This window comes from Mya arenaria, chromosome 12, assembly GCF_026914265.1.
Source record: "Mya arenaria isolate MELC-2E11 chromosome 12, ASM2691426v1".
Classification (NCBI taxonomy): Eukaryota; Metazoa; Mollusca; class Bivalvia; order Myida; family Myidae; genus Mya; species Mya arenaria.
The window spans coordinates 64,016,000-64,160,178 of NC_069133.1; the positions used below are offsets into that span (position 1 = coordinate 64,016,000).

The 144,179-nt window shown below is 34.1% G+C and overlaps 2 protein-coding genes across 5 annotated transcripts; both read left to right on the plus strand.

Moving 5' to 3' along the window:
* The first annotated feature begins 2,677 nt into the window (after positions 1-2,677).
* LOC128211461 (uncharacterized) lies at positions 2,678-75,971 on the plus strand. Of its 4 annotated transcripts, none has more exons than XM_052916278.1 (81): positions 2,678-2,813; positions 4,085-4,148; positions 6,160-6,210; positions 7,437-7,596; positions 7,947-8,107; positions 8,393-8,566; positions 8,777-8,951; positions 9,671-9,816; positions 10,047-10,203; positions 14,108-14,274; positions 14,375-14,515; positions 14,760-14,913; positions 15,553-15,704; positions 16,921-17,086; positions 18,358-18,518; positions 19,725-19,877; positions 20,367-20,523; positions 22,423-22,589; positions 22,731-22,898; positions 23,283-23,439; positions 23,851-24,014; positions 24,240-24,407; positions 26,991-27,158; positions 27,462-27,632; positions 27,997-28,164; positions 28,484-28,648; positions 28,749-28,919; positions 29,090-29,266; positions 29,445-29,567; positions 29,954-30,075; positions 30,532-30,873; positions 31,352-31,571; positions 32,829-33,118; positions 34,770-34,980; positions 35,393-35,635; positions 35,915-36,040; positions 37,463-37,657; positions 37,868-38,119; positions 38,532-38,724; positions 39,172-39,338; positions 39,930-40,100; positions 40,569-40,691; positions 40,873-40,998; positions 41,090-41,224; positions 42,004-42,117; positions 42,335-42,595; positions 42,790-42,912; positions 43,076-43,201; positions 43,322-43,447; positions 43,810-43,941; positions 44,242-44,319; positions 56,542-56,718; positions 56,850-56,969; positions 57,169-57,291; positions 57,477-57,602; positions 57,858-57,980; positions 58,224-58,487; positions 58,694-58,960; positions 59,180-59,286; positions 59,871-60,027; positions 60,328-60,459; positions 60,598-60,675; positions 61,503-61,679; positions 62,034-62,159; positions 62,363-62,491; positions 63,161-63,289; positions 63,406-63,522; positions 63,759-64,022; positions 64,284-64,390; positions 65,208-65,364; positions 65,685-65,804; positions 66,015-66,293; positions 66,430-66,459; positions 67,656-67,768; positions 67,987-68,048; positions 68,233-68,381; positions 69,291-69,410; positions 69,785-69,911; positions 71,117-71,184; positions 71,703-71,767; positions 74,057-75,971. In XM_052916278.1, exons 2-81 carry the CDS (start codon positions 4,109-4,111, stop codon positions 74,135-74,137), a joined length of 12,252 nt encoding a protein of 4,083 aa, XP_052772238.1. In that variant the 5' UTR covers positions 2,678-2,813; positions 4,085-4,108; the 3' UTR covers positions 74,138-75,971. The 4 variants fall into 4 exon arrangements, with proteins under 4 accessions (XP_052772238.1, XP_052772239.1, XP_052772241.1 ...); XM_052916279.1 differs by having other exon boundaries at positions 71,706-71,767; XM_052916281.1 differs by lacking the exons at positions 2,678-2,813; positions 4,085-4,148; positions 6,160-6,210; ... (4 more) ...; positions 9,671-9,816; positions 14,108-14,274 and having other exon boundaries at positions 10,176-10,203; positions 14,447-14,515.
* Positions 75,972-79,003: 3,032 nt separating this feature from the next.
* On the plus strand, positions 79,004-80,956 carry LOC128210879 (uncharacterized). Its single transcript, XM_052915233.1, has one exon. The coding sequence runs from the start codon at positions 79,004-79,006 to the stop codon at positions 80,954-80,956; it is 1,953 nt and encodes a 650-aa protein (XP_052771193.1).
* The last annotated feature ends 63,223 nt before the right edge of the window (positions 80,957-144,179 follow it).

Here is a 144,179-nt window from a genome sequence, read left to right on the forward strand (position 1 = left end):
TTGACTTGTAATCCAACAAGTCCAAGGCAGTAAGTACCAATAACTGCACAAACGACACAGAAATATTCTTCTATTTGTTTGTGATTTCAAACAGTATGCATAACGTATTCAGTACAAAGACGATCATATACAATTGATTGTTATGAGGATCACTTAAGAATTGTTCTTATATGAACTTCATATTTTCATGGATTGATTGTCAAAAAACCCCGCCAATCTCGCAAAGTAATCTTGAATGAGTTAATTCTTTTGTTACACAGACTAGAAAATTATTCTACACTATGTCCGTGATAAAAACATAGCGACGAAGTCTATAATATCACACGGGTTTTGATAGCGACATCACACGCACACGGGAACCTGTGAAACTTGATTGGCTTGGAATGGGTGCCGTTGATTTTAAGGCTTCTGAAATAAATTAAGAAGAGAGCAGACATTTGCTTATTTACGCACTTTGTTAAAATTTGAATTAAAGGGTTTGACGGGTTGGTGGGTGCCATTTTGTTCCGAGCTGAACGGTTGCCGTACGACGTCACAAAACAAACGTCATCATGGTATAACTCCAACGATATTACTAAAAATGCTAATACGAGTTACGTCCCTGTTTAAGAAATCATACTAATTTATTCCTTCTATAAAAGGCATTATAGTCTATAGCCGATGCTCGTTATCGTAAATCTTGCATTTTTGGAAAAATCTGTGTATGCAGCTTTATGGAACTTGCTATGATTAAGACGTGTTCAACCACTATTGATTAATATTGAAAAGGTGCATGCAAGTTTTATGGATATGTAGTTTTCTGCTTTAGCGCAAAAAGTCTGGCGCGAATTATTTTTTTTTATAAATTTAGAGCTTGACCGACTATCTGGGACACGACACTGAACTACTCAGCGTTAAGCTGCATTTGCGTACGTAAATGCCCACAATATCACGGCATTGAGGTTTTAAGTTGATTACTTAATATTTTCTATTCGATAATTGTTGTTAACTTATTTCGTGATTAGTTTAGGTTTAAAATGAAGATTTTTGCTTCAATATTACGTTTTTTTATTAGATTGTATAAGCGAGTATGGAACATAAATGATAATTGTACATAAATGCATATGCATATATTGTTGTTTTTCGATGAGAGAGGCTTTGTTTGGCTTTATGCTGATATACTGTTAATACGGTAACAAACACAAAGTATTAAATTACTGTTAACAATTGAACGGCAAAATGGTTCATCGATTATTATTGGTTTGATGAATACAAGATTTCTTTTTTTCTGGAGATAGTGATTGTTAAGTTGTACTATCGTATTTAATGGAAATAATGGATAAGCGCTATATAAACGTAACATCAGTTATATTGCACTGATTTATACCCTGAAGTGTGCAAAGTAATTGCTTATGTAATTAACATGACAAAAGATTTTGACATGGGATTTAGTCCATAACAAGTAAATAAAGTTATATAGATTTTTGTCATATTTTGTAGTCATTCGTGGTAAAGTCGGACGTGCACCACGTAGTCGTCAGAATGAGTACGCAAAGGGAGCGGACGTCAATACTATCACAGCAACAGTCGGCCTACACCGCGCGTTGGTACAGCGCGACGGCTGGCGGCGGCACTTGACCACATCGGTCGTTGATATACGACCAGGTCAACAAAACACGCCCGCACTTTAAGACATAGGCCGTTGGTTTACAGCGTACCGGCTAACGGCCGGCACTTGACGACATAGGCCGTTGGTTTACAGCATACGGCCGGCACTTGACGACATCTTTCGTTGGTATACGACCCGTACATCGCCAGACGGCCGGCACTTGACCACCTACGTCGTAGTTTAACAGCGTATCGGCAGAAGGCCGGCACTTTACGACAAAGGTCGTTTTGTTCGAGGGCACCGTCAGACGTCCGGCACTTGAGGACATAAGTCTTATTGTCCGAGGAATTGGGTATATATACGATATATTGTATTAAAAATAATACGTTTTTATCAAAGTGTAAACCAACATTTAGACCCTTTAGTATTATATCAGGAACCTAGCTTTAACAGTTGTAGGTCGGATTTCTTTAGTAGATATTTATTGAAGGTTTTGCAAAAAATACACTAAGACTACTTAGGTTTAGAGGTAATCACAAGTAATCACAAGTATACACTAATCGGAACTAATGCAGTTTTTAATATCAAGAGTATAAGATGAATATGAGATTAAAAATTCGTGCTCAAGTCATTCACTACTTTAATGCAAACATGTTTTCGAGCTTCAGCACAATCAAAGAATTCTGATAACAAACATGTCGTTTTTTGCTTTATAATCACTAATATTGCATTTGTTTTGATAAGCAGGTAGGAAACAAAAGAAATCATGTAAAGCGGGTGCATCATCATCACAGCCGTAATCGTCATCACCACCGTCACTATCATCATCATAATCGTCTAAATAGCAAAAACGGAGATTGTACTAATTCAAATAACAAACATGGACACTGACTGACTGGCTGGCAGGCTGCTCGCTCGCTCGCTCTCTCTCTCTCTCCCTTTCTTCCAAATAAATAAAATAGTTTTGTGTCGGTACGTACTTAATTCATATCTTCGAATATGCATTCCAAAGCTATAGCACGTGTCGATCTACACACCCTGTGCAAACAATAAATAGTCATATTCTTTACAAAGTAAATAGAGCGGTAGGTAGAACCTGAAATAAGTACCTATCCAATGTATTGTATTACCTGATATATATGCATAGTTTAATTAAACTCAATCTTTTATGAGCGATAGCGCATGATGCCGCAATAAAAATATGGATTATAAAAGATAAACTAGCGTAAGTGAGTACGATAATTGTTGTGTATTTCAGTTTCATTTATATCTCACGTTTTTCCACTAATTTGTATTCTTAATTATTGTTTGTGTAGTTATAAATCTGATATTTGTTAAGTTAAAAAATATTATTTTTTCGAAGGTAACTGTTTACATAAATATCGTTGTTATATTTTTACTTTCGCTCACAGTATACATTGTATATACAGTTATATTTTCAACACTCTTTTAAACCTGTTTGTAGGAATGAGTCTTCATTAAACGTTAATTTGTTTTTTAATTTATAACTATTTTAGAACGACCTTACGGAGATGAAATATTTTTTGATCTCTTTACTAATTTTAAATGATTCATATCGTTAAATACACAAACACATTTAACGCTATGTATTTGTGACGTCACCTCAAAAGTTGTTACAAACACTACTTGTTACATTTATATGGTACATATATAATGATGTTATTTTATCATGGTGACGTCATTTATTATATGTAAAGTAGTCTAAATGATTAGCATCTGCTTTAACTAACCAAAACAACAGGCATCTTTTGGGCGATAAACTTGTAAACTAAATCCTGAATAGACATATTGTATGTGACATAGAATTGATTTAAAACGTGTTATTTCATTTTTTTGTAAAACTTTATTGGCATCTGGCTAAGACGCTACAATTACTATTTTAAATTATTTGATTCTATTTGTCTGAGGTTTTAAACATTGTGATCTGAATATTGTGTTCCTTGGTCCTTTTTAAATTGCTCGATATTTTTAAAGGTACTGTATGAACAAATTATGTTGTTATTTTATCACGCTATTGGTAATAACTATATTGTATTGCCATGTGACCCCATATTGTTTTGGCATTATTTGAAAAGGCTTTGATTGCATATTGTTAGTTTATATATGTTAAGACCGAAAATTCAAAAGAAGACAAAGATATGAATTTTTTTTTTCATTCACCTGAAAACGGACTAATGGCTTATCTTGCAAAAGTTTTAGTCCTAAAAGCCTGTGTTTCGATATGCATTTTACACGTCATTTCTATACACATCCAACTCTTTCAAATAAAACTTTAAATAGTATGGGGTCAACAGGAATCCAATATACACATGATTGTCCATCTGACACCTTAATTCATAAGACAATGCTGATACGTGCCTTTGATATGCCGAATTTTTTTTTTACTTCGAGAATGTTTGATCACAAAGTGTTTTGACAATTAGTTACGTACATTGATAATATTATGTTTTAAAAGTATTTCCCGGTATGCTTCAGAGATGACCACAAACTTCTATTATAATGGGCGGAAGAATCGAACTTCACCTTCTCTTTTGTTTAGGTAAGACAACATCTCATAAATTAAAGTTGATCAACAGCAACTTCGTATGGGAGGATAATACCTCATTTTTTTATTTTGCTTACGTAAGGCAAAATCTCATATTTAGAGTCGCCTATCAATAACTATTAGAAAGGGCGGGAAAATAGTAGTTTATCTTCTTTTAGGCTTATTAAGGACAACAATAGAGTCAAACAATCTTGTCTACTTTAGTTTCGATGTATACCAATCACTTTTGTATGTCTTTTGATGCCCGGGCCGATCTTTTTGCCAATAGAACGTTCACGCGTGAATTCAATTTTTGTCTTAAAATCCAGTTTGGCGACTGTAGACTAATGTCCTAACTAAGTTTATACAATTTATTGATCTGCTTGAACAGAATAATTATTAAAATTCTAAAGGGAGTCTCACGCGAACACAGTTTAGGGAAATATGCTAGTGTTTCATATCTAGTGTGGATTGCCGGCGTTTTTTATTTAGCGTTGACATTCTAAAAACAAATCAAAGGAAACGGCAACATTGTATTAACTTGAAAAATATGTACATAAATGATGACATCAATAATTTGAGAGTGAGTGTACTCATCGTTATCATGCCAGGAGAAAAAAGACTACGTCTCGGGCCATTATGAGCCACTTGGGTAAATTATCACTCAACAGCCCGGCTGACATGTATTAAACTCGACTGCAGACCTCAAATAGCATTCGAAACCCAATGATCAAATTTTATATATTTATACATGAAACAGTCGCAAAATGGGCTGTGCATCTGTAAGTAGGATATTAAACTGGTTGTATCATACTGACAGTTGTATACAGTTGAATAATGCTCACATGTAAATGAATAATGTGTATGTCAAAACATTAATTTAGGATTAATCTCATTCTTTGGAATTAAGAAATTAGCCGACCACTTGTAAATACTGCGTAATAAGTTCAGTCACATTGGTTGCACGCCAAACTAATATACCTTAAAACATGATACAGCGATAGATGTTATTGCGACTTAATAATTCAACAAAACAGTATACGATCATATTAAGTGAACACAATGCTATACAAATTTAATTGACAATGGTATAGATACCCATAATAGATAATGTATTGATTATCGTTTCCGCTTGTTCAATAGTTGTCAGTCTGTACTTATCGTATCATCTGTATGCCACCTGCATTAGATATTTGCAATTTCTGTCCAGTTTAAAGCTTAGCGATATGAACGTATGTGTTTTGCTAAACTGTTATACAGTTAAGAAAGTACTAGTTTTATTTTTGTAGTGAATGCTTTTTCTTCCCATAAATACTGTTGTATACACGCTAAGAGGCTGTTGCCATTAAGTTAGTTTATCTACGTTCTGATTAAGATGATAATATGACTTTTTAAACTATTTTCTAAATGCGCAACTAGTGCATTTTTCTCAAATGTAAGTGTTTTACTGTCCTCTGTCTTAATTATGCTTTAGTCACAATTAGCGCAGGTAGCTTAGTTTTACCTTGTATAATAGTTTATTGCTTTATCATACCTATACATGTGCTTAGTCTTTGCCCTTACGTATACTATGTGCAATTTAAATGTCTTATTAGTTCGCAAGACTTTGACTTATCTGTGATTATAATACAATAACTAGCTAATTTAATCTTTGTTATCATCCCTGTTTAATGTGCACTCATTTAGCGTCATCAAAGATTGAGTTGATTATAATTTCACATTTTCTATTTAAGACGAATCGTTTTGTTATTTGTTTAATAAATATGTCGGTAAAATAGCTTATATTTTAAATGTTACTCGACAATAAACACATGCTTACTTGACTTGTAAAGAAATATAAAGGTGCGAATATTGGTTTATTAATTTCGTCTAAAGGAATTCTAAAACTACTTCGTGCAAACAAAATGAGATATTCGTGTTTTAAGTGTTTGTTTTTTTAAATTTTATAAACGGCTTCATGTTTAATAATGTATGGGTATCAAAATGCCGCAAAAGTATCATTAACACTTACCTCTATTATATACAGCTGCTTGTGTAACCAGCATGGTCCACGCGCAGACATCGGTGCAAATAGAATGTAAGTAATGTGTCAATCATTATGGCGATGAAAAAGTGTAATTTAAGAAAGTTGAAATATCAAATATTCATCCCAGATTAATTTTCATGCGTTGACAATATCAATGACAGGCTATAGATGTTTAGACAAACGTGAGATGTATACATTTTTATACTCTATTTTGTTTCAAATATTTAAAACAATACAATTGTAACATATGTTATACAACATTGATAATTGACAAATTCCCAATACGATTCTGATAAAATATACATTGATTGTTTTAGCGATGCACTGCGCGTCCAAATTGCATTTTTTTCAATGACTACCTCATCAGTCGAGGGTTGTAATTCAATGCACTCAGTTTGTAAGCGGAATGGACATCCAAAGTGAAAACACATACCGTTATTGGTTTTATATATCTCTTTTTTAATAATAATAATATCACTAACATCAACATAGCAGATAGGAAGTGGACATGCATGATGCATTTTTATATCCCATAGCATTCAGAAAACACAATATTGATCAAACGAATTATTGTTCTTCAGGTTTATCTTCTTTCATATCAATGATGTTACATTAAGTTAACGAATTTTGAAATCAAAATGATGTACGCTATACAATCACAACACACTAAAGGAAAATAAAGTGAAGATGTGAACTTTTGCAATGGTGAATTTTTTTTTATTTTAATTGAAATGGGTTTTGTCTATTTAAAAGATATCACGAATTTTATCAGAACATAAATTGGACTTATACCGGTTCATCTTAGCATAAAAATATTGAAGCTATTTTAATGGAACTTAGTAGTAACGTAGATTCTGCATGCCATTTAATTAATTTCGGACAAAAAAATGTTGTATGGAAACAGACGTAATGGAAATTGTCTGTTCGACCATCTGCGATCCAAAGCACACATGAAAGCACAAACAATTATTTTGTGGGAAACACATGAAAATGATATGGCAAAAGAAATAACTGGAATCTTTGCATAAATAACAATGCGATTTACGTTGTCCATGCAACATCGAATTTGGGCAGAGGGCATCTAGGTGAAAATGCAAATTTAAGAAGCCTGTATGGGACTGTCGTATTGCTTAACACCCCGTGTCTTCTTACTTGGGCAAAAATGGTCATGAACAAACATGTCCATAAATGGACCATTGCTATTTACAATACGACTTGCATTTCATCGGAGCTTCCACAAAGTATTTGAACTATACTTACCATCGACCTATTTTTAGATGACTTTAGCGACCGTGATATACGTCTAGCTGGCGGAGACAGCAATCTTGACGGACGTGTCGAGAAAAGAGTAAATGGAATTTGGGGCACGGTCTGTCATGGCAGCTTTGGTATGAACGATGCACAAGTGGTCTGCCAAATGTTGTCGTCAGATCTTTCGTAAGTACATCGATATAAGATATTTCTATTGAATACTTGCAAAGGATAATTAAGATACGGTATTGCTCTTCAGTTGTCTAAAATACATGTTGTTTTCAAGGAGGTAACTTAATTAATTGATAACACTATTGTAATTTCTATAGTATGTGCATGTGTGGTCTTGTTGTGTTGGGTGTCTCTCGTTGAGTATTTGTTTGTCGTCTGTTAGCCATTCAGCATTACGTAAAAATAGCTTCATTTGAACGATCATCAGGTTTTGCCAAAATCACACAAACAGCTACTTCCAGGTTCAACTGACATTTTGAATCTGAATTTCAATGATTTGAGATCCATGCTCTTTTTATTCGAAGCGCCATCCATATTATTAACGATACAACATACGGACCGGGAAATGGCCCCATATTTTACAACCATCTAGATTGCACTGGATCAGAAACTTCTATCGACGAGTGCTCAAGTATTACTGGTGAACAGTGTGAACATCATCAGGATGTAGCTGTCGTCTGTTCAAGTGAGATTACAGCTTTACTGCTTTACTGATTATTAAAGGGTTATTTAAAGGTCTATTATTTTTCTTTTTTTAATGTATTGCTTATTTCTTACATCGATTTTAACGTCAGGAACATTATTAAATTCAATTCACGGGATTGCCTTTCCCAAGAAATGACGCGCCCTTCGAGGAAAAAAAATACAATAAAGAAGTACTTATGTACTCGGAAAACTGGATAATAAAATGTGTATGCACTAATAGAATGTATTGAAAACTGTACTAAACGCATGTGACTGTTTATTACAGTTTGTCCAAGAGCTGCTAATTTTTACTATGGTGACTTTAGCAGCGTTGACATGACAATACGAGGACAAGAATACCATGGGTTATGTAGTAATGGGACTTACACATATAATTTCACATACTTGTGTCTTGACAACGGAACATGGATACCTACGCACAATTCTTGCGGACCTTTAAGTTAGTACATGCAGTATTAAATGAAAATACAGGATATTATTTACTAAACGATTTGACAAAAATCAGTTAATCATGTGAAGAATATTAACTGTATGAAAGTTAAGTTAACCCCAATTCCTTTTGCAAGAAGACCACCTACCTCTTAAATATTTCCTGGAAACGTATTTAGTCAATCAAAGGAAATTCTTCTTTGTCTAAATTCCTTTTCAGATATCACAAGCGTTCGTCTAGTTGACGGTGTCGGACTTTATGACGGTATTGTTCAAGTGCTTGTCGGCGATACATGGGGAGCGATTTGTGGCTATTCATATTGGTCTACGATCTCTTTACACCGTGCTCCTGAATATACGCTGTCGAAGCTTATTTGTAACGAAATAGGTGGAACGTAAGAAATTGATAAGTCTTTCTTAAACGCAGAATGATCAAACATTTTTCAGTTGAAAACGGACCAACAAGAGAATAATTGAAAAGAAAATGACGTCATAATTTACAATCCAAAACTCAAAAGAATAGCAACCTATTTCCTTTTGCTATAAGTATATCGTGTTTATGTTCATAACGCTTCTTTTGCACGAGACGAGCCCTTTGTACATAGTACTCAAGGTGTGTGACACATTGAAGAAAAATTACTAAAAACGTGGACTGTACGTGTAAGAGGCAGCCTCTCCCATGTTTACACATAGATTTAGTCAAAAATGAAAAATTTATGTATTTTTTCTCAGTATAGGCAGTAAATCGTGTCGTTTTTGTTGTTGCTTTTATGCTGGTTAACTTCTGCTTTTATTAACGACGAGGTTTAACAATGTAACAAAATATAATTTAATTTTAAATCATAGGTTTTATATTGATTTTGTTTCGAACAGAAGAACATAACCATTGGATAAAATCAAACTATTAAAAGAAGCAAACACTTAAATAAACAGTTTTCTCGTCATCAATCAATACAATGATAAAAGGCTATGTTAGTTTCATATCTTAAAAAAATATCAATTAGTTTTGCTGCTTTGATTGATGTTACGTAACGCTCTCCGCAATTTGACTATCAACATGTTAACACCTACGAATAATGGTATCCTTCCAATTTCTTCCATAAAATATTTATAGGTACATAACTTTTTCCTGGGAATATCGGAACAACGAAGTTCAAATGATGGACCAAACGATATGTTCTGAGCCATACGAGTCACTTGCCGATTGCAAATACGACACCGTTACAACATGCTACTACCACTATTATTCTGCCTGCAATGGTAAGAGAGGCCAGTTTGTACTATTATTATTCAGCTTGCAAGGGTAGGGGTTATTATTTGAACTGTTTCATCGCAACCCTTAATGGCAAATAACTTCTCATAGACTGCATGCGTTGAACAGTCCTAACATAGTTCCCTCACAACACAGTAATGAATTAATGTAACACATATTTACGTGATAAAAGGTAAAAAAAACCATATTAAAATTTAGATATCCATGACTGTTGTAGTTTACCCTCTCAATATCACCGGTATACGTTTGTCCGGCGGCGGATATCCTCAGATAGGAAGGATAGAATTACAGGTCCAAGGCCAATGGGGCAGAATCTGCGGAGACTTTTTTGACATAAATAATGCAGCTGTACTTTGCCGTATGATGGGTTTAAAGTAAGTCAAGTTTAATATTATTGTGTATGTTACAATTGCTGATTATGTGCATATACGAACGATGATTTAAATGATGGTGATTTAAATTTCACCATAATTTATAAAGTGTACCCGAATTCTTTATCTGGTCTATATACATATTTGCATATATCCTGTTGTAGCCTAATACAATTATGTACGAACTTTGTCAAGCTCAGTGTTATAAATGTATCATTACTTTGCACATTAAAATTGACATAAATTCAAATGCGAACCTTATCTAAATTATATTTTACGAATAAATAAATGGTTTCAGTTCATTTTTTAGAACGGAAAAGTGCCGCAACAACAACTATGAATTTAATTGAACAATAATGACATTCACTCGAGCTTAATACACATGTCACACTATTACGAAAACTGCACGGAAGTCGAAAAGATGTCGCAAACTCTCGCTTGAATTCAAACCTGTGTCTTACTTCCTCGTATATCTGCCAAATGACGTGTTCGGCATTATCCCGTTCAATTTACTGTTGCTGAGTAATTGCCTTAAAACACGACAATCAAGATAATAAACTGTTTGTTTTATTGCAACATACTGCACGCAGTAATGACTGTGCCTTAACGACAGTTTTTCTGTGTAGTAAGTATCGTTTATTTCGTGCGAGATGTGGCGGAATGATCAACACCTGTAAAACCAGTTTGACTTAATATGAAATATTTTCTCAAACAACTTAATCTTTAACTATTGGGCGCAAGATTCTTCCTCATTTTTACCGATTGAGTCCTTTAAGTAAATCATTGATTCAACTAATAAAATGTTTCCCTCAGCAGCCAATTTTATAAACAGATTTACCCAGGGTAATATATTACCGGCGGTAATTTTCAGGAAAATCGGCGGTAAGCAATTGTATAAAAAAGAATTAAGATTGCCGAGCTATTTACCGCGGTTATATTTACCCTTCTCCAAGAGGTGGGTAAATTGATTTACCGTCTAAGTTACCGGAATCAAGATGGCCGATCAGACATAAACAAACGTTCGATTCACACTTTCTTTTTGTCGATTTTTAAGAAAAATCGAAGCTTCGTGAATAGAAAAACTGTTCAATTACATCCATACCAATAGAAGACAGGAATTCAGAGGTAAGAAATCGTCAATAACGACTTTGTGAACAAATTTATGCTTTAAAAATATTCCAAGGAACAAATTTCATATACAAAAAAGTGACACACGAAATCTGCAGTTTAAAAATGTATTAACCTTGTTTCGCATCAAAATAATTCGAACATCTTTCAAAATTCAATGCAGTGGTTCGAGACAACACTTGATTGCAGGTCTCGACCTAACCGTGTAGAAATATATCCCACTTCGGACATATTTTGAGTATTTTGCACATAAATATTTACAATCAAATTTTACCGCCTGTAAATATAGTTATGACGTCATTTTCTACGATAAATACCACCGTCTATATCTACAGATTTGTTAAAAATAGAGGCACCCAATGGGGTGATTGCTAACCAGATACTGTGTCTTGATGATATAAAATCATACTGTATATTTGATAAAAACAACAGCTGTAGTATGGCAACATACCCAATTTTTTTTTTGTGTTCGTTAAAATTTATATATATATACTGTTAGATATACAGTTATGTGATTAACATGTCACGTTTATGTTCAATTGTACACAACCATTTTATAATTGTGATATTGAATATAAATACTCATTTTAGGTCATCACCTGCAAAAGCCAGCAGAGCCAATGTTACAGGCACCAGATTAAAGACACTAAGAGCAATGTGGTAATAATAAGGTATTTTTTCTTCTGTAAATTATCAGTAAAGAGTAAAAGTAGTATACTGTCATTTAGGTGAAAGCAAAATATTTATAACTGGTTTGTTTATTGTGAAAGCCATCATCTCTTACCGACGCACTTGTTAACTTACCTTTCAAATCTATAGAAACATTGGCCCTTAGGGTGCGCCGTCACTCCCCCCCCCCTCCTGGGTTATTTTGATATCTGCGCCCAATATTCATTAATAAGCCATTTAAGATATGACCCATTGCTGATTTTCACAGACGACATATGATTTTAAGGATTATAAAATAATTTCTCTTTTCTTAAGATTGCTACCAGTGGACGACCAAGGTTATATGACAAATGTGCCGTCAAGAAAACATCCCTAAATGAACTTCCTGGAGCCGCTAGTATATTATATGCTGTTTAACATTGTTGATTCTGGTTATTGGTATCTACATAAGAATTGACTTTGATTTTGAATTGAAGACCATTTTTAGTTTAATGAAAATAGAAAATAAAAGTTACACTCTATGTATATTGACTTTATGCTCCTGTAAAAATTAAATACGGTGACTTTATGAGTAAGTAATCCTAACACTTAAATTTGACATCCACAGCTTAGTTTTAAAATAGTAAAAAACAAATATTAAATAGAGCTTACAATAACTGAAAAAATAATGTTTCATTCTATTTTAAACAGAAACAATGCTGACATAAAAAGCACAGACTAAAATAATTGCATTAAGTTAATTATTCTTGATTGCAATTTTAGTAATTGAGGTTACTGCAAGCCTATGGGGTACAGAAATAATTGTACAAACATTTATATAAAGGTTATTAATAAGATAAAAGAAAAATATTCAAGATCATTTAGCCATTATTACAAAAACATAACTGATCTATTATATAATGTCTCACGTAGTTAAAAATCTAATGAATTTGCAAAATGGTTGGATGCAGCATCTAAAAGATGAAATTCTTCAAGAAATGACATTTCACATAGGAGATATAGAAAAGATCAAGTACACTTATTATATGTTTGTACTGATACTAAAAGAATCAGTGGTGTTTGCTTACACATACTCTCAATGGCAGCAATAAATAGGTTTAAAATATAACGATGGACTACCAGCTTTAATTAACAAATACATGACATACAGAAACAATAATACATACTATATTAAAGATATAACTTATTGATCACATTAATGAGAATCAATTCTATGAAACTCAGTGCATCATTTCTATGACAGGTTGAAACTGACTATAAATTCTTTAAGTGTCAGTGTGAGAAAAACGGACGATATCAATTAATTTTATTCAAAGATAATTTTTTTTGTATTTTGTTGTAGGAAGTATATTTTCTTGTCAGTTTATTTTTTATTTTAAATAAATCAGATGCATTGTTCCATCATTACTTGCATATTATTGCAATAATGTATGCATTATCCTGCGGTATTCGTTGACCCTTGTTTATGAAGTATAGGGTAACACCCCTGAATTCAGAATAAACCTACCCCTTGAAGTGTTGCATGTGTTTTATTGATCAGCCACAGAAGTAGCTTATAAATATGTTGTACTATATTGTTGAATATTTACCATGTTTGACCGATTTAATAAAGTTTGTCATTAAATCTGCCTTTTAAATATAGTTCATAAAGATGAAATATGGAAGTTCATTTTTTTATAAAAAAGATACATCCAATCTGACAGCTGTGGGGGAAAATAACGTCACTGTATTGCATTATGGGACAGTTTGGTAAAATTGACCTTCACCCTAACCTGGTAAATATACCGCCTTGGTAATTACCTTTATACAAACGCATTTACCGGCTTGGTAATTATACTTAGGAATTAACCGGTGGTTTTACTTACCGAGGTAATTATTAACCATTCTTTATACAATTAGCTGCAGCTATCTGTGTACCTGCCGTTAAGCTCAACACATAATTCGGAATCATATATTTATACAAAAGCGTATAATCATATTTTTTTTTCATTTTTAGACGCTGAAACAATTGACCAATTGTGGTCGTTCTTTATAATGTTATTTGAGTAACTGTTACCGTTCGAACGTTATCATCGCTGTTTCTGTATGATATTCCGTTCTGGGACTTCAGCTCTTCTGCATTCATGAGACACGATAATTTTGTACAAGGATCGGGGCCACTTTTGATGAATTATGTTCACTGTTACGGATCAGAGGAGCATATCAATAATTGTTCATATTCTGCTCCCTATATAAACTCTTGTACTTCGAACAATGACATTAGTTTGTTATGCACAGGTATTCAAAGTTTTTAAATAGTTTTCCATTTGTACATTTTTAACGCGTTATGCATAAAGGTTTTTGGTTGAAAAATAAATTGAAAATGCCTTTTTTTCAGAATGTGGAGTCATCGACTTCCGGAATGGAAACATAGTATTATATAATTCATCAACTAATGTTTTGACTGTAGAGTGCCAATCTGGAATAACCATAGAGTACATCTGCCTCAGCAATGGAACGTGGATGTCGAATGAAGAATGTTTGTAGCAGTTAATATTGATGACAACATATTACACATATTATTTTATGTTAGAATTCATTCCAAGCAACAAATTTTTTTTATGTCGGCATTGCTTATAAAATCCAACTCAAATAATGTATTTCCTGAAATATTGCGTTAGAAAACTTATGAAAGGATAATGTTTTATCTTAAAAATGGAAACGCGTTGATTGTGCTCACCCACCCATAATTGATATTTTGATCAATATATGATTATTTTCAGGTCCTCCATTGCTTCAAGACATACGACTTGTTGACGGAGTCGGCATTTACGATGGTCGAGTCGAGGTTCTATACAACGGGACATGGGGAACCATATGCTATAACAACTATCGCTATCAAAACACAGACGTCATTTGTAGAATGCTGGGTGCAATGTATGTAGGTCTTTTATATGCATGTAAAATAAAAGTGAGAGTTTTGGAACCATAATTTTATTTATTATCTATGAAGGAGATAGACAGAAAAAATGTTCAGCAAAAAAGCGCAAACATTACTTCCCATCAATAAATTCATAATTGAAACACGCTGTTCGAATATCAATGTCTGTACTTGCATTACGTGATATGCGATTGGTATATAAACTGTAAATCTGTGGAACTTGACTTGATACAAAAGTCAATTTTCTGTGTAATGTACTACAGGAAGTACGTTGCCTTAACTTTACTTGAGTTTATGCAGACTAAAAGTCGTGTGCTTTCCTTATAAAATAAAGTAAGAAGATTTTTTTGAGTCTGCATTAAAATAGAGTAAAGGCAACGTTCACTTCACTGCCTGTAGTACAATGCACAGAACATAAATTATACAGAGATTTGTTACGATTTTTTGATAAAATATTTCAATAAAAAATCAGACTCTCTTTGTTTTATTATATTATTCTTGTTTTATCAAAATGTTTGCTTTAGTATAATTTCGTAACAAAAATGTTTTGATAACATTTGCGGAAAGAAAATATTTTAACTAATGCCTTCTATACTAAAAGGTATACAATTTACTTTTGTTTAATAAATTTTCAGTCCTTATTCGCATTCGAGACATGCAGGCGGGACTGGTCGTATTCATATTGAAAACTTGAATTGTGTAGGCCAAGAAAATGATCTGTCTGCGTGCGAATATGATGACCGCAATGAATGTTCACACAGCAACGACCTGGGAGTGACGTGTTATCGTATGTTTTTCGTCTTGTGTCATAAATGTTAAAGATTGTAATCATAAACGCTGGATAAAGTTCATTTTACTAGATTAAATGTTTCAAATGTTTCAAGACATTTCTATTTATCATGTTTACACTGCACAATTGTTAAGGCCTTTGTAGACTACAGCACATAGTGGATACATTGGCCATGCACTCCTTACTTCATTATTTTGGGCGAGTTTTGAGAGTATGAACAATGCAAAAAAAATCATATTCACAGTGTTATGGACATAAACTAATTATACAACTAAAATAAAATAGTTTTCCCTTCTCAATAAATTGCGTACAACATATTTAAAACATTTAAATCATATTCCTTGAGCCCTATCTTTTATACACAGCCTGTGACGAGTACAGTTTCAATAAATATATAATCACATCGGTATGTTTATACTAACATTTAAAAGGTTTTCATTGTCACGTTTTATTAAAAAGGAATACTCAACTTTGAATGATACTACATAATTGATAGCTCTGATTTCCCAAAGTATTTCATTCATTTTTAGATATATAAGAACACCTGACATATGATAGTACCTTATGCATACATTGTATTTGATAGTGCTGCCGTCACATGAAACATTAAGAAGTTTCATTTCCTTTCAAGCTAGTTTGTAGTGGTTGATACAGTGGTGAATTTAGTTTGGCTATTTACTTTTATGCATAGCGAACTGTAGAACTGAATGGAACCTAACTGTTACAATATAATTTGTACATATATTTGAACGAATACCAAGAATGATTTAAAACAAATATGAAAATATCCAACAATTAATGTACACATTATATTGTCGATAACTGTATAAGCGGCCAACACTGACAATATAAATTGTCTGTACGGCCACAGAATTGATCGTGTTCGACAGGCTTCTCGGCCTTTACATATACAACTATCCACATCTGTTAGACTTTCGCTATATGCAGTATACACTTAAGAGGTACAAATGAACCTTTTGGATTGAAATAGTGAAATAAGTACGGCATATATTGCTTGACCTCCGATGATATTCTGCATATATAGTATCGCATCAAGAGGTACAAATGAACGGTGCCGTTTGAATTAATTAAATGGTTACAACTTTAATTGCTATTTTGTTCTATGTTCAACAAACAGGGGTTTATAGTATGGTATGCCTTGATTACGGAGGAATGAAAAGTATGCAATATGTCTTGTATATTTATATTAAAGTGACAAACAGACCACTAAACGTTACGGGTATTCGCCTCGCTGATGGAACCAGTAAATATGACGGCCGTGTAGAAATCCAGGAAAACTACGATTACTGGGGAACAGTGTGTGATAATTGGTTTGATTTTCTAGACGGAAATACCCTGTGCCGAATGATGAACATGTCGTAAGTGAACCAAATATTTAACATTCTTATTTCATGCATATCGGTGTAATGATGAAAACTTTTGGCGAATGATAACTTGAACATTTCACACTAGCTCGAGTGAAATGATATCATTTCACTGCAGACAACTCGGAACCACTTTTTCCATTACTTGTAAGATTTGCTTTTCTTGAATTGAAAAAAGAAATATATGTAACAAGTAGAGTATACATATCTGCTGTCGTATGTAGTGCAGCAATATATATAATTGCCGAATTGTATCGAATTGTCAAATTATGCATTATTGTTAATAAAACAGACAATTTTTTTGTGATTGATTCTAACTACTAAATACTAATGAACTAACTATTGTATATTTTAATTATTTCATTCAACATACTTTCACAATAAACCCGCTTGGTATGTATCGGATGAATATGTACTAATAATAGAGTTGTAGATCATTTCTGGCTAAAACCTCTAACCGCGACTATGTATGCACAAGAATGTTGTATTTGACTAATATCCTTCAAATGTTTACCTTCATCAGTTCATCAATTCTGTTTTCTTTTTTAAATCTTAGTGTGCACAGAAAAGTCTGCCCCACTCGTAAAAAATATATTTTCTGTGACCACTCTTGAAAAAACCCCGGGTCTTACACTTAATTCAACTAATATCCTCTTTAAGAATATTATGCACTTTTTTAAAACATAGCATATAACAAGAAATTTCACAAAGTGCTATGTTGCGCAATTCACCATATGTGTCGCATTTCAATATACTTTGTTTTGTTTTGTTGCTGAAATCAGTTAAATGATTTTGAAATTTACTTCAATAAGTCTTATTGTTTTTTTTGTGTTTTCATTAACGATCGTGTTATATTGCACAAACACAATAAGTTTAATTTTTTAGCGTAGGTTGCGTAGAAACGATCCTGTTTAATAGGATATATCACATAAGTTTCGTGAAATATTATGGATATCTATTTCATAAGAATAATAATAAAGACGACCAGACTGAACACTTATGACTAATTGATCGAAAGGATGACAGCAACATTGAAATAATGTTAATGTCTCTCTCTCTCTCTCTCTCTCTCTCTCTCTCTCTCTCTCTCCATCGCCGCCCCTCTCTCTCTCTCTCTCTCTCTCTCTCTCTCTCTCTCTCTCTCTCTCTCTCTGTTTCTCTCCCTCCCTCCCTTTATGATGTCCTTTGTTAATTTGTTTATTATTATAAATCCCTTGTTTAGAACATAATTATTGTGTTTCATTGGATAAACATTTGATTTACAGACTATTGGATTATTATGGCGGATCTAGACATGGACCAGGCACAGGACCTATGACGTTCGGGGACCTTTTTTGCGAGGATGGCAACAGTCACATACAGGATTGCCATCATACGACACCTTACTATTGCAGTTTATCTGAAACAGTGTCCCTATTGTGCTCCGGTCAGTAATAAAGTTTTATCCAGGTTTTCACATGGTTATTAGAATGAAGAACGGCGTTGTTCGGGCGGGCAGGCGGCAGGGCGGCCGGGCGGCGTCAAACTTACCTATGAAAATAAATTACTTTAGTAAGGGTCCACATATCTCGACCAAAATGTAGAAATAGTTTATGGATACCATTCATGGGCTTGCGTTTGGGGTACTAAAAGTCAAGGTCACTGTCACTAAAAATAGAAAAACGGTTGAAATTGAATTACTTTAGTTAGGGTTGACGTACCTTGTTTTTCTTTTTCTTCATAAAAGAAAACGTTAAGCTTTACAAAATCCTAAATAAAAAACAAACCCGTTGTAAGTCTTCTCAATATCATTTATATATGCATTAAATGACACTTTTAATTACAAAACGTGTAATTACACAAGCTCACTTAATTCAAACTGTATGATTTTTTTTCTTCAAAGGCTATATGGCAAATATAAACTCTTATATGTAGAGGTGAACGTGTAGCCATTGTTAAGGTGAGAGGTTAAAGTGTATACATGAAGGCAAAGCAAATATGGAAAGGAAACAGGTTAGCTGTGTAGACAAAGTATACTCGGAGAGGTTTAAGTGTACCCATGTAGGCAACGTAAATATGGAAAGGTGAAAGTGACATGTAAGCAAATATATAAGAAAAGGTAAAAAAGCAATCATATAGGCAAAGTAACCACGGAGAGGTTATAGTGTAGTCATGTAGGCAAAGCAAATATGAAGTGGTAAAAGTGTAGCCATGTAGGCAAAGAAAATATGGAGAGATGAAAGTGTAGTAATGTTGGCAAAGTAAACATGGAGAGGTGAAAGTATAGTCATGTTAGCAAAGTAAATATCACGCTGTAAAAAGTAGCCATTGAGGCAAAATAAAATTTCGAATGATGAAAGAGTTGCCATGTAGGCAAAGAAAATATGGAGAGGTGAAAGTGTAGTAATGCTGGCAAAGTAAATATCGAGAGGTAAAGAAGGTGCATGTAAGCAATGTAAATATGGAAATGTTAATGCAACTGGATGTAAATGAAATAGGTGGTCATTTTTTAGACATTGTTTCAAAAGGTTTGCAGAAGTTTGTTTGTCTAAATGTTGTTTATCAATTTCATGATGCTAAGAATTCGAAAACCTCTGTTATATCTGAATGCCAATTGTGTCCATATACGTAAATATTATTCTTTTACCAACAGAATGCGGTCCACCGCAAGAAGACGGTGAAATAACATACTCAATAAACGGAACCATAGCAACGGTCCATTGCCACTTTGAGTATTTGCCATATGATCCTGTAATTGAATGTTTCGATGGTAATTGGTCGCAAATTGGAGTCTGTGATTTTTACGGTACTACATGTGCAACACACATATTCGAACCCTTATCCATAATGAGATAATCAACACGTTTTATAATTTTTGATATATTTGTTTAAACAAGCTTTGCAGCTGATGTTTTTTTTTTGAATGTTTAAGACACCTGATGGTGCCGTTACCACCGAATTTACTTATACAGTTTATATAACGCAACTTTGATAAATGAAATAAAGGTTTGTTATCTTTTGATGTTTGGCATGTTTTGTTTTGGTCTAGTATTTGAATGCCTTTTATCCCTATGCGTATTTACGGTATCTTTATTAAAATGTAGACTACTTGGAATACCCATGAATGTTTATTTGTTTTAGAAGTATTAATTCGTACAAATACTCTCAAAGGGTAATAAGACATGAGCCTGTGTAGAAGAAGTCGTGTTTGTGTTTGTTTTTGTTTAAAACAATCATTTCTTAATACTAGTTTAATTATGTTTATCTTAAGCCAAATAAAACCTTCTTTTTAAAGGTCCTCCTTTGAACATATCGTCCGTCCGTCTTGTTGATGGTGACAGTGTTTATGAAGGTCGTGTAGAAATTGAGGTGGACGGAACGTATGGCACAATTTGTGACAGCTTATTTGATCTTGATGACGCTGACGTGATATGCAAGTCATACAATCAAAAGTTAGTTTCATTTATTTATTCGGTGGGGTTCTTAAAATATTTCATTGTTTCAAATATTGATGCATCATGTTTGCGAATCCGTAAGTTGCCTGTGTCTTAGATATGTATCCTCACGATTTAAGTGTAATTATCGTTCACAACCCAGCAAGTATTTAAATTCGTTCATATAATCAATCATCTTTTTCAAAACTGTTTACACAATGCTCGCGAAAAAAGCACTGCTTCAACATTTATATTCGAATTGTTTACATTGCATCGCCCGCTGAACCCACGCATTCGCTTTTTTATTCTGCGCACACTGGTACAAGTGGGCTATGAACATCCTTTACACGCGGATATTTATATTTTTGCTACCCAGCAGGAGTTGAATATTACAGCGAAGGCTTGGGTTCGTCGAGTAATACAATGTAAACAAATCAAAACAAGAAATGGAAGTCAATTCAGTGCTATTTTCGCGAGTATGGTGTATTTTTTTTTTTAAATGATGACTCAAAAATCGGATCTTTGTCCCACCATGAATATTAATGATGTCCAGATAAATAAAAACCGGTATGTTGTTTGCACAAGAGTTTTTGTGCCAAATTCAGTGTTCAACTTTTATGCTATCTATGGGTCTTTATCATTTATTTTCGAAATCAAGGCACTGTGCTCAGAATCTAACTAATACCCTGTTTTATCAAAGATCAATGCCAGTTGACAAAAAGCAAACTGCATAGTGCCACTAAACAACAACCATGACACAACTATCATATATCGTTGAAATAGAGAGAGAGAGATAGAGCGATAGAGAAAAAGAGAGTTAGAGAGAGAGAGAGAGAGAGAGAGAGAGAGAGAGAGAGAGAGAGTGAGAAAGAGAAACACACACACACACACACACACACCACTAACACACACTAACACACACACTAACACACACACACATATATAAAAATATATATTCGAAAACAAGAAAAAGTTATATACTGTGAAATCATTAATGTTCGTGGGCATGAAAGTTCATGGTTTGCCGAAAAAAACAATTTCGTGGGTACTTGAATTCGTGGATTTTCATTTTTGAAAAAAAAAACGAAGATGCGATCGTCCTAGATCGTCTGCATAATATCCACGCGCTGGCCCGTGATTTCCGTCTTCTACGTCACTCGGTTTATGACACTCGCTAATGTGGTACGACATGCCAATTAGTGCATATACCCATGTCACTTATCGATTTATTTGGGAATAAAGGTAATAAAAGAAGATGTACTCTGATCATAAATACAGATAGGGGAAGCCATTAAATGCCAATTAAGAATTTTGCAAACTGTGAAAACACCGAAAAGGTGCGTATATTGTCACGTTCGGTGCTTAGTAACCTTCAATGTACTAGTAATCGATTGATTATTTCATTAAATAAAAAAATCGAGTACAGACACTCATCACGCACATCTTGTAAACTTGGAGATTTTCATTAACAGCACAAGTTTAAACACGTGCTTATAATTGTCATTTGCTGCATAAAACACATTTAATTGATTTGGTTCATTATTTGTTAAAGGCAGTTATAATATATTAACAGAATAATGATCGTAAGTTATACAGTGAGACAGGTTTTAACACTGTATACTGCGACCTCTGTAAATAATATACTACAGTATGTACGTAACAAGGCAATTGAAAAAGTGAATAAAGGGTATATATTTCGTGGGATCTTGAATTCGTGGATCACCCAACCCACGGAAACCACGAACATTAATGCCCCACGAACATTAATGATTTCACAGTATATTATTATACCATATATACCACTTATCTTCAACTTGCAAATTTACTTGCAACAATACGTGTACACATTTATACGTACTAATACACGTACTCATTGTGTTTGTCAACCTCTATAACATCGTGATTATTCCGTTTAAGTTACGGCGCAGCTTATTACTTTGCTGGAGCGAGACACGGTGAAGGAACAGGTCCAATTCATATTGACCGACTCTTTTGCGGCGAAACAAATACTTCATTATTCCAGTGTCCATATCATTCCGTTGGGTTTTGCGATCATTCAAGAGATGTTTCGGTCGTGTGCAATGGTAAATATTGTTTTTAAAACGTATTTTCAAATTATTACGACAGGGTTGATTTCTTGTATAAGAATGATATTTAACATATTAGTTAAATGCGTTCAAAAGTATTGCTATATAATACTTTTAATGCTATTTGTTTTCCAACAGAATGCGGTCAACCAGACATTGCCTTTTGGGGAATCGGATATTTCACATACAATGGCTCAGCTTTGTTCGCTGACTGCTCCTATTATAAGACATACGTTGGCGAATTAAAAATGACGTGCGACCATGCAAACGGAGCTTGGGTTACAGAAGGAGAATGCCAAGAATACAGTAAGTAATCATAAGTTGTTTAGAATAAAACTCTGTTTTGACTTTATTAAAATGTTTTTCTTTCACAAACATAATGATAACATAGGGGTTAAATTTTGATTTTTGACATGAATATACGAATAACATTGTTGGTTCGGAGACTAAGGATATAATAAGTTGATAAAGATGATAAAACCTTCAAAGCATACCGATTTATTTCTGACATCTCAGTATCGAGCCTTTTTTCAAAAAAGGCTGAATATAATTTATTAAATTGTTTCATATGTTAATAACAAAAGGTCTTTGCAGGAGCAACACATTTTAAGGTTATTTGAAGATTTTATTTTAGTTTGAAATCTTCAACTGACATGTAAGATGTGATGTACTAACCTATTATATATACAGGCAGACCGCTCAATATACAAGACGTTCGCCTTTCTGGTGGCCAAAGTGACATGGAAGGAAGAGTTGAGATCAAGTCCATGGACACATGGGGAACTATTTGCAAAAATGGATTTGGCATTAAAGAGGCTGACGTTATTTGTAACATGTTTGGCTTCCCGTGAGTGTAAATGATATGTTAAACATAATATTAAATACGATCATCATGATGTCAAACATTTCAATAAGCCTATGTGCTAATTCGTATTAATTACCTTGGCACATCCTCAGTAAAGATTGTCTGCTTAAGTGCATGCTGTGACAAGCCAGAATACCACCTCAATGTATCAAACACAGGAGTTCATATCAATGGTATTGATCGTGTTAACAGTGTTTTATTTGTATCAGCTGATCGTAGTTCTAACCTGACTATCTGTGTTTTTGTCCTTCAGGATTTATGTCCAGGCATATCTACTCTTAGTCAAGGCTTATAAAAGTGTATAATCAACTATGTAAAGTTGCCGACGTTGATTTGTTAATCAATTAAATAGAATAATGTACTTTTTCCATGGTTAATTCAAATACATTCTAGTCCAGCACAGGCCGTGTATTTAAATGGTGAGTATAGCGCCGGGACTGGGCCGATATTTGTCGACGATCTTTCATGTGGTTTATCTGACACGCATATTAACAACTGTTCGTACGTTACATACGATAATTGTTCACACCTTCAAGATGTGGCCGTAAAATGCACAGGTATACATTCAAATAAGTTAAAAGTTGACTTTAATTAAGATAAACATCTTTAAAAATGTTTGCGATAATTATTTCGTCAGCATGCGATCTTGGAGAACACAATTGTGTACATTATTTCATTAATTAAAATTATCAACAAAGAAAGCTTTTCTCAACATGCATTTGAATTTATATCAGGTTTGATTTCTTTTTAAAACCATTGGTAAGAATAAAAATATATTTCAGTATGTGATGACTTTACGCCAAATAATGGTTCGATCAACGGGACACAGTTTGTATACGGCACAGTTTTAGAAGTATCTTGCAACTACGGACACTTCTTAGTAGGCGATCAATACATACATTGTCAGAGGAACGCTACATGGAGTAGTCGACCAGAATGTCCTTTAATTGGTATAGTTTACTATTTAACATATTTAGCGGAGAACGCATGAACGTCAAGAGATTATTAAAATGAAACCCTTATTTGGTGTTCACTCTTACCCTTTGTTTTATGTACATACCTTGTAAGTCATTTGAAAATAAACTGTCCCCAGAGCTCCCAAAAGGAACAAGTGTAAATCCGGTAACCGCTTAGAATACCAGAATGCTACTCGCAGATGTCCCTACTTATTGATGAACCCACACTAACCGAGGCAGACAAGTAAACACCCGATTTTATTAACACCATGCTCTGCAACATATTACACGATGCCTCGACAAAACTCCCTACTTGTAAAATCAATAAGAGGACAAAACCATATTGGTCAAACGCAGCAAAAGCGCACACACTGATTCTCGTCTTTTACGACGTCGTTAAGTTTAACGTTGTAAGGCCACGCGGGGAACAGTTGCCATTATATACACAAGCAAGCGAAAACAACGTTTAAAAAAATACAGCGTGAAGCTATTGAAGATCAAGAAAATTCATACTTAGACGAGTTTAACAAAACGGCAGAGTTGGACTACAAACTGTTCTGGAAACTCCTTCTGTGAAAATATCCCCAAAAGTCAAACGTCTCCACAGAAGTATCTATAATGAAACATCATACACTTACGAAAAGGTTACAGAAGGTTTTATGCACCACTTCTCCAACGTCTTTAGCCGTTCAAATAGGCAAGACACCCTCGATTACCGTGACGAGGCCAAACCAAAAGCTTTTTGACCGCAAATAGCGAAAATCGAGACCTCTCCCATTTTATCACACTGCTCTTCACACCGGAAGAAATACAAAAGATCATTCTGGCACTCGCCAAACACAAAAGCCCTGATCACGATGGTATACTGAATGAGCATGTATTACTAGGTGGGCCAGCATCAATTAGAGCCCTCACATTCTTATTCATTGCTGTAATTAAGCACGAATCAACTCCAAACGCATGGAAAACAAGCATATTGGTCCCAATATACAAAGGCAAAGGTAAAGATAAGCGAGACCCATCAAGCTATAGACCAAAATCTCTTATACCTTGTTTTTGTAAATTCTTCGAAAAGCTCTTGGCCAACAGAATATACAATCTGCAGGATTCAAATTTAAAACTGCACGGACGCATAACAATGCGCATTCAAAAAGCGAAAAATGCCCTTTTCTCTATTTCCATCCTTATGGAGTAGGTCCTCTCGTTTCATGCAGCTTATACCAAAAGATAATAGTCCCGATAACATTTTACGGCTCTGAATTATGGAATAACATGACCGTAAATAACACAAAAACAAAAACAGTCGATCGATTTCAACACTTTGTGGCAAAGAAAGTGCAAGGTTTTCCATCGCAAGCCAAATCTGATATGTCGGAATCCATGCTCGAACTTAACCGCCTCTGTAGCCAAATCGATAAATGCAAACTGATTTTTTGGTGTAAAATTTAAAGTTTGTCTCAACATTATATAACGAAAGAGATTTTCATCAGAAAATATTTGTATGTATTTGGAAGATTATAACTCTGTTAAACTTGGTTTTATCCCGGACATATGCAGAATACTCACTTAGTACAATTTGCAATTTATACTTAATGTGTACCTTACCGCATCATTTTGATTACCACCCAAATCGGCATGGAAAATGATTGTAAATAACTCAGTCAAATTATAAGAACTCAACTGCTGGGAAAAATGACTATGATTTTATATTGTTTCGAATCCTTCTTCCTGTATTCTCGCCTTATATAATAAACTCTGTTTCAAGAAAGAATGTATACAGAAAGACTCTTAGATTTATAGCAAAATGATGGTGTAGATCAGCTGTGCTTGCGACCAGAACCGACACTTGTTCTTTGTGAATGTAAAACTACAAATAGCAAACTTTACAAATCAACTAAAAGAAACTTTCAACCACGAAATTATGATACTGTTTCTTCTCTGGACAGTTTTACTTGGTGTTAAAAGGTTTGAGGGGTTCCAGTCGTCAATGTTTTGAAATTTTTGTTTAAAATTTATTACACGCTGTTTACTTTTACTAAGTATTTCTAAGTAAAATCCAAGCCTTACAATGTGCTGTTTCGTCAAGGTTGAAACGACCATGCAAAATAGTGACATATTTCATATAAAACTGAATGGCAATTTATGGATTATACTTATCAATTAACCCATGTCCACGTTATCTTTCTAAAATAAACAATATTATGTATACCATATCTCACTGCTGTAAACCTCTTGTCTCTTGTATTTCGTTTCGTCAAGATTTCCGCATCCAAGCGGCGGATCACATACGACCTTACTATGATGCAAGTCAAATAGACTAATATACTTTGCATGAAGAATATAAGCTTTTTATTTATACTTAGATATGAAGCTATATCCTACAATATTTGTATAAATATGTTGACACCAATAAACTATAATTTTGAACTGTATTAGTATTGTATATATATAATACTTTTTATGTTCTATGTCTATCAATGTTTGTATATATTATGAATATCTCCAGCCATGGGGGAAATAAATATGTTAAGTTAAGTCGAGTTGAATGTTTGGTTGCAATTGTTCTTTGTTTTGCAGATTGCGGCGACCCTACACCAGAAAACGGGAGGAGCAATGTTTCACAGACCACATTGAATGAAGTTGTAGAAATTGCATGTGTCGAGGGGTATAACATCACGGGGAGTTCTATTATACAGTGCCAAGAGAATCGGCGATGGTCAGATGACACAATATGTGTAATTGTTGGTAAGTAAGGCAATCTTGTGTTAGATGTATTCATAAATCCTTCCATATGCATACACGTACATTTGGTTTAGCGCTTAAATATAATTCAGATACTTGTACATTCTTGTCTAACACTTTCTTAAAAACGGTTTATTAGCAATATTCGTTAGTTGCTATGAAGAATTGATTTAACAGCGTTTGATCTTTGTGCCGTTAATTTATTCATTTTGCAACATTACAAGTTGTTAGCTGTAATGTTTGGTATGAAACAATAAAATATTTCAAGTTTGTTCAAATTATATTTTGATTATATATTTTATTTAGATTGTGGGCCGTTAGAGGCTGAACACACATATGTCGATATTGAGAATATTACAACATTTGGCGAGGCAGCTCTTGTTAGCTGTAATACTGGGTATCTACCTGAGGGAACAACTCCAGTCGAATGTCTTGCTAACGGAACTTGGAGTGAAATTCCTTCCTGTAGAGTAAAAGGTTTGTATTCTGTTTTAACAAGTTGTTTGAAAATATACTTTTCGTGAGTGCTAAAGAGATACACCATTTAACATTGACAAACGAAACAATATCGATCTATTTTATATGAGTCATTCAAATTTTGTAATATGAAGTAGCACTACGTTCTTATGCGTGTTCGTGGCCTACTCCCTGTCATGCAACACTTGTTGTTAATACGCTTTCTATATAATACCTGATTAATCATAGTTTATAGTCGTTCGGGCCCCTGCCTTGTACTTCTAAACATGAGTTATGTTTGAAATCTCGACCACTGGGCTTCTTGAAGTATATATCATTGTTCTATTATATTACTGATTTGATAACAATTATAATATTGTATCAGACTGTGGAGATCCAACCCCAAGCAGAGGCCAGAGGAACAACACCGTAACCACGTACGGAACTGTTGTGTTAATATCATGTGATGAGGGCTTAGAGGTTACCGGTAACTCTGTCATAAAATGTCGGGCGGACGGAACCTGGAGCGATAATCCTGTCTGTGACTCTTCAGGTGAAAATTAAAACCTATTCAATTAGAAAACTATCTCGCTTGAGGAGTTTAAATATTGAAGATGCGCCAGTAGAAATTCTTTACTTTTTTGCCAATATATTTTTTCAAACTGTTCATCCTGTGCTTACTTATATTGATTCATTAAAACTACGAAAACAAGGGACGGTAGTCAAAAAACTAATAGCATATTCCGTATCATATAACTTTCAATATGTTTCATACGTGCGTTTACAACTTATTATCAACACTGTATACAACAGCAAGTATTTTTATATAGATTAAGTTAAAGACATGTGATTGTTGGTTACATGTATTTCAGATTGTGGGCCACCGTCTGTTGCTAACGGACATGTAACAACATCTGGTAACACAACCTTTGGAAACAATGCAACAATTGTTTGTAATGAGGGTTACTCGCTTGATGGCTCTGGTGAAATACTATGCACAGCTTATGGATGGGAGAATGTGTCGTGTGTGCTTCAAGGTAAAAGCGCACTTCTGAAAACAAAATCAAATTATGAAATTCTAAAAAAGTAAGGCATCATGATTTATCATCAAAATTCCTGAATTCCTTTTTTTTTAAGATTGTGGAAATTTAACCATTGACAACGGTAAAGTTCTCTTCGATACTGGAACAAAATTTGGAGACAGCGCAGAGGTTCATTGTTTTCTCGGATACGATCTTAATGGAGACTCTAAGATAACATGCTTAGATGGAAGCTTATGGAGTGACAACCCGATCTGCGACATTAAAAGTACACTGTTGTAATAAATATGAATTTAATTTGCATAAAATGTGTCTCACTCACTACTTGTATATTGGTTTAACTTGTCTTTAAACAATTCAATTATAAATATATAAAAGACCGAAAAAAAGGATCATTGTACTTTGCTTGAAATTTCAACATTTTTCTTTCCTGTTTAGAATGTCCTGTAATTGAACTATCAACGAATGGTTTCATTGACGAACCATATTCAACAACGTTTGGATCTACCGTGACGTTTAAGTGCAATGTTGGGTTTCTTCTGGTTGGAGAAATGGCCATAAATTGCGAAAGTTCCGGAGAATGGAGCGCCAATTTTCCATCCTGTGTGCAAAAATGTGAGTTCGTATATAACTAACCTTTGTTAATCTGTTTAGTAAATGAGATTATTAGAATACTACAACAATAGTATCAATAATTCAATTTGCAATATTTCGATGTTATTTGTTTTAATTGAGTCGATGCTGCCTACGTTGGATCAATGTATAACTGTATACCGATACACACTCTTTAAAGCATCCATCGGCGGAGCTTGTGACAACAAAAACTATTGTTTGGCGCATAATGCAGAATGCAATGAAGGCGTTTGCTCCTGCAAGACTGGAATTTATGATGACAGGACAAAATACTGCGACAGTAGTATGTTTTATATTGTTGACGCATTTGTTGAATCCTGTCTATACTGTTGTTGTTATGATATTATGAAATCAATTTTTATGATTTTGAACTGCCTCTGCGATCTAGTGGTTAGGTTGTCCGCCTTATAGCACTCTAACCCCTAGATCGAAGGATCGAGTTATACCTGAGGTTATTTTGATATGGCCGTTATCTGACTCAGGTTACGATTTCATTCCTTCCAGACACAAGGCATAAAGAGTAGGATACCATGAGTTAGAATGTTCAAAGTGTCTTATAAGTTCAATGCACCCTCTGTTGAGAGTATAACATTGGAATAAACAAACATTTAGTTTATAAATGCGTAATTTTAAAAGATTCGTGTCACCAAATGGAGCTTTCAATTTCAGTGCCACTATTTCCGTTTCTCAACGACTCTTCAAAAAACGTTGCCGTCACACAACAATGTAGTAACCCTATTAGATTTCTACCAGGAATACCTGTGTTCGAGCGGATGAGATACGAAATATATGTAAGAGTCTTCTTATCCGTGTGATCCGTAAGAATAAATCTAATATTTGCTGAATTTAAATTTAAATTTTGGAAACTGTCGATAGAAATTTGTGTTTATAGAAAAAGATGATTCTTACATTTTGGTCACATGATGAAAAGTTCATTTTGAACATTTAATTACGGTAAAGTAAAGGCTATGATACTAGAGCAAGCAAATTGTGAAAAATATTATCAATGAGAAAAAAAATATATGCAAAAATAATTATGTGTTCTATTAACATATATATATATATATATATATATAACATCATATATAATATCCAACATGTCTTTCTGAACATTTCGCGTTTTTTAAATTTTATTGCAATACAAACCAGAACAATACATGCATATATCGTATCGTTGTATAACTGTCATTGCAAAGGATAATTATCTCTGCTTGAATCTAAATGTAAACATTTTCCTTTTTTTATAGGTTTGCTCTAACGGGTACATTAGTTTTGATAAACCACACTCAAACCCTACACCTCCAAACACCAGTGGCCCTAATGATAGTGATGATAATGGCTTTAGTGGTGTTCCAATCATCGCGCCTTTCTATGCTGGAATAAACAAACAAACATCCCAATCAATTTCGTATCGAACAATTGATATCTTAAATGACTTTCCATTCAGTGAGGAACAGAAAAGTGATCTTGAAATGGTCAAATCAATAGTCATGAAATCCGAAAATTTGACTTCATTTGAACCGAAGTTTCTGCTTATTGCCGACTGGAACAAGGTTTCACCGCTTCCAATCATATTCCAGTCTTCGTCAGTAAGTTCATATTAATTTCATTGTAATAACATTACATCTGCTTGTGTAAGTCAATACTGATAATACAGATACATTCACGATAACGCTTAGCGGTTCTGAGGAAAAATTGTGATAATTGCAATGTAAAACGCCAAACCTAATGAACCAACTACCGTTATGAGTTCAGTTTATCATAGTTATTTCATTTTACATCAAGTGATTCCATTTCTAGATGTGTGCTTCATAGATTTATAAAAAAAACATGAAGGCAAATTTGAAATAATTTTGGTACTTCGATTCGTAAATACAGTTAGTTATTCTATTTAAATTCAAAATGGAACTACATATACATTACAGGTTCCCCTACCAACCGAGTTATGTAGACTGTGATGTTCCAAATAAATATAACTCTAAAACCAAGATGAAATATGTAAAAGTAAACTGAACACGGCTGTTTTATCGTCTGACGCATTACATATATGATAGTGGACTATTTCAGGTAGCATCTTTCCAGCTCGCTATCGTTTCGGATGGACTTAAGACATTATCCATGTTCATTTATCCAAAAGATTTAATGAATTGGACAGTACAATTAAATAGCGTGCAAAATGTCAATGTTTGGGTGGGAACCCATAATGCTGACACCAAAATCACCAGAACCAATCCCTTTTCGTTCAAGCCAATTGCTCTCCAGATGGATAAACTTTCAAGCACTAACAGTATGTAAATATAATGCAATGTTGATGAAGAAGAGAGTGTCATTAAAATAATATACTGAAATCGGCTTTGAATGTTGAGGCACCGTAAAGTTAACTGTATACATGAGTGATTTGGCATGTGACTTCATTTTCTTCAAATATTTTACATTTTAAAATCATTTGGAAGAAAAGATTAGCAAATACAAGTCGCTTTAATTTTTAATAATGTTTTTCTTTATTTGTTCCCAGTTTTAGTACAACGATGCTTTTTATTAATATTAATTATGAATTGTTTCCCTCCGTCTGCATATAGAATTGGGATCTCTTATCATAGAAGTACTTGGGGTTTGCCTTTACGTTTATTATTATTTGTTTTATTGATAAGTTTCCTCAAGTTAATGCATACTTTGATAAGATTTACCTTTTGCGTTTTATCTTTATGAAGGATTGTTGGGATAAGAGTGAGGTTTGTGCAAATAAACTGGTTTAAGCCCCGAGTAAATTAACATTTTACTGACCGTTCCAAGGCGGTACCTAACAATCCTTGATAAACATACCAAGCGTTTTTTTATATTTGAATAAAAAAAAGAATTATTAATTTTAACGAGATAATGGCAAACACTTTAGAGGCAAATGTTAACTGAAATACCTGGAAATATGCTGACGTTCAAACGTTTACATTATTGATTTATTCGGGATTGTTGGGATAAGAGTGAGGTAGTGCACACAAACTGGTTTAGACCCCCTGTAAATTTAAATTTTACTGACCGTTCCAAGGCGGTACCAACAATTCTTGATAAACATACCAATTATGTTTTATATATATAGTATGTATGCACTGTGTGCTGTTTGTAGAGTTTTGTGCTGTTCTATGTTTTTTGTGATTTTGTGTTATATGTCTTTGGCGTTTGCCCAGTGCCACTAAACCGTGTTTTGTAACGATGACATCTTATATGCATAACATGGGGATGATACAGTTGGATAGCATTGCCTTTTCAGGGATGATATAAAATAAATGATAAACGCTTGTTTCATTAATGGCAGAATCGCTCAGATCTTTTCTAATTATATTGTGACATGCTTAGTATTTTTGGACAATTGTTTTTCAATTAGATATGCCGAAATTATATTGAGCATTTCGATATTTGTTACTTGTTTTAGAAAAATCGATAACATGATGTAATATCAAAGTATATGCATTACATACTTTGAGTAATACTTTGTCTACATAAGTCAAGTGTTTTTTAAAATGTATTTATGTAAATGTATTTTTATCAGATGTCAGTGGGCTTTTATTGACTAAGATTGGAGAATGGAAATCCCATGACGTTATGGATTGCATACATTGGTACAAACAACATAATACAAATAAAAACACGTATCACGAAATCATGTTTGTTTACCTACCGGAATGTCCATGTGACCTTAACCTTGCAAGGTTCGACCCTTGGTACTGGAGAATAGGTCGGAAAATTCGACGATTCTGGTGGCAAAGTGTTGATGACTTTGAGGGAGATGTTGTTTGTGTGGACATGTGGCATAGGAGTATATTTGATCCATATGGAAAGGTAATGCTAATTTTATACTGTACGCGATCAATTTGCATGTACGTTCGTATATGCGAAAAAAAGGTTTCACATTAAATTCAGCTGTGAAGAAGAACAAAACATTATAATTTATACAAATATAAGTAACGTTTTGCAGCTGGCTTTAACTTTTTAAAGTTTTAGCAAAGTTGAATGAGATGTTTTGCTAAATAATTCGCTTAAAATATACACTCGTCAAATTTGAACAACTTACACTTTTTCCAGTTCATCTCCTTCATTGTTAACTTGTGAAATGTCCTGAGGAATATTTTGTAATGTATTTTTATATAACATATGCATGTGATTTAAGCTACAATAGCTCAAGGTGAGCCATTTTGATTGCTCTATACCCGGCGTCCGAGTTCAGTCGTCAACATTCGTAAAATTTAGAATATTTTAAGGACAATACTCTTTATATTTTGCTTTCAGTCTCGTGTAATAATCCTTTACAATGATTTATCGAAATATGTCCCTTGGTTCAAAAGTACCCCCCCCCCCAAGGTATAACAAGTCTTTTTTATAAATGTTATGTTGTATATACCCTCATTTGATGGCCATTTACCAAGATTGTTCAATTGTGTTTCTTGGGTCAAAGCAGGCTTCTCCCGGGGTCCAAGATTTATCATTATACGTATCGAGTAGAACATTGAAAATCCCCACTGAAATCTCATAATCCAGATCATTGATATTTTGTACGTAGCCAAATGCTGTGGATAATAACTATACTGTCTTCATATACACCGATGACCTCTAACTTGCTAAGCGACAACTTACTTCTATAGCTGTCAATGCCATTATTAGCAACCAAGGACATTCTTCGCAACCTAGTACTTTGTTAGCAGCAACATTCATCTACAAAATACAAATGAGTTCCTCAGTAACCGATTAATTATTTGACGTATGACTTCGTTGTACGAATGACATTCCTAGCAGCAACCTATTTCCATAGCAATGTTAGTCTTAACCTAGCAACAAATGACTACCTTAGCATCCAATGACTTTCTGAGCAACCACTTTCTGTTGACACACTACTCATATCGATAGCAACCATTGTCTTCCTTAGCAACCTCTGACTTAGAGACCACATACTTCCGTAGCAACTAAGGATTCTCTTTGAAAAAAAAACATTTCTTTATCAAGTATCTTCATCCAAAAGCACCAATGACTTTTTGAGAAAGTAATGACGTCATTAGCAACCAAAAACTACCTAATAACTTCCTTCATCCATAAAAACAAATGCTGTCCTTTTAAGCAAAAGCTACTTTAACATGCAGTTTAATCCAAAACAAATTCTTACTACCTGAGCAACCAATGTTTTCCTTTACAACATATTACTATCTAAGCAACAACTTTTTCTTTAGCTTCAAACGACAACCTTAGCAAAGACTTCTTCAAGGACCAACCAAATTAATCGACAACTAGTTACCTTTTTGAAAAACAGTTACATTGAATGGATGCTTATTTCATCATGTGAGAAATATAGGGTTATGTTGATAAAAGTGTACATAACTTTGCTTATTCGATGTATTTTTAACAAATGTTCAAACAAGTTCATACTAGCAAAACATTTCAAAAGGGGCACGGAAAGAACAATATGATATAATTGATATATTTTAATATTCTGTTTCTTCAGTCTTGTTGCTATTATCGTAAGTCGCGTCGATTTGTGGAGGGGCGTCCAGTTGCTGGCGGTCTATACCACTACCACCCATCTCTCAACGCGAGTCAGCATGACAAATATGATGTTGAAATGAAGGAAAAATGTTGCAGTTCTGACTTCTGCGAATTATATTATCAACTTCATCCTATTGGAACTTGTTACACGCGGTCACCCTACAGTCAAGGTACTTTTAAATAGTAACGTTAAACAGAAAACTATAGAGTGCAATAGCTAAAAATTAAGCGTATTTTGAGAAGAAAGGGTGTACTTAATAAGATACATTAAAATCTCTCATATGTCGTAGTCGTTTGGACCTGGGGAAAAACTACAACGAACGTTCGATTCAACGAAACACAACATATGTCTCACACATGTCCAAAAACATTCGGGAAAATTCGACATACCGTGAATACCGAGATAACAGAGTTCGACAGAGCGAGTTTCGATTGTAGTTCGAAGCGTCCTATTAACGATCCAATTACCAAACTAAGTATGCCTAATACAAATATGATTTTTTTTCTGTTTCTCACAAGTGGGTATCCTGTCCGCATACTATGTTTTACTATTACTTTGATGTTTTTAATTACATACAAAAGGAAACTTCTGGGGAGATCCCCATATTAGCACATTGGATCGAATGAATTATACTTTCAACGGGCTAGGAGAATACACACTTCTTTTGACGGAATCCAACAACACCTGGTTCACTTTGCAAGCACGAACCGAGCGGGCCGTAAAACACGATGGTAACCTGTCTGATGCGACTATATTCAGTGCCTTTGCAGCAAAGGATCATACAAATGCCTCCCTGCACGTAGAATTAAACTCGGCAAAACAAGGTGATATTCAGATTGTACCAAGTTGCTTAAATTGATTTCTTGTCTTATAATCTGTATTCGAAAAAGTTATTGATGTTTGTTCATATATTCTGTACTATAAAAAGTTGTTTATACGTCTAACGTTATTCCAAAACTGAACAAAACGAGATGTAAGTAACCTGACACAAAAGCGCCTTTAAAGTTCCATGAATGGCTGTTTAATTAGGAGCGTTATCCAAAATAAAAAATTGTAAATTAAAGAATATTGCGTTATTTTTATTTCTATGTTTTGTCCTGCAGGATTAATTTTGTACGGTGACGGGTTGGATTTTACAAGACAATTTCTGTCCGGTGAAGAGTATGATTCTACCACGCTATCTATTTCAAACAACAATGGTTCTGCAAGAGTGTTTTTCAAGAACACGGGTATCTTTATACATGTTTTGTTGATTCAGTCGTTTCATTAATACATTAAGATTGTGTATTAAAACGACATATTAACACAGACATGTCAGATAATAGGACGACACTAGCGGGCGTCAACAATAGCGCATCTTCATTACCAACCCCACATTTTTGCCAAAAAAAACGCGTTGACACCTCGGGCAAGATTGCGTCATCGCGGAGATATTTCCGTGGTAGCAAACACGGTGGTGCGCGTCATTAATGCGTTCATCTGCTACTACCGTGTACGACTTCCGTTGACATACACGTTGCACATAGCCGCGATGCGGCTCACCGCGACAAGTAGATATTTTAAAAGGTTTCGTTGGTTCAAATAGATAATTGCAATGAACTTCAACAATGCTTGTAGAATGGTTTTCACTCGAATTCGAGAATTATCATCTTCATTCTCAAAATTGATAATTATGTCTCTAGAATATTGAATGTTTGTTTTGTTTTTCTGTTGCTGGTTTATCACAAATGATGTATCTCCATATGTGTGAGTGTGTATATGTGTTCTATATTTCTGTTTTATATGTGCCTAGTGTGACGATGAGCTGTTTAAGTTTAAGTCATAATTATTGTTTCTGTTCTGTCCTGTTCTCTGAATTAGTATTTTGAATAAATAAATTAATACTAATATATACCTGCGAAAGTGTCTTAGCGCCTTAGGAAGAGTTTGTACCAGTAGCTGTGTTCGTCTTGCATGTGTCTTTTCATGAATATTACAATTATGGTAAAGGGTCACAATAAGACGAAGAAAACAAAATTTTTACGGGATAAATGATTAGGCGTTTCCATTCAGTATCAGGTGTTTAAAAAAAGTATATTATTTGAACCACCGTGTTAAATAGGCTCGAAAATGTTTCATTTTCAACAAACCTTAAAATATCACGTTTTGAGTACGAACATAGATTTGTAGATTACGGGTCGAGTATGTATGACTTAAAAGGACTAGAATTTAACTATGGGGGGGGAACAAAGCAAAAGCCTTTAAAAAAGTTGCTGCTTCCTTAATTTTAGTAAATTTACACTTTCCAACGTCGCGTATCGCGTTGAATCTATGCCGCGGAACGCGATGAAGATTATATATATGAACGCGGTGGGCAATCGCTGCATATATTGAAAATAAGATTCAAAAGATAAAGTCCGCGGCCAGGAAAGGACTCTTCGATGTGTTAAATATGAAAAACATGTGTGGTTGGTAGTGTACAATTAATATTTATAACCGCTCTCAATTCACGCGACATTGCTGAAATATATCTCTTTTGAAACGAATTAGTGTTTATTGCATAGCTTAAAGTCATTTCAATATAAAACTAAACCTATAACTCTATGTTTATGTAATGATGAAGTACCGAGTTGATATCTATTTAATAATTATGGTGCTTTGAATTGTAAAAGGTATTATGCTGGACATAGGCGTTGGTGTCGAGATGTTATCTTTGAGTACAACAGTACCATCAACTTATGCAAACATAACACGTGGCATTCTGGGAAATTTTGACGGCGATCCTTCTAATGACTTGAAGTTTCCAAATGAAACTATTCTCAACTCCTCCTCATCAGAGCGTGAAATTTTCTTCTATGGTCAAACATGTATGTATTGTTGTCTGGAATAATATATGAAATGTTCAACAATTTTTTAAAAAACCTAGTCAATATCACAATACAAAAAAGTACTAATTCGAGAAGTGTTCGAGAAGAGTTTTAGTACCTTTATATTTATGCGAAAGAACGTTTTATTTTTACCACACTTCTGTCAATTTTGGCCTCTTTTTCGAGCCGTATATAATTTATTTGCTTTAGGGGCTGTAAATGAAAGAACAACCGTGTTCTTCTATGAGGATGAAAAAGATCACGATAACTTTCACAACTCTTCATACGTACCACTCTTTCTGGACGAGGTTGATAATGTCACAATGGCTTTGGCCGTAGAGGCTTGCAATGGAACATTAAGCACAGAATGTATTTACGACTTTGCACTCACACTGAATCCGGCGATCGCTGCAGATACAGTGAATAGAAAACAGCAGTTTGACCAAGATCAGGAAGAAATAGGTATAGCAACATCTAGCGTTTAGTGTTAAACGACCGTATGTAATGCTACTCGGTACGCTATTAACCGTACATGTGTAATTATATAATGTTAACTCCTCCGGGATCACCGAATATGACATTATTGATAACATTGATGACACATTCTCAACAAATTATAAATAATCAACATTTCAACTAAGACTGATATCTTTATCATTTGGAGTTTCCTTAAATTCTTTCTTACAATCATTATTTGTTAATCGGACATTCGCTACACTCTTCTGTTATTAATTATGACAGTTGAGTCATAAGCCACACACGTATAAATAACATTTGAGATAATGATTTGCATATCCAAAGAGCTCTACAATAGCCATTGTCGTAAATGAGTTCAGTAATTATTGATTTTATTTAATTTCTATTTGAAATCTAGATAAGGTTATACCAACTATTGAGGGCTGCAATGTCGTCAACGTCACTGTAGGGGAAAACGTGACATGTACTGTAAATGTTGACGACAACATCGATATACAGGTCCTGGGAAACAACACATATAATGCTACATTTAATCGATTGTCGTCTACCATAACGTATACACATACTGGTGACATATCCTCTCCATTAAGGTATAGCAGAGGCTTATTAGTGCTGATGTTTTTCTTCATATTAAACACAATTTGTGATATGTTTTTTAGTCTCTGCATAACCAACGATCCATTCAAAACCCTTTAAATTTTCTGACATGCGAGCAAAACATAACGCTGAAGAATGCATTTTCGAAAAATAAAGTAGCAATTTGCAACAATGCATTTTCGAAAAATAAAGTAGCAATTTGCAAGTTTAAATTAACATTTTCGGGTGTCAAAATTCTTCCTATTCAATAATATATTTCCTAAAATGTCCTTTATGCCTTTGATTGATATTTGTTAAAGCGATAACCGCCATGTCTGTTAAGTTGTAAAACAACAGATCTTTAAACTGTGATTATTAAAGGCTGCAAGATGATTTCCATACTGTTAACTAATTATAAAGTAAACCCGTTTTAAAGAGTGTGTCCATTTACTCAACAATAGGTATCAGGCCGTAAATCAGGAAGGTCTCGCGTCGGTCGAGCATGTTATATCCGTGGTCGTTTGTACAGGGTGTAACAACCATGGCAGGTGTACGCCAGTTTTAAGGGTCGATCGGGATGACGATAATTTCAGATACTACGAGTGTGAATGTCAGCCAGGATATGACGGTAACGTTTCATGATATTTAGTGTTTGACAGTTAGCTTTTTCTGTGTTGCCTTAGCCCATGAGACCGAAACTTTTTTGGTTGCCGATTTCATACGAACGAGGATTCCCAACATACAGTGAGATTTACACATGTCGTGAAAAAAATGTACTTATAGTGATAACATGTTCGCTCAAACTGTATGGTCAGTTTCATAGATGATGATTATGATATAAATCAGGCGAATGAAAGTGACTTGCACCTTTAAGTAATCGAGAAAAAACAAGGTATAAAGTTTTTACCTTAGACCGCTTTAATGGAATTGAGCCAATCTAACAGAACAAAGTGTGATATTTACTTTGGACTGAGAACATCGAGCGTGGAAAAAATTGGTCAATCGATCAAATAAAGCTATCCGATTGAATTTACATGAACATATAGAAAAAATGTCAGTCCTTTTTTCACAATTCGGGCCAGCGAGGATTTCGATTCAAGCGAAATTGAGCCACCTAGTTTTCAACGTAACCTATATAACTATACTAAAATAAACAATATCAGCTAATTTGACCATAGAACTTAATTTAATATGATTTTTTATCCCTCTGTTCTCTCAGGAATCAACTGCGAAAGTACCTACGATGGTTGTGCGGGTAAACCTTGTTCCCTTGGACGTACCTGCACTGACTTGTCACCAGAGGAGCAGCAAAGACAAGGACGAGCGTATATGTGTAGTGAGTGTCCATTAGGATACACGGCTCGCGAAGACGACGACAACGTATGCATAGGTACATTTCCTTACTCTTTACTCAATTGTAATTCTTATTTATACTTGAAAGATTTGACGAATTGGATTTTCCCTGTATTTGCCTAGTATTTTTGAAGTATCGGTTAAACCAGCATGCCTTTTAGAGAACATTACTTCAAAAACATGGGAGGCAGAAGAATAACGCAATATATCTGAAGATCTCAAATAATTATGATGACGATCATAATCAATGAAATAAATTTGCAGCATCTATAATAAGTCAAAACATGTTTTACCTGAGTCTTTCTTCTAGTTTGAGATATTCTTAGAATATGTTCACATACCTTGTGAACGGAGCACACTTGATGTACACACACACACACACACACACACACACACACACACACACACACTTTGTATCTGTCTTGAGGTCCATTCAGCTGTTAAGCTTAGAAAATATAAAATACACTCATACAAGCAGTCTTAGACGAAATCATTCTTGTTTCAGACATAGATGAATGCGCAAGTAAAAGTTCTTGCCAACAGTCTTGCATAAATACCGAAGGAAGTTTCATATGTGTATGTGAGCAAGGACTACAACAAGACCGCACCAACTTTTCTGCCTGCAGAGGTTTTCAAAACGATTTTGAATAAAATGTAGCAATTACATACAATGTGTATATTTGCAATATCTGATTACGGTGTGATATTTGTTCATGGTAGCTAATGTATATCAATACCGGCCTGTTTTGTATTTCAATACGTTGCATGTCGGTTGATATGTTTGAATTGTCTGCTTTTGTACTTTACAGATATGAATGAATGCGAAGACGAATCTCATAACTGTAGTCAGGTGTGCGTCAACTTGTACGGCGGTTTTCGATGTGAATGTAGGACGGGCTTTGTTCTGAAAGAACTCACTGGGCAATGCTTACTAGGTAAGAACGACTTAACATAGATTTAGATGTTTTAATAATCAATAAATTGATCGGCGATAATTATAAGAAAACCAATTAAATTGTATTACAGGCGACGTTAATCCATGTGCCTCTGCCATCATAAATTGTACCAACACTGCTGGATGCACAGTGGACGAATACAATACAACAAAATGTTTTTGCGAGAGAGGATTTGAGCTGGATGACTCGGGAGAAAATTGCAAAGGTTTTAATATTTGAAGAAGAAAGTAATAGGCATCGACATTTAAAACTAATGATGCAGTTTTAATGTTTAGTATGAACTATGTTATATCTAAGTGGATATTTACCACAGTCTTGCATTGAATGTAAAAGGTCAAAGGTTTGAATGAGCCCTTAAGCAAAGTATGGACTATTTGTACCATGTAAAGATTGTTCCCATATATGGCTTTGACTTTTCGTATCAATCCTAGCAATATGCATGGGATATTCCATACGCATTTGTTAACAATTTGCATAGGGCTTACTCTAGCAACTAGATATGTTCCTTGAACATTTTATATAAGCACAGTCTTTATTTCAACTTTTTTCTAAAAATCAACTTGAATAAGTACAGTTTGTTCTTGTTACCCGTCCACTCCATTTTTTTTTATTACTTATTTGGTAATATATATGGGTACATATTCTCATAAGATATTTTGGCTAAAAAATGTTATATTCTTATATTTGGTGATATTTAAGGATTGACATTCAATTCATGGGCATTAATGCAATCTTGAATGCCCCCTCCCCCCCCCTCCCCCTTAAAATGGCAGTTCCCATGAATAATGTTGTGTTTGTTCACTCTGATTTTACCGTTTTAAACTGTTTATATCTAGTGCGTAATGTACATGCGCTTAACTACCATTTACATGATAAGTAGGTCGGCGAAATTACTACGTCGTTGATTTGTCGGGGGCATTTATGCGAAAACGAACGTCAATACTTTTGTACAGAAAACGTACTAGAGAGTGTATATATTTTCAGATATTGACGAATGTCTGCGACACATATGTCCCCAAGAATGCATCAATTTCAGTGGTGGATTCGAATGTACGTGTTTAGATGGATACCGACTAGAAGGAATATCCACTTGTTCTGGTATGTTCAAAGACTGATATTCTAGTAACAAACCCTAAATTTCAAAACTTTCATTATCCATATAATGTTGAAATTGAACCAGGTAAAACGAGGACATATTTTTAGGAAATGTGTTTTATAATAATTCAGATTGTAACATCTTCCTTCATAGTAAGTAAAAAATTGCTGCTTACGAAACTGTTTGCGATTGTTCATTCGTTAAATTATATTTATCCAGTATGCGAAATACCATATTATGGACATGAATGCAACAATACGTGTGAATGTACCGGAAGAGGGGCGATTGAATGCAACCCTGTAAGGGGTTGTATGTGTGATGCGGGATGGATCGGAAGCACGTGCGATGATGACATCAATGAGTGTGACGTAGATCCTGACATATGCGCAGATGTTCGAAAGTATTGCACTAATACTGTTGGATCTTACACGTGTGATTGTATAAATGGGTATGAGAAGAACGACGAAGATGCATGCATAGGTAAGTGTTTAGAGAAGTCGTTTTATTTTATAAATGTTTCACTGTCAATATGAATGTGTTTTTTACTCCGAAAGTCTCAATAATATCAGTCTTAAGGATATGTTTTAGTAGAAATGCTAATTTATATTTATATTATGCATCAATTACCTCATGTCTTAATGAAAATGTACATTGCCTGTTATAATGATACACAGATGTTGATGAATGTGCCGATGCGTCGTTGCATGGATGCCAACAAATGTGTTTAAACAACATTGGCAGTTACAGCTGCGACTGTCGCGTTGGTTATGTCAAAATAAATGGAACGTCGTGTCAAGGTAAGTACCAGTTTAATGCAAGGAATAAAACATATTATTTCAGATAATTATCACATATAATGAGTTAATTGAAAGAAATAATTGCAGTATTTACAGAACGAATGGTATCTGTTTTTAATCAATTTCGTTCAAAAAACATTAATTAGAGCTAACCTATCTTTAGATGTTGATGAATGTGCTGGTGGAACTGCAACCTGTGCACAGATGTGCGAGAACAAGCCTGGCTCCTACAACTGCTATTGCCACTTTGGCTATAAATTGAGTGATGATCGTAGGGCATGTACCCAAAGTAAGTCGCCTAAATTGGTGTGCCTTGGTGTTTATTTAAAAATGACACTTTAATTGTAATTGGTAAAAACTGCATTATACTATGGAAGTCTACATATCTAGTGTTCTGATTTTTTTCCAGTTTCAGACCCGTGCAGAACATTGTATAATCTGACATGTCTCGAATACTGTGTGGTCAAAGATAACACAGCAGAATGTAGGTGTCGACAAGGATTTGTTTTAGGTGAAGATGCACAGACATGCCTTGGTTAGTGTCTTTCTTTGTCTAATTAACAGTATTCATGATCTTTAAGACAGCTGCCTAATGAATTCATTTATTCATTTCGTTCTTATGGCCAGCTAAATACTGTTTAACTATTTCATTCTAGATACGTGGCAGTGTATTACATTGATTGATAAACAGTTTCAAACATGCGCATTCGCAAAACTGATGTCGGACTTTGTGCATTTATTAAAGGAATTATTAGTATTACCTATGTTTTACTTTACATCCCAGCCACTTTACAGTCGCAGATAAAACTGATCACTCTACTGTGTTTATCAAATATATATGTATACGTCGGAAACATCTCTCAGAGATTGTATATCAATTTAGTTCATTGTCTTTAGATGTAAATGAATGTCAAAATATCGAGTTGAATGGCTGCGATTCCGCTGCCACGTGTATGAACACTGACGGATCATATCAGTGTGAATGCCCAATAGGTGCTCGTTTGGAAAACGATGGTCGCACATGCACAGGTATTGTATACCTTAATCGCATTGTGGCCACTTCATACAATTTGACTTTGACTGTTTTCAGCATTTAAAACGTTTGATTGAAGTGATATCAGCAATGTCTTTTCAAATACAGCATCTTTTTTTAAATTTTGTTTTGCATATTAAAGAGTAAGATTAGATTTCAAATCCTTTGATTATGGTTTGAGGTAGCATGTTCAAAAACATAAGACAACATATTTGTCATTGTAAACTATATAACACTAACTAAACTATATATCTGATGATTAATAAAATCAGCCACTACTTCCAATATTATTTCAGAATGCGATGAATTCCATTTTGGTCGAGATTGTTCAAAAGAGTGCAGCTGCATTAAGGGCATATGCAATAATACAAGAGGTATGGTAGTGCATTGATTTTGATCTAGATATTATTTCAAAACTGTCACAGGTTTCAGCGTCAAATCTAACTAACAAACTTTGATGCTATTATACCGTTCAGATTATTTCGACAACTCGAGTGTATTTGTCGTGGATGCTTGAAAGATATATGTAACGTTTGATAAAATACACCAATTTTCAACAAATCAATAAAGATTCCATTATATGTGTACCATTTCAGATACATTAACAACAGCGTTATAAATATCTATTGTATATATTGAATATATTTCTTTTAAAATTCGCGCATTTTCCGAACAACGATTTTACATAGATATAGTGAATATTGTTGTTTTTACTTTTATTCTATATCACTATCCGTTCTATTGTGGCTATTGAATTAACTATGATGGACTTCTACTTGTTCTTTATGTTTTGTTGTGTAGAATTCAAGTTTGTTTGATATACTTGAGCTTTTGCATCCTTAGATTAGATCAACAGTTGTATTATACGTAGACTACTGTTCATTACACATGCACACCATATTTGTAAGGTATTTCTGATATAAAAAATGTAAGGGTCTTTCCTTTTTAACAATGTCCTGTTTTCTTCCATAAATAAAGATCGCTCAGATGAATATATCTATTGGACATGCACAGAAGTCATTGAAGTATTAACTTGTATACTGAATTATTCGTTCCTAAAAATATTTATATACACAAACAATAGGCATTCCGATGGAATTTAAATGTGCACCTTTACTTTTTATATTGTTATGAAATATGTATATGGTGGAAGTAGCTTAGTCTGGAGATCTAGCTCTTGTTAATAATTTCAATAAAACTTATAGATATATTGATGGTACTAAGTTAACTAGGATAATCCGGTTTTTACAGATAATATTAAATCGATTTACCCTTCACAATTGCAACTTAATAAATCTAGAACATCAAGTCAAAAATTATCCTTTTTAGATCTGCAACTCAAAGGAAGGGAAGATAATTTAAATATCAATATTTATGATAAAAGTGTTGATTTTAATTTCACAATAATTCATTAACCTTCCTTAGATGGAGATGTTCCTAGTTCACAATTATATGGAATCTTTATTGCACAGTTGATAAAAGTCGCTAGAATATGCACATATGTCAATAATTTCAGCTCTCGCAGTAAACTCATGACGAAAAAATCTTCTAAAACAGAGTTTCAGATATCATCAATTAAGAAAAACTTTCTCAAAATTTGTTACTGATCATTATACGGGCTTGAAGACAAACGCGAAGCGTTTGTCTGTACAAGCCCTCTTACGGTTTGTACGTGTATGCAAGGGACTACTTCTTTTTTGCCGGAGTGATAGGCATTAAAAAATTTGGGCACCACTGAACCGTGAAAATGAGAACCAGAAAAACTCGTCATACATTGTTCATATAAAGCGCGTGCATGCCGGCAAGCAAATTGTACATGTTTAGGGCGGGGTTTGACCTCCGTTAACCAATGAAAATCAATACGGAAATACCCGAGGTACATGTACAATCCACCTTCGGCACTTCCATAAAAGGAGTGGATAACACATATTATGAATACACGTCTAAAGAGTACTTCATTTGACCGGAAATTATATTTCATAACTCTGCAATAATAATACAAAACGAACAGGGTTTGTCACAACAATTGTGTTTTTTTACCCCACATCTTAAAAAATACCGTTTAAACTGGATATCTAAATAATTAAGTTAAATGTATTTATGCGCATTTTACGACAGCTGATGTAAACAATGATTTGCATATAGGCACATTGCAGGTGCGCGTGACGTCTTCCTTCAATGTGTCTATTATATAGAAACTTTCGTCATGATGCAAAAACACGGATTTAACGTTGCTTTCACGGTGCGTTGTACTAAGAATTATACTTTTTATTGTAAATTCAATCGTTCATACGTTGCTGTTTGGACACCATAATGACATAACGTTGGTTTTTACGGATATTGAACAAGCTAAGTTGATGAAATCGGTATCCAGATATGACTTTCAGGTAATAATTTCATCACTATACATGCCAAACTAACTGTTAACTATGCGATTGTGTACTTCGTTTATTGTATTGTAAAATTAAAGTAATGAATAAAAATGTTAAAACTTAAGTAGTGAAAACTAAATCTAAAAAAACATTACTTTTTCATTAAAAATCATTGTGCATGCTTATGGTAAACCTGAGGAGAAAAGTGAGCCTGGTGTTGGGCTCAGACTCACGACCGCAAGAACACTAGCACGGCGCTCTTGCCAACTGAGTTAAATGGGCAGCTGGTTTCAACTCACACAGACTAGACTCGTCCGCCCATTAAAGGGGCTGTCTCACAGATGATAAAATAGCGACAAAAATGAGAATTGTCGAAAAATATCATATATTTGGCATCAATGTGTACAATGCATTGAAACTTACTTACTGAGGTATCACATAGTTTAGAATTTATATAAGTTCAGGAGATATTTCATATTTTTCCATTAAAAAAGAATACCAGGTAGAATTAATTCCTTATGCGTGATTAGCTAGTGGGTGTCCTGAGATTTGTTACAGAAAAAAACTTTTTTTGGTGCTTATAGATCTGTGACACAGTCCCTTTAACCATTTAGGCCGACATGTAGGCACTTCTGCTCTGCTGCCACGATTGTGGGTAACCTGAGTGTAATTATGCCCAGTGAGGTGATTAAACACAACACCGCAGCCGGAACTCTATATAGCTACTCAGAGCTAACTCGGCTGCTGGTCTTAACACACTTCAACCCAGTTTAAAAATTAAAAATGTTTATTGAATAAAATAAATTGTCATGGCAGAGTGGGGCAGATGACTTCGGGAGGGGTTGTTTCCCCTTCCGACAACCATCAAATTTGGCATGTTTGACTTGGTTTCAACAAGCATTATAATGTGAGAATTATAGATTATGAACCCAGGGGAGGTTTCAGCATAAAAGGCAGTGTTTCTTTTTGGCAGAATTACAAGATAACATATGAAAACACTAGAGCTACAGTGTCTTACTGGTGATTTTTTTTAAAAAGTTTTTCAGAAGGATATCTTTAGGCGAGATGAAATGTATTGACATGTCGTGCTTAAACTGGCACATATTTCCACACAGAATTTCTAACTTTAAGTAACCTCTTTTCAAAATTATTCAGCTGAAGGCATGTATATTTAGCATGCAAGACAGTTTTAGACAAACTCTTTCCTACAAAGTAAAAAAATGACAGTTAAGTTATTAATTATGTAAATGGGGTGGGTTCGGGAGGGGAAACCCCCGACAAGCAATGTTAATAAAACCTTTTTTCTCCTGCATATAATCAGAAAATGCGGGGTCATGAGTTCAGCACCAAAACAGTGGCGGTTTTTGCAATATTTTTCAGAAGTTTTTAACATGCTTGTAGTTGTGCAATTTACTCTTCCTAACAGCTGTTTTGACTTGAGATAGAATATGGTAGAGAAATATTTTCTTCTCAATTTGTTCTTAAAACACAGTCTATATGAATTACTAAAAAAGCAGTTTTGTTCATGTAAAATTAACAAGACATTTACAATGCCAGCTCTAATATAGTAAAGCATAGGCATAGCAAAATTCAAAACATTTTTATTATATATATGCTTTGTGATGATTTATAGACATTTATATACAATAAAAACAATCTTTCACTGTTTCAAACATATTGATATATTTTTTACTGAAATTAAAGCCAGCTCTCAAATAGATATTGAATCCCATCAATTTAAACTGGTATGCCAGATATGTGTTGATTGAGTATGTTGTATAGGCTATTAGGGTGTCAATGATTGTATGTTTGAGTAGGTGTTGTGCGGTTATTTATTTTCATTTCTTATTATTTTAAACAGACCCGGGAGGAAACGATGATGAACCAGCCAGCCAGACAGCCCGCCCGCCACCCGGGCGAGCTGTACTTGGTGTATGCCAACATGCCGACATGCTAAAATTTGTTAGCACTTCAAGATCTTATAATGGAAAATTGTATCCAAACTGAAGTATAAAGTGAGTAAGTTTATAAAATAATATTGTTTTCTAATGAAACTGCTGACTTGTATTAGTCTTTGGTCTGTATTGTGCATCTATTCGCACATTTTGTTTGCTCTTTTAAGCAAACATTACATTAATTGCAAATTCTATAAGCCATTAATCAAAACTTACTACACATTTGATGCAACAGTCAATTGTTACCACGCCCCCCCCACCCCCAGGTCCGGGGAATAACCGGGACTTAGACTTTTGGTCCAGCCAACCCCGGGTAAAATCCCGGCCTGCGAGTATAAAATGATGGTTAAACCCCGGCCAAATGCCCCCGCACCCCAGATATTCTATTTAAGGCCCAATCTCCGCGGTCACCCGGCCCTGCGGGGCCACCTGGAAAGTAAAAACACGGCCCTTTTCCCCGGTATACCCCCAGACCTGAGGGGGCCGTGGTTACAATTGACTGGTGCATTAGTGTGCATATGATTTTCAGCTTTTTGACAAGAAAACATCTACTTCAACAATCACAGCAACACAATAAAATCCTTATTTTAAAGAAATAATGCCACCTTTCATTAATTCATTAGTTAATTTATTAATTCATACATATTAATTCATTTATTCAGTTTATACATTTAAAAACTTGCCATTTCTCAAGGCAAAAGAAATAAAAAAAGTGAGCCGCTTTCATAAAGATTAGAGCCTTTCCCTTCATACGTTTTAAAAACACAACCTTAATACATTATAAATGTCTTAAAAACCCTAATTTATTGCTTATTTCAATAGCCAGCCTGGTTGCTGTAGCCACAGAGGAATTTTCAAGGACAAGAACCAGTGCTGGTCAAAATGTGGTCTCGTGTGGTTTTCCATACCGGTTCTCGGCAAGGATTTCCGAGAAAGGAATACCGTCTCCAAGTAAGAAGAAATTCTAAGCATGTCTGGTTTTAATGCTTTCAAAATGCATCTGGGCACTCAATAAGATGAGATTAACCTATGAGTTGTTAATAACTGATTGCAAAATGTCCAAAAGACTATATATTTCATAAAATTGTCCTGAAAATCCTTGAATTCATGAACTTTTCTGCATATTTATCACATTTATGATTCATAAAAGATTGTGTATGCCTCAAATGAGTGTTTACATGCCTTTTTCAAACTTTAACAATAGTGGCAGATAGTTTTATTAGTGTAAAACATTGCTTTTGTGTCTTGCTTGCAGATCATGATGTGCCAATAACCTCCAGTTAGCTGCGGCTCCCCCCCCCCCCCCCGGCGGTAGTCCTGCAATCTAAATCCAGGAGATGCAGCTCTGAATCCAATATTTCAGAAGAATGAAGATGTAAGTCATTTCTGTAGTACTTGTTTATGTGTAAATGATTCCAAAGAGTGAGATTTATAGCAAATCAGGTGTAAATAAGCAACTAATAGACATTGGTGAAGTGCTGTACTCTGAATTAATAATGCCAAATCTAGCCTTCAAAACAGATACTTAAAGTATTTTATTTTTAAAAATGGGCATAATAATGCTATCTTTGCATTTTCTACATCATGTACACTAGCAGTTGTGATGAATCTTTCAGTTTTGGTGTTTTCCTTTGTTGCGCCATTTGTCCCAGAAGCATACAATTTGGCATATAGTGGTGTTTAGACTGTCTATAAACACATAATCACTAAATTTCTTTTGTTAAACTGAACAGTTCTGTTACCTTTGTATATAAGTGGACCAGAAAAGCAAAATTTTGACAAGTTGAAGCATTTCAGTATGGCTCTTTGTCTTTTTTTATATAAAACACTAAGCCGATGAAGTGGAAAAACCTTATTTTGCTTAGAAAAAAATCTTAAAAGAGTAGGCATGCCATTTTTTGGTCTGTTCTATAGACACTATTGAAAGCTACAAGGAAAACTTAACTTGGTCAAATTATTCCAATGCATAAGGAAATAATGGCTCTTCAAAGGTTTGCGGCTTACCATTTGAGGGAAATGGCTGTTTCTGCTTTTTCATGAAAATACCACAGGTGCTAATACTTGTCTCATTCATTTAGTGTTTAATTAATCATTGTTAAACTTTCAGTATGTGTTGCATATAGCCTGCATATAGCCTGAAGTTGAACTATAGGAGTTTTGAAGTATGTTTCTGAAAAAATGTTGTTTCAATAGGCTCAAGACCACAGTTATCTGCCCCCATTGACCAAGATCCGGAGGTGAATACAGAAAAAAGAGTGTTTGTGTTCAAGTATCAATATTTTATTAAAGTTGAATGAAAGAGAAGAAACAGGTGGCATAGAGCTTAACATAATTTGACACTGTATTGCAAACACTGATAGTTTTCAGTGTAAAAATTGGAAAAATCATTGCCTGTGGAACTATGAAAATTGCTTACATGTATTAAAATGTATTGTGAATCTGGTTACAACCGGTGTTTGCCTTATTTCTAAACGACATTTCCAAACAAATGACAGCTAATGTAAACAAACAATAATTACAGAATGAATTGATTAAACTTGAAAGATGTGTTATGGTAAAAATCTTATATTATGTATATAAATGTAACTGTGTTCGGTATAATAAAATAAATATTGCATGGCTTCCAGTGTGACAGTACATATTGTCAACATTAGGGTAAATACTAAACTGTCACACTGGAAGCCATGCAGTATTTATTTAATGTCATATTTTGGGATATTACTCAGAACAAAAACATCAAAAAGACTTTATATCAAAGTAATAGCACTGTTTTTGTCATAGTTTAGCAATATAGTTTCTATCCTATTTTTATCAGAAATTAAACTATTTTTTATGTAATTTATTTTCTGACATGTGTGATACCTGTTTTTTTTCATTTATTGTGATATATGATGTTAAAGCTGCACTCTCACAGATTAACGTTTTGACAACTTTTTTATTTTTTGTCTTTGAACGAACAAGTTTTTGCATAAATATCTGCAAACCAATGATAAAAGACTTCTGACAAAAGATCAGATCGCAGCTTTTCACATTTCCGTCCCAAAAACGATGTTTAATGGATTTTTATTAAACCGTTAGTAACGGTTTAAGTCATAAAACATTCAATTTGGAATGGAAATATGAAAATCTGCGATCTGATCTTTTGTCAGCAGTCTTTCATCACTGGTAAGCAGATATTTACCCCAAAAAAATCTAATTCCAAGACAAAGAATAAAAAAAGTTGTCAAAACAGTAAATCTGTGAGAGTGCAGCTTTATGCAACAGCAAAACTTTTATGACATTTTGATATTTTCCTCCATAATCAAGTGTGTGCAGAAATGACAACCTCAAATTAGTGGATTTTACTTTATTATATCAATGCTTTAAAGGAAAACAATCAAAAGCAAAAAGTACTTGCTTTAGTTCATGTACAAACAGGAAAGTTATTAACAACTTCTAAACTTGACAAACATGTACATTACACTGCTTAGTTAAGACCATGTAGTTACTTTCAATCCATTATTTTTCAATAGATTATCAGTTATTCTTAGTATAAGCCTTAAATATATTTTAGCATTAACTTATTCATTCACTTATGTTGCCCTCCACATTCAAATGATAAAACTTTTTTGTTGAAAATTGTAAGGCTCACTTTTATTTTCATTTTCAATTAAAAAAAAATCCATGCATTTTTTCTGTTACTTTTTTATATATATTTATTTTCTAATTCTTCAATTATACTTACTATAAACAAAACACTTATGTGATGGAAATATATTGCAGATTTTGAAATGGAAGTAAACCCCTTAAATCTTTTGGTTTGAAAAAATGAAGTTTTAATAAAAGTTGAGTAATGTTCTTATGTTTGACCTCAATGGGCAATTTATTGCATTCATTTTTTTCCTTAACTATTATTTTATTTTTATTTTTTTCTGTGTAAACAATATAGTGTTTTTTTCAAATGTGATAATGCTTTTGACATGTGATATTAAAAGAATTGTTTTATTTACTGTTAATCAAGGATTATACTGTCTCATGCATTTGGTCAAAGGAATGTTTTACTGATGTTGCAGTTAAATCGATATATTTTATGAAATGGAAAGTGTTGAAGTTAAATCTTCAAATATGAGTATTGAATGTTATTGTTACAAGAATATGATAAATCACCTTAGTGCAATGACTCCATAACTGCATATAGATATAGAAGCAGATATTGAGTTCTTGCACTAAGGTGACCATATACTCATCTTTTACGTTTTAAAAAAAAATGTCTTCAGTATCAGCTGAATGCTCATGTTTTATCCTCATTATACTTATATGCTACCTTGTTCTTGTTTATATTAATTAATAATTTGTCTACTGCAACATAACTGTATGAATATCACATTACTCATTTACAATGGCCATGTGCATAATTATCTTATATTTTATAGCTTTAGTTTATAAATGTATGTAGATAGTGTATCTATGTAAATTAAGGACTCATATATATAATATATTATAAACTGTGAAATACTTACTGCTTGCTTTATGGAAGGTGTGAAAGACCAATACTTCTAAAGATTTACATCTGTTAATAGGAACGATTACCTTCACACTACTTAGCCGATTTCTTTCACTATGGTCTTAATTACTAATCAAAATACTGAGAGATCATGCAAAGTATGTAGCAAGGAAGATGGCGAACAATGGAGATATGCCTGTATTATCATACTAGTATTCATTAAATCATAGACAAATAATGGTCTGTATTTTTTACTTCTTCAAAAAATGGTTTTCTGGTAACTGGAGTGTAGACCCGATATCAAAATAATTATACAGCTGAAAAGCACATTCAAAAAAAGCCTCTTTGTCCTTGCCATATGAATATTCATAAATTAAGGCTCTGTGCTTAACTTTAAAGAACATGTACTAAAAAGTGTTTCGACTTGTCTATATAAAACAGCTTGTTGTTCTTGATGACCCGAGAGGCCAAATATGCCGGCCGCCATGTATTGTAGAACACGTGTTTCATAAAAAGAACTACGATTCCGGCAATAACACTTCAAGCCCGTAGAGGCAGCGCCTTAGTTCATATCAATATTATATCAAATTACTATTAAATCACTGATTGTTAATAGTATTTCACATCCCTATTTCTATGGTGATGTTTTAAAGAAAATTCGTAAAAGAAAAACATGTTTTCATCAGCTAGTTGGGCAGATAGACTCAATAAATTTCTTGGATGTTGGTTAAACCGTGGATATAACGTCAATACATTGAAGAATACTTGTTTTTAATGATGAACTCCTCAAACAAAATGCAAGGTTTAATATGGCGTCCTTACATAACTAAACTGTCAGTGTTTTTGTTTTATGAAAATGTTGCAGATTCGTTTTATCTTTAAAACCGTTTTGGGCGTGCTAGGAATTTTCTAACGTGTTACGTCTCTTTCTTTTAATTTTTATGCCCCCACAAAGTGGCGGCATATAGGGTTGCCCTTGTCCGTACGTACGTCTGTCTGTCTGTCTGTCTGTACGTACGTACGTACGTCCCGAAGATTGTTTCCGATCTAATTCTTGAAAACCGTTTGTCCAATCCTCACCAAACTTTAAACACATGTTTGTGACCATAATATCTTGATCAAGTTCGATAGTCATGGAAATCGCTTTAGTCATTAAGGAGTTACGGCCCTTTTTTGCCAAAAATACTTCAAAAATATATGTTTCCAATCTAATTCTTGAAAAGTATGTGTCCAATCCTTACCAAACTTTACATACATGATTGTGACCATAATATCTTGATCAAGTTCGATAGCCATGGAAATCGCTTTTGTCATTTAGGAGTTACGGCCCTTTATTTGCAAAAAAAGACTTGAGATTATCCTGAATAATCATTATGGCTTATTTTCTGTGACAAAAAATCGAAGTGGGGGCATCCGTGTCCTATGGACACATTTCTAGTTTACGTAGAAATTTATTTGGTAAAAAGTTTTGCAAATATATGTCGTGTTTTTAATATAAGCTCACCAGAGCACAAAATGCTCAAAGTTAGCTATTGTGATCGTTCTTTGTCCGTCATCCGTCCGTCAGCCAGTCCATCCGTCCGTCTGTAAACAATGGCTTAAAAACATCTCCTCTAAAACTACCTGGCCAAATTCAATGGAACTTTACAGAAAGCTTCATTGGGTGTCCCTCTACAGAAATACAACAAGAGGTTATGATTGATTATCAACAACAACAACGAAATGGCCGACTTCCTGTTTTGCTTTAAAAAGCATCTTCTCTGAAACTACCAGTCATAATTCAATGAAACTTTACAGGAATCTTCCTTTGACGACCCTCCACAAATATACAACAAGTATTCACGATTGATCAGCAACAACAACAACAACAGCAACAACAACAAAATGGCTGACTCTGTTTTGCTTTAAAGAAACATCACCTATGAAACTACCACTCCAAATTCAATTAACCTTCACGGGAAGTTTCCTTGGGTGACCCTCTTGGGTGATCAACAACAACAACGTCAACAATATGGCCAACTTCCTGTTTTACTTTAAAACATCTGCTCTAAAACTACCATTGCAAATTAAATCAAACTTCACAGGTAGCTTCCTTATGTGACCCTCTACAAAAATGCAACAAGGGGGCATGATTGGTCATCAACAACAACAACAAAATGGCCGACTTCTTGTTTTGCTTTAAAAAACATCTTTTCTGAAATTGCCACTCCAAATTCAATGAAACTTTACAGGAAGCTTTCTTGGATGACCCTCTACAAAATACAACAGGAATCACGATTAATCATCAACAACAGCAACACAATGGCTGACTTTCTGTTTTGCAATAAAAAATCCCATCTCCTCTGAAACTACCATTCCAAATTTAATGAAACTTTACAGAAAGCTTCTTTGGGTGACCCTCTTCAATAATTCAACAAGGGGTCACGATTGATCAACTTCAACAACAAAATCAACAAAATGGCCAACTTCCTGTTTCGCTTTAAAAACATCTGCTCTCAAACTATCAGTCCAAATTAAATTAAACTTTACAGGTAGCTTCCTTATGTAATCCTCTACAAAAATACAACAAGGGGGTACGATTGATCATCACCACAACAACAAAATGGCCGACTTCCTGTTTTTGCTTTTTAAAACATCCCCTCTGAAACCACCACTTCAAATTCAATGAAATTTTACAGGAAGCTTTCTTGGGTGACCTCTACAAAATGCAACAATGAGTAACGATTAATCATCATCAAAAACAACAGCAACAACAACAAAATGGCTGACATTCTGTTTGCTTTAAAAAAACATCTCCTCTGAAACTGCGACTCCTAATTTAAAGAAACATTACAGGAAGCTTTCTTGTGTAAAGTTCTACAAAAACACAAAAAGGAGTCGCGATTGATCATAATCAGTAGCAATTTAGCCAATCTTTCTGTTTTGGTTTAAATACATCACCTCTGAAACTATCAGTCCAAATTCACTGAAACTTTACAGGAAGCTTCATTGCATGACCCTCTACAAAAATACAGCAACGCATTGAAATTGATCAACAGCAACGACAACATAATGGCCGACTAACTGCTTTGCTTTAAAAACAATGTTTGAAAGAACTAGACCTAATTCAATGAAAGTCAAAAGGTAGCTTCATTGAATGACCCTTTATATATATATAACAATGCATCGTCATCAGTAAAGATATGTTTCAATTGCAACATCTTTATTGAGAATTTATAACAGAGTTGTGGCCCTTTGTTTAGGTGAGCGTTTTAGGGCCATCATGGCCCTCTTGATGATAATGTTTTCTTTGTTTGTTCCCAATAACTACATCGTATCTTTTAAAGGTGTTGCATTATGTACCCTTAATTGTAAAATTTCGTCTGCAGCTGGCGTACTTCGGGTTTACCTATTAGTTCATTAACAGTTGTGTTAGTATTAAGTTTCAAGTTAATTCATACTTTGCTAAAATGTACCCTTAACGCTTTTACTTTATTCGGTATTGTAGAGATAAGAGTGAGGTTGTGCACACAATCTGGTTTATCCCCCCCCTTCCCCCAGGAGATAGACATTTTACTATTTTACTGACCGGTCCAAGGCGGTACTTAACGATTCTTAATAAACACTCCTAGTTTTTAATATGGTATATATGTACTGTGTTGTTTGTGGACTTTTGTTCTGTTATTCAATGTGTTTTGTTTGTGTTTGTCTTTGGCGTTTACCCTGTACCATTAAATGAGGTTTATTTTAAACTTTTGGCTTTTGAGCTTGTTTCTGTAGATTTCATAATATTGTTTTCCTGTTTAGGTTGTATTTGTGAGATTGGATGGACGGGACCTAACTGCGATGTAGATATTGACGAATGTGCTTTAAACGCAGTTAACTGCATACTTCCATACACACAGTGCGTGAATGCGCCCGGGTCAGCCGCTTGTCAGTGTAAAACAGGCTACACCGCTGACGAAATATCAGGCGAATGTTTGGGTAATTGTTTCAATTTGTTTGTATGCATAACAAAAGTATATTGCTTTATAGTGCCCGTTTCTAGCTTGAAACATTTCAGTTTAATAAACAATGGGTTGGTAAACTTAATTTTCATTGGATTAAATTCATAGATATCGATGAATGCGTGAAGGGATCGACGCACGACTGTGAACAGTATTGCAATAACACTGACGGAAGCTACGAATGCAGTTGTCGACATGGATTTTTGCAAAATGGCGGAAGTTGTACAGGTAAACCTCAGCATCATGCCAAGTCCATAACATAACTTTAACTGTTTTTACTAATGATTCTATGATATACCATATGAACTGCACTCTCTCAGTCTTGATGTTGTGCTGTGGCCACTTGGTTAAACTATACCTTTTTGGAGTTGTTAATGTACGTTCATGTATTTTCACTTACATTTTAACAGTAACTTTCGTCTTTCAGATATTAATGAATGCAATGGAGCGCACAACTGTGAACATCAGTGTGAAAACATTGTCGGCAGTTTTAAATGCTTCTGTGATAACGGGTACAGATTGAACCTCGCGGACAGACAATCCTGCATACGTATGGACTGCTTTTATTTAAGTGTTTTATAATAAAGATGAGAATAGCGTTTAATTTAACAAAACTATATTATTTTGCAAAATCTGTTATTTAAGCGTATTATAATAACATATTTAACTTTATGCGACCAAAATGCTACAGGTAATTCAAGATGATATTCAAAATAAGGCTACACACTTTTTCAGCGGAAAATGAGTGTAGTGATGTCCAACGTATCAGCTGTCCGCAAAATGCTACATGTGCTGTAACGGACGGGAGTTTTGATTGTACCTGTCCAAAGGGTTTTTGCTTGATTAACGGAACCTGCAACGGTAAAGTTGTTGAATCATTGATTTTTGTAAAGTTGTACTGCTTTGATACAACTTTGCTTTCTGTGTTGATGTGCTCAATCCATGTACATGTAATTTGAATGTAATTGATTATTGCAATACATGGTAAACGATATACACTTGGCATCATAAGTGGCGAATTAGCCGATGTTTATGCAATTTCAAAACAAATGAAAGAAGGGATGGGCAATGATATACCTAAATATATGCTTTATGTTATTATGTGTGTTGATTCAGATATAAACGAGTGCCAACAGGAAACAGATGCGTGTACACATCAGTGCTCAAACAAAGATGGGGGATACGTTTGTTCATGTGATACCGGATCCCAACTGTTATCTGACGGGTTTACTTGTAGAGGTTAGATTCAATGAAACGGTTACAATCTATTTTTGTTTCAACATAACATAAGTTTATAACGTACTTGGCATTTACTTTTTTCCTGCTTCATATCATATTATACAATCATATATTACGTAATGGTTTTTTCTAATTATTCAAAATGTATTATATGTGTAGGACATCTAATGTAACATGACGCATAAGTACCGAAAAGATTCTACTTTGAACTCGAAACAAAATTGATGTGTGTTCATGTTTTAGAGTGTTCAGACTGGCGTTACGGTCAGAACTGTGCTTCGCCATGTTTATGTAACGAAGACAATACTCAATCATGCAACGGAATAAACGGAGAATGTTCTTGTAAAGCTGGGTGGATGGGCACTACCTGTGCCGAAAACGTGAATGAATGCTCTGTTGATGGCTCAAACAACTGCCCTGATAATTCAAGTTGTGTTGACACTCCAGGGAGTTTTGAATGTGTGTGTAACACTGGATATCTCATGAATGGATATTGGAAATGCCAAGGTATAGATGATATTAAAATACTAGTACGACGGTTAATTGTCTCTAGTTAAGAAAAAGCGTACGTTCCTTTTGAAATGCAATATATGATATAAAAAACGTTTATTTGTTCTATATTGTTCGAAACTTTATCAAATCAAACTCGACAATATTTTGAAAATCCATGCGTTTAATTCTTGTTTGTTTCTAAGTTGAACGGTTTCTTTAAGAATGTCAGCAGGGCTATTACGGACAACACTGTGTCAACACTTGTGCGTGCAATGCGTTAAGGACCAAATCTTGCAATCACGTGACCGGAACATGTGCGTGCGATGAAGGTTGGACGGGTAAAATATGTGACGAAGATGTTGATGAATGCGGGGATCAAAGCTTGAATACTTGCACGAAATTCTCTGAGTGTAGTAATACGTTTGGCAGATATCTTTGTAACTGCAACAAGGGCTACAAAACACAACCAAACAGCAATGACTGTAGCGGTAAGGTAAACTTAAGTGCAATGTTTAAAGAGTTATCACTGTAGTTTCATCATGTACATGAAATAAAATGTCAAATAGCTGCTTTCGAATCACAATACAAACGCTCTAATGGCATCCATTCATTTCCTCGATATGAACACACGCTGTAGTTGATATGTATCAGACTTTACTTTCCAATGTCCTTCATTTTACTTTAAACTGCTTTACTTTATGTGACAGAATGTCTCGACTTTACCTTTGGGTGGAGTTGCAACGAAACTTGCGCATGCCAGCAAGAACATTCCTCAACATGTGACAACGTCAATGGAAGCTGTTCCTGTTTACAGGTCAGTAGCTATAAAACAAATAAACACACAGAATGATCACGCAAGGTAGCCTTATTATTCACTAAGATTACCTTTCGAAGAACATTGATCATGGAAAACTGAACACTCAAATGGAGACACAAAACGTCACGGGATAACTCATATAACATGCATATCTATACATGTCAATATTTTAAGAACATACTGTGGGCTAAAACCAGCTTGTGGGCGCTCAATCTAATACTTGTTCCTACGTTAATAATGGAAGTTTTAAGATAACATAGGCGAAATACAAAACTTTACAAGCAAAACCCATAAAAGACACAGAACAGTTAAACAATATGTTAATTATTTGAAACCTCTTCTAAAGTATAAAAGTACCGCCTTTAAACATAATTGACATCGCTAAGGCTACCCACTATTAACGCATAATTTCAAAATAATATAGTCTGCTATTTTCTATAACCTTCCTCAATATATATGTGAATTGTATTGATTATATTAAATTAAAGCCCAACTTTTCCTTGCCCACATATTCTATTTTTTTATGACAAAGTATAAAATAAATACATTAGTTACGTAGGTTTTTAAATTTTATATCTTAGGGTTGGAAAGGAGAGATATGCTCCGAAGATGTGGACGAATGTTCGGAAAAGCCTAAAGTTTGCTCTGTGAAAGATAACAGTCATTGCGAAAACGTGGACGGGTCTTACTTATGTTCTTGCGACGCTGGTTACAATGCAAACGATGACATATGTGAAGGTATATTTTTTGCATATTCTATATCTGAATAAAAATAACAAGTTGTTCACTTTGTTGATAAACATCAAACACTATTAGACATCTCTCAATCAGATCACAGTTTTGCATACATCATTACTTCTAAGAGAACTTCAGTCAACCGAGTGTACCTTTTACGTTTGATGTACTTATGTCTTCATATATATAATAATATACTGATAAATATAAATTATTGTCGCCTTTGATTTAGTTTATTTCGTTTGCTATATATTACTAAGATGCCAAAATGATACATATTCATGTCTGATCTCGGTATTAAAGACGTCAAGGAGTGTTTAACTGAGGAGTTGAACGACTGTGATGAGCGAGCAGTGTGTGTAGAAACTGACGGGAATTACACTTGCCTTTGTCCAGTTGGAATGCACCTGCAAGATGATGGACGTTCTTGTATAGGTAGATCACCTAGTTTATTTAGATTTCCTTTAATCGTAATTAACTGACACGGTATGTTCTCTTAATGAGCTTAATGAGATAATTTATTTTGGAATAATTGAAAAACACAAACATATTTAAATGTCTACGATGATTTAGATTGCGATGAAAACTTTTACGGACTGAACTGTTCCAAACTATGCAAATGTGAACATGGATATTGCAACAAAACATCAGGTAAATAGAATATACACCTTCTCATAGTTTGTCTCGAATAACACGTTTAATACAGTCATAACAATATATTGTTGAAAGTAATGAAAAAAGGAAGAAGTGATGATAATTTCTCAAACCTCATAATAAGTTGATCCAATAATTTTACCTTGATAGAAATTCTTATCTTGCCCAAAAGGCAAAAATATAACAAGTACCCGTATGGAACACGTTTTAATGGTCATCACATTGTTGTTACCTCCTTGGTGGAAGAATGTCGTCTGCAGAATCATAGAAACCTTGTCTTGTGGCAATATTTAGAATGCAAATTAATTATATCTCGCGTCAAATGCCACCAAAAAAAATGTTTTCACGCACCTTCAAGTAATAATGCTCCACATTCACAGAATTATTCAAAGACCGATTTGACTATTTCCCTAATCTGAATCACTGCGCGCATATCCATGACAACTACGATTTATCACATATCCATACGCATTCATTTTCACTTCGCACAGCAAATGAAAACATTTTAAATTAATTTTGTTTAACTGAGGTGGGAGAAAAAGCTTCTACCATTGCCGCTCGTGTAAGATAGGTTCATCCCAACATTCAACGCTCGATTCGGCATAAATCTTACACGCTCGGCCATGGTAGATACTTATAATCGCGTGTTTTTCAATTCTTATCGCGTTTTTATCGATTCGATGCACACTTGTTTTAAACCTGTTCCAAAATAGTGTTATAAGAAATAAAAGAAAAAATGCAAATGGAAAATAAAGTTTTCCTATCAGAAAAAGTAGTTGCTGCTTCATTGTTTCTCTTGTTGGACGATATTTGCTCTTGTTCAGGGTGCCACTGTGATTCCGGATGGACGGGGATCCAATGCGACATAGATAAAGATGAATGTAAAACAGGTGATTTGGTCTGTGAAGATCCAAACACCGTTTGCAAAAACACGATTGGTAGTGCGAACTGTGTATGTCAAGATGGGTACGAGAGGAACAAGACGACAGAACATTGCAACGGTTTGTGCGGCTTTGTTTTTGTTTGTAGCTTTATTGATAATCTAAATTATTAATTTATAATATATAATCATTTTATTTCAAGCTACATATTAATTTTGTTCATGACATATTTGAAATGTGAAATCCTGGTACGAATTGTTTTAGGATCTACTTGTACCATTTTGAGAGCATCTAACATCGGCAGTCCCTCCCTTCGTCTAAATCTTTCATAATTATGGGTCGGATTTATTAACAGTATTCAATTGACTGAATACCTATACATGTTTGTAATCATTTGTCATTGATCAAACAGTATTTGTTCCCAAGTTGAATTATGTCTATCAAAATTACTTTATATGATCTACTATTTTGCAGACATTGATGAGTGTAAAGAAGGGGAATGGAACAAATGCACACAGACATGCACAAATACTGCTGGCGGATACAGTTGTGGTTGTGATGAGGGCTATAGTTACAGCAGAGAAAATAACACATGCAACGGTAATCTATCTTAATTAACAAGATTATATATACATTAGCTATCAAATACAGGCCTGTGTCGGTCACGTGATGTCATGATCAGTATAAATACAACTGTATAAGGTACATCATATCGTTTCCATACTGTTCAAATTCTTGTTAATTTAGGTTCAAATAGTTCAGTGATATAATTTGTATTATGATTGTAAGTGGCTTTTAAACAGACGATGACGAGTGTCATGCCGATATCTTGAATGATTGCGACCAATCCTGTCACAATACCGACGGTGGGTATGTGTGTGAATGTGAACAAGGGTTCTTCCTAGATGTATCAGACAACAAAACATGCTTACGTATGTATTTTGCATTTATTCAAACAAGTTATATTCTGCAACATGGGTCCTTAAAAGAACAAACGCATCAATAATCTCTTAAGAATCACAGTTGAAGTTCAAATGCAACGTTAATGTTCAAACATATTTTATTTTAAAGCGTTTCGGACTATTTGAAGTATATATTCCTAGTATGAAATAGGACAAAGTTTCTCCAGTAGTTTGATTTGTTTATACAGATTGCATAAAACTTAACAATAAATCAATGCTATTGACTTTATTATATAACATAACGTAGCTGATTCCAATGATTTTCTGTATATGTAGAGTGCATTGTCTTATGCATCTATGGTATCAATCATTATCGCTCTTCAATATTTAGGGAATGTAAAAGGGTTGATTATACTGTTTATCCATATCAAATTTCATACAATTTATTGTGATGTTTTATCTGTTTGATTTTGTATGATTTCCAATGTTTATCAAATATACTCATTCGATCATGGTTCTTTTTAACCTAAATCAAACAATTAAAACGTACACACACTAAGTAATACTAAATCAATGAATAAATTATATAAAATGGGATACAACCATATGGATTCCGATATTTTTTAATCGATTATCGGTAACCGCGGCAATCGGCAAGTACCTGATCACCGTTTTATTCTAGTTATTATATAATTACAGCTGTGACCAGTTGCACAGAGAAAGAAGTTTCAGCATGCCCCAACCATTCGGTTTGCTATAGAAATAGAACTGAGCTAGACTGTCGATGCAATAAAGGATATTTTAAAGATAACAATGAACAATGCAAAGGTGAATAGCTATTATTCAGTAACTTTTCAATAACAATGAAGAACTAATTTTACATCTAAAAAAGAATATTATGGAAAGCACCTGAAACATAATCTGACATTTACGATTTGTTCTAGATGAAGATGAATGCAGCAATTCCTCTCCATGTGCTCAGCATTGCAACAACACCGCCGGCAGCTTCTCCTGCAGCTGTGACATTGGTTTTAAATTGATACAAGCCACTGAATGCGAAGGTAGATTTTTGAAACATACGAATTTGAAATGTTGTATTACATACCTGCTGGTCTGATAAACCAATATTTATTGTTTATATTAAAGTAGTGTGCGTTGTTTGAATAATTTATATGTAAAACTTGAACGCATTTCTTGATATCTTGATTTATAAAAGTATCTTAAACATAATAGAGACCAATATCTTAGTGTTTTAAGTAGATGTCGATACTATGTTGGTGTCATTTTATTGTCTTAGAATGTGAACCATACACCTTCGGTCAACAATGCGAATTGTCGTGTAACTGTGATCAGGCAAATGCACTATCATGTGATGCCCTAAATGGCACTTGCGCATGCGCAGCCGGATGGACAGGAGATACTTGTACAGAAAACGTGAATGAGTGTGAGGGTCAGTCTTCTATTGCTTGTCCTGAACACTCGCATTGTGCCGACACTCCCGGGAATTACTCCTGTCTATGTAACACGGGGTACATAGTGAACCAAGACGGTTTATGTGACGGTAAGTGTTGAAAACGAGTGCTAGTTCCAAGTTAACTAAGTTAATCAAACACAATATTTCATCAATTTTGTTTTAGCAGTTTCTCTATTTATGTAGCCGTATTACTACTGTATACAAAACTGGATTTTTCGTGATTCATGATTATTTTTAAGGCCTAATTTTTCTTCTTCAATAAAACTCGTATTTGTGGTTATACAGAAACGTATTAGATTTAGTTGATATAATTAATGTTTTATCTGCATTACCAACTACAATCGACAGTGTGTGAACAATTTCGGTATGGCGACTCCTGTGAAAGCCAGTGCTCATGTTCCCCTACCGGTGCTGACTCTTGTGATCATGTGCTTGGAAACTGTTCGTGCAAAAGTGTAAGATATACGTAATGTTCTGAAAAAATCGCTATTAAAATACTTCAGAAACAAAAATTCCGCTTTGAAATCTTTTTGTTATTCGATTTGGTATTCTGCGATGCATAGAGAAGCAGTTTAAGCTTTACGTTATATTTCAGAACATAACATTATTGAACTATATTATACATTTAAAGTTACTGTCAATGTTATTGTGTAGAAAAATAATTGTCTTATTGTGTTTAATTCAGTTGAATATAAAACAAGAGCACCGCCTGCTGAACGCTCGTCTGATTTTATCCTTTGTCGGTTCATTTATTTCACAATGTACATTTAATAGTGCACATGTATTCCTAAGTTTGAAAGTGCTAACTTTGAAAATTTGCATGTAAGTGACCTAAGCACAAAACTTAAAAAATCACACTAGCTAAAAGTTACAGAGTAAAAAATACTCAAATATCCCCCACCATCCACCTACCCTTCCAAATATCTGACTCAAAAACCTGTTTGATATATTGAAGTGCATTTTCCCTATATTGTCTGTGAAAAAGAATGAAATCAATCCAACAAAACTTGAAAAAGCTTATCCAATTTTCAAATCAATCAAAATATTTATTCCGATTGTGAAGGCAGTTGTAGGCTGACTAGTCCAAATATTTATTCCGATTGTGAAGGCAGCTGTAGGCTGACTAGTCCAAATATTTATTCCGATTGTGAAGGCAGTGGTAAGCTGACTGGTTCCAAAGTTTTGTCCAGATGAAGGCAGCTGTATACTGACTGTTCCATATATCCAGTAGTCAAGAGAAGCAATTTGATGGTGTTTATCCTTCATTTGCAGAACTGGCAGGGGGGCCAGTGCAATGACGATGTTGACGAATGTAGCTTCATAGAAAATTTGTGTGCAGAGAAATCCAACTCCTCGTGCATAAATTATGTTGGGTCGTTTACTTGCTCGTGTGATGCAGGATATACAGATAAGAATGGTGCCTGTGAAGGTTTGTCATGTTTCTGATATCATAGATTTCAAAAAGTGTGTCTAAAAAGCGTTTTGCTTAAGGTTGAATCGATAGTTTTATTTATAGAATTAGGACATACAAACGACTGACATAATAAGTACATAAGGCGTGTGAATAAACACAACCATATATGCGACAAGCCATTCCTATGTTGATATTGTGTATGATTATAGAGGTATGATTGTCTAAAAAGCGTTATTGGTTTATGTTGAATCGAGAGTTTTGCCATATATGGGACAACCCATTCCCGGAAACTATTGTACAGGACTATAGAGAGTTTGTATGAATAATATTTTCAGATGTGAATGAATGCGATGAAAACCGATGTGATCAAGGTGCCACATGCCAGAATTCGGATGGTTCCTTTTTATGCATTTGTCCACTAGGCAAGCGGTTGAACAATGATAATTCTTGTCAAGGTATTTTATAATTTGAATAAAACCTATGTACACACGGAATGCATTGTTCAACTTAGCAGTCGTGTTTGATTGTGTGTTTTTTGTTTTGGTTTTTATTGTTGTTGTTTTTTTAAGAAAAATACCATTAAGCAGTTTATGTATGCAAACACATAATATGTATGTTCCATAAAATAGACAACAGTGTTTAATTGTGCTTTAACCAAATTATAGAGTGTAGTAACAACACTTATGGAACTGAGTGTAACCAGAATTGCAACTGCACATTTGGAAACACTCAAAGTGACGAACAGTCGTGTGACAGAGAGACGGGAACGTGCATTTGTAACTCAAACTGGACAGGGGACAGATGCGAAACTGATGTTAATGAATGCACTACTTCTGGTATATGCACGAAAGCCAACGCTGGCTGTTTCAATCTTCCTGGAGGTTTCCGATGTGATTGTCTCAGAGGATACAGGATGAATAAAGTAACTGGAGAATGTGAAATTGGTAAATCAACTTAATAAACAATAAAATCCTTTCTAAACTATTCATGATTATAAATTTGCGAATTCATTTTATTCGTGATTTTCATTTCATGCCGTGAAAAGGTGTAATGGCATATTATTCTTTTATCATTTTTCAGTTGGCGAAAGAGCAACAGTACCGACTGCAGGTAAGTAAACTTTCACTATCCGGTTGCTGGCGACTAAATTTATCGGGACATCTGTTTTCATAACACCTAACATAAATCTAGATATGGTTGAATTCTGCTAAACAGAAGAAAATTGAGCGAGATAAAGGCTCAAGATAAAAAAAAAACATAGTTTAAAGTAATAATCAAGAAATATAAGTATCTTCAATGAGTCATAGTGTAAGATAGATATATCCTGACCCAAGAATAACATATTGAGCGGCAACGAGGCTTTGTTTGTACGTGTGTGTTTCAAGATCATTGTCGCTGGGGCCCTTGCTTTGTGTCATTTTTAAAGTTCGACTTCTGGGCTTGTCCGTTCAGTTTTCATTGTATTGCTTGGATACATCTATCTGTCATGATGGTACATGGTAGATCATTTTCATCCAAACACGTTTTCAGGAAAACGCAAAAAGATAGTACCAAGTTTCAAGGGATGAGACTTAACATCACTTGAATTATTCTTTTGAATAACACCACATATCTCAACTTGGCATTCATAATATGTCAAAGGGTTATACAACATTCTTTCAAAATAAAACAAAATGACTTTCAGAAACTAGAAACGTGTACGAACTTCAAACAACAGTTTCTTGTATGGCAATGAACAAAACATATCATATTACAGTTTCTGCTAATAAATGCCATATATTTACGTTCAACTATCAACGAAATATCGCGTGTGACAGACTTGAATTTATGTTTTAGAAGTACGAGGATACTAACACTAATATCATATTAATAATATATAAAGATAACGTTATTAGCGCAAAATAAGCAGAAACATCATTTGGTTTGGATGTGATGTTTGTTCTTTTGAATATATTGTACCTAAATTTTCAACAGAAAAAAAATACATTTCTTTCAATATAAATAATTAAGATAACAATTGGCAAAGAGATGTGACATTCATACACGTGTTTTATCTTGAGTTAATGTTTATATGTCCAGAGTGAAATAAATAATAGCTCACGAACTGTATATGTTTAAATGATATTATTGAGATTATATATTAAATAGATATTTTCAATCTGTTTGAAACTCTGAATTTGTCAGTAACGAAACTGACTTATATTAATATTGAATTAATCTTCAACTTTAAATAACATTTTTTGGTGGTTCTGCACGAGACTGCTGTAACTGCGGTGACCAATCGTTATGTTTTATGTATTTCACAGCCAATGAGGTTCGGATTGATCTCACTATAATTCTGGCGGTTGAATTGGACCCAGGAACAGATCTCGGCGTACAGACTGTCTTTGGTGAGATAGCAGCAAAAGTCAAATATTCGGTACGTTACACGACGTTGTTAATAACTTGAACATGTAATTTGTCTACGAGTATATGATAGCACGTTGAATTTCATATTAAGCAAAGATAATAAAAAATACTAGTAGTTTTGAAGTTTATTCTTCGAAAAACGTTTAAATAAAACCCTCGTCGTTTCACATACACAAATACACTTGTTTTGATTGTACAAATATTTTAAATATATAATCTCTTTTTCAGATGAGGGAGCATTTCTCGAAATTCATATCAATAGAAATTACTATTGTAATCAATGACATGAGGTAAAGATATCTTTTACATGATTTTATCTGTAGGTGTCTTGCTTGGTTGTACGTTTTTCATTATCCTGGTTTGATTCGTTTACCTCTCAATAAGTTGATTCATACATTTTTACCGGATTTGTGTTCTTGAGCTTTTATTTCATGTTTTAAATATAAAAACAATTTCAGCCTTTTTATTTTTTAGAAGTTTTTTCGGAAGTATTAATGTTAACTACTCGATCACATACGCGAAGAGTCCTCAAGTGGCGTTGGGTGTCTCACAGGCCCTAGTAGACATTGCTTCCGGCACAGAGATAGAGTACGATGGGTTGAACGTGTCCGCGACCGCACCAGGTATGTATATTACACATCCAAGACTAATAATTGCCTGCTTTCTAACGTTGTACGTAAAGTATGTTTCCTAAGTTGTCTCTTTATGTATGTATTGCTCTGATGTATTTTAATATTAGTATACAACTGGAGAAAGCTATTAATTGTCCATTTTCGTTTGTTTGTACTTTCCCATGGGACAAACACAGTCGTAATAACAAAATATTTCTAATAAGACCAGTAACTAGGTTGATGCTAATCATGTTAAGTGTGTATGTTGCTACAGTGAATCCGACTAATGCAAAATCATTTTTGAAGATAATATAGTAAGGAAAAGGTATACCATACAGAGACAGCCTAACAATTATATTTTCATTTGTTTTAATAATTACAAAGACCAAATTAAGTAGACAGACAACAGAACGTAATCAACACAATATAAATAATTTTTATCTATGGTTTTTAGTGTTGACGGCTCTGTCTTTTTTGTATAATTGGTTTGATTTAATGGACGAGAGGCGATACAAAGGAAACACTTAATTTTCCAAGACAATATGCAATTTGCATGAATATAGTAAGAATATTAACATCATTGTAAGTTCATCTTTTAATTATATTTACGGAGCAGAACTGTGGAATATTTACATAAGCCACCGAAGGTTCCATTCTGATTACTGATTGTACTACTGATTGCGACGGACATCGGCGGGCATCGCAGCAGGAATAATCCATTTCACAATAATTTTAAATGGAAAATAGTAATTTTGTGACATATGCACATACCACATTTTATGCATTTCTCTAATCCTATACTGCCACAAGGAAAACGATTGCTAGTACATGTATCTGAATGGCTCTGCAAAAGGCGCCCTTTTGTTTATAGCAATGTTTATTTTGCTAATAATCGGGGTTTAATCCGAATATCGTTTCCAGAATCATACATCAATGACAATTTGTGTGGACTGTATGAAAAAGCACTTGGTGGCTGCGAATCCGGATATGAATGTGTGATAGAAGGGAGAGAACTCATGTGTAAATTGTTGCCTATCTCGGGTATGTATATGCTGAAGTTGTTTGTAACCATCACGTCAATAGAAACACTGTTGCTATAGATATACGCATATCAAAGCAATTACTTTTAAACGTGGTAATTCCGTCGGTAAACGGTTTATTGTTGGAATCATTGCTTCATGAGGGTGGAATATAAAAGGTATTCAACAACATGAAAATAACTCAATGTCATACAACTGAACTATTAATAAGTATCTGTTTAATGTTATAAATGTATTGTATTTATTATGTATAATAATAAGGTAAATTAATGCGTTAAATATTTCGCCAAACAATATAATACCATTCGTTGTTTGTGATCGGTTTTATATTGACCAGTGGTTTATATCATAATTTGAAGAGTGTCCTATTTTCAGACAACTATTTAGTTGTGGTAGGAGTAACAGTAGGTCTCAGTGTCTTCTGTGTTGCCGTTCTGATCATCATCACCTCTGTCGTCGTTTACAACAGAAACCGAAAGGCACGCCTTAGCAATATTCATAGGTAAGAGCGTGAAGCGATAGATTGACATCAGATAAAATGTAAACATATTTTCAAAGTAACAAATTTTCAAAGTAACAAATGCTTTATTTCGTCGAAACGGTAAGGACAAACATCAGTGGTTTTCACAAGGGGGAACAATGCTCAGCAGTGTGGTCACGGAGGAACGTCTATGATTTCGGCAAAAACATCGAAATAAGGGACATCAGCGGTATGGGCAAATGGTATCATCAGCGTTATAGACCAGGAGGATCATCATCAGACTTGGCAAGGTACATCGGCGGTTTCGTTCAGGAGGGGCATCACCCGTATTGGCAATAAGTGAAATCAATGGTATCGGAAATGCGGCAGTTTAGCGTTACCTAAAAAATGAACGACAGAGATATTAGCAATGAGGGACATCTTTAAAATTAAGACAAAGAACCATCGGCGGTATTGGCAAGGACGGGCATTTGCAGTATCGGCGTGGAGAACATTATTTATCTTGGCAAAGAGGTAGAGCGAAGAATTCATACTTTTAGTATCGGTAAGTACGGGATTCAATGGCTCGGGCAAGGCTTTTCATTTTGCTGTTGTATCGACACGGTATAGCATTAATCGGAGATTAAGGGGTGAAAGAACATCAGTGTTCTCGGCAATTAGAGAAATGAGCGATATAGACAAAAAAGGACATCGATGGTATCGGCAAGAATGTAAATAAGTGGTATATACGAATAAGGGCATCAATGGTATTTGAAGGAGGTACATCAATGATATACACATGATGGCCGCGAGTGCTGCTGCTGTGACATCAGCGGTATCGGCAAGGAGCAACAGGGATATGAAATAAACGGACCGCTTTGGCATGGGCGTGGAGGAACTCAGGCGTTTCAGCCAGCCAGGAGATTTTAAGTATTAAAAACAGTAATGGGCATCGATGATGTAAGCAATGAGATACACAAGTGGTTTTAGCAAGTATGTAAATCTGCACGAACGGTAAGGAGGGCGTCTGTGTTATCGGAAGGGAGGAACTTCAATGGAATCGTGGACATCTGTCTTATCGGCAATGATCAATGCTACTGAAAATCATGTGCAAAACGAGCTCAAAGAATGACTATAATATTGCATGACATATGGGTGATTTAAAACAAATAAACTGACATAAACAGATGCATTTCTAACGATCCTCTCTTTTCAAAATCCAAATTATTTCTTTTTCATTTTTGCAGGCGGGGACAATCAGAAGCTTCAGCAGATGAACAGATGAATGTTTGGCCTCCTTGGAAAGACGAGACAGGTAGGATGGCATTCAGTTGTTTAACTTTCTGCCCTCATCACTTAATTTGAATGTTTAGACCTGTAACTGATAAAATGGCACTTTATTCGCACATATTCGAATGGAATCTTTATTTAGCCCGTTATTTATATGATATTAGTTCGATTTTTAGACTGAATACATCCGTAATCTATATAATGATTATTTGTAATTTTAACATTATACACCGTCGCTTTGTAAATTATTATTCAATTTTTATCCTTAAACGTTTTACCCGTAACTCCTATATTGATCATTCGAATGTTTCATTTTACTCGGGCTACTTATACATTTATACATTTAGAGTATTACTGAGAATGTTTAAATATTACAATCGTCACTTATATTATGATTATAATTATATAACCCAACATTGAACAAATGAGTAATAAAATTTCAGTAAATTACCTTTTTCAATCGCCATGTTTTGTTTGGTAATAACACAGTTGAAAAATACACTCGACTCAAACTGGCATGACTTCTTTTTTCTATCCATGTAGCAGCGACTGATCCAAGTTTCAACTCATGGAGAACAAAGGCCCTTAATTTCGGACAAGAGCACCGAGTATGTAGCATTTTCTATTTTATTTCATGTTTCTTTTCATATAATCTTTCAAATCTATAATGTCAAACTGCTATGCTACCATTTGAGGCGAAGGGTGTATGCGAAGAATTGGTTTAGTAATGCAGTTATCAAAATGACATGTTATTGCCTACTGTCGTACGCCCTCTGGCCAGTTCACATAGATATATCAGCTGCGACAGCGTAGAACACATGGATAGCAAACGACCTGTTTTAAATCATCAACTAGCACCATCATAAAGGTTTTGTCACTATGCGTTTACCGTACGATATTGCCAAATATCGTTCTCTGTCGTGCGAATACCGTATTCCTGCAATATCTTATCGCAGGAAATCGTACAAACTTGTGCATTTAATAGCACAAACAAATCTTATCAATCCGTACAGAAACTGAAGTACTGAACCAGACCGTGCACATCCTCAGTAACTCAATGCAGATAGTACAACACCACAGAAACAATATCTAGATCAGAAAAAGGCTCATTTTCTCGAGCAATTTTATATGAAATAACAGGTAGCTTAATTGATTGTACAAAGCAACATTCAATTAAGCTAGATCGTTCAAAAGCTGCAAAAACTCTCAATATATACAGTAAAAATCCGCAGTAACTCAAGCTGGATAGTACCTATCCACAGTAACTCAATCAATAGAGTTCAAATCCACAGTTACTCAATCTATAGAGTTCAAATCCACAGTTACTCAATCCCTACATTTCAAATCCACAGTTACTCAATCCATACATTACAAATCCACAGTTATTCAATCGAGATAGCTTAATTGATATCGTTCAGAGCCGCAGTAACTAAATCTAGATGATATAAATCCACAGTAACTCAATCTTGATAGTACAAATCCAAAGTAACCTAGTCTAGATGGTACAAATCCACAGAAACTCAATTCTAGATAGTTCAAATCCACAGTTACTCAAATTTAGATAGTTCAAATGCACAGTTACTATATCGTAGTAATACAAATACACAGTATTTCAATCGATATAATACACATCCACTGTAACTCAATCGTTATCGTATAAAGCCGCAGTAGCATAATCTTGATCGTACAAAGTCATGCATTCTAGAGCATTCCCAATATCATTTCGTATTTGAATCGACAATTATGATAAAGACATGATTAATCTTAGGGGAGATTTAGTTAAACACCCAAACAACTTCATAAACGTCATTAGCGGTTATATGACGAAGTTTATTGTGTACTGAAGTAGGTAACAATGCATGGTGCCGTTTAGAAAATATGTTTGCATAATTTGGTATCCTAGACTGTCTTTTTTTTAAAATCTGAATGATTGCCTCAACTTTAGTGAGTTTGGTTTGTATTTAAGATGACACTAAAGGAGGCCGTTACTAGATTTAAAGTATTATGTTATTCATTCTAATACGTTTATGAACCTTTCCTTTTAATCGTAAGTTTTACTAAGTTTTGAAAGGATGGAAATGTATAAATTGTGTGCAAAATTTGGCAACTTTCCCGTTAATGGTTGTACTATGTCTGTCTTTAGTCTGAAGCAATGACATTTTCACAGAATTATAAAAAAAAATGTTACAAAATCTATGTAAAAAGACCTGTCATATATGCACTTTTGACTCATACATCTCTTATATTTCTTGGAAGGAAATAATCTTAATTTTGCATATGATAACAACAGAAATTGTAAAAATGCAATAAAATGTTTAGCAGGCAACAACAGGAGATCATGGTGATTGCAATAAATACGGTAAACAGTTTCATTGCATTGATCATAAGCATGTCTTTCACTGTCCCAATTATGCATCGATTGATTGAGTTGTATTAAAAGTCAAAAGCATAATTGCTAATTACCGATCGATGAGGATTAGGAAAGATTTATGCGATGTTATCACCTATGTGTTCATGATTTGAAAATAAGATAAGTAGAGCATTGATATTTAACCCACAAGTGACTCGAACTCGTAGGTCCTTATCAAGAGGTAGATCATGGTCAAATTAACAGGAGAATATCAAACAATTCATTTCCCATTAACAGCCATGCAATGTTTGTGTTAAATACGCCATTTGGCGGCTGGACTGCGCTTTTTGATATTACCCTCACCGACGGTTTGGGATCGCATCAAAAAGATCAAACACTTGCTTGTGTTCCTTTCAATAAGCAAATCGTTTTTTTTGTTTACAATGTTTATGAAATTAATAAGTGTATTGAACTATTGTACATTTCACAAATCAATGCCGTAATTTACTTGTTACTTAACTTGAACTCTTTAAAACATACTTTTCAGTACGTATCTCCGTATCACCTGCCCCGAGTTGCATCAAACAGGACCAGGGAGCAATCCCAGACACCGTACTTGGCACAGTGATAGGACACAATGACAACCACACACAGTTTTAAAATTCGTTTTTGAACCTTTATTTCTAATAATGTAGACTTTGAGTGTGTGTGTGTGTGTGTGTGTGTGTGTGTGTGTGTGTGTGTGTGTGTGTGTTGATATGTTTATATATAATCGAAATTTATATTCGTTGGATTCATTCGTTGCTTTCACATGTACTTGTTCTTACTTTTGTCTTTTTGTGAAAGCATATTTATGCAACATTTTTTATTCAATGCATTGTAGACGATCATTGATACACTTTGGATATATATTCTTTACACATAATTATGTACTTGACTTACGATAGAAACTGACATATTTTAGATTTATCGCACTTTGACATATGACTTCTAGTTATGTTTTTTATTCATTTTTCGTGATGTTCCCAATCGGCCGAGTGTAAAATGTACATTGCGTTTGTCTATATATACATGAATCACTATTATAAATAACTTACTTACTATATATATTAAACAATTAATATGAACAAACAGCAGCACAACATGAGTTATTTCAAGGTAATGTTTTGTCAACATAAGGTATTTATATACTATATGTTTTTTTTTCTATAATAAACTTTGATTTAAGGAATGAATTGCGGGCTTGATGTCATTATCTGGGTATGAACGTAATTGGGCTGGTCTAAGTGTGTGGAGTCCGAAGGACTCCTTGCGTACTTTGACCAGCCAAATTGCGTTCATATCCCCGATAATGACATCAACCCCGCAATTCATTACTTATATTTACACCAATAGTTCATTATTTCATTCAATAATTGTTAAAAAAATACTTCATTTCATTTAAGAAAACCTTTCAGTAACTCTTTCCTACCCATTCTGTAAATAGAACGTCCCGACTATAACCGGAAGCATTTTTCCAATGACGTCACAATAACGCGGGAAAATATCAGCCACTTTAAAATCACTTTTAAACGTAAAATTCAAACACTTATGGCAACAATTCATTTAAAATATAAATAAACACTTTCTAAAATTTTGATTTATATTTTACGGGACCTGCTGACACAATACAAAAAATAACATGATCATTTTCTTTTCATGTTTATTGTCAGTATGCAATGAATTGCGATCCGAACATATCCAAAGATGTTTCGTTCATGGATTGATAAACGCAATTGCCGAAAGGCATTTCATTTAAAGAATGGAAGTTGAGGTGTAAATATACATGTATAAACTATAATTAGTATTTTGTGATTTTCTCATCGCATAAGATATTGGTTATTCAAATTTTTATATTTCATTTAAGAAGCAATGAATATGAGACGTTTTTGTTCAACAATTAAAAGTACATTATCAAACTAACGAAAAGCGTTATTCGAAAATAAAACATTTTTTACTTAATTTCACCTTTCCTTTAAGGTGTTATTGTAAATACATTAAAAACTATTAATGTAGATTATCATCACTATCATTGGCTTAGTGATTGTTTGTTTATGTGTTATATGGCTTTGGCGTTTACCCTGTGCCATTAAACGAGGTTTATTTTTAAACTTTTGACTACTGAGCTTGTTTCTGTAGTGTTTCATATAAATATTAAATTAGTTGGTTGTGGGAATAAGTACTATGTTGTGTTGTTAACTTTTATATCGTACATGTATTTTCCTGATTTTTACGATAATACTTCGAAATAACTTTTCAAAATTATATTCTATCCTTAACTTATCACTCTTGTAAATTTGAATCTAATCATCATGTATTTTATGGTAATTGAAAGCGAATGTTACAGAACTAAAATGATCATTTGTTTTGACACTCTTGTCCATTGATGTAATTGTCTGGTTGAAATAAAAGTGTGTTTCTTTCTTCGCTTTATACAAGTGAGTTTATTTTGAAGTTTATAAAATCGATAATAGAGTGGAAATTTGAATTGTAATAGTAAGGGTACGTGTACATATGGACTTTTATTGTGCTCATCATCATTCAGGTATGTGTACATACAGACACGTTGAGAGTAAAATGTACGATAGTACTAGGCAAGTGTGTTTTGGGAGTATCAGCGAGCTTACAAGTACGAGGACAGTGATCTAAGAGAGTATCAGCGAACTAACAAGTACGAGGACAGTGATCTATGAGAGTATCAGCGAACTAACAAGTACGAGGAAAGTGATCTATTGGAGTATCAGCCAGCTTACAAGCACTAGAAAAGTCAACTGTGACATTATCAACCAACTTACAAGTACTAGGAAAGTGATCTATAGGAGTATCAGCGAGCTTACAAGTACGAGGAAAATGATCTATGAGAGTATTAGCGAGCTTACAAGTACGAGGAAAGTGATCTATGAGAGTATTAGCGAGCTTACAAGTACGAGGAAAGTAATCTATGTGAGTATCAGCGAGCTTACAAGTACGAGGAATGTGATCTATGAGAGTATTAGCGAGCTTACAACTACGAGGAAAGTGCTTTATGGGAGTATCAGCGAACTTACAAGCACGAGGAAAGTGATCAATGAGAGTATCCGTATTTTATGTTGGCTATAATGAGCATCTTTCAGAGATTCTGTCTAAAGTTCAAGACAGAATTAATGAAAAAATCGCTAATCCCTACTAGATAATAATACATTTAAATAAATTTCATAACATGAACTTAGGGTCGCAATTAAAAGATTAAACCTAGGGAAGCCCCCGGTCCAGAATTGGTGTTTAATGAACACTTTTTACACTGTGGGTAACCATTTATTATGGCCCTTAAGGTTCTGTTTAATAATATAGTACGCTATCCAGCGGCATGGAAACGTAGTTACATCATCCCTATTTACAAATGAAATAGCAAGCCACGGTCAGGTCCTAGTAGTTACAGGCTGATTTTACATACATGCAAAATATTTGAGCCTGTCATCGTAAATAGATTTGATAAAATGTCATTTTCTAAACAAACAACAATACGGATTTCAAAAAGGAATGATTTGTATACTTTTTATCTTTAGAAAGTGATTACGGATAATATCGAAAGTGGTAAGTTAGATATGAAAGGCGCCTTTGATGTTTTCTGGCACGACTCCTGAATTTTGAAATTGTATGATCTTGTAAAGCTATGGAAAACGCTACTTAATGGTTACCAAAACCTTACCACAAAAGTAAGGTGGTCTGGTTCAATGTCCGACTCTACAAATGTACGTAGATCTGTCCGCAAAGGGGGCGTATTATCAGGCTTTAATTATTAAGTGCATATCAACGACTTGCTTAATCGATTAGAAAATTCCGGCTATAGCGCCGAAGTTGGTACAATTCCTGCAGGGAATCCTACCCTCGCAGATGACATTACACTGGTTGCTTTGACGCCCTCCGGTCCTCAGCATATGCTTGATATCGTACGCAGACTACGCAGTTCTTCACAAATTTGAAATCAGTACTACAAAATCTTGTTGCTTGTCCTACCCCACAAAACGTTTGTCAAATCCATTATTAGTAACATTTGCCAGACAATAGCATAGTTACGTCCAATGGTCCACTCATTTAGGGATATTAGTTAACTCTGAATATGGGATGCGGCCAACAACACGTATTGAAGAACGGTGCCAAAAGGGCAAAAACTAGTTCCATGCTATGAAATGTTATGGCCTACATGGCGAGGGTCTATATATAAGCATATATAAAAAACAACATTATTCCAACTATTATGTATGGAAGCGAATTGTGAAATAACCTCAAGTCATCGTATCTCGATGTCATCAATAGAACTCAACATTTTGTTGTTTAAATGATTCAAGGCTTTTATAACTACACCCGTTCCCACATGTGTGAGTCAATGGTGGGACTATATCGTCTAATAAGCTTAGTAGAGATCCGCAAATTATCTTTTATGCAAAAGAGAATGACGATGCCTTCCGATAGTTTAACGCGACAACTTTTTATAAGGAAATATATATTATTTCTTAATTGTCGAACAAGTAATCCAATGCTTGGCTTTATATCTGACATATGCGCTTTGGTAAACAAATACCGCTTACAAGATAGCTTTAACGTTTTCATATTGCATAATGTAGCACGTTTGAAGTCGAGCTGAAAAGCTGTATCCATAAAACTGTAAAACCGACAGAACTAACTCTATGGCGCGAAAGACTTAACAGTGACAGGGATTTTTTACTGTTTAAAAATCTCCATAATCAAATTGAGCATGTGTTGTGTGGCAGTTCGCAAATAATCGATTGGACTTCAAACTTGCGCACTTTATTTCTAACTTGTGGCTAGCCAAGCCCTCTATACTGCAATCCGTGTGTTTAATTTGCCAACGCTTGTTCTATGACAAAACCGAGCATATCAGTGTTGCTTGTCCGTACACAGCAGCTGAACGCGTAAATTTGTATTGTGATCTAAACAAGTTATTTGGTCAACATGTCAGATCCAACCTAGCTAAAAAAGATTCGACCATTTTCAGCGATTTTGTTTTAGGGAGCAATTACATACAAAATGAAGACTGTAATCAATTGCTGTTATGCAAGCTCAGTACAAGATGCGTTCAATGTAAACCTTCGATCGTGTTTAAATAATACTGAAACATTGGCATTTGTGCATATGATTATGTTTATATTATATGGTCATAATACTGTTGTTACACTGTCAAAAATAATGTGTTTGACGTTAACCCATTGTATACGTGTTTGTATTATTCTCATGCTACTTCATGCAAACCTTTTCTTCTTATATATTTAATCATGCTCATTTATATTACATTGTATTCAAATCTCCCTTGTATAGGATATATCATAACTAACGAATATGTGAGCGTATCTGCGAGCTTATAAGTACGAGGAAAGTGATATACTAGTAGGAGAGTCTCAGCGAGCTTACAAGTACGAGGAAAGTGATCTATGAGAGTATCAGCGAGCTTACAAGTATGAGGAAAGTGATATATGAGAGTATCAGCGAGCTTACAAGTACGAGGAAAGTGATCTATGAAAATATCAGCGAACTTACAAGTACGAGGAAAGTGATCTATGAGAGTATCAGCGAGCTTACAAGTACAATGAAAGTGATCTATGAGAGTATCAGTGAACTTTTAAGTACGATGAAAGTGATCTATGAGAGTATCAGCGAACTTACAAGTACGATGAAAGTGATCTATGAGAGTATCAGCGAACTTACAAGTACGATGAAAGTGATCTATGAGAGTATCAGCGAATTTACAAGTACGAGGAAAGTGATCTATGAGAGTATCAGCGAACTTACAAGTACGAGGAAAGTGATCTATGAGAGTATCAGCGAACTTACAAGTACGAGGAAAGTGATCTATGAGAGTATCAGCGAACTTACAAGTACGAGGAAAGTGATCTATGAGAGTATCAGCGAACTTACAAGTACGATGAAAGTGATCTATGAGAGTATCAGTGAACTTACAAGTACGAGGAAAGTGATCCATGAGAGTATCAGTGAACTTACAAGTACGATGCAAGTGACCTATGAGAGTATCAGCGAACTTACAAGTACGAGGAAAGTGATCTATGAGAGTATCAGCGAGCTTACAAGTACGAGGAAAGTGATCTATGAGAGTATCAGCGAGCTTACAAGTACGAGGAAAGTGATCTATGAGAGTATCAGCGAACTTACAAGTACGAGGAAATTGATCTATGAGAGTATCAGCGAACTTACAAGTACGATGAAAGTGGTCTATGAGAGTATCAGCGAGCTTACAAGTACGATGAAAGTGATCTATGAGAGTATCAGCGAGCTTACAAGTACGAGGAAAGTGATCTATGAGAGTATCAGTGAACATACAAGTACGATGAAAGTGATCTATGAGAGTATCAGCGAACTTACAAGTACGATGGAATTGATCTATGAGAGTATCAGCGAGCTTACAAGTACGATGAAATTGATCTATGAGAGTATCAGCGAGCTTACAAGTACGAGGAAAGTGATCTATGAGAGTATCAGCGAACTTACAAGTACAAGGAAATTGATCTATGAGAGTATCAGCGAACTTACAAGTACGATGAAAGTGGTCTATGAGAGTATCAGCGAACTTACAAGTACGAGGAAAGTGATCTATGAGAGTATCAGCGAGCTTACAAGTACAATGACAGTGATCTATGAGAGTATCAGCGAGCTTACAAGTACGATGAAAGTGATCTATGAGAGTATCAGCGAACTTACAAGTACGAGGAAATTGATCTATGAGAGTATCAGCGAACTTACAAGTACGATGAAATTGATCTATGAGAGTATCAGCGAGCTTACAAGTACGATGAAAGTGATCTATGAGAGTATCAGCGAGCTTACAAGTACGAGGAAAGTGATCTATGAGAGTATCAGCGAACTAACAAGTACGAGGAAAGTGATCTATGAGAGTATCAGCGAACTTACAAGTACGAGGAAAGTGATCTATGAGAGTATCAGCGAGCTTACAAGTACGAGGAAAGTGATCTATGAGAGTATCAGCGAACTTACAAGTACGAGGAAAGTGATCTATGAGAGTATCAGCGAACTTACAAGTACGATGAAATTGATCTATGAGAGTATCAGTGAACTTACAAGTACGAGGAAAGTGATCTATGAGAGTATCAGTGAACTTACAAGTACTAGGAAAGTGATCTATGAGAGTATCAGCGAACTTACAAGTACGATGAAATTGATCTATGAGAGTATCAGCGAGCTTACAAGTACGATGAAAGTGATTTATGAGAGTATCAGCGAACTTACAAGGTCGATGAAAGTGATCTATGAGAGTATCAGTGAACTTACAAGTACGAGGAAATTGATCTATGAGAGTATCAGCGAACTTACAAGTACGATGAAAGTGGTCTATGAGAGTATCAGCGAACTTACAAGAACAACGGAAGTGTTCTATTAGAGTATCAGCAAGCTTACAAGTACGGGAAAGTGATCTATTGGAGAATCAGCGAGCTTACAAGTACAATGAAAGTGGTCTTTGATAGTATCAGCGAGCTCACAAGTACGAGGACAGTGGTCTATGAAATTATCAGCGAGCGTACAAGTACGAGGACAGTGGTCTTTGAGAGTACTAGCGAGCTTACAAGTACGATGCAAAGTGATCTATAAGAGTATCAGCTAGCTTACAAGTACGATGACAGTGGTCTATGAAAGTATCAGCGAGCTTACAAGTACGCGAAAAGTGACTTATGGGAGTATCAGCGAGCTTACAAATACGAGGAAAGTAATCTTTGGGAGTATTAGCGAACTTACAAGAACGAGGAAAGTGAACTATGAATGCACCAGCGAGGAAAGTGGTTTATGAGAGTATGAAATCAGTGTTTAGATACATAATAGCGACATTCTGCATCTTTCTAGGGTTCACCATTTTCGATTTCACCCAATCTTTTGTATGCTTATACTTTTTGACACGCACTTGAAAGATGTTTGTTTAGTATGCACAATTATTGTTTATCGTCATTCTATATTTAAATAAAAAGATATGAATACATACATACACGTGACTGCACGCCCTTATTAAAACCTACAATAGCACGCGTAGAAAACACAAACCATCTTGTTTAGCTCACCTGAGCACAAAGCGAGGCTACCTCTCACAATAAGTCGATATGGAAACTTCTCGGAATCCGCTGCCCTGCTTTTCAAAAAATCTCTCAGAAATGTCCTTAGATGACCCTCTTTCAAATTCCTTTATCCAAATAACATGGCCACCATCGGACAGGGCTACTTTACACTAGTTGTCAAGATATGAAAATATTATCTTTAGAAACCTTTGGTCCGATCTCATAATAAGTCCACAGTTGTGTTCCTAAGGTGACCCTCTGTCAAATTCCTTCACCCAAAGTTGATTAAAACAAACATGGTTGGCAAGGGCGGGGGTGGTTACCATTATATGTTTATATGTAAAATTCTTAAAATCTTCTTTTTAGACACCATTCATCGAATTTCAAATAATTACACAGAAACGTTCTTTAAAGGTAACCCTTTTATCTTGTTTTTAATGGGTTTTTTTTCTTTTTATGTTTTTATTGCTTTTTCTTTTTATATTTATTGTATTGGATTAAATTCATCTTGAAGATATCAACTTTGGGGCAGGCGGAGTCCAGTATGTCCAGGGATGGAAAATAAATCCTAGGGTGGAAAATTAAAACCTTACCAGCATATAAATGAAGAAAAAACAAAAACATCATATATGTAGGTATACCAACGTTTAAAAAAATTCCGTTCAACGACCACAACTTTCGTCACGGTTGCTGGAATAACATAATGATTGAAACAAGCACCACAAGAATCGCGTTGTGTTAAACATAGCACTTTTTGTTATTTAAATGTATCTCCATCAACAACGTCCTGTGCGCAGACGCAAAGAAGATTAAGATTTAGAATACTCAAATTATGTTAATTACAAATCATGTCATTGTCCTGACACCACATACAAGTTAAAGTTGTACAATGTTTGAGAAATGTTTTCTTTGATTTCGTTTACTCATTAACTCTGAAAGGTAAATGGTAGAATGTGCGGAACCGCTTATAACTTCTATTCATTACAACTTAAATCACTTGTAACATACGCTTTTTTTAACGTTTCCCATGACAACATGATTTGAAACTACTGAATCTCCCGAAATCCATTTAATTGAGATTTGAGGTAAAGCACTCGCGTAAATGCTCAATACATTGGATTGTATTCTTCAATTAAGTCTTAGACTTGTCGGTAATAATTTTTATCGTCGGTACAAAGCACAAAGATATTTCAGATATCGCACTTCAATAATTCTTCCATGTTATCAATGCTTAAGTTATTAACATTTTCGCATATTACAGTTTTTCCCTTAAGGCTAAATGTCTCCAGAGGCATTGCTACGGAATTTAAGGAAGTAATACCGTAATAGGCACCACTTAAAACTATAATCAGCTTGATAACTCCTTTATGTGTATCATTTCCTCTATTCAAAAACGAAATTTATAATTTTATTTTAACTTGAATTACTAACCATCATTTTAGAAAATATATCATAACAACAATATACCGGGAGACAACAAAATTCATCATTTTAAATTGTTTTCAACGTTTTTGTTATTAAAGTTCAGTAAATATATTAGATTGCAGCAGTAATGCATAATTGATCGCATCATAATTCAATTTTATCAAACTGTACTAAAATAGCTATACGGTACTACAATCTTAAAATACTGTTTTGACCGCGAAACATTGGGACATCGACGTTTTAGAGTGTTAGTTCTAGAAATATCGATGACATGTTCTTTATTCACAATTGACTTTAACATTAAGACAAACATTCCAAATGTTTCACCGACTCTTTTTAAAAAAAATGTTTTTTAAATTCTCAACCAGCTATTCCGGCCACGCCTGTAAAAAAGGCAATCTTCAACGAAGCTAAAATTCCTGTAAAAAATGTACTTAACTACTTTTTAATAAAAGATAGAAATACAAAACATCTATCAAAAGTATCAGCTAATGAAAACAACCAAACAAGAAAATGATACAACCAAACAATAAAATATTTCTTTGCTTCCTAGATCAACCAATGTATTATTTCGATTCTCCAGCATTTTTAATCAATTTGTTCTTTGTAATAAATTAGTATGAATATAGAATATATAATCAAAAGGCGAAAACCGTTTCCTATTTATGTACTGACACATTGACCTCCACCCAATCCCCCCCCAAAAAAACAAAAAAAAACAAAAACACAACAACAACAGACTTTACATATGCTGACCACACACCATGTTCCAAGTGTGTTTCCAACGGGTATTCCGGTTTCTCTCACAATACAAGATCACACTCACGTAAAATCGTGCCAAGCCAACGAGAGTTATTATTATAATGTTGTAATAACTTGTTTCACAATCGTTGTAAAATTAATAAGTTTAAACTAATTATTACCCAACAATCCAATAGATCAACGACAGACCAGGATACCTCGAAGAAGAACCAGGTTAAACTAGCGTACTGACGGACACTATTTGCACAGTCTTTGCGGTTTTCTGAGCTGGTTTCAATTTATTTTCTAAATAAACTGAAATGTATACAATAATCGTCTACGAAGTACCTAGAAGAAGGATTAAAAGGAGGTGAAACCAGGCAATAAATCATAAGTATGTCTGAATATGCTGTCGTCGGTTGATTACATCACTGATAACATGATTATTAACTCGGTATCGAGTAAACACAGGTGAGCCTTCACGAAAATCAACATAATCCTATTTTAAAAGCGGACACGAATGTACTTCAATCAAACATTATCACTCAAAGCTGGGAACATTAATAATAATCCCACACCAGCGCAAGCGAAAAAAAAAATTCATATAAACTTATCAATTGTCATGTTTATTAATCTGCCTTGAACGTGGACCTGAATGTAGAACCGAATAGTTTTTGTTGGCCCCTAAACAGGGTTTATATTTTAATTGATACACTACCTTGCTTTTCCCTATAGTTTTCATTGTAGTATTACACTGTACAAAGTGTATCGTATTGGTATGTAATCCTAATGAAATATACATAGGACAGACAGAAGATAATCTACAGAATCGTTGACATGTTCATGAATCTTACAACAAGACATATGCCGAGTTTTTTTTATTTTTCCGTTTCACAAATTTCAATGAAATGGCGTTGCAGCTTAGTTGTCGCTCATAAATAGATCTCTACAGAAACTAACCATAAAAAGGCGTCATCAATACTCACGTTGTCTGCGTTTAAAATACGCACAACGTTACAAAAGTGATTTGCACTGAACGGCATGAATAAGAACCGGTCTGAAAAATAATTGAAGATAACCCCATAAGGTGTAAGTATATGTATGCATACATCTTCTTTGATATGTCGCATTTTTGTGTTTTCTCCATCCCTGGCCACCAACGATCGGAATTAAAAACCTTTAACATGTGTATTGTTTTCTTGGCGCGTAGAAACTGCGGTCACGCGTTTTTACATTTATACTTTAGTTTGTATATGCACACATTTTAAACAGATGAAACAGAAATAACAGCATTGTACATTGATGTGTAGATGGTATAAAACTTATAATTAATCTAGCTTGATAGGAAAAACTTTGGTATTGCTTAGAGGAAGTAATATATGTATCATGTATTTTTTATATTTTATCTTCAACTGTGTAAGAATGTTGATTTAAAATGTAAATTTGTAATATCTAAACAAAAAACTTGCCGAAAGAAAAATAGAAGTAGTTGTATTTGTTCGATAGATGTTTCATAAATTTGAAACAATCATAAATATGTATTAGCCCATGTTATTGAATTTGTTTATTTGTTTTGTTTATTCAAAATGTCCGCTGAAATCATTTCTGGTATTTGAATGCCATATCTTGTCCAGTGCGTGTAAGCCATCCCACTGAAAACAAAACTCCTTTCCTGTTAAAACAAAGGATAACAGATATTCAGTGAGTCATCTAATAATAATTTTTTTTTAAAGCTATAAAGTATTATTTACACATTGAGCATTTACAAGAGTGACCTGTCCATGTGCGGATCAGCCTTCTAAATTCCAGGTAGTTTTGGAGCACCTAATTTTCTTTGGGGGGGGGGGGCTGCTCCATACCTGACTGGCCTCAAAGCGGAAATAAGTCTTCCCAGTAAAACAAAAGATTAAACATAGCTTATTATCATGTTCCGTTGTACTATTATGATGTTTTATCATATTTTATAAAACTTCTTTCGCAAAACTGCCATCGGGGTAAAAATCTGCTTGTTTTCGGCACACATACTTTAGAAAAATTTATGGTGGAATAGAGGTGACAAGTGTGAATATGTCACGTATGAGCCCTATTTATTATAATATGTTTTGATATTTTACTGGAGGGCCTCATTTTGGGCATATAACACAGTAGATGTTGTGTAAATCAAGGCTCATCTTGGTGGATTGTTACAGTTTTCGATATAAGTAAGAGTCTTGTTTTTTACTAAAATTGTCTGTTCAACATTTTATTGTATTAATGATTTCAAGCATTTTTCATTTGACTAAGATCCGATAAGTGTTGGTCAAGTTTCTGTTATCATAAATCGTATTATTGGAATACTATATGCATGTAGCTTTAACGGGCCTCGGATGTAACTCGTTATGATTAGGACGTGTTAATCAATATATGTCAATATTGAAAGAGTGCATTGTTTTCATGGATATGTAGTTTTCTGCGTTATCAAAGGCGCGAAATTAGAAGCTTGAAAGCACGACACTGGGCTACTAAGCTGTGAGTACCATTTGGGTACTTGAGTGTCCACAGTATTAGTGCATATGGGTTTAAAGTTTATTTAGTAATATGATTTATTCTATAATTGCTGTTAACATTTGTTAATTGGTTTAGGTTTAAAATGAAATGGTTTTTTAATTGTGGTGTCGTATGTAATGGAAATAAGTTATATAAGCGCCATATAGACGTGATATTAGTTATTTTGTACTGATTTATACCCTGTTGTGTGCAAAGAAGTGCATGTAGTGGATTATTAAGACTTGCTTTGGCGTGGTCAATACTAATTGTGGTGGGTGTAGACGTGGAATTCAACCCGGGACCTACGTCAGGGCCTGCCCCAGGGTCACAGTGGGCTACTCGACAGAGTACACTCTCGTTCGCATCCATAGCCGGTAGCCAGGGTTATGACCTCTCTCAGCCGAGGGGTCGGGGTAAGGAACCAGCGCGCAAGGCTCGTCAGACCAAGGCGAGAAACGATAATGAGGGGGTTATATCTTTTCTACGTACCATGAAAACAGAGGTGAGAAGTGATTTAATGTCTACAACAGTAAGATTGACGATATAAATAGCACTATCAGTAATTTATAGAAGGAAAATGAATTCCTGAAAACGAAAAATTTAGAAATGAAATCAATTTTGAAGAACTTGACAATAAAAGTTGATAATGTTGAAGGGGCCTCACGAAGGAATAATCTACGTTTTATTGGTATTGACGGCGAAATGAATGAAAATTTGGAAACGAGCGAAATCAAAGTCAGAAACTTTATCAATAAAATGCTGAGATTGAAAGGGCTCATATGGTCAAAGGGAAGGATAGAAATAAGTGCAGTATTGTTGTGAAGTTCGGAAAGTACAAGGACAAAGATATCATTTTGAACAAAGCCAGAACTTTACTCAACCGAGATTCAGGATACGCTGTGCACGAGGACTACACAGAACGTGTAATGCGCCATAGGCGAGAACTTTCAAAACGTTTAGTTGCTGAGCGCAATGATGGGCGATTCGCAAGGCTTTGTGCTTCGATAAACTGATCGTTGATGACAGCGTCTATAAATATGACGAGGGAAGAAAGCAAATAGTGCGCATCGGCGCTGTTCGTGGGCGGCCGGTAAACCGGGCTCCAGATACACGACCGATTACTATTAGAGGAGACGAGCCACGATACCGGGGTGGGAGTCGAACTTCGCGGGACGACGATGTATCATCGAATGAAACCACTCTTGGTCAACAAATGACGATTCAAACTTATCTATTTGTACATGGAATATATGTGGATTACATAAATACACCAATACCATGAAATCTATAAATATTTACAAAGATTTCACATAATAGGATTAGTTGAAACATGAAGTAATTTTAAAAGTGAACTTGATTTGCACAATTATTGTCACTTCGACCATATTAGAACAAATCAATCTAATTGTTTTCAAAATAATGGGGGCGTTAGTGTTTTTGTTAAATCGGGCTTAGTTGAATCGGGTCTTATTCGTCAAATATGTAGTGATTTTGAAGACTGTGTAGTTCTATCAATGTCCGGGTAGGCTTTGACTGACGTTCTAGCATACTCTTGGCGATAGCCTTCGTCTGCTCAGCTGGTAAAACCATTCTTATCACCATTTTGGAATAAGGCACCTGATTTGTTTTGCGAACACCCTTTTTAAACTTCCTGTTCGCCGTGTTGTTATTTTTATCGAACAAATTCGTTTTAAATACACGTCTTTACCTCTCGACATCCGCCAGTATTGTGTCACGAGATTTTAGTTTCCAGTCTAAGTTTCAAATGATCAAAAACTGTTCTCCTATCTTGAAACGATTTATCGCAGCATACGCATTTATTAGACTAATACGCGCTAGTATGCCATATTCTTAAATGATGCAAAAGATTTCTCCAAAAGAAGAACACGTATGCGCATTTGGGACATTGAAATATGCTATTTTCTTGCGCATTTCGTTCCATCTTTGCGGACGTTTTCTATCCCTCAAAAGTCCATCTCATCTTTATGATGAAACAATGAGGAAGCAATGAGGAGGTATGAGGAGGCAATGAGGAGGCAATGTGGAGGGATGAGGATGCAATGAGGAGGGATGAGGAGGCAATGAGGAGGTATGATGAGGTAGTGATGAAACAATGCGGAGGCAATGAGGAGGTACGAGGAGGCAATGAGGAGACAGGCAATGGGGAGTCATGCCTCGCTTCCTGACCTCTCACTCCTTAACTAACCTTATACTTCCTCATAAAGACTTAAAACGTTTTCTATAACATAACTGAGAAACGTCTTCGTTAACAGGACTGAAAATGCACCCTCCTCATACATGCACACAATTGGTAAAACTGTCGCTGTAAACATAACATCAGATATCGTTACTGTTTTAAAACTAATTCATCTGTGTGTGCCCTTTGTGACACGATTAATATCGCGAAATCAAGGAATGTCTCTTGAAATAAATGAGTTATCATAACTTTAAAAGAGTCGCAGTTTTAAAGTTTACATTCGAATAAAAATAAAAATTATCCCCTCTTCTTTAAGCCTCAACATGATTGTACTCTGATATTCACTTCAGTGTCATACGCAAGTTGCGTCTTTCCATCGTTTTATAACATTCAAAAAAGGAAACCGAGAATATCATTACGAAATTATTAAAATAGGAAAAAAAGAATACAAATGAGTATACGCGCGAAAACGAAATCATAAGTATCATTGAGTCATGAAAGCTTATCACGTGAATATCATTCTGAAATACCAAATACTCGATTCGAAATTAGACGTCTGATTAATGTATTATTAGTATTAACTTTAGCCTTAGATACGTTTTAAACAGCTGTATAATTATGTTCCTTTGTTATACATAAACCCGGAAATAATACCCTTAGGTGAGTTTAAAACGGCTGTTTAGATTCCACTATTATACATTGCATTTTCCCTTCGTTAAACGGGAAACAATCGCTTATATTTTAACATAAACATTAATTTATAATAACTCGTTCAATACCTTTCAACCGAATCTGTTTATCAATGAGTAAAGAAACTTAACACGGTTTAGTGTTTAAAACCCCAAGGTAAACGTAACCGCAGAAAGTAGTATGAATAGATAACATGAAAACTGGGTCAATACACATTTTACAAAGTATGACTATTACTCAAAATACTATTTCATATTCTTAAACCCTTTCCTATTGTATGACTTCGTATGAAAAAAGTATCGCATCATCGCTCTCGTTGCCCCTTAAAATAGTTCCTTTGTCGCAATCATTATCATCATATAATATCCTTAAAACAAGCGTCTAAATAGTAAAAAGGGTGATTTATGTATGGATTCAAATGGCTTCAATTTACAAACATCAAAAAGGTTTCAAATATATGTGTTGTAGCATACAAGATATCACGTTAAAGATTAATATATTTATTCACTAATTTATTCGTTTGTACGATCGTCCATTAGTCCATCCAAGTTCATGCGTCCTTTCACTGACTGACTGACCGACCGACCGACCGACCGACCGACCGACTGTCTGCTCTCTCGCTCGCTCGCTCGCTCGCTCGCTCGCTCGCTCACTCACTCACTCACTCACTCACTCACTCACTCACTCACTCACTCACTCACTCACTCACTCACTCACTCACTCACTCACTCACTCACTCACTCACTCACTCACTCACTCACTCACTCACTCACTCACTCACTCACTCACTCACTCACTCACTCACTCACTCACTCACTCACTCACTCACTCACTCACTCACTCACTCACTCACTCACTCACTCACTCACTCACTCACTCACTCACTCACTCACTCACTCACTCACTCACTCACTCACTCACTCACTCACTCACTCACTCACTCACTCACTCACTCACTCACTCACTCACTCACTCACTCACTCACTCACTCACTCACTCACTCACTCACTCACTCACTCACTCACTCACTCACTCACTCACTCACTCACTCACTCACTCACTCACTCACTCACTCACTCACTCACTCACTCACTCACTCACTCACTCATACGTGTATGGACCGTCAATTGAGAACACTTGACTTTTCACAACCAAATGAGAACTTCTTTCCCTGCATATATTTTGGCATTATTAATGCACCATAGCCTTATATATTTTTTCTTCTTTATATAAATCACTTTGAAATAAAAATAGTTCAATATCTACGGATTTGACAAAACACAGTGAACTGAGGACATAGTTTCCACTGGTGGGAACATTCCACTGAGGACGTCGCTCCAACTGAAGACACAAAACACACACCGGCTATTGAGAACGCACAGAATGAATACATGCAATTGGAAACACTTGTTATAAACAGAAGTTTCAAATTTCATGTTGCATCCAGATGGCCATGGCCCATGTGGACAAATGCATACATTTAAAGTGTGTACAGGTGATATCATAGGAATAAAACGATCAATATACATTTGTACACTGTTAAATAAGGAAATGTTACATTACATCGCAAATAAAATTATTTCATGCAAACGAGTATATATTTAACTTATGACAAAATTGTGTAAATATATACATCCCAAGCATCCATGATGATTTCATATTTACATATTTCAAGTATTTCTTTATAAAAGGATAAACAATTTCATATTTGAATATGCATGTAAAATTGATGGTCTACTCTTCTATAAAGAAATACTTGAAATATGTAGGTTATATACATGATAGATTGATAAATCTATAATATATTAATTAATCAATACCCGTAAATCGCTACAATAGACTACCTATACGAAACGAAAATAAAGGAAGTCTAAGGGAATTTATCATTATGTTTTAAATATTAAAGTGCAAATTAAGTATGCTTTAAATGTCTTAAAGCGTTTTGGTTACAGGCAAGAGTTACCACAATATACACACAAACATTAAATTAAGTATCATCTATGTGGAAATATTTACATTCACACTTCATTCCTTAACGATGGTTGGTGTTTATCAATTGCACTTTATTTCTGTATAAAGTGCAATGGCATTTCCCATCGATATCGCGTGCGTTTGTTCGATACTTCTTTCCTGTCATTGGGCGCAATAATACCAAGGGGCGGGGCATATTTACTACGGAACTATTTTTTTTAATGAAATCGTAGTAAAATTATTGGCAACATGTAAAACTGTAATCTGCAGTAAAGCAGTTAAAACAAAATAAGCAACGATAATTTGATTGATTTTAATGTAGATAATTTCATGATGGATGGAACAGTTGAAGAAACGTTTGTGTTTAAAAATGCTGATAAATGTCACGAAAATGCAAACAGTTAGTTCAAAATAACCTCTATAACGGGTGCTTGTATGACGTCATGAGTGATGTCATTGAAAAAGTTTTACATTAAGCTCGATTCGGGCCGCAACATAACTCGGCAGCTGCATTTCGTTTCGACGCCATTTTTGCAGTGTTCATTTGTTTAGAAAGTGTTTTTTTTTTTCAAAAATTGACTTGAATACTGGGATTATTTACACACAATACCTATTGGGTAATCAATTAATAACCTATTCAGTCCTACGTTAACCATTATTTGCTTTGATAACTAATTTAAGCCTGAAAATTTTGTAAACATGTTCTTGATAAAATGTACAGCATCTTCAGCATCAGAGAAAAGATATTTGAAATTTCTTTGTTCAATGCATACGACGTAATGGAATCATGTCCATATAAGTCGTATGTTCTGAATAAAATCGACATAAATAACTAAAGTTCGGAGGAGTTAGTCGTTTTAGACATAATTTAGTGCTTTAATATTAATAATAGTCAAAACAACAGCAGAAAAAACTATTTGGTAAACACATCAGCTTGCCAGGAAAAGACAACTCAGCAGAAAATATGTAAGTTATATGTGGTTTATTTCATGTTTTGGTATTTGTATGCAGCTACATTATATATTCTAAAATATGTTTTTGTGCAAAAGTTTGCATCGTTGAAAAATTTCGGTCAGAAACCAGGTCGCTAAGCCTTCATTGTTATAATGCGGGCCCTGAAAGCGCATATGTAAAACAAAAAACCGGGCATTAACGTGACTACTGAATAATGCACGTTATCTACCGATAACGCCCGGGTTTTTGCGTTTTAATACACCACTATAACGGACCGAAAACACACATTGTATGCAACATTACGTATTTATAATATTCTTGACCTTGAAAATAAACATACAAATAAGGAACTATTTTATCTGTGCATTCATTGTCGTATAAAATTAGGTTACGATAGCTGTTCTAATTTACCCACCGTTGAGAACATTTAACTTCAACAACGAGAGAAAGAAAAGAGAAAATGCTCTTGAATAATCAATTTATTTTAGCAGAAATGTAGATTTAAATGAATGTAAATATAAGTATTAAAATTCGACATGTTGCATTTTATTGGGGTATGGTATGCAATGGCGCAGTTCAAAATGTTGGTGGAGTCCTTCCGAAGGACTCCACCAACATTTTGAACTGCGCCATTGCATACCATACCCCTTCGGAAAGACTCCACCAACATTTTGAACTGCGCCATTGCATACCATACCCCAATTAAATGCAACATGTCGAATTTCAATCCTTAAATAGATGAATAGTTTAAATATATAAGGCCACACCAAATTGATATTTCGTTCCGCGGATTTACCGCTCCTATATTTTTGAAAATGTAAAAAAGATATTTTTATTTTTTTTGTGCGCCCGCACCTTCATTTTGATCGCCAAGCAGATTTTTTTCAGGTAATAATTTATTAAAAGGCTAAAAATAATCAAGTATAATTTTTCTACGCTAGTTTTCGTGTTTTTGTAAAGGGAAGTTACCGATGCGTAGTGTTTTTATACTGTATATCGATCGGTTTAGCATGGGTTTCAATAAATTCAAAATGGTGGCTTCCGGTATAAACAATGAGGCTCGAATTTTGGAAATTAAATCTTATTTTTGACAATAAATATGTTTTGAGCATGCTTGAAGTCATTGTTGATCGTCTCATACACTAAAGGATCATTATTTAAAGCAATCATTATGCAATAAAGCATGTGTATCTGAGACTGGTAGTGATTTTATTGCGTAATTAGTGACTCGTTTTGAATGGAAATCGGACAGGTCAACTTAACTGTAACATGAGTCATTGCTTGGTCCAAATTGATGTATCAAGCTCATTTTTGATCAAATTCTGACAAAACAACAGTTTTGAACAAATATCTTTTCACAAATAGCGATATAAACACTGGTCTGGATATACCTTAACATAAGTAAGCCTAAGTTTATCACCTTATATTTTGTTTTTTATTTGCAGCATAATCTGGGATTGTAATGCACTTGTCAATTGTAACCACTGCCCCGCCCACCCCTTGCCCTTGTTCCAGGAGTATACCGGGGACAACAGAGGCAATGGGCTGTGTTTTGACCTTTCAGGTGGCCCTGCCGTACCTAGTGAATGTGGTTTTGTCTTCATATTTAAAATAGTCGGGAAAGGGCCTCACATAGGTATTCGGGGTTGCGGGGCCATTTGGCACGGATTTTACCAGCAGTGTGTCCCTGCAGGTCAGGTATTTTACCCGGGTTTTGAGAGACCGGAAGTCAAAGTCCCCGCTATTCCGGACTTAGGGGGGCCCCGTGCCAAAAAAAGCTTCGCTAAAGCGTCGCAAAACGATGCTAAAAGCGCCGCAAAACGATGCTAAAAGCGCCGCAAAACGATGCGGTTTTGGCCAAAAAACGAAGCTTTAGCGAAGCTTTCGATTTGTTAAAAGCGCAGCTTTTGCGAAGCTTCTTCCTTTTTTGTTTGAAATAGCGAAGCTTTGTGTGGTATTGGCCAAAAAGCGCAGCTATTCGCAAAAGCTGCGCTTTTTGCTTGAAATAGCGAAGCTTTTGCGACGCTTTGTGCGGAAAAAGCGCAGCTGTTCGCAAAAGCTGCGCTTTTTGCTTGAAATAGCGAAGCTTTGTGCGTTATTGGCCAAAAAGCGCAGCTTTTTCAGGCCAATACCGCACAAAGCTTCGCTATTTCAAGCAAAAAGCGCAGCTTTTGCAAATAGCTGCGCTTTTTGAGCCAATACAGCAGAAAGCTTCACAAAGCTGCACTTTTCAAGCAAAAAGCGCAGCTCTTCGCAAAAGCTACGCTTTTTTGGCCAATACTGCAGAAAGCTTCGCAAAAGCTGCGCTTTTTGTGGCAAAAAAACGCAGCTCTTCTCAAAAGCTGTTTTTTTCCCCCAACCCTCTAATACTATAGGGGATAAAAAGCCTCAGACTGGTGTAACAAAAAACTTAATAAAATATATATCATATATACATCAATGCCAAGTTTATCACTAGTTCCCACATGATATGAAATAATATCCCATTGATACCTGTGTATAAACTTCCCCAATAAAGAATAAAAACAAAACATTATGACCTTTTATTGCTGTATTAAAATGTGAAATTGTTGAATATCATTTTTTTCACTGATACTATAGTCTCTATTAAACCACATGGAAGCATATTATAAATGTTTGAAATCAATATTTATACTTAATATTGTTTATTTTTGACTAGATCTTCTGATTATTTACACCAGTTAGTTGGTGTAGAGGCATACCTTTCAGTATGATACCTAAATTGTAAACTATTTTTTTAAACTGTCAACTACATTGTAAAATGGCTTTTTCCATACTCTGCCTTATGTTGCCCTTTTGTTAAATTTAGAGGTTCCTAACAGCTCTGTTTATTACACAGTGTGAACTACCAGATTGTTAATTAATACTTTACATAATGGATCAATCCAATTTTCAATATCTGGTAGGCCATCTGGCAGATGGCAGTTTTATTACCCCTTGTAAAACAACACTGATTCTTATCAGATGTACATTTAATGGAAAAACATTCTGCAAATTTTGATAGATATTCTGTTAAGCCAAGGGTAAAAACAAGAAATCAATGAGATTTAAAACTATATCTTATAAATTTCATTGTATTTTTAAGAGCTGGACATCATTTTGAAATATAAAGTCCAACATGTTTAAGAAAATAGTCACTGAGGTTATTAAGTAATTGATAAACAACTAAAATAAGTATAAGATCAGAATATTATAAGAACTCACCAGTACTGCATGTCATCTTTTACAAAACATCAAATGATTGGATTGTCATTTCAAATCATAGTCCATGTTAATCTAATCTTATGATAGTTATATCATAAATTTGATATCATTAATTTATCCCTTTAATCATCAATGGTTGTTATTTGTGTAAATTCATTAATTCCTTTAAAAACATCCAAGCCTTCCTGCTGAAATCCCAACAAAATGGCCGCCCCTATTTTAAATTTGGTTCTGAGATTCTGATTGGTTGTTGTACAAATATGGCTTATCATGGGAATGGCTTATGAACAAAGCATTAAGATCTTTGATGATAACATGTATAGAAATTTCAGTAATATGAATTCTGTGAATATTCAGTTGAATGCAATTAATAACTGTTTATTTTGTAAGTGTATTATTTTGCATAATATTATAAAATTATGATTTATTGCATTGATTTATTAAAAATATCCTTTTTTATTTTATTTTGAATCATTAATTGATAATTAATTGATTCATCCAGTCATTTAAAAGTAACTAATTAAGTAAATTAATTAATTAATTTATTAATTATTTATTAATTTATTTATTCATTCCTTCATTCAATTATTTATTCAAATTTTCAATCATTCATTCATTCATTCATTCATTCATTCATTCATTCATTCATTCATTCATTCATTCATTCATTCATTCATTCATTCATTCATTCATTCATTCATTCATTCATTCATTCATTCATTCATTCATTCATTCATTCATTCATTCATTCATTCATTCATTCATTCATTCATTCATTCATTCATTCATTCATTCATTATTCATTCATTCATTCAATCACTAATCAATCAATCACCCAACCAATCAATCAACCCACCAGTTAATCAATCAATACATCAGTAAATCAATCAAACATTCACATTCATTCATCATTAATTCATCATTCATTCATTTGTGCAATCAATCGATCAATCAATCAATCATTCATTCATCCATGTATTATTTTATTTTTGGATTCAACCTTTTTTTTCCATATTTCATTCATTCATCAAGAGATTGAATACTTCATTCAATCAGGAATAGAATGTATGAATTTGATGAATGATTGAATATTTTTTTTTATGTTATTGTAGATTTACACATGGATAAACAAAAACATTTAAATTACTGCTGATAAAAGAAATTCTTAACTTGAACATGAATTATTATAATTGAGATGAAATGCAGAATTTTTAAAAGAAAAAAATCTTCAGCTAAGAAAAAGCACTTATTATTTATATAATACACTTAAAACGCAAAAAGTGCACCTACAAAGCAAAAGATCCAAAAAAATAAGCTTCGTCTTTTCTTTTAAAGCTTCGTCTTTGGTTGAAAAGCTTCGTCTTTTTTAATAAATATTGGCCATCTTAAATTTCAAAAAGACGAAGCTTTTTATGCAAAAGACGAAGCTTTTATGTTAAAGACGAAGCTTTTGTTTAAGGAAAATATGGCTTTAACAAAAAGACGAAGCTATTTTTCAAAAGACGATGGTTTAGCGAAACTATTTTTACTAAAAGCGAACCTTTCATGAAAAAAACGCAGCTTTGAAAAAAAGCACAGCTTTAGCGAAGAAATAGCTTCGCTAAAGCTGCGCTTTTTATGAAGCTTCGTTTTTATTTGGCACGGGGGGGGGGGGGGTCATATATAATTGGCTGGTGCATAAAAACATCTAAATAATAAAAAAGTACTCTGAAAAATACCCTTGTTCTTTTTGTTTTAATAAGCACATGTCATTGCATTTCCTGTGACAATAAAAACAAAATTTAGTCTATGTTATATGTAGTCTGATGTTTGATGATGCCTGTGTAAGTGATCATTTTTACAAATCCAAAATCAATCCTAAGTTATGTCTAAATACAGTTGCATAATTATGATGTTAAACTGATTCAGGTAGATTAATATAAGTCGTTTCAAACTTTTTACTAAAAGCAGGGTTATTTACTGATATGAATGATCGTCATATTAAAGTACGTTTTAATTATATAAGAAATTAGATTTATCCATATAATGTTTGTACTAAACACGGATGAATAAATAGTATGTTTTCTGACATTTTCCCAATGTCCATTAGAGGTTCAGTTCAAGATGGCATTAAAACGGGTTTTAGGGCAATTATTTTGAACAATCTTTCTTATTTATATTGAATATAAGGAAAAATATATTTTTCGCTCTTCGCTCGCTTCTGTTTTTATGAAAACTGACAAACTTTTATTTTTATTTTTTTTCGCTCGCTCGCTCCAATTTTTTTTGGCAAAAATCCGAGGATCTAAACATTAATTTGGTGTGGCCTAAATGAAAGAGAATGAAAAGTACGTGCAGAAAGTATTCTAACATACGCATTTACATTGTCGTGTTTTCGAATAAACAGTTTGAATTCATTGCCAAGACACGCTGCATACAAAAATACATAACAATGCTCTCTATGGTGAATTATGTTGGCGGCCCCACAAATGAACAGTGGAAATCTGTGTCACAGCAATGACATAGGCTTAATTGAATGGTTTCGAATATAGTTAATTAAAAAATATATAATAATATACATAAGAACCATCTGTCATATAAAATTCACTTCAACTGTTGGATACAAACTATGTCTTCAAAACATTTTTGTGACAAAACTGTACTTATTCCAAAATTATTGATGAATGGAGAGTCAGTATAAAAAATAAAATAGGCCTATTTGCTTAAGGAAGAAATAAAACTTAGAAAATTTAGGCAATCTAAGGTTGAATATTGAGCTGAAAACTATGTTAAATGTTCCAGTATAGGTAGAAAGCACAAGTCAGCAATGGCTTAATTAAGATGTGGAGTTGCTCCACTTAGGCTTGAAACGGGAAAATATGAAATTGATATCTCTGAAAATCGACATTTATGACCTATATGTAAAATTGCCATAGAAAATGAAATTCATGTGCCTTTTCACTGTCCTTAATATATTAAAAATCAGTGTCAACAATTGTTTCTTGATTCTAAAAGCCAGATCTGATCGTTTTTATCAGTAGTGTGTGTGTGTATATGTGAATATAAACTAACACATGAAAACACATGTTGTCTGCTGTTGGTACTTTTAAACAAAATATTAATTTAGCTGACAGCAAATCTCAAAACACTTTGTTTCCATGTTATATTGAATTATTTTATTCAAAGACAATTACAAAAATGCAGATAATCTCCCTCTTCTAAAATAGCATGTGTTTCAAGCCATATATAGAACAGCTTTGCTAATCCGGCAACAACGATCTGATCATATGTGGATACCTTATCTAACACCCCTTTCCAAGTGGCGCAAAAGTTTTATACGCACAGTCAGAATTTTTTCATTGCCTTAAAGCAGTTTTTAAATGGGATTAGCAAGGGCGTCATGCCAACTTTGCTTCTGAAACAGTGATGTTACTTAAGTTACAACGAAATTGAAACGGAAACAGCATTGACATTGAATTTTTCACAAAATGACGTCCATACACGCTGTTGACGTCACGTCATTTTGCGGAATATTTACTCACCTTAAAGTGATATAAAAATCCACGTTTTACCATATTGACGGTTGCTCCGGGTAAGGGTAGGTCAGTTGCTATGAATACCAGATATGTCAAGAGTAAAAAAAAGAAAGAAAAAAATACCAGCGCTAAACCACAATTAGTTTAAAATACATTCTCAATTGATGTCAAGATAATAGTTACATATGCATTTGTGTTTGTGGATAATGACGTTATTCCGAGAACTTCTGAGACACCCCACGTATATATGAAATCAATTTAGAACATGACATTTTTCTTGACTGTACATTCCTTTTAAATGGATGTACAAATCGGTACGCACTGTTGTCACTTGGATGCAAATTGGCACACACTGTCCACACTTGGATGCAAATTGGCACGCATTGTCCTCACTTGGATGCAATTCACACTGTCCTCATTCTGCTGCAAATTGACTCTCACTCTTACGCCTGTAAATTGGCACACACTGCACTCATTTTGCTCCCAATAATAAAAAGAGCCTCACTTCAGCAACACACTATTATCATAAGCAAATTAATACCTTTCTGGAGATGAGTTAAGAAGTTATAATGTAACATGTGAAAAATGTTACCATGTTATATTTAGTTATTTAAATTCAAAGATAATTTTTTAAAAACAAATATGCAGATAATCTCTTCTAAAATAGTATATGTGTTTTAAGCCATGTGTACAATAGCTTTGCTAATCCGACCACAAAATGGAATTTTGCTCTTATCTGTAAAATGATGAATTCATATGTGTCTTAGTTGTTTTATAAAATTGAATCTTACTAGAGTGACAATTTACTTGTATGTATTGTTTGTTGACTATACTTTTATTTAAGCATTTATGAGACTGAAATACATTAGAGAACTACAAACAAAAAATAGTACAACAGGGCACTATTATGCACACTCCTATTGATTTGCTAAACTTTATTTCGTCGTACAAAGTATATTTAACAAAAACATGAGCGACTTCCTTCAAACCTATTCTTTGACAGTTTTAGATATATATAGATGATACTCTCCCGGACATACATACCACTCTAAGAAGAAACTATTATATTAAGCTTATTTCTTGTATTATCCAATTGTTTTCAATAGATAATATCTCTTTACAAACGTTTTTTTTATATACGAGAGGTGTCCCAGAAGTTCCTGGAATTGTATAATAATTTTTGCAATACGGGCCCCAGTTTTTCGGAATTTCATATGTACCTTTATAATAGGATTTAGCTAATCGCACTATTTTGTTTGTCTTTTATTCGCGTAATACCAACTTCAATAAGAGTTATTAGACTTTAAAAAGGAATTACTGTTACGGTTATCAAAACAAACCATATTTTATCTAGACTACCAACATTACATTTAAATATGTGTTTTGTCTAATTGAAATAAGTGTCTTAAGCCTATTGAGCTTAAGAAGTTCCGATAAATTGGGGCAAAAAGATCAGCATGACAATATTTAATATTTCGAAACATAAATGTATAAATATCAAAAGCTCCGAGAAATTGGGGCCCGGTTATTTTGAACAAAAAGATCACCATGACCATATTTAATATTTCGAAACATTATTGTATTAATATCAAAAGCTTACAATAAACATAAATCCCTTATCGGATGTATGGAAACTACCCATCACACAACACCCGGAGCACAAACGACGTCGTGGACATCAGCTGACGTCAGAATACAATTCCTTGTTAACTTTTTCAACGTAATCTCCGTCGGTGTTCACACATTTCCGGTGTCTGCTGATCCATTTCTGGAATGTTTCGACGTACCACTCTTTGTCGAGGGTTGAAACGATCCTCTGTGTCGTTTCCATAAGGTCGGATGTCGACTCAAAACGCCGACCCGGTAGCTGGCCTTCGATGTCCGGAAAAAATACGGAAGTCTATGGGGGTCAGGTCAAGACTGTAAAGCGTATGCTCTTACAGCTCAATTCTGCGTTGATGCCGCCTTTTGAGCCGATGCATTGTCCTGATGAAGAATTATGCGATCCAGGTCTGCACTTGGCCGCTTCTATCGTAAAGCTTGATTAAGATCTCTCCGTGTTCGGTCAGTCACGGAGGTACCCAGCGCGCGCTTACTTTCGACATTCCCTGTTAGTCAGTCAGAATGCGGTAAATAGTTGATATCGAGATAACCAGGTCATCTCCAATACTTCGCACTGTTGCCCGCCTGTCTTTGTAGATATGGTCTTTCACCCGATCAATGTTCGAATTCACTTGCGCTGGCCTGCCTGCCCTGGTGTCGTCTTTTATAGACAATCTACCATTACAGAATCGCTTATGCCACTTATATAGGAACGTTTTGCCGAACAGTGTAAGCGTTGTCGACCTTTTCGTCTGCTTTACGGTTTCTGACTGACATCTGAAGGCCTACGCTCAGCTGTTGACGTCATGACGACTTTGCTTTTGAAACAGTGGTGTAACTGAAAATACAATGAAATTAAAACGGGAACAGCAATGACGTTGAAGTTTTCAGGAAATCACGGCCAGACACGCTGTTAACGTCACATTACGAGATTTTACCAATACAAACGCTTGCTGCGGGTAAGGTTAGGCCAGTTGCTATGGATATCAAATATGTTGAAAGTAAAAAAAAATACAAGCGCTAAACCGCAATTAGTTTAAATTACATTCTCAATAAATGTCAAGATAATAGCTATTTGCGTTTGTGGATAATGACGTTATTCCGAGAACTTCAGGGACACCCCTCGTATATATGAAATCAACTTAGAACATGACATTTTTCTTGAGTGTACATTCCTCCTCAATGGATGAACAAATCGGTACGGACTGTCCTCACTTGGATGCAAATTGGCACACACTGTCCTCACTTGGATGCAAATGGGCACGCACTGTCCTCACTTGGATGCAATACACACTGTCCTCATTCTGCTGCAAATTGACACTAACTGTCCTCTTACGCCTGTAAATTGACACACACTGCACTCATTTTCTCCCTATTATAAATGAGCCACACATTATTGTTATAAGCCAGAAACAACATAAAATAAATTTCTATAACAGAAACTTCTATAAGTTACAAGTTCGCAAAATAAACGGCTACATTAGTTGGGGGTATTTTAGATGCAACTCGTTGTGATTACGTAATGGTTTATAGAATCTCTTTTAAGAACAACTGCACTTTACATTCGGTAGAATTGTTTCTGCAATTCTGAGTCAAAATGAAACGCAGTTAGAGTCTCTCCTTGAAAAAGTGTGCGAAATAATTGTTCTGCTCTGCTAAGAAAGCTTACATAATGATTGTCTAACAGTTAAGCATAGTTTATTAATCAGTTGTCCTTTCCACCAATATGTGCTATTACAGTTTACAATATGGTGTCTGGCCAATTCAAACACATTGGCTTTACATATTTTGCACGTATAGGGTTTGAAGTACCGTGCATATGAAGCATTCGCCGAGCTGATTGCGTGTCTTATATTATCTATACTCTTAGCAAGCAACTAAAGCTTTGGATGTGCAATGCTATCATAAAGAGCAACATATCGCGGAAGGTCTTCATCATTTTGTGTTCAGATTTCTACGTATTTGTAGTAAGCTGATTTACACACCATTCTACCAGGCTCAATGGCATATTAGTTCGAGTCCACGTTGGTAGATATTGCATGCGTTTAACTGCTTATCTGATGTATTTTCACGCTTCAGACTATCTTGCGCCAGTATGTTGTGCCAAAGTTCGTCACCGTGCAATACTGTAGGTAGACATAATTTCATAATAAATAGGCTAAGTGTTAGCTAGTTAACATCATCAGTGGTCATCAGTGGTCTTTACTATTGCGAGGATTGAGAGAAGAGACACACTTCCTTATCTGATTCGTTCGTCAAATACTTTGGTGCATTGAAAGATCCAATCTTACTCCCAAATTAGATTTACCACAATTAAAAATATTGTTTTAATATTCTAAAAAGGATGAATAATTGTCAAAAGCAATGTTTTTATGAAGGATACCGAGTTTAATTTGAAAGAAATGAGTATAAAACACCATATTTCTACCTTATGAGACCATAGTTCAACACAGTACATTTTTCATCATTCACCAATCATTTAAAAAAATTGCGTCTTCAGCTATTAGATATAGTGACGGTTACATTCGTGTGCTTTGCAGTTCCTGTGTTGGTTATGTGTTCAGTGCCGATTTTAATATTTGTTGCATTATTGTGTTTAAGAACTAAAAATTATTGCTTTGCTATTTGTCAACATTAAATTCATATCCCCACCTATTAGCATAGTTTTTTTACAACAAGCAATTGTTTTCTAATGCTGTTTTATTTCCACATGCATGTGGCAGTGTTAAGTCGTCTGCAAGTGTTGGATTATTGCAATGGATACTGAAGTGTAAGATAATTGCCGGTAGTTTCTTGTTTGTTGAAGAGACCGTCTTTAAAGATGAGATAACTCCAAGAGGAAAGACCCCCCCCCCTTTACCGAATGCCTTGTTTTACATCGAAGTGGTTTCAAGCTATCCCAGGGATGTAAACGAATAATCGAATATACGATCGAAAGTTTAGTATTCGAAAGTCAAAATCGGTATTCGAATATCCGAGGTTTTTTGTTGAATAAATAAAACAATTAAACCTTTTTGCCTACAACTGTGTTGTTCTGTAAAAAGTTTGTTTGTTTTGTTTTACAACGGTTGGCACCCAATCACAGAGGGGTAAACTTGATGACAATGCACTTTACACGCATCATATGCACTTGCGGGATTAGAGGGGACGCACCCGGCGCGCGCTCCCTCTAAAATCCTCAGTTTACTTTTAATTTCAAAATGAGAGAGAGAAAGTTATAAGACATGTTCAAAATGCATATTTTTGACTACAAATTGTTACAATGGTCTTGAAGCAGTAATTGCAAACCAACATGCAAATAGTTTATGCAATATATGTTCGGTTTAAAGGGAGGGGCGCATGTGTACTGGTTGCGCTCCTTAGTTACACCCCCTCTAACGTCAACTCCTGGATCCGTCCCTGATATGGAATATATCTTCGAAAAGTTATAACAGTCCCCGTATTTTTTTTAAAAGACACGCTATTATTATAGCGAATAATAGTTTTACTCAAACTTCTGAAAGATGCATATTGGTAATCACGTATTCAACTTCTCTATCGAAAGAATAACCGACTATTCGAATATATTGCCATTCGTTTGCATCCCTAAGTCCAAAACGTAACCTTTTAGGGCACTGTGCGTGTTCGCAATTAAGCGTAGGAAAGTTTCTTCAACAATTTATTTCATTCGATGATTAATTAACTATATGGTTAGCAGCAAAGACCTCGGCTATTTTCCATCGAAAACAACCTGGATATATTTAGTCGATTAACAATGTCAGAAGCAATTCATTTAACTACGCTGCAAATAGATAGCGTAGTAATTTCAATTTAGCAGCTAAACTTCCGGACTTTAATATTTGGGGTCTTCCTTTTTCATGCAATATTAACTGGCAATGAATTTGAACATAATAATATAAAATTCACGTTATAACACCACAATAAATCAATACTATTTTTTTTAAATTTGACAACTACTTGTACTGATCTACCGGCATCCATTTGAGGTTGTTTTCGATAGAAAATAACCCAGATGTTCCGAATGGGCCCTAACGGATCACCGTAGGAAATACAACTTCTCGCGGGTCACTTTAGGTTGCCGGGTCGGGTTTAAGGTTTGTGTAGCCTATTTTATAGAGAAACCATAGACTAATTTATGTTGAAAGCGTATTTCGATACTCAAGAAACGCAAATAAAATTGTGGTTATATACGATATTTGAGGAAATATTAACAATAAGGGTTTAAGCTTTAAATGCCTTTTTAACACTCCAAACGATTTGCAATACCATATTTCGTCATACAAAGTATATTAACAAAAACATGAGCGACCTCCCTCAAACCCATTCTTTGACATATTCAGATATATAGTTGATACTCTCCCGACCATATATACCACTCTAAGAAGAAACTATCATATTAAGCTTATTTCTTGTATTATCCAATTGTTTTCAATAATAAACATCTCTTTACAAACGTTTTTCATATAAAAAAATTATGTACGAAATCAATTTAGAAAATAACATTTTTCTTGACTACGTTCTTCCCATATGGGCCTAGAGTATGAATACAACTTGAAACTTGAAAAACCTAAATGAAAGTACATATCGGCACACACTGTCCTCACATTGATGCAAAAACATGCACACACTGTCCTCACTTGGATGCAAATGGGCAAGCACTGTCCTCACTTAGATGCAAATGGGCACACACTGTCCTCATTCTGCTGCAAATTGATACTCACTGCCCTCTTACGCGAAAATGTATGGAAACCAGTCATATAAGATTGCTTACAAAAAAGGATCTCAGATGTTTATATTTTAGTTCAAAAATAGATGTTTTATGCATTTTTCTTAAATCATTATTAACGCTTCGAGCCATAAAACATTAATTTTCGAACGGAAATAAGAAAATATGCAATTTGATCCCCTGTCAGCAGTCTTTAATCACTGGTGTGCAGATATTTACGCAAAATTGGCTCATTCAAAGACAAAAAAGTTGTCAAAACGGTAAATCTGTGAGAATGCAGCTTTAAACGACGTATTCATTAACATTAAAAGAGCAAATTCAAAGAACGCATACAAGCAGATTGATCAAAACCCATAGAATAGGATCGGGTCGGTCGGTCGGGCGACAAACAAATTTGTTTTGGCCTTATAGAACACGCGGTGCTCATCGCGCGGGTTTTTTGAAAGCAAGCATCCCATAGGAGATTTCATGGACTATATTTGATGCGCCGAACGACAGCACTTAGCCGTTGTCATGTAGAATAATGACCCCTCATTTAATAATGGTCAATTAACAACGTATAAAGTGACCCCTACATATATACGTCAACATGTGCTCCGATATATATATATATATATATATATACTAAAATACAGTGTTAATTTTTTACTCTGTGACAAAAACTATTCATGTGCTCGTAGAACCCGTGCACCCAATTTGGTAAGGTCTTGTTGTAAACTTATATCCTCGGATATATATATATATATATATATATATATATATATATATATATATATATATATATATATATATATATATATATATATATATATATATATATATATCCGAGGATATAAGTTTACAACAAGACCTTACCAAATTGGGTGCACGGGTTCTACGAGCACATGAATAGTTTTTGTCACAGAGTAAAAAATTAACACTGTATTTTAGTGTTGTTTTCTGAGTCATATAATTCCGAAAGCTGGAGTTAGCATGCATTAAAACGGCTTGTTCATAAATTTGATAAATTCAACGACAAAACTTGATGAACTTATTTACAGGAACAATGTGCTCGTTTGTGGCAAGTTACATAACTTCAATATTAAAAAAGTTATGGCCCTTTGAAACATTTTAAACAAACACATATTTTTCATGATTTATAAGCCCGTTTGTAAAACAGGACGCATACAAGTGTCATTTGCCGCGTACACGCGGGAAGGGTCCAGTATGTTGTCTTAAACATATATGTTGTGAATTTGTCGAATCAGGTGATCGATATAGGGCCATCTTGTTTAAAATTCTGTTAAGATTGGGCTATTCCACACACTTTAATGAAGAAACACCGGACAACAAGTGATTGATACTAAATTAAACATACATGCTTGTAAAAACAAGTCTAAAACATGTATCGTTTATTAGCGTAATTTTCCGCGAGATCGGGCATAGTGGTCACAATTTTCAGCAATTTTTAACAACAGCCCAAATTTGAACTTCTGGTTAAATTTATCATTTTACCGATCACTTCGCACAGTTCTTTTTGATGGCTGACAAAACGTAAAGGAGTTTTTTCAAAGCTGCACTCTCACTGATTGACCTTTATAAAAGATGTCTCAGAATCAGCTGATTTTGACATTAATCTCTTCATTTCAGTCATATAAGTTAACTCACAATATAACAGATGGCAATTGTGTGGACATCGGGCGAATATTTCCGTTTTCTTGCAGCGTTAGTAACGCTTTTACCCATAAATAAACTTTCGAACGTAAATATAAGACAAAAAAATAAAAAGGCTGTCAAAATAGTCAGTCGGTGAGTGTGCAGCTGTAAGAAATTTTGAATAACTTAGCACAAAAATCCATCACGAGAAGACGGCATGTCGCATACAAGATCCATGTGTCTCAAAGGTCAAGGACACAGTCTCGACGTCTAGTTTTAATTACTTTGTTTAAAATACATTTGTATCGCATGCATAAATTGGACAGGGCTAAACTTGACACCAGGCAAATCAACATAGACGAGACTCTATCTAAACGATCATAGTTGGTCATTCGTAAGGAAGTTAGTGGCTGTTGAGGATGTCCATGGTTACTTCTAATGAACAATCTTTAAGGACCATACTAAGATTAAACGTTTCCTGTATAAAGGATCTGGACCTTGTGGTTTTCCTTTATTATTGTTCAGGAAACCGATGACATGCTGGGCAGGAACAGCTTGACCGCAGTGGCATTATTTTAACATTCTTGGTTAGACTACTACATGATGCTACAATCAAAAACTAATGATCCAACAAATGCGATTTCAGCCAAGCTAAGACGTTACCTATATGATAATATTGTATTTATAAAACAGGTGGCCCCGATGCGTGGCCAATTTTGACTCCAGACCGAAACTTAGCTATTTGCCAACATGTTTTAAAGTTCTTCTTTCCGTTGCCATGATATCTAGAGTTCTGCATGGTATTAAAATCTTCGAACAATTTTGAAAGGGGGCCTCACAAGGAAAACATACTTGGTAAACACATTTATTATGAGAATATTCATGTAAGGTTGCATATGACCATATTAATAAACAAATATTTTGCCATTACATAAGTTATGTTAGAAAATACAGTCTAAAAATGTATCACTTCTTCGTGTTTTAACACAATATAAAAGGTATATAAAAGTTTATAATTTTACACTTAAAGAGATAAAAGATGTTTAGTATATATGCTTTCAAGTGGTTTTTAGGGATATATCAGTGAGAAAGAAATTGATTGTTTGAAACAGTAAAAATATCAATTCGATATTTTCTACTGATTTGAAATTATAGCCTGCTCTGCTATCCAAAACAAAATTCAGAGCACACAGGGCTGTGACACAAAATCAATGGCGTTTCGTGAAAAAATAATGCAATTGAATGTCCCAATATACCAATTTTAGGCATAAACTAAAAACAGTTGTTTCAGTTTTGAAACACAATATATTTCACAATTGTGAACACCAAAAATGAAAATTACACTTGTGAAATATAACTTTGGTGCTTACTCGTTGATTTTTTTACAAAAGAGAACTGAAAAAAAAAACAATTATCCTTTATTTCTAGATCATGATACATGTAATTCATCAAACCAAATATTACAGTGACTAGTGCAGATAATTGCATAAAAAAATATAAAAAAGAAATTTCAACTACATTATACCTTGGTCAAATAAACGATACATTATTACTATTATTTATGATTAAAAATGCCTATTTTAAGAATATGTTCATTTATTTAAGTACATGCCATTTTCACATTACATACCCAAAATAAAAAAGGATTAGATGATGTCATTTTATTTGACTACTATTTCTATATATTCACATATGTTTCAAGATCAATACTTAAGAGTTATACATCTGTGTTGTAAAATTTGGTGTTTGCTACACAAAAATCTCAAAAGTTGAATTTTGAAATATGCGGCCTAGACACTTCACATAAAGACTGATTCCTTACTTTAACAAAACCATGACACAAACCACAACACTGGTGATAATTATTCAGCGTTGCTGTAGCTGTCGATCCTGTGCTGATAGTTTAGTCTTAATGAAACCTTTTACCACTGTCAAAAACCTTCTATGTAAACATTTGTTTTGCTTGATAACAAACAGTCTCGTAATCCAGCTTGGAAGGGCGTTTCTGTAACCTGAAGCACTTCTGTATACCAGTTTCCACAGCTGGGGTTTGGCTTCAAGGTGTTCTTTGTCACTTCCTTGGATGGTGCTTAACTCCTTTAAAAATATATAAAATATTTGTATAAATGATACAGAAAACATTATAAATTTCAAACTAATTTGGGACTTGATATCGTCCGCTGATGGCTGGTTAGAGAACAAAGAAGTGATCGCAGCATTGTTGGAGAACAGAAGAAACGGTGACCATAACGTTTTCAGCATCTGAAATCTGTCATAAATGTGCAATGCTTGAGAAAGATTATTAGTAGTTATTTTAAATCATATCTGTCACGACAAAGTCACCATCAGAAAATCCCCACACAAGGATATATTTTTATTTTTGACAATTGAATGCAAGACCTTGATATAAATATGTATTTACTACTTAAAAAAAATACTTCATGAACAATGTCTCTTGGACTATACCAGGTGCCAGAGTCAGAGTGAAGGTGAATGGCTCCAGGTCAAAGAAAAACAATAACAATATGTTAAATTGTGCTCATTTTAATGTTTTATTTTAATACATAAGCAATGAAATTATTTCTGACATTCATATGATCATAAATGTCCTCATCTAACTGATAATTCCCATGAACCTCATTAGTGCTTCTTTGGTCAATGGCCAATTTGACATAGGGCATTTATGATTGAATCAATGGTCCTGAAATGAACATTCACATATTTATAATATATATATATTTACATTTAAAGTACTATATTAAATTGTGAATGCTATAAAAAAATAAATATGTGATAATGCAATGCTGAATTAAGGTTGTGTGTGGAAAAACGCCCACATCTTATCTGCAATAAATGGTCAAGAAAGTTTCTAATGTCACCAAGCTACCCTATGTAAATATATACATATTACACCTATTAAAGAGACCACAATCACAAACTTACCAATATTGGAACTAAAGCCAATGTCCTCATAATAATGAGCTGGACCATTGTGAACATTAGAATTGCCTGAAATAAACAAACACATCAAATAATTCAGTAATAATGCAGTTAAGAAACATCCGATAAAAAAAACCCTCCCACTGACGGCAATTGAAGACACACAGTGTAAACTGACTGTCAACTGAGGACAGTGTGTGAGAAAAGACAAGCTATTGAGATACTATGGAACATAGGGCTAGAGAAATGTAAAGACACATTAGGAGTCTGCAATCACAAACTTACCAATGCTGGGTCCTGGGGCAATGTCCTCATAATAATGGGCTGGACCATTATGAACATCAGAGTTGCCTGAAATAAACAAACACATCACATAATTCAGTAATAATGCAGTTAGGAAACATCTGATATAATTAAAATCTCCCACTGAAGGAAATTGAAGACACAGCCGGGCTTCCATTTAAGGAAGTTTGGAAGTATCTTACTCCCTAGAAATGGGTTAAAACTTCCAAACTTAATTCCTTGGAAGTACAAAAACTTCCATAATTTTGAAGAAACTTCCAAAGTAAAAAGTTTGGAAGTTCAAAATATCAAAACCTGGTGTCAATATTACTTTTATGCTCAAAATTTCAATCAGTCTTGGAGAAAAATGAGTTATTATAACATAAATCTGTGAATTTGGCAAGATATACCTTCAAAATTATGTGATTTTTAACATGCTTCAAAATTATGTGATTTTTAACATACTATTTAAAAAAATACTGGAAAAGAAGAAATTGTACTCAAGGAAACTTAAACCTCCAAATTATAGTAAAAATCTTCCAATATTGATGGTCAGGAAATTCTTACTTCCAGTTTTAAATTCTTAATGGAAGCCCTTAATGAAACATAACGTCTGTATTAATGTAAATTAAGAGACATTAAGAGTCTGCAATCACAAACTTACCAATGTTTGAACTCGGGGCAATGTCCTCATAATAATGGGCTGGACCATTGAGAACATCCGAGTTGCCTGAAGTTAAACAAACACATCACATAATTTAGTAATGATGCAGTTAAGAAACATCTGATAAAATAACAAAAACTCCCACTGAATGCAATTGAAGACACACAGTGTTAACTGACAGGCAACTGAGGACAGTGTGTGAGAAAAGACAAGCTATTGAGATACAACATGTACTATGAAACATTAGAGCTAAAGTAATGTTAAGACACATTAAGAGTCTGCAATCACAAACTTACCAATGTTGGAACTTGGGGCAATGTCCTTATAATAATGAGCTAGACCTTTGTGAACATCAGAGTTGCCTGGAATAAACAAACACATCACATAATTCAGTAATAATGCTGTTGAGAAAATTCTCCCTTTTAGATACAGCATTCCCAGGAAACACAGTATATAACGACAGGTAAATGAGGGCAGGGTCTTAGAAAACAAGAAATATCATAACCAAAAATAAACAACCTAGATAAAATTGTATTCTTTTATTTATCTAAAAACCATACTTAGATTCACTTCCAGCAGACATTTTATTGATTTTAAAAGTAATGTTATTACTTTGGTCACTGTTTTTTTATTGTTCATTTAAAGCTGCACTCTCACAGTTTTGACAACATTTTTATTTTTTGTCTTGGAACCAACCAATTGTTGCGAAAATCCATGGAAACCATTTATATAAGACTGCTGACAAAAAAAAAGATCGCAGATTTTTATATTTAAGTTAAAAAAATGATGTTTTGTGCATTTTTCTTAAACTGTTAGTAATGGTTTAGGCCATAAAACATTAATTTCGAACGGAAATATGAAAATCCACCGTCTGATTTTTTGTCAGCAATCTTAAATCATTAGTTTGCAGAAAGTTATGCAAAAATTTGCCCTTTCCAAGACAAAAAATAAAAAAAGCTGTAAAAATGGTATATCTGTGAGAGTGCAGCTTTAACAAACCCGCCGCTCAAAAAAAGCAACTTCAGAAAAAAAATGAAATCCCAAACTTTTTTAATCCCTCCGCCCCGAATATAACCCGTCGATTAAAATAAAATGTCATGGAAAAAAGACAACTCCTTCCACATTCCGCTTTTCATCGTTTCTATAGCCAGTTGTCCAATTGTAAGCCCTGATTTGTGTATCCAGACGTTTGATTGGACAACAATGCTCGAAGAAACAGGGTGGACTGGTTTCAGTTAAGCTATTTCTCGGACAGCAAAACAGTAGATTCATTTGTTAAAATAAATGAAAATGATACGTTCTCCGATATTTTTAACACAAGCATTCCCTCTTATACAATCGTAAGGCTGTATATGGATATCGAACGGCTGAAAATGCAAGTAAACATGAAGAGAAGATCGCCATACCAAATGACAGGCTCCATGTTGAAACAATTTGGGGAAAAATTCATTGTCATAGAGGTTCTGTCAAAAATTGAGAAAGAAGTCATGCCACCTACAATGACTGTCCATGCATTTGATATAATGATGTCCACGACAAAGAAATTCCCAAGGCTAATAGTTAACTGGTTTTACCTGACCTCAGGGAAATAGTTTTGATTATTAATCAACACAACATTCAGTAAGTTTTAATAGTCGACACATGTAAAGATTAAATAATTCGAAAACCATTCAGGAAGTGACTGTCGTGTGAAATAGTTGTAGTGTTTAATAAAAGAACTTGTGTAAAGATTCAATGCTGTGAACATCATCCACAGAGGCAGTAACTGTTGTGTGCAATTGTTTCAGTTAGTTTTTAATAAAAAAATGTTTTTGAAGATTCAGTGGTGAGAACAGTATCCAGTCAGTATAAACTATCATGTTATGATTCAAATGAAACTGACTTATGTTTAAAAAATGTGTTATGATTGTGAACAGTGTAATGATTGTGAACAGTGTTATGATTGTGAACAGTATCTAGTCAGTATTACCAGTCATGTTATAATTATAATGAAACTTATTTGATTAAAATAAAACTTAAAAATAATAAATTGTGAACAGTACCTAGTCAGTATTAACTATCAAGTGATAGTAGTGATCAATATAGAACTGCTGTAAAGATTTAATGATGTGAACACCATTTAGGCAGTATTTGTTTAGTGATTGGAAGAAAAATTGTTTAATATAGCACTGTTGGTAAAATTCAAGCCTATTTGGTGTGTTAAGTATTAAATTCTTGATAATAAGCTTATTAAAAAAAGCATCCTACCAAAATATATAACAAGATATCGACATTTAAAAATGAAAGGCCTTTGTCCAATTATGTCACAACTGTGAATCTGTTCACCTTATATATTAAAGTGTGTAAGCCTAGTTGATTAGAACTTTGAATTGTGTGTGCATGAAGTGGTTTAACAACAACTGTTTTAACTTTTGTCCTGTCCCTTAAATCAGTCCATCATGTTATTCCTACATAAAAATATACACCAACATTCACAGCATTAAAATAGATGATAATTCAATTTTAACTGGTTAAAATAATGTTGGATTAAGGGTGCTTGTATAACAAATATTTGCTCAAATATCCTCTTTGGAGACCACTAATGGTCACTTAATGACATATTTGTTGTTGCGTGATTGGTTGATTGACATGATCACTAGATTTTATAAATGTATTGTTAAAAGGTCAAACTATCCATCACATTTGGATAAGTCCTGGTGGCGTAGTGGTGAAAGCATTGGGTTTCTATTTTTTTCCTCACTTAACAGGCATGGGTTCGCACCTAACTTATTATAATAAAAGTAAAATACTTTTTTTATACAATAATATAGGCCACACCAAATTAATGTTTAGTTCCTCAGATTTTTGCCAAAAAATATTGGAGCGAGCGAGTGAAAAAAAAATAAAAATAAAAGTTTGTCAGTTTTCATAAAAACAGAAGCGAGCGAAGAGCGAAAAATATATTTTTTCCTTATATTCAATATAAATAAGAAAGATTGTTCAAAATAATTGCCCTAAAACCCGTTTTAATGCCATCTTGAACTGAACCTCTAATGGACATTAGGAAAATGTCAGAAAACATACTATTAATTCATCCGTGTTTAGTACAAACATTATATGGATAAATCTAATTTCTTATATAATTAAAACGTACTTTAATATGACGATCATTCATAATAGTAAATAACCCTGCTTTTAGTAAAAAGTTTGAAACGACATATATAAATCTACCTGAATCAGTTTAACATTATAATTATGCAACTGTATTTAGACATAACTTAGGATTGATTTTGGATTTGTAAAAAATGATCACTTACACAGGCATCATCAAACATCAGACTACATATAACATAGACTAAATTTTGTTTTTGTTGTCACAGGAAATGCAATGACATGTGCTTATTAAAACAAAAAGAACAAGGGTATTTTCAGAGTACTTTTTTTATTATTTAGATGTTTTTATGCACCAGCCAATTGTATACGCCCCCCCCCCCCCCGTGCCAAATAAAAACGAAGCTTCATAAAAAGCGCAGCTTTAGCGAAGCTATTTCTTCGCTAAAGCTGCGCTTTTTTCCAAAGCTGCGTTTTTTTCATGAAAGGTTCGCTTTTAGTAAATAAAGCTTCGCTAAACCATCGTCTTTTGAAAAATAGCTTCGTCTTTTTGTTTAAGCCATATTTTCCTTAAACAATAGCTTCGTCTTTAACATAAAAGTTTCGTCTTTTGCATAAAAAGCTTCGTCTTTTTGAAATTTAAGATGGCCAATATTTATTGAAAAAGACGAAGCTTTTCAACCAAAGACGAAGCTTTAAAAGAAAAGACGAAGCTTATTTTTTTGGATCTTTTGCTTTGTAGGTGCACTTTTTTTGCGTTTTAAGTGTATTATATAAATAATAAGTGCTTTGTCTTAGCTGAAGATTTTTTTCTTTTAAAAATTCTGCATTTCATCTCAATTATAATAATTCATGTTCAAGTTAAGAATTTCTTTTATCAGCAGTAATTTAAATGTTTTAGTTTATCCATGTGTAAATCTACAATAACATAAAAAAATATTCAATCATTCATCAAATTCATACATTCTATTCCTGATTGAATGAAGTATTCAATCTCTTGATGAATGAATGAAATATGGAAAAAAAAGGTTGAATCCAAAAACAAAAAATAATACATGGATGAATGAATGAATGAATGATTGATTGATTGATTGATTGATTGCACAAATGAATGAATGATGAATGAATGATGAATGAATGTGAATGTTTGATTGATTTACTGATGTATTGATTGATTAACTGGTGGGTTGATTGATTGGTTGGTTGATTGATTAGTGATTGAATGAATGAATGAATAATGAATGAATGAATGAATGAATGAATGAATGAATGAATGAATGAATGAATGAATGAATGAATGAATGAATGAATGAATGAATGAATGAATGAATGAATGAATGAATGAATGAATAATTGAATGAATGAATGAATGAATGAATGAATGAATGAATGAATGAATGAATGAATGAATGAATGAATGAATGAATGAATGAATGAATGAAGGAATGAATGAATGAATGAATGAATGAATGAATGAATGAATGAATGAATGAATGAATGAATGAATGAATGAATGAATGAATGAATGAATGAAAATTTGAATAAATAATTGAATGAAGGAATGAAAAAATAAATTAATAAATAATTAATAAATTGATTAATTAATTTACTTAATTAGTTACTTTTAAATGACTGGATGAATAAATTAATTATCAATTAATGATTCAAAATAAAATAAAAAAGGATATTTTTAATAAATCAATGCAATAAATCATAATTTTATAATATTATGCAAAATAATTCACTTACAAAATAAACAGTTATTAATTGCATTCAACTGAATATTCACAGAATTCATATTACTTAAATTTCTATACATGTTATCATCATAGATCTTAATGCTTTGTTCATAAGCCATTCCCATGATAAGCCATATTTGTACAACAACCAATCAGAATCTCAGAACCAAATTTAAAATAGGGGCGGCCATTTTGTTGGGATTTCAGCAGGAAGGCTTGGATGTTTTTAAAGGAATTAATGAATTTACACAAATAACAACCATTGATGATTAAAGGGATAAATTAATGATATTAAATTTATGATATAACTATCATAAGATCAGATGAACATGGACTATGATTTGAAATGACAATCCAATCATTTGATGTTTTGTAAAAGATGACATGCAATACTGGTGAGTTCTTATAATATCCTGATCTTATACTTATTTTAGTTGTTTATCAATTACTAATTACCTCAGTGACTATTTTCTTAAACATGTTGGACTTTTTATTTCAAAATGATGTCCAGCTCTTAAAAATACAATGAAATTTATAAGATATAGTTTTAAATCTCATTGATTTCTTGTTTTTACCCTTGGCTTAACAGAATATCTATCAAAATTTGCAGAATGTTTTTCCATTAAATGTACATCTGATAAGAATCAGTGTTGTTTTACAAGGGGTAAATGAATGTGTGAATATGGTGTTGATAAATCAATTAATGGTTTAGAAAATAAACATTTTGAATTTTGAAAATAAGAAGCATGAACTTGAAGAATACTGCCATGACTGATGAGATGCAATGTGCCAGGCCGCAAAAGTTTTATCAGTGAACATATTAACAGACAATTAAGATATTACATTCAAACAGGGAAAAGTAATATGAAAACCTATTGCTGTCGCTAAAGTAATGCACCAGTTGATGGTAAGCATGTCCCCCCCCCCAGGTCCGGGGAGACAGTCGGTGGTTTTGTGTTCGCGCCAAAATAGCGGGAAATTGGCCTTGGACCGACTGTGTAGCTCAAGGAATTTGGTCGAAGCACTAGCGATTTAAGCGCCCGGCGTGCGCCACCTCTAAAATAATCGAAGTTTACTGTTTTCATCAATATCGGAGAAACAAAGGTAATAAAATACGCTCATAATGGACCATTTCTGACTTCATACATGACGGAGTAACCCCAAATTCCCGTAAAACAGTTTATGCCATATACTTTCGGTTTTGAGGGAGGAGCACATGTCAAAAGTTGCGCCCCTAAGTTACTACCCCTCTAACATCAATTCCTGGATCCGCACCTGCGATGTGCCATGTTTCCGCAACCTAGGAGATTTAATAAAAACGCTTCTGTTTCTGGGGCTGTGATTACGAAGTTCATAATTACTGCTTCTGCTGTAATAAACCAAGATGATACTTGACTTCTACTACTACAAGTTACCTACATTCATGTGCATTATTTAGCACGTTATTGCTATGTGTTTCACAAGATTTATACCCTGTGTACTGCTAAGATTTAGCATTCTCAAACATTTATTGTTGAATAAGATTTTAGCTGATTTTCTATTTGTCTGAAGATGATGAAAAACATACTCTTATATATTCAACCTCAAGTCAGTTTCCTAGTCTGAATTTTGAGAGGATACAAAAAGTATTCCTGGTGGGTACAACCTTTTAAGGTAAAAGACAGACACAAATACATGCATGCCATATTTTTGAGAGGCTTTGCAGTGGATTTTAGTCTGAATTCCAGGGAATATTGGTCTAAAGTCCAGCGGATTTTGATCTTAATTCCAAGAGATTTTGGTCTGAATTCCAGGGGATTTTCGTATAAATTCCAGGGGATTTTGGTCTTAATTTCAGGGGATTTTGATATTAGACCAAGGGATTTAATGAAACTAATCATGCAATAATAACCGCAATATCAACATTTATTATTTAAGACTAAATACAGAAATCTGAATGCATATTTACTTATATTTATTTAATGATCTAGAATACATACAATAAAAGAATAAATAATATATTATGAAATTATAATCAATTTTACAAATTTTACTCAACACATTTACTTATTTTAATAAGTGAATTATTATAGCACTGCGCATAGTAATATACTTTTCATTATTAAGTTATTAGGTTGGGGATTCCCCCCCCCCCCGGGGAATATATGGCATACACAAACCAAACTTACACTCTCAATTGAAATTTCAAATGAACATTATTATTTATTAACTATTTTAATTTAATTAGCATTCACATTTAGTCAAGTCACCATGATTTGCATTTTAATTTTTGCTATTTGTAACATTAGACATACCTTATATACTTCATTTGTAACAAATAACGATCTGTATTATAAGATAGCAAAATTTGAAAAAAAATAGAAAAAAAATACTTTATTACTTAATTAATTGCTTAAACAATAAACATACATTTTTTCCATCCTTTTCTTTTATGAAATCAAAAGCCATTGCATTACTCTTCATATTGACAAACAAGAAATAAAAATAGTTCATGTATGTAATCATCTATTTTATTTAATTTAAACAATCATTTGATATCAATATAATTTAGTTCTTACAAATCATGTAAATAATTTCACTTCCAATAAATTGAGAGTTAATAAACAGTCACATGCCAAATTCCTTTTATTGGACCTTGTCAGATGGAAAGCTATTATTAAGGACCCAAGTGATGTTTGTTCCTGCATCTGAACTGCCTAATTGCAGCCAATTAGAAATTTTGCATTGAATGTTACATATTTGGGTTAATTAAGGGCTATAATCCCTGTCCCGACAATTTTGAAGATAGAACTTAAGAAAAGTTATTGACTGGCTAAAAGAAAAAATATAAAGTGAGGAATATAGGCAATGTAATCTTTACAGATATACAACAAGAGCTGTCACAGAGACAGCGCACTCGACTATTCCGCCGCTTTTCAGTGTAAGGATTGAAAAGTTTTGGTGAAACATGCATGGATCACTGTTAGATTTCAATGCAATACATGATGTGCGGAGATATTAACATAAATGTGGTAATATGCAAAATTTTAACGAGAATTTTTAAGTGTAATAATAAAGGGCCATTATTTGCAAAACACAGTTATCTACAGTAACTTGATTATTCAATTAGATTGGGTGGTTGAATACCATTGTATAAAGTCTCAAACTCTCAACGCAATACATCAAGTAGTTGCTGAGATATTATCCTATGTGTGCAAACATGCAAGACCTTAACCAGAATTTCTAAGTCGCATAATAAAGGGGCAAAAATTATATAATATGAAAGATAGAGTTATCTTACTTGATTAAATAAGAAGGTTAAATGGTTGGGAGCCTGTGTCTGTAAAGTTTCAATGCAATACATGATGTATTTGCTGAAGCATTGACGTAAAGTGGTTACATGCAAAACCTTAAACAGAATTTCTATGTTGAATAAAAAAGGGGCCATTATTTGAATTTAATGCAAACAAGAGTTATCTTACTTGGTTATTTAAGTAGATTGGATGATTGAGTACCATTTTATAAAGTCTCAATGCAATTCATCCAGTAGTTGCTGTGATATTAACATATGTGTGCTAGCATGCAAAACCTTAACCAGAGTTTCTGAGTCGAATAATAAAGGGCAATTATTTTTAAATGCAAACTAGAGTTATCTAACTTGGTTAATTAAGTAGGTTGGATGGTTGGGTACCATTGTATCAAGTCTCAATGCAATACCTCAAGCAGTTAATGAGATATTAACCTATGTGTGCTTGCACGCAAAACCTTAACCAGAATTTCTAAGTCAATTAATAAAGGCCTATAATTGGCATCAAATGCAAACTAGAGTTATCTAACTTGGTTAATTAAGTAGGTTGGATGGTTGAGTACCATTGTTTCAAGTCTCAATGCAATACCTCAAGTAGTTGCTGTGATATTAACCTATGTGTGCTTGCACGCAAAACCTTAACCAGAATTTCTGAGTCAAATAATAAAGGGCAATTATTTGCATTAATTGCAAACTAGAGTTATCTAACTTGGTAAATTAAGTAAGTTGGATGGTTGAGTACCATTGTATCAAGTCTCAATGCAATACCTCAAGCAGTTAATGAGATATTAACCTATGTATGCTTGCACGCAAAACCTTAACCAGAATTTCTAAGTCAAATAATAAAGGCCAATTATTTGCATTAAATGCAAACTAGAGTTATCTAACTTGGTTAATTGAGTAGGTTGGATGGTTGGGTACCATTGTATCAAGTCTCAATGCAATACCTCAAGTAGTACCAGAGATATTAACCTATATGTGCTTGCACGCAAAACCGTAACCAGAATTTCTAAGTCAATTAATAAAGGCCTATAATTGGCATTAAATGCAAAGTAGAGTTATTAAACTTGGTTATTTAAGTAGGTTGGATGGTTGAGTACCATTGTATAAAGTCTCAATGCAATACCTCAAGTAGTTGCTGAGATATTGACTTATGTGTGCTTGCACGCAAAACCTTAACCAAGGGGTGACGCCGACGCCGATGCTTGGGTGAGTTGTATAGCTCTCCTTATTCTTCGAATAGTCGAGCTAAAAATGATTAACAGATACATTTTTAGACTTATCGACATTTTACTTAATATCAAAAGGTTCTTACAAATTATTTATAATATTATTCTTCATATATATACACATTATTTAGTAGGGATGGCAACGAGTAGTAAAATTAATACTCGAGTACTCGGACGATCGTTCGATCGAGTACTCGATTACTCGGAAAAATTGAATATGTGTTCGCGAAGACATGATTGTGTATATACATGTATCGTTAATGACGTATATTGTGCGTTGGTTGTATTTTTGTTCATTTTCACCTTTTAAGGAAACTTTCATTACGTATTTTAACAATAAATGATATATAAAGAAACAAATGTTGTTTCAGGCTTTTCATTTGTCTTATTTGTTTAATTTTATACAAGTACGCACTGCAGAAATCAGAATAACAATGAACAAAAATTAATAGCATACATAAAAATAGTGAAGGAAATTCAATACGAAGTTCGGTTGTTCAGTTGTTTACTCTACGATTTTTTTTTTAAAATGATAGTTTTTGGTACTGTGTAATTGTTGTTTACCTCATTAATATTCATAATTCTTGATTTAAAATATCAACCAATTAATTGTGATAATCATTGCAAAAATAGTTAAAATACGCCCATTAAGAAACCAATTCTCGTAACAGTCGATACTCTTTGGCTTGTTAGCGTCCCTTGTTTGGTGAAAGGTCTCTATTTGGTATACAATAGAATTGTGTAGGTGAAAGTACCGCTATCAAAACTTCGCTAATTGACATCAGTGCTAATTTGAAATAGGGGTCCTTCGTTGACAGTTTGCAACTATCACTGTCAACTGTCAACTAATTTATTGAGGTCAATGTGTACACAGCGGGGATTAGAGGGACCGTAAATTGTCCTCTTGGCAACTAACCAGATATGATATTTTATTTGTAAATGGTATATTTGGTGATTTTTATTGAATTTTTTTCCGATTACTCGAGTAGTGATTCGAGTACTCGGACGTTCGATCGAGTACTCGAGTACTTGTTGCCATCCCTATTATTTAGTAAACAGTACTGTTTCAACAATTCAAACAAATACATAGTTACAAATCAAATGTTGCTGTATTATGGCAAACACTTGGTGTTCCATCAGTTCTTTAACTGAACTGGAACCTCAGATCAACCCATAAGGAAATGGAGTCTAGTAACTTCCCACTCGCCTGCCTCTTGGAACAACTGGGCCATGATTTTACCAGTTACCAGTAAGTGTTCTTTTAGACCATCATGTTGGTCAGAAATGTAATCAAACAAATCAAGACTGTCCGTAACTGGAATGTCGGACCAGTTTCAATACATAGGCCACACTTTTTTTATCCAACTCCTTCCAAATGATGGGTAGTGACATGGACATTCCTCAATCGAACTTCTGCAGTGACTTCATTCAATCCTTTAGTCAAATACGGACAGTGTGAGCTGTTGAGATAGACAGCTCCTGTGACATCACATTTTATTGTGAAGAATGTCCAGCATAGATGGCTTGTCATCTAATGTCGCTGGCAGCCTGCTCTGAAGCTTGTCCATAGCCCCATATGTGTGGCCAGTCATCCATTATCCCCATTTTAATGATTATCTGAAAATAATCCCAAGCACATTTATATGCATATTTATTATATCATATCCGCTTCTATACACTTATCTTCTCTAGGATGTTCAAACAGCCTTGATGTGACAATACAAAATGTGAAGACAAATAAACAGTGAGATACCACAAGTATATTGAATTTTCTGTCTGATTTAAAATGATTTGTTGTATAAACAGGACAGGTGAAACTTCCTATTCGACAAATATCTTTCTTTATTGTCATTTCCAAGCATTTTTTATGATTAGATTATTTAATATTTCACAACTTAAATACTATCAGGAAGTCATAAGATTAACCATCTATATGTATAATCATAATATATATATATATATATATATATATATATATATACATTTAATATATAAAAACAAGTCATTATACAATTGATATACACAAATTAAAAAAGGTATTTATACTTCTGAAACACTGTTGCACAAGCCACTGGGCACAAAGAGGTGATGAAGGTTTTCCTGATGCCCTTTGAGGTTTCTCCACATTAATGAGAAAGACGACCTCTGAGAGAGATGGTGGTTATTTCCTGAAACATGAATATTTATACATTTTTAATAATTTTCAAAAAAGGACACTTGATAATATACAGAATGCTGTACATAAAATTTATAAGTCCTATAAATAAATGCTTTGGAAAAATCCCAGAACGTATAAACAGCAAAACCCAAAACCTCTTGATTTCGTTCTCAATTGGCCAACAGAGGAAGTAATTTTTTTTTTTTCAAGAATCCATGAAAACCAGTGATATAAAACTGCTGACAAAATATTAGATCATGCATTTTTCTTTAACCGTTAGTAATAGTTTAACCCACGGAACATTTTAACCCTTAGTAATAGTTTAACCCACGAAACATTGGCTTTCAAATGAAAATATGCAAATCTGCGATTGGATCTATGTCAGCAGTTTTTTGTCATTGGTTGGCAGATACTTACCCCAAAATTTGCTCTTTCCAAGACAAAAAAATAAAAAAGTTGTAAAAACGGTAAATTTGTGAAAGTGCAGCTTTAATAATAATTAATATATTCTTGTAATGAAGCTGTTATGTGCTAAAAATAGAACCCAATGAAAAATAAGCATATCCTAATAAGCCTAGCTTTATATGAAGTATTTACTGAATCAAATAGACATAAAGGCAAATGACTGAAAAGCTTCCATAATTAAAGCTGCACTCTCACAGATTAAACATTTTGACAACTTTTTAATTTTTGTCTTGGAACAAGCCAATTTTTGCTACAGTCCATGGAAACTAGTTATATAAGACTGCTGACAAAAAATTAGATCGCTGATTTTTATATTTATTTTATTTTTATACACAAAAATTTGCTCTTTCCAAGACAAAAATAAAAAAGTTGTAAAAATGGTAAATCTGTGGGAATGCAGCTTTAAGAGTATTTTTTAAACTTATAATGAAAGTCATTTGCATTTATTTAATATAAGCATGAAAAGTAATGTGTTATTTATTCTGAACTCCTTTATAAAAATGTAGGACAAAACATCCCATGTCATTTTTGACTAAGGGGACAAAAACATATCCAACCCATTTAGACAGGGTTGACAAAACAACCCAGATCATTTTGACATAGTGGACAAAATAACCAGGACAATATTGGCAGTTCAAAAAGTTAAGACCCCCCTCCCATCCTACCAACACTTGAAAGATTAAAACTAATTGGTCATTATCAAGATGTGTTTTATTACCCCCAATAAACACCCTTTTTCACTTAATTTATTAGGTTTAGAAATGTTACTATGGAGATAAGGAAGACACAGTGACTTTAATCATAAGGATTTGCTACAAAGCTACAGTATAATATTAAGTTCAGCATTATGATAATCCTTACTTCAAAACACTCTTTTTAAAAAGGTGTTCAAAGCCAAAATCTAATATTCATATTCATTACAGGCTGCTTTGCATGACAATTATTAATTTCAGATATTTGCTTTAAGCAATTTATTTTTAATTATATAAGAAACAGTCCTTCTCATAGTTTTCATCTTCTTTTTGATATTGACATGTTAATATTAAAGGGGCCTCATGTGTTTTTAATATTTACGTTAGTCTTATATTAAAGCTGCAACCTCACAGATTGAACGTTTTGACAACTTTTTTTTATTTTTTGTCTTCGAACAAGCAAATTTTTGCATAAATATCTGCAAACCAGTGATAAAAGACTGCTGACAAAATATCAGATTGCAGCTTTTCATACTTCCGTCCAAAATTGATGTTTTATGCATTTTTCTTAAACTGTAAGTAGCAGTTTAAGCTGTAAAACATTAAATTTGGAATGGAAATATCAAAATCTGAAATCTTATCTTTTGTCAGCAGACTTTTATTACATAAGCAGGTATTTACGCAAAGAAATTCTAATATATAAAGTTTAAACAAAAAATAAAAAAGTTGGAAATCAATACATACACAAGTTGACTAACATATATTTTGAATAATAAACCTTAAATTACTTTCCAAAGAATGCATTTAAGGAAAAGTTACTTATTGAAAACAAGACCGTAACAATGCATGTATTTAAAAGTGAAAACGCACATATTAAATGACTGGTGGATTCTTAAAAATAATGAGATTATGTATTTTAAAAATGTAATCCTTTATACTTTTTACTCTTTCTGTTTTTAAAAAGGATGTAACCCTAACCAAATCATTTTATTTTTGGCCCTACTATAACACAATCAAGAATTTAGCCCCACATTCCAGAATGCAGGGCTTAAATATTGTGTTATCATTTTGATCACTGACATGACATCATTGACAAAATAAGGATTAAAAAATCTTTGTTTCCGCCCAACTGACCCTATTTTTTATCCTTCTGATTCTTTTTTTGTTTTTGGTGTTTTAATCAATATGTGCTTTTTTAGTAAAGACCTTAATAATACCCTGATATAGGTCAGTTTGCTTAAGAAATGTCATGGTCCTCAAAAAAACAAACAAAAAAAGTTACCGTATGCCAACCTTTTCTTGATATTTAAATGGAAACTATGAATACTTTTTTTTGGCCTAAGCAACAATTTTTTGTTTGAAGCCAGATGTGCATACTGTGTTTTTTTTTTACTTAATTACATTGTATTGTCTGCGAATTACCAATATCAAATCCATTGTGGTTTTGGTATTGGTCCCATGTATTATCATTATTAGAAATGTAGGAATTTTATTCAAGACCATTTGCAAGATGTGTCATGTTTGGTGTCAATATTATGCTTGAATTATCATATTTTATATTTGTCATTGTTAGATATTTAATTTGTATAAGAAAATGAGCAATAATAAAACCTTTAAAGTTTTTTCCTCAGTTGGTAAGAATTACACCTGTTGTTGTTGTTGGGTTAATAAAAGTCTGCTTGCTATGGCTCCATAATGATTATGGCTTGACCCTGTCACACCCCCTACCCTTGCAGAAATAAAATTGGATTTCCTAAGTATTCTTAAGAATATCCTAAGAAATCTTAGGATTTAATTCTTAGAATTTCCAATCTTTTCCTATCTATTCCTAGGAATAAAGAGTTGGAATACTTTGGAAAACATGGGCGGTATTGGCCCCAAAATCCAATGCTTTCCTAAGTATTCCGAACCGAACCTGGATGCAAAATTCCTATCTTTTCCTATGTATTCCTAGATGGAAAACATTGGAAAGCTTTGGATTTTTACCCATTGGAGTCAAATTGGAAAACATAGGATTTGTTAGGAGTTCCCAAGAATTCTTAGGTTTTCTTATCATTTTATATCTACCAAATTCTTAAGTAATCCAATGTTTTTCTGAGTTGGAATACTTTGGAAAACATGGGCGGTATTGGCCCCACAATCCAATGTTTTCCTAAGTATTCCGAACCGAACCTGGATGCAAAATTCCTATCTTTTCCTATGTATTCCTACATGGAAAACATTGGATTTTTACCCATTGGAGTCAAATTGAAAAACATAGGATTTGTTAGGAGTTCCCAAGAATTCTTAGGTTTTCTTATCATTTTATATCTACCAAATTCTTAAGTAATCCAATGTTTTGCTGAGTGATTAGTGATAAAGCCTGTTCACCAGAATGCATGTGAACACACTGAGACAAATTTACAGACAACATGTCATGTTTTAAGTTGCACATGTTGTAGAAAACCATTTGATATCAAAAGGTACATTATAACTTTCTTGTTTAAAAATAAAAATGTCAACCACTATTATGAAAAAAATTAGTGAACAAGAAAATAGAAAACACTTTCTTGTAAGCTCCAGTTTTACGCAACCAATTCCATTTCATCATGAAATGTAGATTACTTTTCTTAATTAAGGATTAGTCATTTAAAACAAATATATTATAATACATTACAAAATCAGCTATTCTTTCATACCAACATATGTTGTTGGTTACATTTCTAAAAGAACAAATACTCAATTGCATTATTTAATACATAACTGTTGGCGAAGGTCTTTAACACCATGATCAATCTAGAGTAAACTGCAAGTCCTTTTTCTGCCTGTGATATGCACAGAACAAGATAAAAGTACTCCTACTGTTTAACCGAAATGAACATTTTTTTCATTATGTATTAAAATTATAAGTAATGCTCACATTTTACTGCTTTTATGCTGTATGAACGCAGTAGGGCAAGCAAATGACCCAAGATGCTCTAACATGCCCTTCTACGCTCTTACAGCATAAACGCAAGTAAAACAGTTATCTCTCCTTAATTATATCATTATATTTTTCAAACATGTACTTTTAACCAATGTGCATGAAAACATGGATAAAAAATTCAAACTAACACAGTTTATAAAGTTATTGTATTTAAGAAACAATAAATATCACCTGTACATTAATGGTTCATAAAGGTCATTCTGGAGTTTAAATGCATAGTTATTAATGACTTATTTTTTGGCATCAGCGGGCTAGACTCACAGTTTTGTATTTACTGATAAAATTAGTTATACAGTTGTTATTTTTTATTCTAGACAGCGTATTAATTGATTCGCATTTGTCATTTTCCATGTATGGAGCTTCTTTAGTCTATCAAATTAATATCCATGTCAGTGACGTCAAGCGTGTGCTTTTTGAGAATAACATGAACTATTCAAGAATGACAATTTGGACAAATCATGTTCATGAACTCCCACTTAGTTAATGAACTTGACAGTTAATGAACATGATTTTTTTCAAAATGTCATTCATGAACTAAATTCATGAATAAGTAAATGTTATTCGCAACAGGATGATAATTTCATCATTACTACATGTCCATTTATAACAGTTTTAATTTTTTATGACACTTAACACAATTAGAAATGAGCCATTGAATTTCTCATTTCAGTCCTTGACATTTACAACTAGTCTCTGTAGACAGGTCCGTTTTCCTTATACACTTGATGAGGAAACGCATCTGCGAAAATATTTTTTGCAGTCGTTCTTCTCGTGCTTGTTTTTGTTGAAGTGATCTTTTCTTAACTCTGGAAGCTTTTGTCTGAGACTTTGACATCCATCTTCCAACCTGAAAAATATTTCTTTTTTTTATTTGTACTGCCAATAGTTTTCAATTTCTAACGGCGAGTTGGTTATCAAATCAGTGCAAATTAAGATTTCAATGTCACCGGTATATAAATTAATGATATATTATTTTATTTGTTCGAAACAAAGTGCTCAAATATATTAAGTCTGATTTTTTTTCAAGATTCTTAATAGTGTTTGTCCGTTACAAATAAAATCCACTCTACACATCCACAATATTGTTTTCAAAATCAATGTGCATTGAAAAATAGTCTACTCACTGATGGATTTGGCAATTTACAGCTTTGAATGTTTTTCTCCTTCACTGGTTGATTCTTTTGTGGACTGATGATTTCTTTGTTAGCTCCTTAAGGCCGGCTAAAATAGACGAAACATCATTTCAGACACTAAACTATAATTTGCTTGCATAGTGGTTATTTAAAAGGTCAAGGGTCAGCAGCGATGCAAAAGCCCATTGAAGGACCACAATTTAAAATGTTAAAAATATCAATTTCTACTTAGTTTTGAGGTTCAATATTTCACAAGCATGACTCATTCCCATTTATCCATTGCAACATGGAAATCTTACCATGTTGTGCTTTAAAAATAGTCTACTCACTGATGGATTTGGCAATTTACAGCTTTGAATGTTTTTCTCCTTCACTGGTTGATTCCTTTGTGGACTGATGATATCTTTGTTAGCTCCTTTAGGCCGGCTAAAATATATGAAACATCATTTCAGACACTAAGCATATTTGCTCATTACTTCAAAATGTTGCTATGTTATTTTAAACAATAATGTTAGCGTAAAAGATCGTTATAAAAGTAATTGAATTACACCCCTTACTTCGCTTGAACTTACCTTAAATAAACGAAACAACACTTCAGTTTATTTGGCGCATTATTCCGACAAAAATAGCGGGAGTTCGAAATTACCTCCGCCAGTGAAGAGCGTTTCGTCTTAAATGCGTAACCGTTAGAATATATAGCTACGTTAGAATTTTTATTTTTTAGTAAATATTTGAGAGACAATCAATAACAAGCAAATCAATTGCATTTTCCCCATTCTCAGAGATCATGGTCCATCTAATTTTATTTCTAATTAATAAAGACGTAAGCGAAACCGGAAGTTGGAAGAAAAACTCTGGACATCGACTTGCTTCATTGTCAATGATTGTAGGGTCGTTTTAGTTTAGTGAACCTTGAAAGAAGTACATTTAACTTGTTTGGCTACTAATTAACCAGTGTTTACCACAGGTGATCGTCATATTGCCTGGATACAGGTATATATTTTTTTTTTTTTTTTTTTTTTTTTTTTTTTTTTGTCAAGATAGTGAATATATATCATTTTAAAAAATATTCCACAATTTTTCATGGAAAAAGTTAGTAATAATTTTTTTTAAATGACATATATTCACTATCTTGACCGAAATAATAAATAATAAAAATATAAAAAATATATAAAAAAATATAAAAATATATTACTGTATCCAGGCAATGTGACAATCACTTGTGAGTGGAACAATCCATGGCACCTTACATGATACATATGATATATGTGGTGCTTTAATTAAAATAAATTTAATTTTAATGTTCATGTTATTATGTCTCCCCCTCTCTGGGGGAGACATATTGTTTTTGCCCTGTCCGGTAGTCCGTCCGTACGTCACACTTCGTTTCCGATCGATAACTGGAAAACCGCATGACCTAGGATCACCAAACTTGGTAGGGAGGTTGGTCGTGAGGTGTAGAGGATCCCTATTGTTTTTTGGGGTCACTAGGTCAAAGGTCAAGGTCGCGGCGACCCCCAATATAAAAAACATTTCTGCTCAAAATCTTGAGAACGGTTTGACCTAGGTTCACCAAACTTGGTAGGGAGGTTGGTCATGAGGCGTAGAAGATCCCTATTGTTTTTGGGGTCACTAGGTCAAAGGTCAAGGTCGCGGCGACCCCCAATGTAAAAAACATTTCCGCTCAATATCTTGAGAATGGTTTGACCTAGGTTCACCAAACTTGGTAGGGAGGTTGATCATGAGGTTTAGAAAACTCCTATATTTTGGGGGGTCACAAGGTCAAAGGTCAACGTCGCTGTGACCTCTAATGTAAAAAAATATTTCCGTGCAATATCAGGAGAATGCTTTGATCTAGGTTCACCAAACTTTGAAGTGAGGTTGGTCATGATGTCTAGTTCCTATTGATTTTGATTGAAATCAGTAGGTCAAAGGTCAAGGTCACTGTGACCTTGAGGTGAAGAAACAGTTTCTGCTCAGTAACTAAAGAACGCTTGCACCCAGGAACTTCATACTTGGTATGCTAGTGGGTCATGACTAGAAGATGACCCCTATTGATATTGGGGTCACTAGGTTAAAGATCAAGGTCACCCTGATCTTGAGGTGAAGAAACTGTTTCCGCTCAATTACTAAAGATCCTTGGGTCTAGGAACTTCATACTTGGTATGCTAGTTGGTCATGACTAGTAGATGACTCCAATTGATTTTGAGATCAGTAGGTCAAAGGTCAAGGTCACCCTGACCTTGAGGTGAAGAAACGGTTTCGGCTCTATAACTAAATAACGCTTGCACCCAGGAACTTCATACTTGGTATGCTAGTTGGTCATGACTAGTAGATGACTCCAATTGATTTTGAGATCAGTAGGTCAAAGGTCAAGGTCACCCTGACCTTGAGGTGAAGGAACGGTTTCCGCTCTATAACTAAATAACGCTTGCACCCAGGAACTTCATACTTGGTATGCTAGTTGGTCATGACTAGTAGATGACTCCTATTGATTTTGAGATCAGTAGGTCAAAGGTCAAGGTCACCATGACCTTGAGGTGAAGAAACGGTTTCTGCTCAATAACTCAAGAATGCTTACACCCAGGAACTTCATACTTGGTATGCTAGTTGTTCATGACTAGTAGATAACTCTTATTGATTTTGCGATCAGTTGGTCAAAGGTCAAGATCACTGACCTTGAGGTGAAGAAACGGTTTCTGCTCAATAGCTCAAGAACGCTTACACCCAGGAACTTCATACTTGGTATGTCAGTTAGTCATGACTAATTGATGGCCCCTATTGATTTTGGTATCAGAAGGTCAAAGATCAAGGTCACAATACTGTGAGGTAAAAAATGGTTTCCGCTCAATAACTAAAGAATGCTTCCACCCAGGAACTTAATACCTGGTATGCCAGTTGATCATGACTAGTAGATGACCCGTATCGATTTTCAGGTCAGTAGGTCAAAGGTGAAGGTGACCTTGAGGTAAAATAACAGTTTCCGCTGATTTACTAAACACAACTGTGGCCCAGGAACTTCATACTTGGTTTGCTAGTTGGTCTTGATTATAAGATGTCCCCTATTGATTTTGAGGTCAGTAGGTCAAGGTCAAAGTGACCTTCAGGTAAAAAACAATTTCTTTGTCACCAGTACGTACGTCACACTTCTTTTGGCTCAATAACTTATGAAAGCTTGGACCCAGGAACTTCATACTTGGACCCAGGAACTTCATACTTGGACCCAGGAACTTCATACTTTGTATGCAGGTTGGTCATGACCAGTAGATGACCCCTATGTTTGTTCGTCTCCAGTCCAAAAGTACAAATTTCATGTCCATCATTGATTATTTCTCACCTACGACCACACAATGGGGGAGACATGCGCTTTTTCAAAAAAGCAATCTCTAGTTTTGATATGGAATTTTCTTTAAGCATGTTATTTATTTTTTTATTTATAATCTTTGGGTTATGACTGGGCCAATAGTGTTACTCTAAATGCAACAGTCAGTTGTAACCACAGCTACCTCAACTATCTGCCTGTTGCTTATTATATTCTGCTGGTCGTCTCATCTTTTAAATGGTTAAACAGTTCATCACATTCATTTAATTTCGATGATTCAAGTTCAAGAAGTTAGGTTCATGAAAATACCTCATCAACTGATGTTTTGATGAATTCTGTGCAACAGGTGATGACAAAATACTACTCACAAATATTAATCAATACCATTGGTAAACATTAGACATTATATTGAAAAAAATCTGAAAAAGGAAACTGTTGAATTCTTATAGAGTAAGTTGTCCTATGTGCTCAATGTCATGATACTAAATTCCTAACTAATCCAAATGTTTGGAATTTCATTTTACAGAAAAATGGTTGCATTTCTAAGTAATGACAACTTTTTCCAATTCAGAAAAGCTAGGATAAGTTTGGATTATTATTCCAATCTTTTCCTTTTTTTCCAATATAGATATCCAAAGAAGTCTTAAGAATTCTTTGGATTTGTTAGGATTGTCTATTCCAAAGAATTCCAATGTTTTGCAAATGAGAAAACATTGGTATTTGCTAAGAAATCATAGGAATTGTTAGGATTTGAAAAAACATTGAAATAATTTCTGCATGGGTAGTGTGACTGAAACATATTTGTGGGGCCAAAGGGGGATCTTCCTACATTGAATGTCAGTATTTATTTTAGCTCCACCCCTTTTACTTGACCTGACATCGCCCCTTTCACTGAACCTGACATCTGATTGGCTGAATGAATATGCCTTTTAAAGGTTTCCTTATGACTGACAGCCCCCACCCCCCACAGAGAAAGACTGGTCATTTGAGACAATCACAATCATATTTTGAAAAGGGGGCTATATGCATGACTATGAATTGGCTTGTAATTGATTTAAGATAATGATCATTATCTGCAATTATGCACTTAAATTCATAAAAAAATCATGTTCCTTATACTATGAAAATTTTGGAAGAAATACATGACTGTCAATTTAGAATTGAACTTAATTTCCATGTAAATATCCTTAAATTGTATAACATGTCGAAGGCAACGTAGATTTTCACAGATTGATACAATTGCTAAAATTAAAGGCATGTTCATTTTTTCAAGATAATGACATTAATAGAAGGTTTCTACTTTGTGTAAGGTTTTCTAAATTTAAACATTTTTTTTGTCTTCAAGTCTCTTAACATTACCAAATAAAAAGAACTGTCCTCCAGTTTGTATTATGTAGAATAAGATGTAATTTGGAAGTAACTGTAATTTGTTACAAAGATGGTTTAACCAAAACTTAATGAAAATCCCACATTGATTTCGTGCATTTATATATATATATATTAATACAAATAGCCCGGAATAGTTGTAGCCCGGAATTATAGCTACAGTCAAACCTGGTTGAACGGTCACCTGCTTTAAATGGCCACCTGTATTCTGGTTTTCCCAACCTAATTCTACGGTACAAACAAAATTAAACCGTTGTAATATAAAATAATAAATAAATAAATTCGAGGGGTGAAAGCGAAAAGGTTCTATCTGCTTATTTATTTAATGTCACTTAGAACCTTTTCGCTTTCACCCCTCGATATGCACGTTACTTCAGAAACAATAGAGTCATTGGACTGTTACATGAATTACAATAGCTCGAAATTCACCTTTTATTTGTTACCGGCATGGGAAAACCCAGTTATGTTAATTTCAGGCTATATGCATTATCACATAACAGGGTTTTCCCATGCCAGTACAAATAAAAGGTGAATTTCGAGCTATTGAAATTCATGTAACAGTCCAATGACTCTATTGTTTCCTAAGTAACATGTGTATATTACAACGGTTTAATTTTGTGTGTACTGGAGGATTAGGTCGGAAAAAACAGAATAGCTATAATTCCGGGCTACAACTATTAAGAGCATATACATATACTATCACACTCATCTGATATATTGGGGATTAAATTTATGTACCAGTACATTATCTTACAGAATGATAGTGATAGTCATTATCAAACTATTATCCTGATTTATAAGTAAGTTGTTGAGTGAAAACTATTTTTTAAAGTTTAAATTGAGACAATAAGGTGGATGATATGTTAAGTTATTGAAAGCTTTAAAGATTTAATACAAAAATTATAAGTTGTCTCAATTTATGATTTCGAAAACCATTGAATTGGCAGGCCTAGCATCATAAGCCACTCACAGACTTTGATGGAATTGGTAAAAGAACAAAAAATAAATATTTACTTTCTTAGTGTTGCAATGCAAAAGATATTGGGCCTACTTTCTATCGAGTAAAACATTCTTAATATATATAAACTTTTTTCCATTTACCAAATAATGGAAAATTATTTGAACTTGATTTTGAAAAATTATTTTTTATCCTGACTATATAATTATTTAGTCTTTAAAACAGACTCTCTTCCTTTTAAACTCTAAAATATCTTTAAAAATAAAATAAAATACATTAAAACCCATTAAGATTTAATTAATTATTTAAACAGGCCAGTCTGCACTGCTTTTTCAGTAAGGATTTTAGTCAAAATCATATATGCGTAAGAACAAGACAGTACACCGTAGGTAATTATGACCCCCCCCCCCCCTCCCATAATTATGCATATTATGATAATCAGACTTCCCGAAAGTTGAAAAAACGTGGCAGACATTCGGTCTGACAAGACATAAAAATCTGTCAGACCAAAAGGAAATCTGTCAGACCGAAACAAAAGGAACAAAAAACGAAGTAATAACATTGCTTTATTCATCAATAGCAGCTTATTTCTTTATAAAGGCTTTATAGTATGTCTCTTATGAAAATCATCACTATGTCAAAAATCAAAAGTTCATCTTGATATTCAAAACACTCCTCATCAATATCGGGGTTTAAGTCCTGTTTGTCACAGAGAGTGTTAAATCTCCATTTCAAGAGCCTGATGAAAGGACTTTTTCCCTGTTGGACAGGGTGACAACCTCCTGTGATGCCAATGGTTCTGATGTAGTCTGTTCGATTATATGCAGGCACATCTAGACTCTGTCTAAAAGTACAAAATTTATCATGGACAGTGAATGAACAAATAAACTTTTATCAATAAAACAAAAAAAATCACAAATAAAATGCCTTTCACAACATGCCAAATACTATATTACAGTGGTAAATTTAGATTACACTTTTATACCTTATTATGGATTTAGTTTTTGTTGTACAGGATAAAATTTTTTTAGATTTATAAAGGTAGAGCTATTTTTTAAGATAGAAGTAATAATTGCCTACCAGCAAAGTGTCCATAACTTTCTGTTTCTGGAGGTTTGAGTTTCACCATCATCATCGCAGGTTATTACTTGCTTTTCTTTGTCAATAACGAGTCTTTTTTTTTTTTTAGACCTTGCGATCAAGGATAACCCGTGAAAGTGCAAGCACTTATTTCCAACGGGGTCCTTTGTTTTTGCTGAAGGGACAGCACGCTGAAGAGACAGTGGTGGGATACAAGGAAGTCCGGGTGCGAGACCCTAGCTCTTTTTTCGAAGAGACCCCTTGGTTCTTTTACGTGCTCGGTGTAAAGCACCGATACACGGGGTACAACTTTCCTGGGTTAAACCAGTACTGAGTACACCACTTTTCCAAGCACTACCCTTTTAAATGCCAAGCGCCAGGCAAGGGAGCTACTTGTACCAACTTTTAACGTATTTTGGTATGACGCGGCCAGGGATCGAACCCACGACCTCCCGCTCCGTAGGCGGACGCTTATCCACTAGGCCACGGAGACGGTTAAATGAAATGAGTCATTTCCCATTTCTTTGCCATTTCGCAAATAATTCTTTCATGACATTTCGTTTCATATTCATTTTCCTTTCAGAGCATTCATCGATTGATAATTTTCTCTTTATTTAACTTACATTCGTCAAATGTTAGAGAAGCCATGTTTGATGCGCAAATGACTGACAGTATGTTACATGCGCACCGATTGGTTCTTCTATGGGCACTGGGCCGAAAGTGATCAATGAAAACTTGTGTAACGTGTTTCTAAGGCCCTCATGCTAAAACCGGGTTACCGGGATTTTATGCTAAAACCCGGCCACCGGGAATAAAAAATAGCCGGACAGTCGGACCAATTTTTGTTCAGAAATTGTCGGACCGGATCAAAATTTGCCGGTCATGTCCGTCGGACCGACGACTTTCGGGAAGTCTGAAAATTTATGCATATTTGTATACATGTATTAGCTAGACAATATACAACGATAAGTGTATTGTATATATTAGTGAGCAAATAAATGCATTAATAAATAAATAAGTACAGATTTATACCGGTAAATAGATTTATAAATATAAATATTTTAGGAAAGATAAACATTAGATAAAAATATTATCAAAGCCTTTCTAAATAGCCAAATTGTAATGGCTGGTGGGGTTACTGAAAATTACTGTGCATGGTCCGCTTACAACCAATTAAATATTTTCAATAGCTCTGAGAATGATTCATACAATCTTTGATATGATGTCAGGTTTTTTTTACATGGCATGGCTTGACTTGATCAATATAAATTTTATATTATATGACTTGCACCATTCACATGACTTTTCATATATATTCTTTAAGTTTTGTGTGATAATAGATCTTTGATTTAAATTTGTGATTCAAAACTTAAAGATACATATATATATATATATATATATATATATATATATATATATATATATATATATATATATATATATATATATATATATATATATATATATATATATATTTACTGCTTTGGAATCACACTTTACACACAAGACATGTTAAAATGGATTATTGTACTCACTGTTTTTTAACTTAAGTTTATTCATCAAACTCTGTCACTCTAGCTGTCTCTGTATTATCAGCATCACACATCAACTAAAAAAAATAAATAATAAGAATTATAACAAGAAAGGTTCAAGTAGTTAAAAAATATATGGGCTGTCATTGGACATAATATAACAATTTACCATGATTCCATGAAATATTTTTACAAACTAGCAAACCTGAACTCTTTAGTATTTTTTTTACATCTTTGTGAGATTTTGCATAAAGCATCTATCTAATTCTTTGTTAATTTACCACATTAAAATTAAAATATATTGATTAACTGTACTTTCATTTATTTTATAAATATCTTATATGTTGTGCACCAGTCAATTGTAACCACGGCCCAATCTCGGCTAAATTTGGCTCAAAGACAAAAACACCGCGGTCACCCAGCCCTGCGTAGCCACATATAAAGTAAAAACACGGCCCATTTCCCCGACTATTCCCGGTATACCCCCGGACCTGGGGGGGGGGGGCGGGGGGGCGTGGTTACAATTGACTGGTGCATTGGTTATAATAACTGAGAGGCCTCAAAGATGCTCACATGACTGTGACATTTTGACCTTTTAGCAGATTAGAACAAAAAAAGGATTTTTGAGAAATATACTCAATGAAACAGAGTGAAACTTTATTCAGGGGCTATACACCGTATGATGAAATAGCGAAAGAAGAGACAATTGTCGAAAACTGACATGAACTTGATATCAATGTGTACAATGCATTGAAACTAACTAACTGAAGTACCACATAGTTTACAATTAATTGATTTTTCACATTCTTTTCCATTAAAAAAAATTACTAGGTGGGTATACCTAGTATAATTAATTTTTATGTGTGATTGGCTAGTCAATGTTATCACTTAATGTTACCAAGCTAGGTATATATTAAATTAAATAGAAAAATGTAAACTTTCGTAGCAGTGGATATAACACTGGACTGCAATTTTGGCGACCACAGTTTGAACCCGGTCTCTGTTATTTTTTCTTTACATTTTGATATTTTTTTTAACAATTATGATATCAAAAGGATAAACATTTTATTGAATAATTGTCCTGTATACTGGGACTGACCCTACTGTTTGTATAGTCCATTGTTTAAAGAAAATAGATTAAAAAAGAGAAAAAAATAATTGTAAAGTGTGTGTTTAAGGTAGCACTACCCTAATGAAAACCTCCACTTGAAATGCTTCATTTTAATGCTTTATCCTTGATTGTTAAGCACATCCTTACACATCTTTTGTGGGTTCATGTGAGCAGTTCAACTTCAAAGCAACCCAGAAGCATCTTTTTATTTTCCATTTCATTAGCTTACATTTTTTAACAGTAGTTTTATTAAAAAATATTTATTTTCTTATACCGAAGGTAAAACATACTGGTTTTTTTTGCATAATGTTCCAAAAAGGTTAAAGATATTTCATATTGATAAGGAACAGGTCATGAGTATTTTTTGAACTTGTTGATTTCGCTGTAAAATGACATTCACAAGGACCCATTTTTTATGCTGTCAAAACATTGTGTTAAAATTATAATTACTATTTAAGTACAGTTTGATTATATTTGTTGATTTGACAGTAAAATTCTTCTAAATTTTAAAACCAGGAAATGATACACATAATAATAAGAATTATCAAGCTGATCATAGTTTGAAATGATGCCCATCAGGGGTATTCTACCTTTAAATATACATGCAGTTTAAAAAACCTTAAAAGCTTAGTAAAGATATCACTTAAACGTTGTTCCTCTATGCTGTTATTACAAGTCATATGCCTACCAAAAAATAAAACAGCTTTCCTTGTTTTAGGTGTGGGGGATAGCAGAAACTTTGTCTGAAATAGCTCATTTTGAACTAGTTTAATACTCTTTACAAATTAGTCAACTATATTAAATTATTAAATAAGTAAATTCTTACACAATTTTAGTGGGAAATGCGCCATCTCTATCCCCCCTTGCTACAATAATGCACCAGTCCATTGTAACCATGCCCCCCCCTCAAGGTCCGGGGAATAGCCGGGACTTTTACTTTCGGTCCAGCCAACCCAGCTAAATCTTCGCCCTGCGGGCACGGACTGTTCAATGGTCAAATCCCCACCAAATGCTCCCGCACCCCAGGGAGCCTAGGTTAGGCAAATTCCCTGCTATATTTTGCACAAAGACAAAAACATATTCACCCGGCACTGCGGGGCCACCTGAAAGGTTAAAACACGGCCCCATTTCCACGGCTCTCCCCGAATCAGGGGGGGGGGGGTAGTCCAAAGAATTGTACGTTTACGGATTTTTTTACGTTTTTTGATACATATGGCAAATCCTTCACGTACAAATTGTTTAGTATCAACAGTGGGTAGTTTTTCCGATCGGGATTCCGGGTTAAAGCATTTAACATCTCAAAAATATCATAAAACAAGAAATATTACCAGATTATGTTATTTTATATCAGTTACATACATAAAAATGTCATATCCTACGAATTATTATGAGTTTGACCTGTTTTTTTCATTTCTTGCTGTCAAAACATAGCGATATATACATGAAGGGCACCTGCAAGGCTTCAGGGCACAATTTTTAAACAATTGGAACATTTCGGCCATGGCTGAGTTGTCACGATTGTATTTACGAGGTCTATCTAGAAGCTCGTCAGTGGTGGCCGAGTTATTACGATTGGGTTGAGTTGTTCCGCTTGGCATAATTGTTGTCTGTGTCAGTCAACTTTCGTTTTATTGGAAAGGTAAATAATGTGTTTTAATGCAAAATAACTTTTCACTTACATGGTAAAATATGAATATAAACCTTTATGATCAATTTAAACCATAAAATACTTCACTTAATACAATTTCAATATATCAACACCCCCAATTTTTGCACAAACGCGTTTAGACGTTACAGTAAGGATTGGAAGAATCCTGTATTACACGTCTATAATTTTAGACTGGGGGGGGGAGGTAGCTACAATAATTAGCGATTAGGGATACTTTTTTATTATTTTGACATTTCATGTGTATCCCTGTAACTGCCATAGTCTAACAAGAGCACCACGAAACGGAGCATTATACGCCCGAAGAAGATTCGGCTTCAGGTCCTTTTAATGTAGTGATGATTTGTATAAAGTTATTTGAAAATCGCTTTATTAGTTACCATTGAGTTATGGCCCGGAAACGGAATTGCTAACGGACTAGTAACAAAGATGTGGCCCGGAAACAGAATTGCTAACGCCCCCCCCCATGGTGATTCTAGTCTTTGAGGTATGGACCTGGAAATTGCGCGTGACACAAACTTTTAATGTAGTGATGATTTGTATAAAGTTATTTGAAAATCGCTTTATTAGTTACCAAGTTATGGCCCGGACACGGAATTGCTAACGGACGAGTAACAAAGATGTGGCCCGGACACAGAATTGCTAACGCCCCCCCATTGGTGATTCTAGTCTTTGAGTTATGGCCTGGACATGGAATTGCTAACGTCCCCCCCACGGTGATTCTAGACTTTGAGGTATGGACCTGGAAATTGCATGTGGCACATCCTTTTAATGTAGTGATGATTTGTATGAAGTTATTTGAAAATCACTTTATTAGTAACAAAGATGTGGCCCGGACACAGAATTGCTAACGCCCCCCCATGGTGATTCTAGTGTTTGGACCTGGAAATTGCGCGCGACACATCCTTTTAATGTAATGATGCTTTGTATAAAGTTATTTGAAAATGACTTTATTAGTGACAAAGTTGTGGCCCGGACACGGAATTGCTAACGCACCCCCATGGTGATTCTAGTCTTTGAGATATGGACCTGGAAATTGCGCGCGACACATCCTTTTAATGTAGTGATGATTTGTATTAAGTTATTTGAAAATCGCTTTATTAGTTACCAAGTTATGGCCCGGACACGAAATTGCTAACGGACGAGTAACAAAGATGTGGCCCGGACACAGAATTGCTAACGCCCCCCATTGGTGATTCTAGTCTTTGAGGTATGGACCTGGAAATTGCGCGTGACACATCCTTTTAATGTAGTGATGATTTGTATAAAGTTATTTGAAAATCGCTTTATTAGTTACCAAGTTATGGCCGGGACACGGAATTGCTAACGGACAGACAGACGGAGGGACAGACGATGGAGGCCATAACATAATACGACCCTTCGGGCTTATAAAAATCGTCAAAAGACTCATTGACGGTCATTTAGGTCGACTATGGGGGGGGGGGGCGTGGTTACAATTGACTGGTGCAACCACTGGGACACCATTTTTTATTATTTTGATATTTCTTAAAATACTCGTTGACGGCTATTTAGGCAGAGTATCCCCACTCCCTGTCGAAGTGTGGATAAGAAGAGGCAAGTTTCAAGTGAACGTTCTTTACGAGATGTCCTACTTCTTGACTAGATATATTCAAAAATCAAGACAAAAAATTAAATGGAAAAAATAAATGACTTACCAATGGGTGTTTGAAATATCAATTTGGCACCACTTTAGTGCCATTCATCGCTCTTCAAAGCTCCATAAAACAAAATCATTCGTCTAACACATCCCCGACATCTTAACGCAGATGGTATTGATTACTGTGACATGTTTGTGTTAAACCGGTTTGAAGGTACATTCACTCGAGTAATAAAGATGCACTCTTAAGTACTCACAGATAAGGTTTACCACAATTAATAATATTGTTTTAATATTCCTAAAAGGATGAATAAATGTCGAAAAAAAGGTTCTTATGAAGGATATCGAGTTAGATTTGAAAGAAATGAGCATTACACACGGTATTTCTACCTTATGAGACTATAGTAGACCACAATAAATCTTTTAGCATTTACCAATCATATTTTTTGCGCTTTCTGCTATTAAAAACACGGTTACAATCTTGTTATCAGTAATAAATATTTTCAATAAATGCATTATTTAGTATGTAGTTAAAGGTTTATCAGTCACAATTGATGTTTGTTATATATGTGTTTGTATTGATTTTGAATAACAGTGTCACTAAACAAAAAATAATTAAACAAATTTTCGCAATTTCACAACCTAAAAGGTTGTCCTGTTTTTTCCAGTTCTTCTGGATTACCCTGTATCCCTTACCTCGAAACGAAAAGTTAACTTGGACGACATTGGTACGTTGTGGTGGGGGGGGGGGTCACACACCCCCACCCCTCCTTCTGGCCACTAGTGCAATTGCAAAATTAATTTTGATGCGTGAGGGATATACTTAAGCGACGATGTTAACCATTGCTTCAATATTTATGCATGCATATGTACTTGTTGGCATTTTGGGTGCATGTTCTACCTCAAAAAGGCTCAACCAGGTATGAGTTTATTGTATAAGTTATAGCTCGTAGTATGTAAAATGTGGTTCTTTAGCAGATTTGTTTTAAATACGAAATAAAGGTGTTGCTTCCAAGGCATGCATGATCAAAATGTCCATAAATTATGTATGAGTCCCTTTTGCTGAGTGGTTATGCTATTTATTTGTCCTTGACATAACAACCCAGCCAGCAAAATATATGGGACCCATATTGGTCCCACATGGGTTACCATATGGGTCCCATATGGGCTACCCATCTGGGCCCCACATGGGTTTTGCAACAGGGCTCCATGTGGGTCCCATATGGGCAACCCATATGGGCTGAATGTGGGACCCATATGGGTCCCACATGGGTTTTGGAACACGGCACGGTATAGGACCCATATGGGCCCCACATCGGTTTTTGAAAAAGGCTTGATATGGGACCCATATGGGTCCAACATGGTATTTGTGGGCTCTATATGCCCTATCTAAGCAATTAATTTGGGGTAAACCGTTACTTTTGTTATTGCATGTTATAATATATTTATTCCAATTACCTAAAATATTTGATCTTGAGTGATCACCTATTGCATTACTATCCTTTCATTGGTTATCTAGACAAACAGCTATGTTGAGAAGTACAAATGACATAATGTCAACATAATATTTCATTACACAACAAAGATAGCAATAATCTTATTAAGTTTATTAACATGAAAACATTTGAAATGTAAAACAAGATGAACACTAAAAAAGTCAACAAAAATTACATACTGACAATATTAAGATTTTGAGTAATACAGGCAATAAAAAAGTGGCACACAAGAAAAATGTGACTGAAATTATGACACATTTTTTTCAGTTTGGTTTGACTATACCAAGCTAAAAAGATCCTAGTACATGTATATGGTAATTTGATTAATAACTTAATAATAAGTGAAAACTTTGTTTTATTGATTGTATCTGTCTGTTAAAGCTGTCAAACTGAAAAAGTGTGTCAAAAATTACATGTAAAAAACACTTTTTAAAGGCTTTAACGACATTCGGAGCTCCTCGGCAATTTTATCAAAAACAACCTGATGTATTTGGACGGTTTACATACTCAAAAAACGGTACGTTTAAGTCCACTGCAAGTAGATCGCGTAGTAATTTTTTTAGCAGTTACACTTTATGACTTAACTCTTGGGAATCTTAATTATGTTTGCAATAATACACTTCACTGGCAATCAATTTAAACTTAGATCAATAAATACAACTCTAAAACCCTACATTTAATTAATGATATAATTAAATATTTACAAACTACTTCAACAGATGTACCGGCATACATCCGAGGTTGTTTTCAATAAAAATGGCCAAGGAGCTCCGAATGCTATAACGAATGCTATAACGAATGTGTTTAAAAAATAATACACACATCGAAAGACGCACAATTCTAATAAACAGAGCATGGAGTGCATCTACACATTCAAGTATAACAATATTGCTTAGACATAAAACAGCGTTTCAAACCAGAAATAAAATAACAGTTTCAAGTTAATTGGCACATTGGATTCAATCACAATAATCATACATGTATAATAAAAAAAGAATTGAAAAGGAGAAAAAAATAAACACAAACCAGAGCTATTGACTAACACAATTAATGCACCTTGTAATCTTGTAATACTGACTAGTGAACTGACTGAATGTTAAAACATATATATATATATATATATATATATATATATCCTTATTTCTTCCATGTTTGTTGAGTTACATTACAAAATACATATGAAACAAAAGTAGAGCAACAGCATATAAGTTATAACAAATATTTACATAATAAAATTATATTATTTAGACTTGATTTATTGTTGTATATCAGGAAGGATTAATTAATATATACACACTCAATCCATAGGTTAAAAAATGTATCTACCATGTACAAATCTGGGATCACTGTTATCGCCAGGGAAATAAATGGGGTTGATATAATTAAGGTCATCTGGCCCCAATTTCTCGAAAGTTCTCAAGCGTAACACCCTTAAGTAGCTTATTTCATTCAGCCAAAATTTCTTACTTCATCTTAAAATAAGTTTATTGTGAGTGTATCAAAGTTTAAAATGGTGTACCCAGGATAAGAAAATATTATAGTAAAACAAAAACCGACATCATTCCGAGATATTATGGTAATTATTCAATGCCAACAGGTTTCGCTTATTAAGAGTCTTCTTTAGAACAATCATCCAAATGTGAACTAAACATATATGTCTTGCTGATGGGTCTCTTATTTGTCACGGACAGTTTGTCTTATGTTTATACAAAAAAATAAAAGCAACATGGATTTGCCTATAAATATAGATAAGAAATGTTATTCTTGCAACCCTTAACGATATGAAAATTTGGGGAAAAAGTATGAGATATCTCAATATTACATTATTGTGATACATTTTGCATACAAACTTCATAACATGTCAAACGAAATTGATGCGTTTATGATAAAACAATAGAAGCATACATATTGTACATAATCAAATTGAAAAATATTCTGACAATTTATGTTGGTTTAAATCTGAGTCGTAAATCAGAATTTTTATAGTAAGTAAGTAAGTCAACATTCTACTCAGGAAGCATCGGGGTGACCCTTGCTCGGTCTTTGCGGCCAACCTCACTACCTCAAGACTGGGAAAGCCACTTCTAAATGGCCCCCTCCATTTCCTTGCGGTTCTAAAGCGTGTTGCTTGGTTCAATTGTAGACATCCTGTAAATAGTGTAAGTGGATAGATATATATCTGAGACAGTTATTTCATCAAAGTGATTATCAAATGTTTAGTAATAAACAAGCAGCATTTTATCGTCAACTATATATGGTAATTTTAGCTAGGCAGATAAATTTAGATAGGTATCTTAAATTTTTTGTCATTTGTTAACAATAATACTCAGTTAAACTTTTTTTTTAAATCCATTGATGTAAATGCACAGCATAGGTAGTTTCATTTAGCACACCTTAATATATGCAACAACAAAACCACCTACTGAAAAAGATGTCAAGTCGAGTCTGTCCAGTTTCTTTTTTTGTTTGGTTCCCTTTAGGTTGTATTGGCGGGCCAGATTTGTTGTCAACTCCGTCTTCATTATCCGGGAAACCGTGTC

What these genes read in the sequence shown, in the direction of transcription:
- LOC128211461 (XM_052916278.1), top strand. Translation starts at nt 4,109, where the DNA reads ATGGGCGGAAGAATCGAACTTCACCTTCTCTTTTGTTTAG. An exon ending in TGGAGTCTGTGATTTTTACG is followed by an intron (nt 19,878 to 20,366) that starts GTACTACATGTG and finishes TTCTTTTTAAAG; the next exon opens with GTCCTCCTTTGAACATATCG. An exon ending in CCAAGATCAGGAAGAAATAG is followed by an intron (nt 38,120 to 38,531) that starts GTATAGCAACAT and finishes TTTGAAATCTAG; the next exon opens with ATAAGGTTATACCAACTATT.
- LOC128210879 (XM_052915233.1), top strand. Translation starts at nt 79,004, where the DNA reads ATGAGGAAAGTGATATATGAGAGTATCAGCGAGCTTACAAGTACGAGG.